We start from the raw sequence: 144,179 nt of genomic DNA, 5'->3' as shown, positions 1-144,179 counted from the left end.
TTATACGTTGTACTAAATTGAAAAATACTGTCAGATATGTGTGATCTGTGTATGCCATAACTGACTTGAATTTTTTATTTGTTTTTCCAGTTTGGCGGAATGGGTGAAGTCAGATATGTGGAAATTACATACTGTCATGCTCATATATGTCTTAGTACTGATATTCCAGATGTAAGTGTATTGTATATGTCCATAAAAGGATGTAAAGCTCTAGCTATTCTATCAAACTAGTTAGATAAAAAAGTGTGATGTGCTCAAATATGGTAGTGATATGCTTAATTAATATGGTAGTGATATGACATTATCATTTCCACACTGACCATAACCGCAATATCGACGTGTTCAAGCCTCTCCTCAACCATAACTGGTGATATTGTAGAACAATTCTCGGATAAGGACCTAAAAAATTTGTGCATTATAAAGAACCTGGTGCACTTTCGGTATACTGGTTCATCTCAGCCTTTGTTGTTTACTTACAGATAAATGAGTGCCATTTGGTGGCACCACTCGACACAAATAGACTCTTATGAGAAATTAAAGCTGTGTACCATATAATTCATTGAAACTGTTACGTATAAAGCACAATATCAACACGAATCCATGATTCCATGATTAATTAATTAAAAACTCATTTAAAATGTTTACTTTTTTACAGGAAATTATGAAATCTCAACAGCTTTTTAGAAAGATTTTAAAAGAACATGAACATATCTTGTTTCCATTGGTTTATTATGGATTTGGTTGCTTTTATCAAAGGATTAACAGGTTGGTAATGGTACATACTTTTGTTAAGGTTATTATTCTAGTAGTATTACATATACATCTATATGGGGTGTTATTATTGACAAAAATTTAAACTAAATATTTTTTTTGTATGTTTGTGTAGGTTTTCTGTAGCAGTAGAATATTTAATAAAAGGAGAAAATCATGTAAAATTAGGTGAAGGAGAATCTCATCCAATATTTTGGCCAGGCACTACGGAACTAGTAAGAGAAAGTCTTCCTGGAATTAAGTTGGTATGTGCATTGTGCTAGTAGTTTGGGGTGGATCCATTGTATAGTGCTAGTGGTACACACTCCCCACTTTTGACAGCTAAAATAAAATTATCAACTACTTTTTTATATCAATTGTTATTAATATATTAATACATAATAAATTATATAATTACATATTTTATTTATTATTATAATTATATAAAAAATATTCTTAAAATCCTTTTCCCCTTCACTAGAATTAAAAATATTATTACTTTATATTATCACTCCAATGAATATCAATTAATTTTATATTTTTTCACTATAATTTACAGAAATCTTTTGAAGACCTTATTCATGAGTGCAAGAACCCGCCCAAACCATTAGCTGTCTGCAGCTTTGATCAGTGTATTTTTATCAAGCAAGAGATATACTTGACTGATATAGATTTCAAAGGTTATGTTCACACTATCTGTACAGAGGATTGCAGACTGGACTATCACATACTTTGCTGGAAACATTTTAAAGTAGAGAATTATAATTATTCCCATGAAAAGGTTAGTATTTTATATAACTTTTTATTGTCATCACTTTTAGTCAAGTGTAAAAAAATAGCCTATATGAATATATAAATGTGATTGATCGAAATGCATCATCATGTGTCATCAATCATAAACATTACAACACTCATTGTGCAGGCCTGCAGACTATGTATTTGCCTTTCCTATTCTATCATGGCTTCAAGGAAATATAATCCCCTTAGAAAATATAATTCTCTTGAAGAATATCAAATTTTATATTACATCTTTAAGCAGGCAGTAACTGTGTAATTAAATGAGGATGTTTTTTATAGGATATTTTACATAAAAACTGCACTACTCCTGACTGTTTGGGTACAGTCTGTACAATTTCAACTTATGGAAGCGATGGCTTAGTGAGGTCAGAGGTGAGATAAAATCTTAATTATAAAATAGAACAATATTAAGCCCTTCCTGTGAAATAAATGAGGGACAATAATATGTATGTTTTAACTATTTTGTTATACTGTATTGTACTGTATTAGGCCTTACGGTGAAGATGAAAACATTTTTTCTTGTTCCTCATTAAGCATAATAAGTGAACTCTCTTGATTCATATACATAAAAATAAATTAATCACGTATTAAAAAGTTCCACGAAAATTTTCCTGACATTTTAAAGAAATCTTGATTTTAAAAGTATAAAAGAATATATTTTCGCAGTTGCCATTTTGTATCACATGACATCAGTTAAACCAATCATACGCGACGTTTAGGCAGCAGACGTCAAAATCAGCACGATGTAAACACGAAATGGCGTCCGACGAGGAAGGATCTTCTCGCTCAGACAAAGTAAAGTTGAAATGTTTTTTCCAAATTTACAAGCATTCAATTAATTCAAATGAAATTATCAGTCCAATTACTGAGATTCGATGGAATAAAGTGTTGCTCTGTTCAAAGAGTTGGATAAAATTAGATGGCGACGGCAAGGAAATCGCCATACATTTGACGGAGCTTGGTATGTCTGATGAAGGTAAATCGTTTGACGATGTCGTACGCGAGCATCCAGGCTTAGGTTTTCATGCTACCTGTTACAGGCGATATACTGATACATCTCGACTAAAAAAGGTAATATTTGGTTTATTATTATCAGAATACTCTAAGAGTTAATAATATAGTTAAATGATACAGTATATAGGGTGCTACTGCACTTACTTATAGATCTATATTGTGCCCTTAGTTTCTGTGCTTGGTTGTTGATTGGGCTTTCTACTAGTACCAGTACTACTACGTAGGCCTAGGCCCTAGGCCTAGGCCATATTATATTATACAGTATATATTATTCAGTAGGCTACAAAATTAATTTTAGTTAAATACCAATATAGGCTCTATATAAGACAAAATAAAATGCTGTATAAATTAATTATACGTTGAAATTGATGTTTAGGCTGAAACAAGAGTTGCCAAAAAGAGATCCCAAGCAGGAGACAGTGAGAGCCCAGATGAGCCACCAGTTAAGAGGGCCAAGCATTTTTTGAGAAGTAGTTCAGCCACAGCAATGGTTCAAAAAGCCACAATTTTGCCAAAGAAATGTATCATTTGTAAATTGCAAGACAAATTAGTGACGATCCAAGGCAAAAGAGGTCATGATAAATTAAGAAAGGCTTTAACAGATGATGCAGGTAATTATTTGAAGAAAAAAAATTCACTTGTTATTGTTGTTTCTCCTATCCTTGAAATTTGTAAACATATGGTTAATTAATCAATCTGCTTTCTAATCCCCATCCTATAATGAGTTTTGCAGGCTCAACTGATGTAATCCAATTAGAAAACCTTCCTACTGTACAGCATAATGAGGTGTTCCAGGACATTTCTTCCATGTGAACCTTTGCTATATAGTGTAATCATGGAGCTATACATTTTATATCTCCATGCTGTAGTTATGCATAACAAAATATCATTTCAATCATTTAGGAATTACACACTATTGCTTTTGTTGATTTGATTTATGACAGGAATGTTGCGAAAAGCTGCAGAAATGAGAGAGGACGAAAGTATTTTAAAAGACATTCGAGGCAAAAGCTGTGCTTGTATTGAAGTGCGATATCATGACCAATGTTACAAAAACTACACCAAAATAGTTGTTAATTCACGTAAATGACATGATTCTGGAAAGTGAGTAAAACGTAACTTTCTAAAACTCTGTTGGTTTTTTAAATTTACATTTTAAATTTTTTTTTTATTTGCTTCAGTCTAAATGTTGAATTTTTAAACACCAAAATCTATAAAATATTAAAATATATTTTAATAATACAGTATTTATTATTATTTACAGGGAATTGGAAAGTGTTTTTTTAACATATAAGCAAAGCTATAAGGTATTTTGCAGAGATGTAATTGATAAACGGTTACAGTATGGACAGGAGATACTAAGACTCGCAAAACTCCAAAAGCTTTTCATGAAATCAATTGAAAAAAACAGAAAAAGTTTACTTGTCAACTATAAGGTAGGCTGTCAATCCCTTCTTAAAAACGATGAAATAATTTTGTAATATTTTTGAGATCCAGTTACTGTAATAATTTCTTCATTTTATCTGTGTTACAATTAATTATAATCAATTAATGTGTTATTTATAGATCAGACGTGTTGAAGAAGAAGCTCAGGATGGATTATCCTAACCTAATTTTTCATTCACCCACAAGAAGGTTAGTTGCTTAGTGTGTTTATATTAAATGATTATTTCACCAGGGATAATTTAAAAAAAAAAATCTTTTTGTGGATTGGTCAAACTAAATATTTTATTTATTTTTTCTTAATTAGAAATGAATCAGTTCTGGTGTACTTTAGCAATGTATCCCCAGGATTTGTGGCTGATCCATTTTTGTCATCAGGAAAAAGTACAACGGAGACAGATGAATCATCAAAGTATGACATAGATATTCCAACTACTTCTACAACACACGAAATCTCCACTGATGGTGACAATAGAGACAAACTAAGGACTCTATATTTTGCAGGTACGGTTAAAATACAATAACTTGTATATATTGGTTTATTTTTAAATAACAACAATAAATGTTATTGCATAATTAAGGAAATGCTGTGGATCAAAGAGGTGAAAGCTGTATGCACTCAAAAAACAAAACTGTTATGATAGTAAGTGGTGTCGATCATAAATGCTGTACACAATACAGTATATGCTTTATATAAATTTATTATTACTATGTTTCATTCACCCAATGCTATAAAATGTACTTGCAGGTACGATAGTAAATAATGCCATCAAATCAAACAAAGGTATGCAGAGTGAATGGCCTCCAAGAGCAGCGGACATTAATGATGTTGACATATCTGAAATTGTGCCATATGAGTTGTTTAATCTAATCGCAAAGTGTGTTGGTGCTGCAGAAGATACTATACAAACCTCATTTTCAGATGTTACTGAAGAAACTCGAACGAAAATTTTATCGATATGCCAGGACATCCTGTACCTTGCTTGGAAAGGAAGAAGGCAGACTCCAAAGTCACTTGCTCTAGGATTAACTGTTCGAGTGTGAATGAGATGAGTGTGAAAACAGGACAAGAGAAGAAGAAGAAGAAAAAGAAGACACACCAGACTATGGCATTGAAGATGATGAATTAGACTATGGTGAATTAGACTATGAGGAAGATGAATATGAAATATAGTTTATACGGTTTTGAATGCAACAAAATCATCATAAAAAGTAACTGTAATGTAATAGGCCTACACTATAACCAATGTGAAACACTAACCATGGTTATGCAAACAGAAACTGTGAGCATGTGAATAAAAAAAAAGATTTAAAAAAAATGAAAACAAAATGGAAACCATGAGAATATAAATAAATAATATAACCATGAGAATATAATAATAAAAACTGTAACCATGAGAATATAAATAAATAATGTAACCACGAGAATATAATAATAAAAACTGTAACCATGAGAATATAAATAAATAATTTAACCATGAGAATATAATAATAAAAACTGTAACCATGAGAATATAAAGAAAAATAGTAACTATGAGAATATAAAGAAATTGTGTAACCATTAAAAGAAATTGTGTAACCATGAGAATATAAAGAAAAATATTAACCATGAGAATAAATACAATTACATTGAAACAAAACAAATATTTGATGTTTGTATTTTATTTAATAATTTAAATTTACTATTGCATTGGTGTTTATTACTAGGAATATGTGTTCTATATGTTTCACAGTTAAATCATATCAGTCACTCTGTACATCCTACGGTATAAACTTCGCATAATATTGCTGCTGTATTTCTACTGCTATTAATAGCCTACCTGTCGGGAGAAACCATTATACGAACAGTTGAAGCCATTTGTAATTATAAATGTTTTAATGTCGGGGGATAATTATTAACTCTAAATATTAATTTTAGAGTTAATATAAATTTGTATTCACCAAATTTATTTAAAAAAATAAAGAATAAATCTATTTTGATAATAAATAACTTGCCTATATATTTCTTATAAACCGTGATAATAATAGTACAGTCTAGTTATAGTGCGCCACCAGTTGTTTCAGCCTCGCTATTTCGTAAGAAATCGTTGGCATATTTACCAATTTTAACGGTAATTTTCTACCAAACGCCAGGTATTTTTTTGTGGAACTTTTACTTTTTGTACTATTAGTATTTATTTAGAACAGTATATGTGGTAAAAAAGTATTATGCTTGATGAGGAACGGGATTGCTTTTCCAGGCATCATTTCAGCTTCGCCGTAAGGCCTATATTTCTAAAAAATGTTTATTCACTTTGTAATAAAGATTTATTAAGTTAGTTATTCCATTCTTATCAATCAATCAATTTATTTGGAAATTGCACCTTTACATCAGTGGCACACACAGGAAGTGGAGCTGTGGCTGGGTGGTTATGATGCTTGGCTACCAATCTAAGGGTCCTGGGTTTAAGTCCTGCCATATGTCAGGGTTTTTTTCTCATGACAATTTACAACTCCACTCCCAAAGACTTGTAATAAGTCTTTGTTTATGTAGAGCATCTTGTGTATAGGTTTGTCTTGTGAATGGAATTGCCACCTTTGAGAAGGATAGTGAATGAATTCACTTGTGGTAATCCTTGGCAATTTGCCTAAAATGAGAATATTAAAAAAAAAAAAAATCCATATTGAACACAATTAATATAAAATGACGGATAGGGACACTTAAGCAAATTTACAAGGTTAAAAAAAAAAAATTAAAATTAGTACTATATACTGTGGCAATATTTCTCATATATTTATATATATATATATACATAAAGAAGAAGTAGTTACAAAAATAATTGTTGATGAGGCTATTAAAATTATCATGATAGTTAAAATTGAAATGGTTTCCTATACAGTATAGTAATAACAATAATACATCAAATGATACAAAATGATATATATAAAATACATTTACATAATGTCATAAGTTACTATGAAAAAAAAAACCAATGTTTAACTATACTATACTTAACGTCTTACTGTAGTTTGTTTTTCTTGCTCTAATCTGTACACGTTTTGGTTTCATCTGTAAATATGTATATTCAAGTATAACTTGTGACAGAACATTTAAAAATTATTTATCTTTTTTTAGGCCAAAGCTGAACCGTCTAGTAAGGCTAAGCATCCTCCGAAGGTTTCCCAGCCACAACAGCCAACTACTTCGTAAGTACAACTAACAATACAGTTTGGGGGTACAGGGTGAAATGATACATTTAAATATAACAAATAATTGTTTGTTATTTAATTTTTTTTTCTTCATTATTTGATAGAAAATCTAAGAAAAAGCGACTGAAAAAGAAGCAAAAAAAAATATCTGAAGATGAACCAGAAGTTAAAATTACCGAAGCCACCAGTGAAACAAAAGGTTAGACATATTTGACATGACAACCTACTGCTTTCAAAAGGATATCCCTAATAAGGGGAGATATTTTTTTGTTTGTCCTCCTAATAGGGGTGCCTTTGTTTTAAAATTTGCTGATAATATTTATCAGATAGTCATGAAAATACAATAACATTACAGAAAATAACTTTATCTCTAAGATCCTTGCAGTACAAGTTCACACTGAAGTTAATGAGGGCCAATAAATAAATACACTAACAACCTTTTAAAATAAATAAACTAGCCAATCTATTGATTTCATTTTAGAACTGCAAACTAAGTCAAAGGATATGAAACCTAAAAAAGAAACGACGACAACTCCTGAAATAGATGCAGCGACAGTGACTGAGGAAAAGCCGAAGGAAGAAGCAACAAAGAAGAAGGAAGAGGAAATACCCAAGGAGCAGGTCAACTACGAGTATGTATTAAAGAAGGATGATATCGAAGAAGTGTTTCCTACTCACTCAAAAGCAACAAAGAAGAAGAAACAAAAGTCAAAGGTTTGCAAATGTCTTATTTCTTTAACTGTAGATGAATATAAAGCTCTGTCTATCTTTATGTAACAAAAAAATGTGATGTGCCAATATATGGACACGGTGATGTTATATTACTACTATGTTTAGGTACATCACACTTTTTTGACATTGTAAACAGAGCTTTCAGAGGGGAAACTTTATTGGTGCAAAAGTTTCCCTTGTTTGGAGGGTTATTAAAAAAGTGCCATAGACCCTCTTCTTTAGGATACTCCGATTCAGGGGACACTTCTGTGAAACAAACAAGAAAAAAATGCTAACTAACTAACTAACTAACTAAGTGCTAACCCCTATTAAGGGGACACCACGTCTAAGAGGGTACTTTGTTGGGTCCTGAGGGTGTCTCTTCAATAGGGGTACTACTATCATTAGATACTGTATGGTTACCAACATGTACACACATTATACTGTGTTGGTTATTTGATTGATTATGACACTGCATTTTAAAATAAATATTAAGACATTCTTTTATAACATATTTAATAAAATAAAAAACATTAATCATCAGATAAAAATAACAAAAACAATAAAAAAAATCAAATGATAACCAACATTTGAACTGCAATTTGATAAAAGATAAAAAAAAATGTTTTTATCAAGTACTGAAATTAATAAACATCTAATCAATAGAAAAAATTAAATAAGCTTTGTATAAACATTTTTAATAAAAATGTTAAATAATTTTATTAAAATACAAAATAATATTTTTTTTAGAGAATATAATTTGTTTAATCATAGATCAAATCTACTACAGTATTATAATACAAATGTTTTAAAGAAAACCTGACAAAAAAATTGCAGGTGTTATGCAAATTTCTTTTGTTATGTAAATGCATGTGACTGCTTTAAAAGGCTAGTGTGGTGTGGTGCTTGTTATTGTTTAGCAGACAGTGAGGTGTGCAGACAGAGAGTGAGGTGTGCAGACAGGCAGTGAGGTGTACTAGGCCATGTTTTGTGAGCAGGCTGAGCCAGTGCTTGGGCACCTGTTAAAGGCTGCTTTTTTTGCAGGCCATAGTGTTAGTTTGTTTGAGCTACACATTTTTGTGTTTTCCTATTTGTTTTTATTACCAGAGATTGATGATTAATTAACTATTTGGAACAAAATAATAATTAAAAGATTTAGTAGCTAATTAAATAATTTTAAATTTGTGGTATCTTTATAGATTAAATCTATAGTATTTTATTATTAAAATGTTTATAATTAATTATATATTATTTTATTAAAAACAGAGGAAAAAAGGACAGGGAAACATTTGTTAGGCCTAATAAATAATGATTTCAATATGTATTTCAGATTTTAGTAACTAACTATTTCAAATTTATTTATATTTTTTAATTATTATTATTATTATTATTAAAATAATTAACATTTTAAGAAACATTTTTAGGCCTAATAAATAATGATTTCAATATGTATTTTTCACTAAATACTGAACTTTTGTTTATAAACAGAAAGCCATTTCTGATTTTCAAATTAAATTTACTGGTGATGAGGATCGACGATTCTGGGGCCATGAAGATGCAGATGAAAACGGTTTTATCGAATACACGTAAGTGAATCTCTTTTTTTTTTTTTTTACTTTTCTAAAATTTAATAGTTAGGTTTGTGGTACACCAACTTTACCAGTGTCAAAGTCAATGTCACTTTTATTCATCTGTTTGGGAAATTACATTGAGCTCATAGTTCAAAATACAAATATATAACTAGATTTAATTCGTCACTATGACGAATTATAGGTTATATGCATTGATTTAAATAAAGATAATTGATTTTTAAAAGATATAGTGATTGATTGATTTTCTCAGAATCTTTAATTATTTATAATATATGATAGGACCTTGCTAACGCGAACACCATAGCCGGTATCACAATCCGATCAAAGATCCATATGCGTATAATGTCATAAACCACATTTGTTGTTACATAATAATAAAGACATAAGTTAATTTTTATCTAGATTTCATAATAAATCATGTGTATAATCTATACACTAAGAAATAAATTTGAACAAACAATACGGATAATAAAAAAAAAATCTTATTTCGTTTCCCAAGGTGAGACTCGATCTCGGTACCTTGAATGGCATAGGCACGAGCACAGCCCATCGAGCCATACACAACTGACTAAAAGTTGGAGAAAAATTCCTCCGTGTATTTACTATGCAGTAACCACTTTGGTGCAGATAGATTATTACATACCGCAATGGATTATAATGTTTTACTATGATGACATCTTTAAAAATTGAAAAAAATGATGCACTGTCAAACTATATACTTTTAACTTTAATATATGAACTTCTTAAGGAAGAAAGTTTATGTTAAGTTTGTTATTTTGGCCTAAGAAAATGTTATAATTTGTTTGATTGTCGAAATTAATTTTGTTAAATTTAATATGCCATTAATGATGACTTAATCAACTTTTGTTCTTCTAATTTCATAATAAATCATACATATGATACATACACTTCAAGAAAATTAAATAAAAAATAGGTGTTCCCGAGCATTCTAACGATATATATTAATTTTAAAATTTAGCATATTTTCACCATTTTGTTAACTTACACGTGCGTAGCCTGTCACTTTTGACGTGCTCGTATAACGCTGTTTCGCGTTGAAAAGTGAATAAAATATGATGATATTATTAAAGAAAGGTTATACAACAGGAATCGGACAAAAACAGTGCGCATTAACGTTTGACGCGCAGTGCACGTGCAAAAATCTGCGCACTCATGGCAATTTTTTAAACGCTTAAAATTGCCTGAAACGTACTCTAATTTCATCGAAAATAAATTCTGACAATTTTCAACATTTTAAGCGCGCGTACGCATGCGTTATATGCGCTACGCACGTAATTGTATTGCCATATGATGAAATATGACCTGAAATTTATGAGTACCAAATTTTGTTTAAAAGTGATTCATGCTTGTGAAGATATGATTACAAACGTGATTTCGTTAAATCGCGCGTAGACCGCGTAATGTTTGATTGCGCACCCTGAAAACATAACCACATCGATTCCTGGCCATAAGGAATATACTCTGAAAAATTGACTTAGATAGATGAAACTGATATCAAGATAATTCACGGACAAAATAGTGCTAAGGAAAGAATAAATAAAGAAATAAATAAAGATTCTGACAGAATCAAGAGGTTATATGCATATCATGCATATAACCTAATAAAAGGCAATTCACATTGTTTATTCACAATGCAAGTCTTTCAACAATATTAAAGCCTATTCTATTGCATATCGATATTGTTATTGTCAGGGTACCAGGCACTCAGCGACACTTGGTATAGTATAAAGTATAACTTTGTTTTTTTCAAGAGTTTGCAACAAATAAGTTAGATACCTCTTCCACTTAAATAGTGTGAAAATGTATTTTTAATTTAATTTTTTTCCATTATAGGAAATACATGACGCCATTACCGAACACAAGCGATGAATCTCCCATTTCCATTCCTGGCGTTTCCCCTCAGGCTCTAGAAACCTTCACAGAAACTATGGATGAAATGATTTTTATGATGTATTCGTAAGTAGTAAAGCTCTGTCTACACTATCAAACTTAATGTGACAACAAATTTGATATGCTTATATGGACACAATGAATACATATCACTACCATATTTGGGCACATCATAATTTTTTGTCAAACTAATTTGATAGTGTAGGTATAACCTTAAGCTCTGTCTATACTATCAAACTTTATGTGACAACAAAATGTTATGTGTCCATATGGACATGACAACATAATACTACCATATTTGGGCACATCATACTTTTTTTTACTAGTTTGATAGTGTAGATAGAGCTTTATATTCTGGTTTGACAACCTTAAGCATTTTTAGATACAGTTGTTGAAATATGAAATGGCCTAACTGAAGACATTATCTCAGGTCTGTTTGTTTTACAAAACTGCTTTTTAAATTGATAAAGTTTTAAATGTAAAATCTATTCTATTCTCAAACTTTATGTAACATAAAAATGTATTGTTTTCAAATATGGTAGTGATAAGACTCGTGTAAAAATTATGTTACTGTAGAAACATGTAGTTTGTTTATTTCAACATAAACATTGAAACGGTCTGTATGATTACCCAAAAAAATTACTGCAGTAGAATAATGTTGACAAGATCCCTAAAAGAAATTGGGTTCTGGCTATATATATACGGCCATACTGCGTATACGGCCATACTGCGTTGAAACACCGGTTCTCGTCAGATCACCGAAGTTAAGCAACATTGGGCCCGGTTGCGTTCTGGATGGGAGACCGTCTAGAAATCGTGGCGGGTGCTGTATATACTGGAGAGTGATGGTGTAATGGTAATATCGGACTAGCATGTGATAGGCATGGGTTCGAGGTTATCTGTACCATACTAATTGCATCCTTAGGCAAGATGCTTTACTCTCATTGCCTAATCTGGTAGGCGCTGCACTGCTGGCTGCCGTGGGTCCGTGGAGGGCCTAATCCGAATTTCCTCACTTGAGGACAAATATTAATACAAAATACAAAAAAAAAATATAATCTTTAAATACAATAGCGTTTTAACAAAAATTTATGTCTTTTTTGTCGTCTTCTGTTGTAGTTATTTTCATGCAGTTTTGGAAAAAGAAGGACCTCTTCCTATAAATAGTAGTAAACTACTAGATGATTTCAACTCGTTTCCTGAGCAAGCTCACGTAATTGTCGATGGAGCTGGTGGCCTTCATCAATTCCTTCTAAAATCATTAAAATTTGCGATGTTTGAGGACCACATCTGTCTATTAAAGCATGCTGTCAGATGCAAAGAGATCCTCGCAAGAAAACATGGCCAACCAATCGATCCAGATATGGAAGCTGCCAGAATTCACAAGTCTCCAGAGCCTCCACCAAATAAGTTCCAACCATTGTTAAGTCTTGAGATGGAGAGTTTGAAAAAGAAAGTGGTGAATAAAAGTTACAATACTGTAGATGGTGTGGATGAAATTACGATAGATGAACTGGATGATGATGATGATGACGATGATGATGAGAAACTATCAGAACAGTCGGATAGATATTCGACAGCTAGTGAGACAGACCACAACGGTGCTGTAGATCAAGATGATGAAGAATCACAATCAACAGAAACCTCAACAGAAGAAAATAGTTTAAAAAACAGTGATGGAAGTCAAGAGAGTAAAGCAGAAGACTGCAGCAGTAAGAAAATCATAGAGAAATTTCCAGGAGATGAGGAATATATTGATGATGACATTCTAGGACAAGAGTTGGAACTGGAGAGATATATTATGGAAGAATCTAGTATTGGTTCCTCTCAGGATGACGATGCAAAAGAACAAAAATCCTCAAGTTTAAATGTTAGTGATAGTAATGGTCCAACACCAGTACCAACTTCCAGTGTCAATGATTCTGGTATAGGATCTGCATCTCCTGGTGGTTTGACCATGGGATCAGTAGATGCATCTGGCAAACTAACTAACAATTCAAATTCAGTTCTACCACCAGAGATCGTCAAAGGCTTCTGTCTAAACACTCCAACTCCATTTTCTTATGAAAAAGAAAAAAATAATAAATCTGATAACCCTTGTGTTTCTGATAAAAAGGAGCCATTGCCAGCAAAAGAGGAACATTCATCACAAGAGAAAACTTTGGATCAAAATGTACCAGAAGAGAAAGATCCAGTAAATGAAGACATTTTAATTGAAGCTACTGCATTATTTAACTCTTTCAATGAGAATTTTGACTGGTTTAAAATTGATCTTCCAAATTTTGACAACTCTGAGAAAATGAATGTCGTAAAAATACCACATGGTTTGTGGTGGAAGATGATTGAGTGTCTTATTAAATTTAAAAATCGTTGTATGGATATTGAGAAAAAGAAGTTTCAAAGGAAAAGTAAGTTTGTACAATGCACACCAAAGACGAAGAATGTGTGTCTGATTACAACACCGTATGAGCCGTTCAAACAGGAACTTCTAGAAAGTATGACCAAGAATAATCAATTGCAGGTAATTTTAATATAGTTTTGTATTTGAGATTTGAGATACCTCCAGAGTTATAGGCAGCGGCGTTAAAACAAATATTGCACATTTTCATTTCACAAGATGTAGTGTCCCCTTAATGTGGGTGTTCTGCTGTATCCTCAAATACATGCTTAAACTTTAAGGCTAACAAAATAATTGTTACTTTCTAAGCCAAAACTACTGAATTGAGCAAGAAAACAGATATGTATGTTATTTATTATATGACTATTTATTATTTTTTAGGAAAGTTTAAAAGACTCCCTGACAAAATATACCCACCTAAAGCAGAGTAGTGTTTCAGAAAGTTCTCGGTTAAAAGAAGAAAATAAAAAAATTCAATTACTAAATGAGGTAAAGATGAGTTGTATTTTAGAAAAAAATTATAGACATGGTTTTTTTTTTAATGAAGTAACTTCCTGATTGACCTTAAAAAACAAAATGTGAATCTGTATGATCAACTGGTTTTCCTGTGCTCAACAGAACATTCATTCATTGAAGCATGGTAAAGAAAGCCTTTTCAATGATTATTGTTTCATGTAGTATTATCATATTTTATGTAAAAAATCTGTGTGTTGAGTTGCCATCAAATGGTGCCTCATTCTCCTTTTACAACAATATTCATTTGTTTCTCATTTTCTATTTTAGGAATTGTCTAAAAATCTTAAAGAGAAGGCAGACCTTATTGATCAACACCAAAAGAAGCTGTTAAGTGAGCAAGCATTTTACGAAAGAGAAGGAAAAGCAAAAGCTGACAAGTTAAAAAATCTTGATGATGACTTAATTAAGTATGTATTAAATTGCTTTGTTATCTTAATTTAAATATTTTTAATTGGAGAACATCATAAACTGTATATCTCTCATTATGTACACTGTTAATATTAGCAGTGCGTTTTAGTTCTCTTCATGTTCATTAAATCAAAATATATAAGAAAAAATAACTAAATGGTATATTTTTGTTAGAGAAATGTGTGTGTGTATTTGTCTGTTAGCAGGAATAAACCACAGATAGATATGTGGCGACGGATCAGGATCCCAATTCTAGACCACATTTTATTTTATTATTTTATTCATTTTAAGCAAAACTGCAATATGGATCTTTATCACGATTCTTTCTCTCTCTTTTTACTCCTAGAGGAGGTTGCTACTTTCGATTGCTCTTATTACAATACTGTGTTTTTCCTAATCATTAAAGAAACAATATCTTTATACTTTTAGAATGACAACTGAAATGTCCAAATTATCACATAAGATGACAATTCTACACCAAGAAAGGTGAGTGTAAAATTTATATATTTATTTTTTAATTATTATTGTCATTTAATATTATCTTGACAATGTATTAAAACTTTTGTGCAAGCTGCAAATTTGCTTCAGTATTAAATCATGTTGGTCTTTGTTCCAAGGGATAAATATTTTGCAGAGCAGAACCAAATGAAAGAAGCTATTGAGGAAAATAATAGGTCAACTAAAGGGTTGAAGACCCGAGCAGAACAGTCTGAGGTGAGAATCAGCTGGTTTAACATTTTGATTCTTTATGAGTTGAATTTAAAGATATATTTCCCGATTAAGCCATTTTAATCATTTTTTTTGGGTGAAAATGAATAACTTTAATAAAGCTACAAAATGAAAGTTTTGAAACAATACATTTTTTTACTGTACTACACTACCTAACTGTATGTGAAAAAAAAGGTAATGTTCCCATATATGGACACGATGAAGTCATATCACTACCATATTTGGGCACATCACACTTTTTTGTTATTGTAGACAGAGAAACAAACTCTGACTTTTTTTGTTGTAGATTAATTATCTAAAGATAATGTGTAACAGCCAATGCAAGATCCTCGTAGATGTTATTAAAGAGGCAGAGAGAAATCGGGATAAATTAAAAAGTTCTGATGAAAGGTTAGTATGTATGTTTGTTTGTTAACAACATTCAATGAATATCAATACAAAGGTAGACCAAAATAGCAAATCTCAAACAACTTGGTCAGTAAATGTATTTTTTTTTTTTTTTTAAATAGTTATATAACAATAACCATTGGTCACATTTGCCCTACTCTGACCTAATGTTTTACCTTAAACTGTACAATGAGAAAAAGTGATCTGGAGGTCACCTATGACCTCCAGATCACTTCCTGATGCAAAGCTACTCCACATAGTTAAACATCATCCAATAGATAACCAATCAATCATTCTTTATTTTTTATAGTTTTAATAATAGAATTAAAATATATACGCACATGATAGGAAGAGATACACTTTTAAGTATTGATAAAAATTATTATATAAATGCTTATTTATAGTGACAACCAATCTGCAATACAAACTTGGCAGGCTACAGTTACAGTTAATGCAAAGAAAGTTCGACAACTAAAGGTATGAGATTAATTTATACTATAAAACTACCATAACATAGTTTTGCCAGTGTTAAAAAATATATTGCCCTGCTCCCTTTATAGAGGTGTCTCTTAAATAGGGTTTGCCATAGAGTTCAAACATATATTGCCCTGCTCCCTTTATTAGAGGTGTCTCTTAAATAGGGTTTGCCATAGAGTTCAAACATATATTGTCCTACTCCCTTTATAGAGGTGTCTCTTAAATAGGGTTTGCCATAGAGTTTAAACATATATTGCCCGGCTCCCTTTATAGAGGTGTCTCTTAAATAGGGTTTGCCATAGAGTTTAAAGATATATTGCCCTGCTCCCTTTATTAGAGGTGTCTCTTAAATAGGGTTTGCCATAGAGTTTAAACATATATTGCCCTGCTCCCTTTATTAGAGGTGTCTCTTAAATAGGGTTTGCCATAGAGTTCAAACATATATTGTCCTACTCCCTTTATAGAGGTGTCTCTTAAATAGGGTTTGCCATAGAGTTTAAACATATATTGCCCGGCTCCCTTTATAGAGGTGTCTCTTAAATAGGGTTTGCCATAGAGTTTAAAGATATATTGCCCTGCTCCCTTTATTAGAGGTGTCTCTTAAATAGGGTTTGCCATAGAGTTTAAACATATATTGCCCTGCTCCCTTTATTAGAGGTGTCTCTTAAATAGGGTTTGCCATAGAGTTCAAACATATATTGTCCTACTCCCTTTATAGTGGTGTCTCTTAAATAGGGTTTGCCATAGAGTTTAAACATATATTGCCCGGCTCCCTTTATAGAGGTGTCTCTTAAATAGGGTTTGCCATAGAGTTTAAAGATATATTGCCCTGCTCCCTTTATTAGAGGTGTCTCTTAAATAGGGTTTGCCATAGAGTTTAAACATATATTGCCCTGCTCCCTTTATATAGGTGTCTCTTAAATAGGGTTTGCCATAGAGTTTAAACATATATTGCCCTGCTCCCTTTATTAGAGGTGTCTCTTAAATAGGGTTTGCCATAGAGTTTAAACATATATTGCCCTGCTCCCTTTATATAGGTGTCTCTTAAATAGGGTTTGCCATAGAGTTCAAACATATATTGCCCTGCTCCCTTTATTAGAGGTGTCTCTTAAATAGGGTTTGCCATAGAGTTTAAACATATATTGCCCTGCTCCCTTTATATAGGTGTCTCTTAAATAGGGTTTGCCATAGAGTTTAAACATATATTGCCCTGCTCCCTTTATATAGGTGTCCCAAAGGAGTGTTTGTATACTGTAATAATGAAATTAATGTATCATATCTATTTTATATATCTTGCTTATTTTCTAGAATAACTATGACGTCTTGATAGAGAAGATTTTATCAGGTACTTCTTTAGAACATCTGCCTCCAGTTGGTGATGTTTCACCTTATTGGCCACCTCCTAATCAGGTAAGATTCTTTTTATACTTTATTCTACCCTAATGAATAAACCCAAACCCAAAATTATTCTACTGCAATTGATGCAGTAAAATGGTTTGTTACTGCCTATGACATATGATTTGAGTCACTGTAATAGATTTTATGATTAAGCAAGCATAAACAAGATTAAAATGTAGTTGCCTAACATTATTTTTATCATATTTTGTTTAGATATTCTTTTACTAATCTTTCCCTATCTTATTTATTACTAGGTCAAACCTGTTACAAAGCCAGTGTCAACTGCAGCTAGCCATACATCTGCACCACAAATGCACACTACAGCCTCATCAACGTCGATGCCGACCAACCCAACAGACCCTAGACTAAGTGGGCGAGAACGCAGAGAAACGGCTAAAATGCCTTCCAACTTTCATCATCAGGCAAACATGAACTTTGCACACAACCAACAATGGCAACAGCAGCAGCAATATATGTCGCAGAATAACATGCCTCCGGGTTCATTCAACCAGCAGACCAGACAGATGGGTCTACATGGGGTTACCAATGGATCAAGCAGGTCAGGAGGAGCCTCTTCAGCAATGGCTAATTTTGTAGCACAAGTTGGCCCTCAAGTTGGTTCTCATGTACCACCTCAAGTTGGTTCTTATGTGGCCCCTCAAGTTGGTTCTCATGTACCACCTCAAGTTGGTTCTCATGTACAACCTCAAGTTGGTTCTCATGTGGCACCTCAAGTTACCTTAAAAGATGTTCCTCCGTTACCCTCTAAAGTGGATACTGAGTTAGCACCTCATATCGCTTCTCAATTACCCACTCAAGGTGTACCAAAGCTACCACCTCAAAGTGTTTCTCAGTTACCCCAAGTGGTTCCTCAAGTACCATCTAATATCGTGCCACAAGTAAGCGTAGCTGGTTCCAATGAGTCAGCTTCGGTCAGCAACCCAACTCAACCGATTTCAGCAAGTGCTTCGATACCAATATCTGTGCATGAAAAATCCGAGGCTAGTTCTCTGAAACAAACTAAGAGCTTAGGTAAGCAATCATTCTATTAGTATATTTACCAAATTTTACCACACTAAAATTAAAGATAACTGAGCAATAGCAAAATTATATAAATTAAATTTAAAAAAAATCATAATCAAATGTACACACACATCTAGACCACTCATGGTTGTTTAGTTGTAAATTTTCCAATAGCACCCTCTATTTGTATTTTAAGATTTTCTAGTAGTAGTTTTTTGACCAGTGTTAAATATTACAGAAAATCAGCAATATTTCTCTTTAAGTACAGCTGTTATCAAAAAAATATTTATCTCTATAGGAGCATTTGGAGGAACTGTTTCAGGAAGAGTGATTCCTGCACCGCCACCACATCTGAAGAACAGCTTTGAAAAGCTTATCTACCAGCTTGGCGTTATGCTTGATAACCAGTATACAAAGTAAGAACAAACTGGAAATTGTCTATTCGAAAATGGTGTAGTATAAACACCAGCATTAAAATGTTGATCTTCCAACCAAGTTTGATATTAAATCTTTTAAAATCAGGTATACACAAGTGTGAGTCTATTTTCTCTATTTTTACCTGAAAACATGGAATGTGCAGTTATTTGAAGCAACGCATATATTTCAATTTTTTTATAAAATGACCTTTTTAGTTATTAGAGAAATTTCTCAACCTGACCTAACATTGTACGCATGTGGGGACATTGTGACATGTTTCATTACTTGATTCATGAAAAAAATTTGGCAACTTCTAAGTTCAGGCAAAGACCAGTGCCACAGTATACATAGTTTCTAGGTTGTCCCAAATTGAAGGTTCCATATCTAATAACTTGATCATCCTTACTTTGACTTGCAGAGGTCAGTTAGCAATGTTCCTGAAGGAAGTGCGTGCTGCCAATGGTAATTCACTATCTGGAATGCCTTCAAAGGAGATCATTGAGCGAGTTGTCAAAATGGTCCTCAAGAGAGAAGAACATTCTGTAAGTTTGACTTTTAATTAAATCTACCTACACACCTACATTAATAAACAATGACAGGTTAATAAAATATTTTATATTGGATGATGTTCTATACTATTTTTTATTCAAAGATATTTTTACTTGGTCAAAGTTTTGCTTTTAATTTATCTTCCACTGGTGTGACCTTTGTGCTCATTTTTTGTTAATGTTATTTTTAGCTTAATCAGCCATCGAAGATTTCTTATTCAAAGAAAATGCCACCACCTGGAATAAGTATGTCAACTGACACAGGTCTGAGCACCTGGAAGACGATGCCAATTAGAAATCCAAAACCTCTGTCATTGGAAGAAGATGATCCCTGTGTGATATGCCACGAGGAAATGCCGACGAAGCCGGTCAGCACGCTGGAATGCCAGCACACATTCCACACGGATGTAAGTTTGTTTTTGTTTATTTTTCATTCTTCCATTTTTGTAAAAGTAATGTTACACTTTATTGTATACTTTATAGTATTCGCTCAGTACTGTAAAAGTACATTCACTGGTTCTGCACATAAAAGTAAAACTCTAAATTTTCTAAACTTTCGTGTACACATAAGGTACCGTGCCATGTAGATGTTCTTACTTTCGATCTAAACCAATTTATATCAGTGTTATATGCATATTTTTCTTGTACTACTATGTCCACACTGATTCTGTATATTTAATCATGGAAAATAGGAGTAGTGTTTAAAAATAGCACCTTTCATTCATTTCTTATCCCTTATAAAATATGAGTGTGTGAACAGCAGTGGAAAAGTAGTTTTCTCCTGCAGTATTGTGTGCAGCATAGAATTTTACATCTTTTAGACCATACCATTATGAAACAAGGCCATATACATGGCTGCAGTCGCATGCTCAAGTTAGTGTTTACTGACCGACCGACATAGTGAGCTGTAGAGTCGTTTTGCATGCGACGAAATAAGGACATCATCTGAACATCATAATTAATAATGAATAAAATCAAATACACAATTTTGAATTCTTATATCCTTTTGCATTTTTTCCAGTGTATTCAGAGATGGATGAATGAACAAAAGACCTGTCCAACATGTCGTGAGTTTGTTCTTCTGCCTGATGACTACCCAACACTTTAATTGTATATTTTTAACTTTTAATAACTTTGTAGTTTTTAGCATTTTGTGAGACCTATCCTTATCTGGTAATTTTTGCCAGCTAAAGCTGTCCATGTTGAAGATTATTGTTTCTCTAATTGTTTGTGATAAGGACCATGGATATACCACCCAGCTTAGACAACCTATTAGCTAAGCCTAATACAGGTGCCTCTCCCCTAATAAAGACTTGCTGTTCATGTGATAAGAATCATGGATATTTACCCCAGCTTGCTTGCTTCACAGCCCATTAATTAATGCTCCCCTTTAATAAAGATGCTTTTATTAAAACAAATCAGAATTAACAGCTTTTTGCTTAGCCTGTCCTAGGCTTTGTTGCTGGTCTTAATCAAGCATTTATCACGGTCTTGGCTCTTAAGCCTAGGCCTAGTTCTTTATTATTGCATTCCACTCCTGATCTCTTTAGATAGTCATTAATTTACAGGAGACTTTTATTATTAAATTAATGCTATTGAAGTTTACCTCTGTTCAAACAAATGCTCAGAAAAAAAATAAGTGACTGTTTGGTTATACCATATAGTATATCCAGAACTGAAAACAAGCATAAGATATTTAGTCATTAGTGAGCAAAACTACTAAGGGACCATGTCAATACCGAATCTACTGAAGTTATTGCAGTAAATATTATAGTTTACTGCAGTAAACTGTAGTAGAATAATTGTTGATAGAAATGTTGATTTCATCGATTGATTGAAAGTGACTGTCTGGTTAACCCGTTGATGTAATAATGTAAGCTGGAGATTTGTAGAAAGGAATTCTAACCATCTAGGAAAGTCTAAAAGGAAAGAAAAACATCTAAAAAGGTAATATTACAAGCTAGAAAAAATTGCTAAAACATTCAATATTTCATTCAGTACATAATACAACTATAAACAAAAGGAATTTTTCAACAGTATAGCTCAAATTTTAATTGATTTAAGTGAGTTTTATCTTGGAAACTCTCTCTGTAAGTAAAATATGCTTGTTTTATTTGATAATTTTATATACCTGTTTATTGCAAGGTGTTTCTGGAAGTTTGGACTTGTCCTAATTAAAGTACCTTACACACATTTTGGAGATAATGTACAACATGGTTAGCCTAGAAGACAGTCTGCCTAAAGAGGATAGGAAAATTTGCTTAAAATAATTTGTAATTAATCTGGTGGTAGTAATAATAATAGCATGATACTTATTTTATGTATGTACAATGCATGTAATGCTAAACAATTTAGCAATTAGTTTTTGTTGTCAAATTTAATGTGATAAATAAGTGATTTTTTTTTTGTAAGTTTGGAAAGTAGCTCCAATCCAAATATTCATTATGTATTTTGTGAAAATTAACAGCTAAAATGAATAAAAAAAAACTTGTGCTGAAGATTAGTTTTCACAAGGACATAAGCGCACAAGTAATTGCTTGACGAATCATCCATACTGTTACTTGTGATTGGTCAACATGCTTTATGTCGTGCCTACGTTGTTGCACCCAAGTGGAAACTAAGCTTTAGCACAATTCTTGGCGAAACTACTCATTAATTGTAGCTATTTCATTAACTATATACAGTACAGTATATTGATGCAAAATTTGAGATTATTTCCTAATTCTTTCTGTTATAGGTGTGATGTTCCTTTTCCTCCTTTTTTGCTTTCAGTTCTGTGACATAAATTCTCTCTCTTTTACCCTATTGATAGCCTGCCAACTTCAACACAATATGTATTTATTATTTTCCTGGGTAAACATTTGATACATCCATGCGACAGTCGAAGAGCAGTCACAACAAGAAATTCATACTGAGCAACTTTCCTCTTTTTCAAATAATGTATTATTGCACTCATATGACACCAACAAATATTCTTCTAAACAAGGGTGGGCTCTTCCAATGGCGGGATAATGCTTTGGGTGTACTTTTTCCCAGGGTAAACTTTTGCTCAGGGTCAACTTTTGCTCAGGGTCAACTTTTGCTCAGGGTCAACTTTTGCCCAGGGTCAACTTTTGCCTGGGTAAACTTTTGCACAGGGTCAACTTTTGCCCAGGGTCAACTTTTGCCCAGGGTCAACTTTTTCCCAGGGTCAACTGTTGCCCAGGGTCAAGTTTTGCCCAGGGTCGACTTTTGCCCAGGGTCGACTTTTGCCCTTTTGTCCAGTGCGGTGGAACTACTTCTAAAACCCTAGCTCCTCCGTGGTTACATCTACAACATAAAAATCAATTTTTAGAAGTTTTTAAATAATGAAGCCTATACTAATTGTTTTTAAATAAGTAACATTTTGAATTTGTTATTTCATCATTATTAAAGGTGTTTTTTAATTGTTTTAATTGGTGAAATAAACGGGAACAAACTAATATTTGCTAGGGACTTTGTTTTATTATTCATTATTTGATTCTGCACATCTCATTTTTTCAAATGGTTCGAAATAATGTATGGGTTTGTTTTAATGGCTAAATATCAACAGTTTTAAAATATATACTGAGGTAACATGCGAAAGCCACATTATATGATTCTGCAGGTTTTTTTTCAGAAGTTAAAAACATCGAAAATTGCCAAATATTGACTGTTTAAATTATGCATTGAGATAGCATACGCCATGCCATTTTGCGGTAACATGCGCAAAAAATATTATGGGATTCTGCGCATTAAAATAAATAAATAAAAAGGTCGATATTTGGTCAATTTTTGAAAAAAAATCCCTGTACTAAAATAATCCAAGGAATAATATAACAAAATATATGCGAATATATGGCAATATACTTTTTAAAAATAGTAATTTTTTAGCCTTTTATTTTTTACATAACTAGTTAGATAACATAATACATGCGCATAATATGGAATAATAATAATTATTGAATTTTCAAAAGTGGATATTTTGGCCATTTTCAAAAAAATCCCTGTACAATTAGAGGCCAAAATACACACTTTTAAAATACTCTTATTATGCAATATAATAATAATTATAATCATCTTATAGACGTATAGTAACCATTTATGTCAAAAAATAAAGAGGTCGAAATTTGGTTATTTTTTGAAAAAAATCCCTGTTGTATATATAGTACAGAGATTTTTTCAAAAAATGGCCAAAAAAACTGCTATTATGCAAATATATTGCTTTATAGTCATCTTATAGACGAATAGTAACCATTTCTGTAAAAAAAATAAGGAGGTCGAAATTTGGTCATTTTTCAGGGATACAGGGATTTTTTTCCAAAAACAGCCAAAAAACGCAATTTTTAAAAACCTGTTATTATGCAATAATATTGTTATATATGCACATATATTGATTTATAATCATCTTATAGACGTATAGTAACTATTTATGTCAACAAACAAAAAATTACTATAGTACTATAGTACAGGGATTTTGTTCAAAAAGGACCAATTTTCGACCTTTTTATTTTTCGATAAAACTGGTTACTATAGCACAATTGGCTTGCGCAGAACCCATTATTCGACTCTGCGCATGTTTATTATGCCCTAGTAACCATTTATGTCAAAAGTGGTTACTATAGCACAATTGACATGCGCAGAACCCATTATTCGACTCTGCGCATCTTTATTATGCTATAGTAACCATTTATGTCAAAAGTGGTTACTATAGCACAATTGACATGCGCAGAACGCATTAATCGACTCTGCGCATGTTTATTATGCTATAGTAACCATTTATGTCAAAAGTGGTTACTATAGCACAATTGACATGCGCAGAACGCATTATTCGACTCTGCGCATGTTTATTATGCTATAGTAACCATTTATGTCAAAAGTGGTTACTATAGCACAATTGACATGCGCAGAACGCATTATTCGACTCTGCGCATGTTTATTATGCTATAGTAACCATTTATGTCAAAAGTGGTTACTATAGCACAATTGACATGCGCAGAACGCATTATTCGACTCAGCGCATGTTTGTTATGCTATAGTAACCATTTATGTCAAAAGTGGTTACTATAGCACAATTGGCATGTGCAGAACGCATTATTCGACTCTGTGCATGTTTATTATGCTATAGTAACCATTTATGTCAACAAATAAAAAAGTCGAAAATTGGCGATTTTTCGAAAATTTCCCTGTACTATAGTTCAGGGATTTTTTTAAAAAAGGACCAATTTTCGACCTTTTTATTTTTCGATAAAACTGTTTACTATAGCACAATTGGCATGCGCAGAACGCATTAATCGACTCTGCGCATGTTTATTATGCTATAGTAACCATTTATGTCAAAAGTGGTTACTATAGCACAATTGACATGCGCAGAACGCATTATTCGACTCAGCGCATGTTTATTATCCTATAGTAACCATTTATGTCAAAAGTGGTTACTATAGCACAATTGGCATGTGCAGAACTCATTATTCGACTCTACGCATGTTTATTATGCTATAGTAACCATTTATGTCAACAAATAAAAGTCGAAAATTGGCGATTTTTCGAAAATTTCCCTGTACTATAGTTCAGGAATTTTTTAAAAAAAGGACCAATTTTCGACCTTTTTATTTTTCGATAAAACTGTTTACTATAGCACAATTGGCATGCGCAGAACGCATTAATCGACTCTGCGCATGTTTATTATGCTATAGTAACCATTTATGTCAAAAGTGGTTACTATAGCACAATTGATATGCGCAGAACCTATTATTCGACTCTGCGCATGTTTATTATGCTATAGTAACCATTTATGTCAACAAATAAAAAAGTCGAAAATTGGCGATTTTTCGAAAATTTGCCTGTACTATAGTACAGGGATTTTTTCAAAAAGGACCATTTTCGACCTTTTTATTTTTCGATAAAACTGGTTACTATAGCACAATTGGCATGCGCAGAACACATTATTCATTCATTTCATTCATTCATTTATCTTTTTATTTCGGAATATCATGATAACATAATATTTTATCCATAGCAAAAGAGAGAAAAAAAAATCTTAATCTAACAGCTCATAGAACAAAAACAAAGATATGTAAATATATAAAGTCAATGCAACAGAGCATTCCATTGTATGTGCAATTGCCATTGTATTCGACTCTGCGCATGTTTATTATGCTATAGTAACCATTTATGTCAACAAATAAAAAAGTCGAAAATTGGCGATTTTTCGAAAATTTCCCTGTACTATAGTACAGGGATTTTTTCAAAAAGGACCAATTTTCGACCTTTTTATTTTTCAATAAAACTGTTTACTATAGCACAATTGACATGCGCAGAACGCATTATTCAACTCTGCGCCAGTTTATTATGCTATAGTACCCATTTATGTCAAAAGTGGTTACTATAGCACAATTGACATGCGCAGAACGCATTATTCGACTCTGCGCATGTTTATTATGCTATAGTAACCATTTATGTCAACAAATACAAAAGTCGAAAATTGGCGATTTTTCGAAAATTTCCCTGTACTATATAGTACAGGGATTTTTTCAAAAAGGACTAATTTTCGACCTTTTTATTTTTCAATAAAACTGTTTACTATAGCACAATTGACATGCGCAGAACGCATTATTCGACTCTGCGCATGTTTATTATGCTATAGTAACCATTTATGTCAACAAATACAAAAGTCGAAAATTGGCGATTTTTCGAAAATTTTCCTGTACTATAGTACAGGGATTTTTTCAAAAAGGACCAATTTTCGACCTTTTTATTTTTGATAAAACTGGTTACTATAGCACAATTGGCATGCGCAGAACCCATTATTCGACTTTGCGCATGTTTATTATGCTATAGTAACCATTTATGTCAAAAGTTGTTACTATAGCACAATTGACATGCGTAGAACGCATTAATCGACTCTGCGCATGTTTACTATGCTATAGTAACCATTTATGTCAAAAGTGGTTACTATAGCACAATTGACATGCGCAGAACGCATTATTCGACTCTGCGAATGTTTATTATGCTATAGTAACCATTTATGTCAACAAATACAAAAGTCGAAAATTGGCGATTTTTCGAAAATTTTCCTGTACTATAGTACAGGGATTTTTTCAAAAAGGACCAATTTTCGACCTTTTTATTTTCGATAAAACTGGTTACTATAGCACAATTGGCATGCGCAGAACCCATTATTCGACTTTGCGCATGTTTATTATGCTATAGTAACCATTTATGTCAAAAATTGTTACTATAGCACAATTGACATGCGTAGAACGCATTAATCGACTCTGCGCATGTTTATTATGCTATAGTAACCATTTATGTCAAAAGTGGTTACTATAGCACAAATGACATGCGCAAAACGCATTATTCGACTCTGCGCATGTTTATTATGCTATAGTAACCATTTATTTCAACAAATAAAAAAGTCGAAAATTGGCGATTTTTTCGAAAATTTCCCTGTACTATAGTACAATTAGTAAAACTGGTTACTATAGCACAATTGGCATGCGCAGAACCCATTATTCGACTCTGCGCATGTTTATTATGCTATAGTACTCATTTATGTCAAAAGTGGTTACTATAGCACAATTGACATGCGCAGAACGCATTATTCGACTCTGCGCATGTTTATTATGCTATAGTAACCATTTTTGTCAAAAGTGGTTACTATAGCACAATTGACATGCGCAGAACGCATTATTCGACTCTGCGCATGTTTATTATGCTATAGTACTCATTTATGTCAAAAGTGGTTACTATAGCACAATTGACATGCGCAGAACGCATTATTCGACTCTGCGCATGTTTATTATGCTATAGTAACCATTTTTGTCAAAAGTGGTTACTATAGCACAATTGACATGCGCAGAACGCATTATTCGACTCAGCGCATGTTTATTATGCTATAGTAACCATCTATGTCAAAAGTGGTTACTATAGCACAATTGAAATGCGCAGAACACATTATTCGACTCTGCGCATGTTTATTATGCTATAGTAACCATTTATGTCAACAAATACAAAAGTCGAAAATTGGCGATTTTTCGAAAATTCCCTGTACTATAGTACAGGGATTTTTTCAAAAAGGACCAATTTTCGACCTTTTTATTTTCGATAAAACTGGTTACTATAGCACAATTGGCATGCGCAGAAGCCATTATTCGACTCTGCGCATGTTTATTATGTTATAGTAACCATTTATGTCAACAAATACAAAAGTCGAAAATTGGCGATTTTTCGAAAATTTCCCTGTACTATAGTACAGGGATTTTTTCAAAAAGGACCAATTTTCGACCTTTTTATTTTTCGATAAAACTGGTTACTATAGCACAATTGACATGCGCAGAAGCCATTATTCGACTCTGCGCATGTTTATTATGCTATAGTAACCATTTATGTCAACAAATACAAAAGTCGAAAATGGGCGATTTTTCGAAAATTTCCCTGTACTATATAGTACAGGGATTTTTTCAAAAAGGACTAATTTTCGACCTTTTTATTTTTCAATAAAACTGTTTACTATAGCACAATTGACATGCGCAGAACGCATTATTCGACTCTGCGCATGTTTATTATGCTATAGTAACCATTTATGTCAACAAATACAAAAGTCGAAAATTGGCGATTTTTCGAAAATTTTCCTGTACTATAGTACAGGGATTTTTTCAAAAAGGACCAATTTTCGACCTTTTTATTTTTGATAAAACTGGTTACTATAGCACAATTGGCATGCGCAGAACCCATTATTCGACTTTGCGCATGTTTATTATGCTATAGTAACCATTTATGTCAAAAGTTGTTACTATAGCACAATTGACATGCGTAGAACGCATTAATCGACTCTGCGCATGTTTACTATGCTATAGTAACCATTTATGTCAAAAGTGGTTACTATAGCACAATTGACATGCGCAGAACGCATTATTCGACTCTGCGAATGTTTATTATGCTATAGTAACCATTTATGTCAACAAATACAAAAGTCGAAAATTGGCGATTTTTCGAAAATTTTCCTGTACTATAGTACAGGGATTTTTTCAAAAAGGACCAATTTTCGACCTTTTTATTTTCGATAAAACTGGTTACTATAGCACAATTGGCATGCGCAGAACCCATTATTCGACTTTGCGCATGTTTATTATGCTATAGTAACCATTTATGTCAAAAATTGTTACTATAGCACAATTGACATGCGTAGAACGCATTAATCGACTCTGCGCATGTTTATTATGCTATAGTAACCATTTATGTCAAAAGTGGTTACTATAGCACAAATGACATGCGCAAAACGCATTATTCGACTCTGCGCATGTTTATTATGCTATAGTAACCATTTATTTCAACAAATAAAAAAGTCGAAAATTGGCGATTTTTTCGAAAATTTCCCTGTACTATAGTACAATTAGTAAAACTGGTTACTATAGCACAATTGGCATGCGCAGAACCCATTATTCGACTCTGCGCATGTTTATTATGCTATAGTACTCATTTATGTCAAAAGTGGTTACTATAGCACAATTGACATGCGCAGAACGCATTATTCGACTCTGCGCATGTTTATTATGCTATAGTAACCATTTTTGTCAAAAGTGGTTACTATAGCACAATTGACATGCGCAGAACGCATTATTCGACTCAGCGCATGTTTATTATGCTATAGTAACCATTTTTGTCAAAAGTGGTTACTATAGCACAATTGACATGCGCAGAACGCATTATTCGACTCTGCGCATGTTTATTATGCTATAGTACTCATTTATGTCAAAAGTGGTTACTATAGCACAATTGACATGCGCAGAACGCATTATTCGACTCTGCGCATGTTTATTATGCTATAGTAACCATTTTTGTCAAAAGTGGTTACTATAGCACAATTGACATGCGCAGAACGCATTATTCGACTCAGCGCATGTTTATTATGCTATAGTAACCATTTATGTCAAAAGTGGTTACTATAGCACAATTGACATGCGCAGAACACATTATTCGACTCTGCGCATGTTTATTATGCTATAGTAACCATTTATGTCAACAAATACAAAAGTCGAAAATTGGCGATTTTTCGAAAATTCCCTGTACTATAGTACAGGGATTTTTTCAAAAAGGACCAATTTTCGACCTTTTTATTTTCGATAAAACTGGTTACTATAGCACAATTGGCATGCGCAGAAGCCATTATTCGACTCTGCGCATGTTTATTATGTTATAGTAACCATTTATGTCAACAAATACAAAAGTCGAAAATTGGCGATTTTTCGAAAATTTCCCTGTACTATAGTACAGGGATTTTTTCAAAAAGGACCAATTTTCGACCTTTTTATTTTTCGATAAAACTGGTTACTATAGCACAATTGGTATGCGCAGAACCCATTATTCGACTCTGCGCATGTTTATTATGATATAGTACCCATTTATGTCAACAAATACAAAAGTCGAAAATTGGCGATTTTTCGAAAATTTCCCTGTACTATAGTACAGGGATTTTTTCAAAAAGGACCAATTTTCGACCTTTTTATTTTTCGATAAAACTGGTTACTATAGCACAATTGACATGCGCAGAAGCCATTATTCGACTCTGCGCATGTTTATTATGCTATAGTAACAATTTTCGACTTTTTTATTTGTCGAAAATTGTGCCTAAAGTCGAAAATTTGGGATTTTCGAAAAATCCCTGTACTATTATAGTACAGAGAGTGAGACTCTTGCCTGTAATTTCACTCTTCCTATAATAAAAGGCCTATGTATTCATCTAAATAAAATACATGAGAATGACACACCTTCTTCACAAACCCCAATTTATCAAATTACCACCAAGCATAGTAAAATGTAATATATGTTTTATTGGATACCAAACAACTACTTACAGTAACTCACGTAAACAATCGTAAAACCATGAACAATTATTATTATATTAATATGTAACATTATGTACAGTACTATAAAGCGTAGTTCCCACTAGCGACGCAACGCAAGGACGTAACGCAACGCAAGTGAATTGACCAATCGCAAGCGATGGCTTATTCGCTTGTGATTGCTAACTGTCTATAACTTCGCTTGTCATTGGTTAAAACGCTTTCGTTGCGTTTACGTCCCTGCGTTACGTTCTAGTGGGAACCAAGCTTTAGCAAGCTACCACTGTAATTGCTCTACTACTTTTTTTTTAGATGTAATATGCACAGTATAATTAGTTTTCATGGATTGGACAAAAACACCAATAAACTAAACTCCAATGCCGTTTTAGCTATAATTTCAAATAACCATGTGTATTGTACATCTGATGATCTATTGATAAAGAGCTAGACTAAATTGCGCCCCTGATGATTCAATATTTACAAGTCAAGAATAGAGGTTTATTTACTTGGAAGAATTAAGAACAGTAGCCTACAACTTAAGAAGTAAGAACAGTAGCCTACAACTTCAATATTGCGAACCGGAGTGTTGACGGAAGAGACGGACAACACCTATTTGTGGAATTGGAAGTGTACAGTTTGTTTTCTTTGGGGTATTTTAATGACCTATCTATCAATATGATTTTAATTGGAAGAAGGGCTCTGATATAATATCAGAGATACAAACATAAAAAAAGATGATGTAAAGCATCACTGAAGAAAAACTAAGTGACAATGAAATGATTTTGTTTTGTCTCTACACAGCAACTTTTCTTAATATAAAATGAATATTTTTAGGTAAGTGAATGTATAATTACCTAAGATTTTTTTTAAAAACAAATCTCTGTATGCATTTCAGCCAAATTGGCTGCGATGTATGATTCACAATATTAATATCGCATAAGAAAGTTTTCATGTGTTGTGTTGGGCATACTTTAAGCTTTGAAGTAAATCTTTGGTAGATAATGAAAAATCTATAAAGAGCAAACCTGGTAGTGCTAGTTACAATGTTCATTTTAAGTTATTTAGTAACAGACATCAGTATGTCTATTCTGATTAAAACTGGTAAGACACCTGTATATCTATTCTGATTTTTACTTTTAAGACACCTGTATGTCTATTCTGATTGAAACTAGTGAGACACTCATATGTCTATCAATAAACTGGTGAGACATCTGTATATCTGATACAATAATTTTTCTTTCTGTAAATGATATTTTATTAAGACTCTAGCTGTACAATTATATTTTGCATGTTTAACATCCCACTTTTGTAGAGGTCACAATAGGTTTTCTTTACAACGTTGGGGGAGGTACTTCTATCCTCCTAGCTACCTCGTTGCAATATTTCGCTGGTACACCAACAGCTCTGTTTTGGGGAAAGAAAAAATATAATAGTATAAAAGAAAGGAAGGAAACCGGACCTTTGCACAAAAGAAAATTCCTATTCATTCCTTATTTATATAACACTAAAGTTATTTCTCAGTACTAACCTTAATTCACTTAGTTTCTTCTGTTTAATGGCATCAAGCTTAGCCCGTCTTTGTTGTGCTTTCTCGTTTATTTTAATTCCCTCTTTAAAGAATGCGTTTCTTTCCGATATCTTCAGAGCCTCTTTCTCTTGAATTTGCAAACGGACATCTTCAGCGTAAACACGCTGTTTGCCATGCGCCTGTACTTCAGCTTTCTTCTCCTTCTCCATAGCGGAATGCTGGGCACTGAACAATGAAATATAAAGGTACTGAATTACATATTATGTTTTCACCAATGAAATCAGAAGAACCAAGCAAATGACACTCTTGGCGTATTATTATGTCATGGGTCAAAAAGAAAACTTTCAAATGTAGTAAGTACTAACAAATTAATATAAATTAAGCTCATGATGAGCTCATAGGTAAATAAAACAGTATCATTTCTCTACATCTTGGCAAAGTTTGATCATCTCTGGAATACACTACAAAACCTATAAAGGTACAGGTTCATTACACTTTCAGAGAAAACAATTTCCATAATTAAAAACCAAAAATGTAAATATTTAAAAATTTTAAATGTTTCTTCAGAAAATTAATATTCTACGTTGGTAAAATGTTTCCATAACTCTCTAAAACTTGTACAAACTTTGTTTTATGTTAATAAACAGGAATATACTTTAAACAATAAGGAATAAATTCTTAAAAGTTATGTTGAAACACTTACTTGAGAACTCTTTCAAATTCAGCTCTTTCTCGCTGTGCCTGAACTGCTAAGAAATGGTCTTTATTACGAACTTGAATCTCACGTGCTACTTTCAGCATTTGTTCGTTTTCTGCCTTTTTGATAGCCATTTCTCGTTCCTTCTTGCGCCACTCTCTTTCTCGTTGTTCCTGGTTACGTTTAGCTCTTAAAGTATCTTTTTCTGCCTGGTAATCCTTCGCACGTTCCTGTTATGTATAAAGAAAGGATAAAAAATGAGTGTTGCTTAAAGGTAGAGAATAAATCTACTATCATTTAATTTAATCAATTGTGGAATTAATGTTGTGAGGAGTAACTTGTGATGAATTAGTTTTTTCATTTCTTTAACCAAAGCCGTACAGTCACAGTATAGTAAACAGAAACACAACAGCATTACAACACTCTATGAAAGATTGGAATTGTACCTGCATTGCTCTTAGTCTTGCGATTTCCTTTTCTTTCTCGATTCGCTTGAGTTCTTGCTCTGCCTCAAATTTAGCCTCTCTCTCTGATTTCTGTTTTTGGTACTCGATTACTTTGTGGTCTGCCATCTGTTCCTGTTCTACTTTACGCAATTTCATAACTTCTTGTTCTTCATTAGCTCGTTGTATCTCTCGTTGGGCCTCCAATTGGATTGTTCGTTTACGTTCCAATCCCTAGAAGAAGATTTTAATACACAGACTCGGAATTTTAAATCTAGTAGTCTGCAACAGCTTACTTGTTGTTGCAGCACCTTGTCTTTGGAATGCATTATCATCCCATATTAGATCTACTGATGTGTTCAAGAGTGCGCTTAAGACACATTTTGAAATTTGGACACATTTGATTTGGAAATTTGTAAGGTTATTGTTTAGCTAGATACCCACATACTGAGAACACATGTGAGTAATGTACTGGCAGGTCTGTGCACCTTAAATTGCCGGTAAACAGAAGCAGTAATGTGGGTTCGATTTGTCTGCTTTTATTCCGTTTTTTTTGCAAATGTTTTAGTTGATTTTAGTGTTAAGGTTAGTCTTTTTCATGGTTTTCACAAGCGCCATGAGAACTTTGTGGATATGTGCGCTTTATAAATCTTACCTTATCTTATCAGACTTTACAATGTTGTGTTTGTATACAACAGAAGACTTATTCAAACTAATTTGATTTAATTTGGTACAGTATTCAAATGTATTATTATTTTTACTAAAAGTTATTCTTATAATAACTGGATCTGGGCCAAAGTTACAGGTGGTGGACATTGGTTAACCCAGTCGATCTCATTACAGCCCTTTGTGCGACTACACATTAATAAAGAATGACACTAATTAAAGCCTCGTAGCATTTCAAAGTTCAAAGTCCGTTGCTTACCTCAATATCTTCCATCTGAAGTTTTTCAAGATATCGCAACATCTGTTGAGCTTCTTGATCCTTTTTCTCTTGGTCCAGTAATCTCTCTTCTTCCCTGCTAGCAATTTGCTTCAACACTTTAGCTGCACCTCTGGTAAAATAAATCATAATAATTTCATTTGTTATTGCATTAGTGTAAAAGTATCAATCAAACTTTTCTTAGAAATAATAATAAACAACCCATGTCACATTAAAACAGCACTGTACAGTTTATTTCAAACTAATTCAATTTCCACTTTCATTGTATATTTAATAAACAAGTAGATGGTAATTTGTTGCATCTCCCCCACTATGTATTATTATCTTTGGAGTATTAAGTTAAGGATTTGGAATTTGTCTTGTATTATTTATTGTAAGTACACACAATTTGAATGGGACTTCCTTGTTCATAACAAACAATATACAGTAAGTGCAATATTTTATGTTCAACTTATTTATATATAATAAATTACACTTGTACTGAAGAAGGGCTAGTGTAGTGTTGCTCGAAAGCTCTAACTTTTCTGGCTGTTTTACTTATCGTTTTTTGATTTAGCTTTTCGCTTTTTTGTATCTCCATTGAGATCCAGTCTGTGATACCCACAGCATTGTCATTTTTTTTGGATTTATATAATAAATTACACTAATTTACTGTAACAGAAGCGCTTGCTAAGATTAAAAGAAACTTTGCTTACAAAAAATAAATACTAAAATCACATAAGTCAGCTAAAATAAAATATTCATCATTGACGAAAGTAGCTATCGTTGAATGACATGCTAGTATTAAACAGTTAATAACTTTTGTTTCAAACAACTCACTCATATTTTTCCATTTTCCTCTGGTTTTCAATTTCTTCTTGCAGCAGCAGCGCATCCTGTCTCTCCATTTCCATCATGTCATCCAGTCTTCTTTCTTCTTCAGCCATTTCTGTTTTAATTTGATCTTTCTCCAATAACTGGGCATCTCGAATGGCATGACACTTAGCATTTAGTATCAACTATTGAAATATAATAGTCCTGCTTAATGATGATAATTCTTAGATGATATTTTGTAAAGTCTAATTAACTGATAATAACGACAATCTAATAAATAATTATTTGTTTTGGCTCCAAAAATGAAAGAAAAATTCTAATTTAAAGCTTCAATAAATTATCGGCTATAAAGAATATTATTATTATTATATCAACCAATCACTCAGTCATTATACCTAATAACATCCCTAGCCATGAGAACAATAATAGTTGTTTCATTCATCTATTGATTATATTTTAACATGATAATGAAGTACGGAAAATGTTCTAATTTTTTCATTATTTCCTCTTTTCTGTCTTTCTTAAAAAATTGTTTTATTGCCCCATAAGTTTTGCCTAATTACTTACTGTTAACTACACTCTCATTGTTAATTAATAGTTTTTACTACATCAACATATCATATGTCAGAGTCTAACTGAGTTTTTCAATAAATCTTTTAGAGAACACAAACCTCATTTAATCTTTTTATGTCATCTTCTTGTTCCTCTCGTTGTTCCCTCGCTTTCTCCAGCAAATACTCAGCCTGCTTTTGTGCTTCTTCCTCCAGCTCGTTGAGTTTTTCATTCTTCTTTTTGTTTTTGTCTAATGTTCGCAGTTCATTCTTAACAGCTGCACTGGCCTCCTGACAACATAATGTAAAAATACAGTGAACACATCAACAACTCAACAGCCAAAACATGGTCACTAGCTAAGCCTCATACAAGATTTTTATGGACAGGCAAGGAGGTTATGCAGGGTATACTGCATTTTGGATTCATAATGTAAAATGTTATTAGTTTTTGTTTTCAATGGAAACTGTTGGTTTACAGAAATGGCATTTTATTTCCATTAAAGATATATTGTCCCCCTTTGTTGAATATGCCATTTCAATGTCAGATAATATTTATTCACTTTGATCAAAAATTGGATAAAAAAAAAAGACTTGACCTGAAATCCAAAAATTGGTTCACACAAAAACAAAAATGGGTATCCTTACCAGAATGTCCTGCTTTTCTCTTTTACGTGCATTGTATTCAGCATATCTTTCTTCTTCAGTCATTACATGCGATTTACCAAGAATTCGAAAAAATTCATTTTGGGGAAGAATTACCGATTTTCCTGAGGGATCTTCCTTTGGTACTCTGAAACAAATTATAACAGTAGAAACAAAATTTAAGTTTAAACAATCTTAGATCTGCCTGAACATGTTTATGTGGTTTGGAATAATTTGTGTTTAAACTTACATAAGTTTTCTAATCAGATCTTTGGTAATAACCTGGACCTCCTCCTTTGATTTATTATTTGAATGTCTGGTTCTTCTGTTGGACGAACCATTTGAGAAAATATCAGATGTGAGTTCAGGTGCACTACGTTGTCTTTGAGCTTGCTGCGGTTTCGCTGCAAATAATGATTCGTCAACATTGGATGTTTTGCTGACGGTGTAATACTGTCGGGTTTTGGCTCGCCTTGATCCGGCACTGGATGAGGAGCCTATGGAACTTATCATACTACGAGACTGGAATAAAGAATGATTGTTTAATAAAATTTATAATACTGTTAATACTGAATCTGAAATAATAAAGTTAAAGGTAGGCCTAGCCTAGGGCTAGGTAGGGAATAAAATAAACATTTTATTTTTTTATAAAACAAATTGTGTAATATATCTAGCCTAGGCCTAGGCTAGGCCTATATAGCCTAGCCTAGGCCTAATCAATAATAATATCTAGGCCTAGGCCCTAGACTAGGCCTAATTTGGTGTTTAAATATGATCCATCAAATTGGTATTATTCAAGATCAACGTTATTAGCTATCAGTAGGTTTATATGCAAGCCTAGGCCTACTAGGCTATCCTCGGCTATCGGCGGAAACCTTAACAACTCGCACATCACATGTCTGAGAGAGCAGATCATCCAGCAGCAGCAGGCCTGGCTGCAATCGTCTAATTCAGCACAATACATGAGTTAAAAAGCTTATATATAGAATTAATGTTATGTGTAAAACATCTACTTACCATTTTGTATTATTATAAGTATCTAATGTCTATGAAATTCTACCATAAACACGAACAATAACTTCTACAATCGGTAGTTGCTAGGCCTCAATAGTTTCGCGATCTCTTTTATTTATCTAGTTACCAAGGAATATAGCGCCCCCAAGTCAATAGACCATGACCATGTCAAAGTTCATATAAAAAGGAAACATGTTTCTTCCCTGAGTTATATTGTGTGTAAAACTTGCTTACATTTTGTTAAAATATAAAATAATAACATGAACAAATCTGTGCTTCTTAGCCGTGCATGTTATGTGTCTTGTCGGGGTGAGTTTTCAATTCGTTTCCAGAGCCTGAGATGCTAGAAAATCTAGATAAAGCCTAGGCTAGGCTAGTTAGTGTGATGGTGGCTGAGTTTAAGTCCATGCATTGGAGGGCAGTGGGTGATCTCACCCCGGGTGCTGGTCAGCTCGTACCCTAACCCAACTCGTACACATGCCACCTATTATTATATTAGAGCTAGGCAAGCAACTAGTACCTAAATGCATACTTAATATAATCTTCTTTCTAAGACGTAAGAGCCAATTTGAAACAATTAAAAAATGTTTAATTTAATGATTTATTTTGATACTTATTTAATACATATGAAAAGGATGTTCAACAAATGCTGCCAAACAAACAACTCCAGAACATGTCAGCAGGCAAAACAAGCTATATAATGAAGAAGCGAACCGTCAACTACAGAAGGTGAAACGCATCGAGAAGATTAAAGTCCAACACGTTGGACCAAATGACAGATGTACATTTGTAATGAACAAGAAACTCTCAACACCATATCATTGTGCAATGCGTAAGATATTTATTTCAAACTAAATTAGGAGATTAATTAATTTGAAAATTATTACTAATTATTACTATTAATACTATTATTTTCTTTTATTACGGTTTTCTTTTTTATAAACAGTAATAATAGATTTGAACACACAGCAACCCTCTGAAAAAAAACCAAGCAACACATCCTATCAAACATAACGTATTTACTCCACTTTTGGTATTTCAGACTTGAATGCAACATACCTATCTGCAACTGGCTTAGCTCTTGTAAATGGCGAGCCATGGCACATGCACCGACCATTGCTAGAAGATTGTGATGTAAAGTTTCTTACCTTTAAAGATGATGATGTTGAGGAAATCAACAAGGTAAAATGTATTTCCCTTCAAATTGAATCCCCTTTAAAATTGAATCTCTATTTAATTTGAATCCCCATTTAAAATTATAGTCAATTTAAAATTTAATTTAAGTTAATTTTCCTTTAAAGGTAATCTATCTTTCAAATGAATATCAATGTAAAATGTATCTCCCTTTAAAGTGTAATTTTATAAATGTTTTCTTTATTTATAGGCATTTTGGAAAGGATGTGGCCATTTAATGGGTGCTATATTGCACACTGCATTTAAAGACACAATTGACATCAAAGCTGTGCATAAACCAGACCTATCAGGTATATAGATTGTTCTTAGGAAGAATCTGTGACATTACTGCAGTAATGGGTTCTTGCTTGACAGTAATGATGCACTTGGATTACTAGAAAGACTTAGAATAATAATGGAATTACTGCAGTAATCAGGCAGAGATGACTATAAATATTTAGACTATCTTTTGGATCAATGCAGTAATGAAACACTAGGATGGTCAAAGAAAGACTTTTGTAGGATTACTGCAGTAATTTAGAAGAGATTCTAGTTTCCGAAGAGTTAACTGGTGGTTATGATGCTTGGTTACCACTCCAAGGGTCCTGGGTTGAAGTCCGTCACATGTCAGTATTTATAAAGTATAAACTATAGGACAAAATTACAACTCCACCCCCAAAGACTTGACTTTTTTTATGTAGAGCATCTTGTGTATATGGTCGTCTTGTGAAACTCTGAGGGTCCCTAATGATTAGCAATTGCTGGATGGATGACCCTCATTAAATATGGTCACAAAAAAAAACAACTAATATCAGCATTTTAATATATCATTATTTCATTCTAGTGTCCACAGGCTGTTTTGCGTATGATGTTTCTCTTCCGTTTCATTGGCGGCCTACATATGATGAACTTTTAATGTTAAATCGTCAAGCATACAGGCTGATTGAAAGCAGGGTACCATTTGAACGACTTGAGGTTCCCAGTGAATTTGCTATTACACTATTTGAAGGAAATGAGTATGTTTTAAAGTACCTTCTATTTTCAATCACAATGTTCTGAAAACAAGAGGGTTATACCATATATGACTGAATATCAGCCTATGTTCAAATATAATCCCCCCTTCTAAGTTAGGCTAAATTCGGAGAGAAAAGACTTTGATAAATATAAAGGTAATGCAATGGTATAGTCCCACCAGCCAAATTTTGTATCCAGGCACTCTGGAACTATACATGGTCAAAATAGTATTCCTTAATTTAAAATAGTTTTCCTTAAAGATGTATTGTCTCTAATTCCAAAAAAATAAAAAATAAAAGATTTTGAAAAAAAGTGGGTAATTTTTAAAGTATCATAATAGTTACCTAAAATTAGTCGAAAAAAAAATCATTTAACTGAAATACGGACGTATTTGGGTTGAAAAAATAACTTTGACTTCCAGTCAAAGTTTTCGATCAAAACATATCTCATAATGCAACGTGCTGATTTGGCTACTCTGTATGCATAATCGTAAAACTTCCTCGCGATCTGTGTGAAAAGACCTTCTCAACTGTGAAGAGTTGTGAACAATCTTAATTAGCATCATGCATAATGCATACTCATGGTTGAAATCTTTGTTTACTTTCGCTCCTGACGATTTTCCAGACGAAATGTCAAATTAAACTTGTTTTTGGCTCGAATTTTCAACTTAAAGTGAATAACTTTAATATTACTTAGATATGACCAATTTAAATTTAGAATATTTTGAGCTTCATTTTTTTGTGTTTCAAGGGACAATACATCTTTAATTTACAATAATAATTTCTTTCAGAAAATGAATTGAAACGACACTTAACATGCGCATGATTTTTGTTCTGTTTATTTTCTATTATCAAAACACTATTCATACAACTAATGTTATATTTGCTAAATTTTCATTTAGGTATAAAACCTCAGAAGTTGAAAAAAAGAACACAGATAACTTAACATTATACAGATTAGGAAAGTTTATTGACCTTTGTGATGGCCCTATGGTTCCAAATACGCAGGCTATGGCAATTCACAGGTTTTCATTTACTAAGGTATGGTTATGACTTCCATCAACTCTACATTCAATTATAAACTAATACAGTACTCAATTAAAATATAAATATAGAATTTCTGTAAGTATGCATATAACACCCTTCCACCCTTTCTCATTGGTCAGATGTTTTACCCTACTTGGATGTAACTGTATTGAATGGTCAGTTCGTTGAGTGGACTTTGTACTCATTCCCACCAACCTTGGATTCAATCTCAATGAAGCAACATGCACCAACATGGTGGTATTTGTATCATGTCTGCTATAAAATAGCTGATTACCAGGGAAGCTAGCTTAATTATTGAAATGTCAAGATTTCTTATGTAATGATATTTTTATTTATCTTCTAGACTCATTTGCTGAATGAGGATCAGGATCCAGAGAAGGTAAGATAACGAAAAACTTTATCATTTATCGTAATTTGTTTAATAAATGGGATAAAATTTGTTATGAAGTCGTATGGTATCATTATTTTATTTTATTCTCTTTATAGGATTATATTCACAGGTTCCAGGGCATTGCCCTTCCTTCAGCGTTTGAGGTAAAACTATTTTTATATTTAACTTATTTATACCGAAATAAAATAAAATATGTATTTCACCAGTGTTAAATAAATTTATGTTAATGTCATTGTTTTCAGACACATTATTCAACATGGACAACAATTGAAGACAGAGCAAGGAAACCCATTACAGTATAAACAATGATTATGACAATAGTTCTTATTGAATATTTTGTACTGTGCATTCAAACTGGTGTATGGATATAAATAAATTACATTAAATTATACATATCTTGGCTTTATTTTGTATTCTACTAAGCATGTACAAAAGTGTAGTGGACCTAAACAATTTGTATTGAAAGTAGGCCTATTGAGAAATTATAAAATGAAATCTGTTGTTTAGATAACAGAATAAATTACTGTATATTGTAAAGAAAATACAAAAATCGATATAATATTTACTTACTGCATCTGCATTATGGAACGTGATGTATTCATTTTTTTCAAACGTAATCGTATTTTGATGACGCAATCGCATATAATGGATATACCCGTCACAAAGTAAATGTTCGCTTAATTTGTGAGAAAACCTATAATGTAAGAATGAAAAAATGAACATCACTGGCAATGAAGCAACAGTTTCCAGTGATCAGAATTTAAAAAAAAATGGATTGGAGTTAAGGAAAAGGGGATTGGAATTAAGGAAAACAATTCCTTGGACAAGTTTTGGTCTAACAAGAGGCGAATTGGCCTATATCAATAAGTTTCAAAATAATGCATTATTAAATGTCGACATATACATACAGAAGGTCGACTTAATGCTACATTTTCATTTCGTCAGCATCTTTTTTTTATCGCAACAAAATGTTGTTTCTATTATATTGTTTATTAATTTATATTTTGCTGACAATTCTATACGGTAATATACAAATAATGAATGTTTATGAGTGCAATGGTACAAATAATGGCACGAGGTGAATGATGAAAGGTTATATCAACGAGGCAAAGCCGAGTTGATATAACCTTTCATCATTCACCAAGTGCCATTATTTGTACCATTACACGAATACAAAACATTCATTATTTGTTTTATATAACATCTAAATAACAAACAAAAATGTTTCAAAAAGTACTATTTAACGATCGTTGAATAGTGCGTACTATTGCACGCCATGTGACCCACATTCGTCCAATCAAATGACAGGAATTTATATAGGTGTTATATAATACATATTAATTCATAGACAATACACTTCGGCTTATTGAATAAAACACACATATACTAGGTTGAATTACTTTACTATTTCATCTCGGCCTTCTGTTACAAACAGAATATTGTGTGTATTATATTATTTATTAGTCTATATTTTTATATTTGAAAAAACAAAAGTGTATCGTATTAACATAAACCATAAGTTAGTAACAAAACAATATTAAAAAATACCCGCTCATCAGTATTCAAACTGTAGATCTAATAAAATAATTGTACAAAGGTCCAACAACAATAATATAAGTTTACGACTTTCAATAAACTCAACAATTATAATAGTGTGTATTAGGCCTAATTGTAAATAAAAACATACAATATATTTCCGAATTAGGCCTACATGGAAAAGATGTTCAGAGTGAATATGTCGTTCGTAAATATATTTCCTTCTTTTACTCATGTTCTTGTTTGGTAATCTTCGTTAAACACCTTATTCATTATATATTTTCTGGTGATAAATTGGTATTTTTTGGTGTTCTCTTTAGACTTCCGCGTTCTTTATTTTTAACTTTAGTATCCTCAGAGAAGAGTGAAATTACACTCTGTAACTGGTATCCTAATAATGTGAATGTTTTGAATGATGTTTACCTATTATTATTATTGTTGTGTTTTATATTTATTCTCAGTGGTGCTCTTACTGTTGTTTTGAAAAGAATAGAGAACAATAACTTGCTAATTCGATACATATAATTTGTCTGTCACGTGTCCTGCTAATTGTGGTCATTCATTCTGGCTGCTAATTTTAGACTAGGCCTATTGCTACTTAAGCGTGGTTCTCACTAGCGACGCAACGCAAGGACGCAACGCAACGCAAGGACGTAACGCAACGCAAGGACGTAACGCAACGCAAGTGAATTGACCAATCACAAGCGATGGCTTATTCGCTTGTGATTGCTAACTGTCTATAACTTCGCTTGTCTTTGGTCAACACGCTTGCGTTGCGTTTACGTCCTTGCGTTACGTTCTAGTGGGAACCAAGCTTTAATAGGCATATCCGGTATTATGCTACTCACGTATTTATACATGTTACTTGGGATTTTCACCAATAAAGACATGATTGAGGCCTTAGTTTTTAATTTTATTTTGAGGTGCCAACCTGTTTTTCTATACTCTACCTCTTTTGCATTTTTGTTTTCTCTAAGCAAACTTCTTTGCGCGGCATTGTAAGCGTTGATTTAGTACGCATGCGTATTAATATTTCTAGCAACTTCTCGGCACGTGAAAAATGCGCAAACATGAGATCATGAATGTTCTATTTTAGAGAAAAAGATTTTAGTTGATCTTCAAGCAGAATTGTATTAGTCATCGCCTAGTGACCCCAATCTTTTAGTTTTCAATTTTATCTTATTTCCAATCTTAACGGAATAAATTCATTTAAAATACTACGCACGTCAGTCATCTGAGAGACTACACCTACTCAAGGTATTATTAAGAAACAAGTAGTCATAAAAGGCTGAAATGAGTAAACACTAAAACCATACAGAGACACAGACTGTGAATGTGATGAGGAGGCGGAGATTTGACATCAGGGGATGTGTGAATGAATGATGCTTCAGAGGATGGAAAAAGAGATCATCAGGTCCTGTGGTGACCAATTCTAGAATACATGGATTTGTTAATTGACAATTTCTCGACGACACAGATCCTAGTTAAAACCACTGAGTAAAAAAAAATGTTGGTACGTGTTCGAACCATGGACCTATTTCATTTCTGACTTCATGACAGTACATATTAACAAAGGTTAATCTCATTGTATGAGTACGGTATTGACCTAAGGAAAAAAGGCTCGTTCCATTTTTTCGATTCAACATTGTCATACTACATCGAAGTATCGTATCTACGTGTTCAACGCCGTTGAGTAATAATAAACAATAACAACAATCAACCAAGTTTACATTACATCTTAAGAAACCAGATTAAAATGACAAAGAGCTGAACACAAAGACTAGGCAAACCAATTGATCGCTTCAATTGTGAGTTGTGATCCTTTAAGAGATCAAATATCGTTTGTTAATAGCTACCCAATTGGTCGATATTCAAACATCACCAAGTAGACGATGGTTGCTGACAAATCAAGAACCTTGTTACTGAGAATTTTGTTAGTATGTATGTCGGAAGGCGATTTGTGGAATTTGTTGTCAGGTCTTACCGACTGTTACTAGGGAAGTTATTTACCCCTTGTTTTTTTGGGTGTAGTGTGTCTCATGGTATCTCACACTTTTCAACTTCAGATACTACTGTACACGCAGCATGTTGGCAATAATCATCAAGGATGTATGTTATATACCGCTGATTTAACAGGTTCGTCAACAAAACCTTCAAGTTAATTAGGAGTATAACAAGATATTATTTACTAACTGTGTTATAAAAAGACGGATAATTATTACGTTATTGTCACTCAACGTGTGATATCAATTTTTAATAAGGTTAGTACCATTTCATTATCATTCAAACGTGTTACGGTACTTCAAATTGGAGATTTTCAATTCCGGTAATAACATATTTAGGAAAATTATTATAAAGTATATGTATCTAAACATCTATATTATCTAAATATCGCCATTAAAAGTTTAATTAAAAGTTTATTAAATTGTATCTTGAATACTTGTTTGTAACTAACACTTGTGAGACCGCAACAAACAAAAGAAATGGAGAATAAGCAACATCATAATCATAAAGGACTATTCTGTAGATCAAATTATGAACATAGGCCTAAATGAAAGAGAATTTTTTTCGTGCCCAACTATTAAAGAAATTCGAAAGAAACCGAAAAAACCCCAACAAATTTCTAATCGTTTTTAATCATTATTAGACTCAACTAATATTTGATCATCTTCAACCCTTTCTGACTAACCTTTCATTAAATCTAACGTGTGACTTATGTCATTATACTGTAGGTTTGGTTGAAATTGGTTTAGTATTGTTTGATTGGTAGTACAGTATCAGGTTTCTTGTCCGAATGTTTCCAGTATTCATGAATTATAATAATTGGATGAATTGATACGTATTGCAATTGTTGTAATGTAATACAATATCTTTGTACCATCAACAACGAAACATTATTAAATGCTGTTCTTTATTAGATAACCATGACAACACAATAAACAAAAACTTACTTTAAAATATTAAAGATAATTTGATTAAAATGGTTTAAATGAGACCAACTATCGTGAGAGCGTGAAATCCTGAAATCTGTTACCTAAATTTAATTGTAAGCACGACAGTGGTAAATATTTTCTATCTAGTAAAACATAATATTACCGTATCTTAGAAATTATTTATCTCTCCGTCCGATTATCGATTACGGTACTAAATATAATTTAGCTTTAATACTACGGTAAGTGATATTACAAATTAGGTCTACGTGTAATAACATAAATAGTATTAAGAATAATTTGCGTTAAACAGAAATTGATATTTATGATGTACTGCATAATTTACTTTTTATAGGTTTATCATTGTGAAAATTGTATTTTAATGCTACGATAATTACGCATATTGTAATAATATGCCTAGAAATGTGTATACTTGCACATTTTACCATAAACAACGACTTCATTCCTATATTATATTACTAATGCTTTGTGTGGAATGCATTTGATGGTTAGGCAACATGATTTTATTGCTTTTATATCGTCTTCAGTGAATAATACATCAACTTGAGATGATATCAGAATTATTATAACATGTTGATTGAACGTTGTGTGAAATGCATGGTAGGCTAGCCTAAAAAGGCCAACTTAACAACTTAATAACTGGACTTAATATTGATATCCTCTTCAGTAGCACTAACATAACTACTGTATTGTAGGATTACTAAGGATAATGTAAATTGAAGGTTACAGCTTTTTTGAAAGACAAGAATTATTTAAGGCCACGACGCGTGCTTTGGCTCGTTTTAGCCACTTCAGTAGTAACTGAATAATGTAGTCTCTCAAACCATAATGTTTATGATTGTGTTGTAGGTCGATATACTTGCAGAGTAGGCCTATCAAGCCTAAAATTAGTTGACAAGCTGTCTCAAGAGAGATTGACATCAAGAAAGGCATTTTTCAAAGGCATGGTGAATCCTAGACAATAAATGTTTTTATTCCAATGTAGTTGGTTCCGTGTTATATCCCTAATATTTGTTTACAATCATTGTAACTGTACATGGGCCTAACTATTGTTTCTTCAGAAATAATGACATTATCCCAGGGTCGTGATTGTTGCATTTTTTTATTTGTTCATGTTGTTATTACAAACACTGATTTATTAAACTAAATTAAATTTAATTTACAGAAATTGTTAACAATGCTCGAATTGAGGATGTTCGTTGTAATTGTTATTTTGATGAACCAAGTAATTTCAGGTAAGTGGTAGATAGAGATATATCTAATAATAATAATAATAGTAATGAATATAGTAATTGATATTGAGAAGTTACGTGTTTTAAAAATTTCACAAAATACTCTGCTGAAAGTGTGTTTAAATAAAGAATTGTTTGTTCACTGTCCTTCAATTTTATTAAAATGTTGACATATCGATACTATTTTTAGGCAACGGTCAGCAGCAATTTACCGTTGAACCTACTAATACTCAAGTTACTGTAGGCCAGACAGCAACGTTACTCTGCACTGTATCAAATAAACTAGGCGTCCTAACATGGACTAAAGATGGGGCGACTCCAATCAGCGCAGATACAAACGTCTTCGGTGGATCGCAGTATAGTTTAGGAGGTGATCAGTCTTCTGGAGAATACAATCTGGTGATCTCCAATACAGCGGAGGAAGATTCTGGTAACTATCAATGTATTGTGACTGCATCAGGAAGTGATCCTATGCTGGAATCAAACGTTGCAGTGCTCACTGTTCAAAGTAAGTTAGCCTAATATTGTCCAGATTTTGCGGAATAATATTTTCGAGTGGACTTTTCAAATACATTGTCCTGTGCATTAGCAGGCCTAGCAAATTAAAAGTATTTAAATCTGTTAGAACTCAGTCATTTCAACGAGGAAGCACTGATATCTGAAATACATATTACGAAGGCATTTTTATAAAAACTGTAAATTATTGATGATGTATCTGTTTTTATTTGAGCGAGAGATACCAATTGGAAAAGTAATAGACATCTGCGAGAAACAGAGCTGAACATTTTATTATATAGATGTATTTTACACAACCTACCGTCTACGATAGACTAAGAAATGATTAAACGGTTATATTCGCATTAGGCCTACAATACAGCAATATCAACATTAAGATTAAGAAAATAAAGAAAATCTACCATTTACCTAAAAGAGCTTTCTAAAACTAGTCTTATGCGTAAGTTTTGATTAAATATTCATTATTAATTTCCAGACGAACAGAGTTTCACTATTGAACCAACAAACACCAACGTGTTCCAAGGCAGTACGGCCGTCCTTTTCTGCAACGTCGAAAACAAAGAAGGCAGCGTACAGTGGTTGAAGGAGTCTGTGCCATTTACAAGTGACACCACTATTACATCGGGAGGGACACGGTACTCAATTATTGGTTCCCAAGCAAATGGAGACTACAATCTGCAGATAGTGAGCTCTGAGGAGAGCGATTCTGGCTCGTACCAGTGTAGTGTCACTGCTGCCGGTGGATCGTCTGCTATCACTTCTTCAGTCGCGATGCTGACCATAGCAAGTAAGGAACTTAGATTTAATTGTTGTTGCAAAGAATAATCGCATGTATAATTTAGGATTGACTTTAAACACATTAAATATAACATAACAATACTCTGGATACTAAGGCTGTTTGAATTGCAACAGAGAAAAAATATGGTAACACGTATCGCAATGGTGGAGATACATTATTAGTTGGTTTCTAGCCTTTCCTACTATACTATTTTTATAACTATTATTGTTATTAGTATAACGCCTACTACTTTGCCGTTCATGAATAGACTAGACTCTGATGCTCCAGTAATAGCTCAGCCAATTTGCTGCTCTTACTTCGCTCAGTAGGCTTGGTAAAATTGTCATCATCTTGCATCTAAAAGCTGTTCAATAACAACTCTATTCATGTCGTTTATAGCGTCCGGACAGAGATTTTTAGTAATTCCAAGTGACGTTACAACAACCGAAGGGTCCGATGTTACGTTCAGATGTGAAGTAGCGGACAAAGTTGGTACATTATCATGGCTTTACAATGGGCAGTCTATCAGTGACGATGAATCAATTGATTTAGATAGGTAAAATTTCCATAACGTTGTGGGGAAGTTTGATATAAATTCTAAAATAATGATGGAATTGAAATTGAAAGATAAAGAAGTATCTGGGTTATAAATCAAGAAAGGTAAAATTACATACATCACAATATTGAAAATATTGTTGAAAAAAAAATAACATTATCTCTTTTAAATGCCCTATTGTTACTGTAGGCCTACTCTTAGTTTTACAAAATTATGAACATTATTTTGTGTGGAAATTACAACAAAGACTATCTTTTACAACCATTTAGACACAGTGTAGTAGGAAATTATTCAGATGGAGAATATAACTTGGTTATATCAGAAGTGACTAAAAGTGAATCTGGAACCTACCACTGTGTCATCAACTCTGACGGCATTTCTGGCGCAGCTTCGTCATCGCCTGCTTCACTTGTTGTTTTAGGTAAGAAGGGCTCATCAGCTAAGTCAGTTTTCCACCAGGCAAATTTATTCAAGAGAATCATACTGTTGGTTGCACATTGTCACAAATAATAGATGAATATATGAATACTGTAAATTATAGTAAAACGATTTGCGCGAATTGGTCTAGTAGAAAACTGGTTTTATAGTTTACAACATCACAGATTTTAACGTTCAGCTTTCAAAATTTAGAATATGAGTAAGCATGCGCATTAACCACGTTCGGCTTTCAAAACTTTCGAAATCGTACGATATATTGAACAGTTTATAACTGCCCCTATTTTATCTTACTTTGTTTCAGATGCTGTTGCACCGGCTGATAACTTTCCAACATGCAGTATATTCCCCAATACTAACTTGTTCGAAAATCAGAACGTCACGCTTCTTTGCGAGTCGGAAGGTGGAGATCCAGCAGCAAAGCTTAGTTGGCAGGTTGGCCAAAGTTTCATTGATGGGGAATACGTCTCGGAACCTTACGCAAGAAATACGCTTGAGCTACAGCTGGTTGCGGATTTAATCGGAGCTGAATACAGCTGTCGTTCTACCCACCCGACGTATACTTCAACGAAAATATGCAACATCGGAGCCCTGAGATTTGAACGTAAGTTAAATAAAATAATGTAATACAGTAGAACCACTCAATTGAGACACTCATACTCAAGAGAATACTTCTATTAAGGGGACACTTAGGGGACACTTTATTGGGTCTCGAAGGTGTCCCTAAATAGAATTTCTACTGTAGTTGGCCTAATACACGTTCGTGGCTATGGTATTATTTGATTTAGAAAAAAGTATTTGGCATAGCTTTAATTTAATTTAATTAGTATGAAACAGCTATGCCCCAACAGAACATGTCTATTTTTTATGAAAATCGATAAATTGTGACGTTACAAAAGTTTTTTTTAAATCTCGAGTTATCTGTATCTTTATCATGAGCCAAAATATTGAATAGAACGCCCTCTGTCGTCGTATCCTGCATTTTGCCAAGTATTTCGCATAGTTTCTGAGCACTTGGATTATTATAGTATGCTTCCTTCTAATTATTTACAGTAATTCCTACGATTGGAATAGCAATCGAGCCTGCACGTCAAGAAATCATAGAAAACCAGGCTGGATCAATCGAATGTATAGCCGTAGGTGATCCAGTCGTTCTCGGGTATAAGTGGTATATGAATGGTGCTCTCATTAATTCATCCGACTCTAGGTAAGTAATTGTGTAGAATATCAAGTTTTGTATGAATTAATTGCTTCTTCCACCCACACAGCAATACTATTGAATTATATTAAAGTTTTACCAGATCTAATTAGTATGATCATACAATTGGTACAATAAACCACCGGACATCATTGTCATTAATGAACAAACTACACTGATAATTTTTAAGAGAGAAGATACAATATACTCTAAACAATAACATATCATTTCGACATTCGTTATTCCTAATGATGACAAAACTAATTACGCCAAATATTTAATCGTGACAATATAAGACGATTCTCAGTGTGTATAAACCTCAATTTCGTAATTTTAGATTAATTTAACCTAGTCTTTCTATTTTTTTAATTCAAGTCTGTGAATTAAAAAAAAAAATTAAAAAATACAGAGAAGATGAAGAAAACAATACAATAAATATAATAGAAACATAAAACAATCGTGTACTGTTGTATTACGGAACTTTAAGTTACAGTCTTCGTATTTCACTGCAGTTTATTATTACAGTATATATATATATATATATATATATATATATATATATATATATATATATATATATATATATATATATATATATATATATATATATATATTTTTAAAGATTCGATCAGAGAATAACTTATGATGTATTATAGGCCTAAAATGTCTTAAACAATAATCTTGTATTATGTTATTTAATAGATTTACGATTGATACAACGGATACTGAAAAGAGTGTCCTTAGTATAGTGTCAGCCGAGAAGAGTATGGATGGCTCTTTAATTCGATGTGAAGCTAGAAACAGAATAGATACGTCATCTCTAACGTCATCTATACAAGTAATTGGTAAGATTTATAAACTAACTTTACATGTAGTCCCATCTTATTCTGAAAACTCACCTATCAGCCCGGGTCGCTTACCAGATACGGCCAGTCTGTTGTAGATTTAACCTCGTTTTTACCTGTCAGACAGTTTCATATATCCAGCATCAATTTTAAAGACTTAATTGAACCTGAATCTAAAGTAGAACTAACTGTGAAAGCTTTGAAAGAAAAGAAAAAAGAGAAACTAAAATCTGATGAGGGTGTTGTGGAGACATTACAACAACTTCCAAGCCAGCAAGAATTTCCTGCGAACTGAGTGTTTTAAGTAAATAATGATGACATTAGTAGGCCTACTTCCACGCGTAAACAAATATATAATAAAACTCGCCAATTTGTTTTTTACAGATCAGTAAAAATTTTAATCGAAACTAGATATCTTTTCTCTTCGTTTTATTTGATTTAATTATTACATTTATTTGTGTTTAGAAGAAGAATCTGACTTATACAAGTATGTGTTAGCCGTGCTCTGTCTAATCGGAATAGTCATACTTGCGGCGATTGTGATTGGTATTATTGCAGCCTATTGTTATAGAAAACAGAAGAAACTTAACAAAGGTACGTTTACTGCTGAAAATACAGTAGGATCTCTCTTTTGGAACACTCCTATTCAGGGACACCCCAATTATATAGACACTTTGTTCGGTCCTGAAGGTATTCCCTTAATAGTGGTTCTGCTACAATTATTTTGATAATATTTATTACCATTATAGTTGAAATTAACAGAAACAGTTTTCCTAAACCATATTTATGGAGAAACTGCTATGTTTAGTAGATTATAGGTACTAGACTAGGGTGATGATAGACCTACTTATATGTACCATATTATTCTTAGAGGGTGTTATGTAGATAAAGGGTTAGGTTGTTGAACAAAGGAAGCCTTACACTTAAAGGAAATTTCTTCTGCTTTAGGAGAAAAATCCCAATTTATTTGGTCGTTAGTGGTACATAAATATATCATTATATGTATTTAGAAAAATATTTTACTGAAACAAATATTTTAATTATATTCTCGCAGTGGCTCCATCAAAAGATGTGGAAGCATCGGTTGTCGAAAATGAAAAGCCAACAGGGGCACTTCCTCCACCAGAAGCAACACCGGAACCTCCAAAGAAAATGAAGAAAAGACACAGAAAACATCGTCATCGAGGATCAAAGATTGTTGAACACGTTGTCCACGCTGAGCCTAGAGAAGGCCCTTATCAAGGAAACTATTATGTAGCTAGAAGAGACATATACGATGGGTATTTATCACCTAACGGCTATCATCCAGGCTACCCTGTCATGTCGTACAGTCCTGACATGAGAGTCAGTAAAAACGGATCATATATAAATGGCGGATCTAAACGTGGGTTATATGATTTAGAAAAAGCAAGACAATTAAATGGTTCTATCACACCGAGCCCTAGACTATCTCTCAGTGTTGATTCTAAAAAAGGCTCTGTCACCCCAGATCACCAAAAGGTATCAACAGTGTATACAGTGTCTGGACGGAACAAATCGGTTAGTCCCGATAGACGGGAGCGTCCAAGAAAGAAGAAAGTTTCGTTGTCTCCGGGAGAGTACAACAAGAGGGAGGAGTACGAGAAAAAAGTTCAAGAACTTGAAGAAATGCGAAGGAATATAAATTCAGAATCGCCAGAACGTTCACGGAGAAAACATAGAAAACACAAGGTAAGACCTAGGCATCTCATGGGAAGAGGAAGGGAAGAGGAATATTATTTTACCTCACTCTTCCGTGATATTACATCTTTCAGACTAAATACAACCACGGTTAAGTTTAGAGATAAATGGATGATATGATTGCTATAGACATCGGTCAACTTTGCCAATGATCTGAACGAGCGAGGAAGCGCGTAACGTGCGTTCAGTAATTAAATGCTGTCGTTTCTGCATTTTGCCAATTACTATGCGCCTAATTACATTTTTGCTGTTTTGTGTTTTTTTTTTAACAGAAATCAACAGATTCATATAGATGAACATTTGTGCAGAGACAACAGAAGAACAAAATGAAAATGTATGATTCGTGAGTGCTATGACGTAGCTTGCATTACGGATACATGAAAGAAATATGACATAGACACATCTATAGCCTAATTTAGGAATTACGAGACAAAAAACGGAATCATTTCTTTGAATTTTGTTGTAATTTAATAATTGAAGTGATGTGCTAATAACAGTTACTTATGTATAAAATTATTTCATAGAATATATCCATAACATAAAACAGACAATGAACATAAACGTAAAACACGCATTATTGTCTCCTCCACCTGTAACTTACAATAACGCTTATTTTACGTTTATGGTTAAATGCTGTGACAGACAATGACCATAAACGTAAAACACGCATTATTATTTCCTCCATGTGTAACGTACAATAACGCGCGTTTTACGTCTATGGATATACAAAACGCGTTAGTTTTGCAAATGGCAGAAACTCCCAAATACGTCATTTATTAAACATGTAGCCTGCTTGTGATGCAAATTGGCACACAATTGTATTGAGTTTAATCAATTATAAGTTAAACCCTCAACTCAACGTTGTATAAAATAATATAATATGAGTATCAAAGAAATATCTGGCCTTATGCAGTAATTAGCATTGTGAAAGTTAGGTTATGATAATAAACCCATTTACTTCAAAGCAGGGAAAACTATATACCATATGGGTACCAATGGCGTTGATAGAAATATTAAAATCAGGCCTTTTAATATACAGTATTTATAACAGCTCGGATAATCATTTTCGTTTTGCTTAGTCTAAAAAAATAAGAAATTAGCATAATGTGTGACATCCATGATTGTCAGTGACCATTGGCCTATTATTGTAATAATTGTTGATTTGCATAGACAGGTGGTAAATAAAAGGATCATTTAAATGAACAACATTACAATAAATTTATAGGTAGAATGATTAAAAGTGCAATGTTGTAAACAACATTACTATTTATTAATTTAATTACTTTTCATTCAGTCTATCTGATAATTTTCATTATAATTATTATGATATTAAACAGTAATTCGATAGATTATGGTCCGGGTTCCTCACATGCCGTTCAGTATTCTCACGTAGGCTACACCAAGTAGGCTTACAAAGAAGTAACGACAATAATAGTAATTCATTTGTACTTTCAACGAATGACCTGTGCAAGTGCATCCATCTGTAGGTCCACCAACAGTGAGAAATGGGTTGGCCTACACGTTTATTTATATTAACTTTATACATTACGTAATAATTTTATAAATCATTCTCCGGGCAGATGTTGATTGATAGCGATGCCCATCTGTTGTAACTTAACAGTACTCAAGAAGCTAATTCTGGCTTCTGCACTATTATAAACAAGATGCATAATACAATAGACAGTGCATATGTTTCTTTTCTTTTTGCATGCTGAATTTACAATAAATTGTACAGTAGTAACATTGTTTACATATCTATACATAATATTGAGGTTGTTTGTTATTTGGACTTCTGGCTTGTGCGCAATAGAGACTTGGACTTCTGTTTTGCAACCCATAGGGTTTCTGAGACTTCTTGCTTGTTAGCCGTATAGAGCTCTTGGACCTCTGGTTTGTGAGTCAGCTCTTGGACCTCTGGATTGTGAGCCAGCTATTGGACCTCTGGTTTGTGAGCCAGCTCTTGGACCTCTGGTTTGTGCGCCAGCTCTTGGATTGTTGTGGCCCTAAAGCTCTAACACCTGTGGCTTGTTGTGTGAGCCAGAGAGTTGGGACTTCTGGCTTTTGAGCCATAGAGCGTCATTGACTCTTTAGAAATCTCGAATGTATGTCGAACAACCAACAAATAAATTAAATTATGCATGCTATTTTCTATATAAAAAAAGTGTAAAACATTTTTATAATCGTTATTCTTAGTCAATTAAATTTAATGCGACTTGCAATATCATATGGCGAAACATATAAGAATATTTTGTACCCGTACTATACTTTCTATAACAATAGAAAGCGGCAATACAAAAGGTTGAAAGAACAAATAAAAGAAAGAAAAATCCGCCCTCATTCGTGTTCACTATACAACTTCAAATGCACTATATACGTGAAAACCTTCCCAATAGGATGGTCACCAAAAAAGCTCAATTTAATAATTATGGTTTCCTGGTTAACAATAGGCTATGGCTAATGATACCGGACAAGAAAAGGTACCGAACAGATTGTTTGTGAATATCTAGAATTTCCCCAAGTATGTAGTTTTTATGTTAGACCAGCTTTTCGATTGTTCACTGCTCAAGTTCAAGTGTTATACGTATGAACCGCCATATGTGCCAACATATTTATCTTTTTACTTAATTAAGTCGCAACACAGTCTAGAACATACTAAGGGATATCATCTCACGCGGAAATGACAAACATCACGGTTATACTTATTTCTCCAGGCAAAAACTAAGAACAAACAAATAAATGTCTTTGTTCATTAACAATACAGTATTTGAATTTAATGTGTGTAGGTTCATTACAGACTTTGTGTCTTCTAAACATAATTACGGGTAGAAACCATTAGATGCTGATCAGTGAGCATCAATGCGAATCATTAGGAATTAGTCCTAGCGATACCAGCAGAGTGTACAATGGTGCTAAAAAAACTTACATAAAATTGAAGTATCATGTATGTTGTTGAATTTCAAAGCATGCCTTTTTATGTCAAGGACTAATTTTTAAACGCATAAAAATGTTTTTAGAAATAAAATTCAAGTTGATGGTACATTTGCAAGGACGCATTTTAAAGTAGATAGTTTATTATAAAAAATGGGTACAAAATGTTTAAAAAAAATACCATTTATTCACATTTCTCACAATAAATAGATCATACATTTTTGCTGAGGCATTATGGTATTAATTAAGTATAAACAATAAATAAAAGATTATGTTGTGATTAAGGTTTCGTTCACACACAACACGGCGCCGTGTTGTTAGATAATGCAAAACAAAATAATATACGTAAATTGAAAGGTGCTGTCTAAATGTAGCTTTTAGCGTAATGTCCTATCCATTTAATCCACCTATGTAGATTAATATAACGCTCTGTCTACACTATCAAACTAGTTTGACAAAATAAAGTGTGATGTGCCCAAAGATGGTAGTATTATGCCCAAGTATGGGAGTGATATGACACAAAAGTTTGATAGTGTAGACAGAGCTTTAGATCAGACTATCATACAAACACGTACAACATTGTTTGAACTCAAGTATTTTAAAGCAAATATGCGTATAAAGCAAAGATGAGTTAATTAAATCAACCGTGACAACCAGTAAAAGCCCTCAAGACGATGACCGTGTTAAGACGATTATTCCAGTGAAAATTAAATATATCAAAATACCAAATTAATATCTATTGACCCTTTGATGCTATCGTGACCCAAAGTTAGAGGTTAGGTAATTCTTATTACATCATGATAATCTAATTTGGTATTAATTCAATGGTTATTTTATTACAAATCTCAAGTTTGCGTTGTTTTGAATTCAACAAATACAATACGTGTAGGTTCGATACGAAGTGACAGCCTACATTAAGCATTAATTGACCTAATTTGAATAATCAAAGCATTTCTCCCTCTATATGCAAATTAATACTTTATGTGTGCCTACATACGAACAATAATAATTCACTTTATTTAGTGACAAAGACGCCTATAATTATTTTATATAATAAATATTGAAATCTTTATAAAATCAATGTTAATAAAATCGATGGAATAAAAGCAGATGTATATAAGACTTCAGATGTTTGTAATTACATTCTTTGTTTAAGTGGAAGAGAGGAATGGAAGGAAAGAATACATAAGAGAAGGATGAAAGGAAATAAGGAAAGAAATAATATAAGGAAGGGATTGGAAAGAAAGTATGGAAGAGAAGAATGGAAGTAAAGAATACATAAGAGAAGAATAAAAGGAAATAAGGAAAGAAATAATAAAAGAAGGGAATGGAAAGAAAGTGTGGAAGAGAGGAATGGAAGGAAAAAACACTTAAGAGAAGAATGAAAGGAAATAAGGAAAGAAATTATAGAATGAAGGGAATGGAAAGAAAGTGTGAAAGAGAGGAATGGAAGGAAAGAATACATACGAGAAGAATGAAAGGAATAATAAATGAAATAATAAATGAAATAATACAAGGAAGCGAATAGAAAGAAAGTGTGCAAAAGAGGAATGGAAGTAGAGAATGCATAAGAGAAGAATGAAAGGAATAATAAAAAAAAATAATGGAAGGAAAGAAATGGAAAGAAAGTGTGGAAGAGAGGAATGGAAAGAGAGAATAAATGAAAGAATAATGAAAGAAATAATGGAAGGAAGGAAATTGAAGGAAAGTGTGGAAAAATACAAGAAAAGAATGGCGTAGAAATAATGACGGAAATAACGGAAGCAAGGAATGAAAGGAAAGTCTTGAATAACAAGACTATATACATACGTGCTCAACCGACCGAACGACCATCCGACCGACCATCCGACCGACCGACATAGGGAGCTGTGGAGTCGCGTTGCACACGACTAAAAAGGTTATGCAAGAAGATAGACGCTCAAAGGAAACCAAAAACATTTGCGAATCAACTGAAATAAATAACCGTTGTTCAACCTTTTACAAATAATATATGCATTATAAAAAAATACTTATTTTCTTTTAAAGAACAGATAAAAATTCCACAGTTTTAGAAAGAATTTTAAAAGATATTTCACATTTGCGCAGTCATGCTACACCGGAAGTGTAACCATTATATTTACAAAGACGCGACTTTTAAAAGCCTTTTAAAAGACATATTATCTGCCGGTATTTAATGGTATTAAAATCATGTCCGGAAATCTACATGACACTAAAACCAGACAGATGAAACATTGTGAACATTGTTTAGCCTCTGGAGAACAATGACGATTCATGTGTAAACATAAGGATCCATTGAGGACATGTTTTATGAATCATGTTTTTTTTCTTCAAAAAATGTAATTAGTAACAAAAGGTTCAAACAGTTATAGCTTATAGCACTTTTGTATTTTTACAGAGTAATTACTCAATTTTACAACAATTCACATGCTTAAAAATTTCATTATATATCAAATATATATTTGATGTCAGCCGGAAACTACAAATTTATCATCTTTTTGTGATTCTGACTTTGTCCATTTTCTCAATTATTTCTTGTCATTTTTTAAAAAACTTTTTGTCTTTTGGACGTAAATAAATGTTTGTTGAATTGAATTAAATGTCCGAACAGAAAGATTTGTAATTTGCGAGTACTAAATTGGCAGTTTCGCTCTTTCCGTTAACAAAACCAATTCAAATAAATTCTTTCATTCATATTCTTCTGTATAGTATTTGTTGAACGTCTGTAAAATTTAATTTTGTTTCTTCGTTTATTAAAATTGATTGACCGTGTTGTTATTTACAAAGTAAATGGATTTTAATTATTTATGGTTGATTGAAGTCTAATTATTCAATCAACAGGAATTAATAATTCGTTTTATTATTTTTTATTAAATGAAGCAATTTTGTTTGTTTTTTAAAACAACACTTTGTTGTATCGTTTGATGTTTTTTAAACACTGAAATGGTTTACGGTGCATTTGATACACGTTGGTTGAAATTAACAACGCGTATTGAATCGGTTGGGTTCATTTTCTATTTATTATCATGGGTTAATATTTGAGGATTGAACGGTTAGAATAAATTATCAGATTGTAGAAAGAATATGAATAAAAGCATAACTTGTAAAATTGTTGAACGGCTACTACTACTTTTTCTGCTATGCATTCTTTCACACTGAATTTTTTTTACTCATGTTCAGATAATTATGGTCATGACAGTGCATATTTTAGAAAATAATGACATGTATTAGAAAGTAAGCGGATACATGCGTTAATCATATATTCATTTTTTAAACATATTTATTTCTTGACAGAATTTGATAGCACTATCAGTGTAGCAGTACAGCAACACATAAATGCAAACATAACAATAATAAAATAACCTAATAAATATGAATAATATATATATAAAAGTTGATTTTCAAAATTAAAAGGGTACACAATTGGACAGTTTTGACAGTAAGGGTGGGGATTTTAATTTTAATATTTTCATTTCATTTATTTCAATATCATTATCGCAGCCTTAGCTGAATTACAAAGATATTTACATTTATTCAATATTAAAATTTGTATAAAAATAAGCATTGTTTAACATTTTTTTTTAATGTAGAAATTGAAGGGGTATTTTTCCACAAAAACATAACAAATGAAAATGAAAAAAATCCGTTTTTCAGTTTGGATAAAGAATTTATTATTTGAGTTATTAAATAAAAGCAGAATAAACGGTCATTTCCTGACAGTCAATGTTTTGCCTTCAAATATTACAGTATATATACATTTATATTTGTCGATCCAATTTTGGTTAATAAATAACTGTGACATTAAAATGGTATATTATAAAATTATAGTAGACAATAATTTAATTTAGGAGGTCATTCAATGTTTAATTAACTCTGTCTGGGTCGGTTTATAAGTATCATATTAAGGAAAATCCAATTTCTAAACGGTGTCGAGTCGCACTTATTGAGCATTAATAAAGATAATACATAATAATATTACGTCGCATGCCTGTCAGTGCATCACCTGGACTCGGCTGAAACATCGATTTTTATTTTCCTAAAGTGCTTTGTCGTCTGACTTAAGTATATTTACTCAACACACTTCAAAACAGTAATTTAGTTATACGCATGAAATGATTCGATTGAATAGACGTTCGTATTTCAATTTTACACTGTGAAAGAATCGTCTGAAAAACAACCGTTTTGTTTTGAGAAGCTCAAATAATATTAAAGGGCAACTCCTGACACAGATAAATAATTGACATGTTGTCGAAATCCATTACCATCTGAAAATAATTAAAGCCCTGTTCAGACTGTGTTAGTGAATGCATATACATTACATTTTTGAACAAATAAAAAAAAAACAACGTTTGCTGGTTACTGTAGGCCTATTTAATTTATTTAACTAGTGTACAGCTCACTATGTCGGTCGGTCGGTAAACACAAAATTGAGCACGCGACTGCAGCCATGTATATGTCCTGGTTTCCTGGAAACATTGGTATGGAATTTTGCCTAATTCTGCAATCTTTGCATAAACTAAACTTTGTATTAGGCCTAGTATTGTCTATCATTTAAGACAATCACACCAACAAATGATAGAGGCTACATACTGGTATACACGTTTATTGATTATCGGGACACTTTATATCAATTGTGTTCTAACGGTGACTTGGAGATTGAAACATGGCGTCAGGAGTAAACATAATAATTGAATATACATAATAATGCACGTGCCATCTGCGAAATGTAAACGATGGATTGGGCCTAGCACGCGCTTTAAGTGTGTTCTAAATCAACATATTGGTGTGTGGACTGAATCAACACACTGGTGTTATTATTACGCGTTGTTAAGTGAGTTTTATTGGAAATTAATGCCTAATAATGATTATATAGCAATGTTATACCGTAAAATAATAACCTATTAAATCCTAATTTTTTTTTTTTTTTGTGAGATTCACTCAAATTTACTTTGAAATTACTTACATTCTTCATAATTTTCAAATGACTTTTACTTCGATATAATATTTATAAATTAATTTGTTTGCGTATAATTAACAAAGGAAAGAATTACTTACTTCTTTATATTTATATGAATTACATGCAATAAAAAATCAAAGTGAATAAAAAACTAACTAATTAGTGCTAGATTACTGACGTAGGCCTATTGCTTCCGGCAATTCGGTGTCTAATATTTATTGATCTCGAAAGTTGCTTTCCTGTATATCAGGAATAACAATACCTTGTCGACAGGGATGTACGGCCAATTATTGTTTTGGTTCAGATATATCCAATACAACACATCCTTAATTATATTTTAAGCTTAGAAAGCTTAGATTTCTATATTTTGAAATAGTAAATCATGGATAGTTTTAGTAGAAAATAATTTTATTACTTCCGGCAAGTATTCTACATTTTTGAAATTCGAAATTTGTTTTCCTGTATTTCTGGCAAAACAATACCTCGTCGACAAAGATGCACGACGGATAATTATTGAGAAAAAATGTATTTATTTGTAAAGCTTAGACAAAATGTGCTTTATATTCCCAGTGGTACAATCCTCTACGGGATCTAGAAATACGAAGAAAGTACATTAGCCGAGTAGGGTAAATAAACAGATAGGCCACACATTAAATGTACTATCGGCGGGGAAGAGTCATAATTATCAAGCTACATTTTCCCTAGTAAACTTTTAGTTTGTAAAAAAAAAAATGTTGCACTAAAATAAAAAGTAATACTGAATATATCAGTAACCGTCAACAAAAGAAGCTATATATTTATTGTATTTTCTGTCAGGAATAATTGCACAACAAGTTGTGTTTGGGACAACTTTGTGTATATGAAATATGACTTTATCGTAAGTAACATGATGATACATTTGATGATATTATAAGGTAAACAAAAATTACTGTTATACATTTTGTTAGTATTTATAAAGAACAATTAACGAATGATATGGTTAAGTTGGTATGGCATATTTGGCTATAGTATAATAGCATTAATATTTAATAATTAGGTCTACATACGAATTTTGTACTAATTTCTCTCATTTACTCCATGCGCGATTATGAGGTCGGTAGCTCGACCTATATTCCAGCACAAATTCTAACGGAAACAAACGGCAAATAAAGGCGTGTATTCATCATTCAATTGTGTTTTGTTGAAATCCTTAAAAGTTATGATACGTTACAGTATGTATCTTTAAACATTTGTATAGATAGGCCTTAAATTTCTCCATGGTTTAATGATATAGCCAGCTGCAACGGAACCTTTGTGCGGGTCTATAGCAACGGAGCTCTACTGCACGTGCGGTGTTTATGACGCCTTTGTTCGTTCGCTGGCTAGCACGCGAAAAGGCTTTTACATCTGGACATATAGGAATGAAAATACGCCATCCTGAAATATACCCACAATGGGCCATACACACGTGTTGTCTTAACGAATTATTAATCGGCTGGGCTCGTATTAACCAACCATTATCATCTGTAATGACATGCATAAACGATAATATTGAATAAATTACGGATATTTTGATTGGTTGCCAGTCCGTATTTCAATGAGTTCACTGTTCCCAGGTTTGTAGTAATTCAACCAATCAGCGTTACGTATATATGTTTAAGCGTTCCCTGACAACGAACTCATTTTCTGTGAAATATTGTTGTATACATTAATATGAATTTAAATTTCATGCAAAGGATCTTAACAGAAGTTGGGTTATTTTTGTACAATTGCGTTTTTTAAAGGAAAGATCTAAATACATCGATAGTATTAATTTAATATCTTGTATTGATCTTAAAACATGCCATGAGCTTCCAGTGAATATAATTAATAAACTATTGTCTACTGTATCGATATGGGTGTTATAAGATGACATTGTCATAGCTGGATCAATAACACCTCAGTTTAGCCGCAGCTTCCAAAAAAGTTGTTCCAGTTGATGTTTTTGCACAATTCATCGGATGGAAAATTAGGTGTATAGCAATGTGATATAGACTCTTCATTTTGATTATTGAAATTTAAACAATCTGTATTGTTTTTGAAAAAGGAGAGATGTATATATAATTGCATTTTATACCAGCATACAATTTCCAGCTGTGCAGATAATTATTATTGTTTCAGAAGAAGTTTTCAATTTCTTGGAATAGTATGTTGTCCATACTACTTGTATTAGGTAAGTCTTCTTATTGTTACGATTTTGTTTAAACCTTAAATCTCTCTAATATTTCATATACTATTGATATAAAGACACGTATTGGTGCTCTCAAAATTGTATAGAGAACGCAGCTGATTTAAAGTAGCCCTATACGTATATATGTGCGAATAAAAACGAGTGAGTACAAATAATATGTATGATTAAGTACACGCAAGCACGAGTAAGTTACGAGTACAAGTAAGTACGTATAAGTATACAAATACGAGTAATTATAGTCCCAATATTATTACACATCCAAGCAGAATAATCTGTGCTATGTATAGTAAGCTCTTATTTGTTTATGTTATTTGTACCTTGGTATTGTAATGTATTTAGTAAATTGTTGTGTTTGGCGTTTGGGAGATGTTACTGTAATTTATTTTGTAATATATGTTAAAATAAATATAAACTTTTGACCTTTAATTGTCGTCTAATGACACGACACATTTATTAGTGTCACATATTTTTACAGTTCTTGATTAAATATGTTGGTAGACATATTAATGTCAAACTAGATTAAATTTACACAGTAAAATAGTTTTATTAGAAAGCAGTACATTATACAGGTTTCTAAACTGATACGTTATGTATTATAACTCCTATTCCTGTGCCTATTTTGTTTGTACAACTTGGATTTTGACGAAACTTGTAAACATGTTACTGGCCTGTAACAACTAGTTCAGTTAGTTCCCTGTTTAAATTGTAGATCATTGTAATTTCTTTAAACAAAATAATGCATCATGATCAGGACTCTCGACATCTGTCAGCATCATTTTCCTTACATTTCTTATAACTTCTTTCTTCTATCATTCACTAAACTATAAACCCTTTGAATCATAACTAGACCTACTATTCCTCAGTCTCTTATTTCCTTCATACATTTCTCTCATTCATCATTATCATCATTCTAATTTTCAACTTTCTTTTTATTTCTGTCTCCCTCAGTTTTGCTGTTCATTCTCTATACTCATCATCATTCATTCTTTCTTTTTTTATTTTTTTACTCACAAATATAAATTATAAAAAAATGTAACATACAAATAATAATATTAATAATTATATCAAGGGAATGCTAAGAAATAGTTTAAAATAATCATGTTCAGCCCCTTAACATTGAAATGTAATAAATTATTATAAATAAATAAATTAACGCGACCTTTCTATGAAAATTAATATACATAAAATATTTTAATTTTTTTTAAACACACTTTCTCTCAAATATATAATTCTTTTATGAAAAAAAATAAATATTTTAAACAAACAAATAGTATGTTTTCATTCATCCTTTTTCTCTTTTTTTTTGTTTCATTTTCTCTCCACTTTCTTAATTTCTATCTCATGTCTCATATATCTAATAAACAAAGTTAGAAAATGTCATATAGTACACTGTGCAATATAAAACACGTATATAAACATAAAGTAACCGAATTCAGTATTATTTCAAAGTAACAAAAGTAACGTACTTTCAACAAGTTCTAATTTTGAATATATTTCCTTTGTGTATCTCCGTATATAAACAAATCAGTATTTATAAATGCACGTAGGCCTACAAACCCGCACACTGCTTTAAACCGTCGACCTTGTGCCCAGGCGTCAATAATATAAGTTTATACATTACAAATTCACAATGTTTTACTTTCCTAATAAGCATACAATGTACACTTATTAGCATATATTTTACTGACTTGGCAATTAATATAAAAATAAAAAATGATAAATACCAAGTGGGAATAAGATGATAATTAGTTCACTATTGCATGTGTGACCGGCAATTAAGGGAATTAAATACGTTAGGCTTGATTACTATATAAAAGACATGGCAAATAGTCCAGCTAGCTACCCGATTCTAAGCTGTCCCTTCATATACAATTTATTTGCCCAGTATCATAGGAAATTCCTGAATACAGCAACTTATTTATATCACATGACATTCAATATAAAATGATCAAATTGTAAATGTTCGGAAGTGCTTTCTGGAAAAGACATCGACGGAGAAAGTTTTATATACTGTAAGGTTCTGACTACGGGACAGCATATGCGTTATCAGAGATTACATTTATTGTTTTTTAAAATATAAATTTGGCTTTGTTCATTTTTAAATACACAATCTGTTGCCAATTATCTATAAGATGATGGCATAAAATAAAAATGGCCAAATAACAGTGTTAGCCATACTATTATCAACCAGTCAAAATCCGATTAATTAAAACTAACAACGTGTATTTAGGCCTATTAGCTAGCTAACCATGGATAAGTCAGTGAACTGAGAGATCTCAGCATTAATAGTCAAAGTTATCAAACCACTAAGATGCCAATCCAAACCAAAAATAAAAATTATTACTTTGAAGGACACGTGACAAAATAAGTTTATTCATTTTGATGGACGTGTAGGCCTAAAATTAATACATCTATTCGCCTATATTTGTTGCAGATATTGATTATTTTGGTTTTTAGCAGATGTACGTAAAAAACTGTCAATGTTTGTAAATCCTCCTATTTCATTTGTTTGCTGTTGGTTTAACTGTCAAATATTGTGTAGAGAGCACAATGTACTATTGCTAGGTTGCTGTTCGCTAATCCAGCTGCCTAACATTTGTTGAAATATAATGAACGCTTAATGCATTACCCTATAACTTGATGTATCATGAAAATTAAATTAAGAAGAAAATAATTATAATTGCATGCGATTCTTATCTACTGTACTATTGTTAAAATTATAAGAAACATACTTTAAACTAAAGCTCTGTCTACACTATCAAACTTTATGTGACAAAAATGTGTTGTGCCCATATGGACACGATGACGTCATATCACTGCCATATTAATTAGTGAAAATCACACTTTTTTTGGTCAAACAAGTTTGATAGTGTAGATAAAGCTTTAACTGTTTGGGCAGTTTCAGAATTTTCTTATAAATAGAGATTATCTGCATTTTAAGGACGATAATGATTTTACTGCAGTAACTGTATTTGGTTGTTTATTTAATTGTTAAAGCTTTAAGTAATCATAAGCACAGTTTAAAGCATCATTTTAATTTCTAATGAACTGATTTGTAGATTTAAGGTTACTGCAGTAACTACAGCTTTGCTACATTGCTACTTATTTATTTAGCTTTTATGTGTAAGAATATACACTGTTTATTGCAATGAGTGCCTTACAAAACTTCTACAATAAAAATAAAATAATACGTTACTGTAGCAAAAAATGTATTTACTGCAGTAACTGCTGTAGGAAAAATTATAAATCTAGTTATACTTTCCGTTTTGTACCAATGACCTTGTAACTATTTAATAATACTTATAATAATAAGCAGGTTTCTGTTAACTTTCTTTGTTGTGTGTGTTCTTATATAAAATCTTTCCAATTATTTTTGATGATGATGAGGATGATGATGGTGATAATGATGGCTATAAAGAGAAAGAATGATGATGTTGATAACGCTAAATGACGTCACAAATCGAATGCTCCTACTATATATCATTTTCTACAAATGTTCAAACCCACTTTTAATTATATCTTTAAAGGAATCTTTTCGCAAGCCAGGTTTTGTGTATCAGAAGAAGTAGTGGGACCAACGTTTATTGAGGAACCACCTAGCACATTTAGCTTCCTTTACATCCGTGGAGGTGAGGTGCCGTGCAGTGCTCACGGGGACCCCTCTCCAGTAGTGACATGGCATTTTCAAGACGGTACACCAGTTACTCAGATTGAGGGATTGAGAAAAGTTAACTCATTTGGATCTTTAGAATTTCCCGCCATAATTGATAGTCAGTTTGACGAGAGTATACATTCTACGGTGTACGTCTGCCACGCTAAGAATGAAGCAGGTGTTATAAGGAGTCGATATGTTACTGTTAACGGAGGTAAGATTTAAAGTAATGGTAACACTATTTCCTTTCCCTTCCCGCCCACCCTAAATACCAATTTTAGGGCCTTGGCACCAGTACGGTTTAAAACACTGATAAATAATACAATGACTAATCAACCGACTCTAGCAGACAGCCTGCAGTATTGTGTCTGTTGACAGCAACAGTCCTACATTTTCCAAAAACACCTAGATATTAACTAACACATCCGAATCTGCAGTTTTCATTAGGTTATAGATTGCAACAGACTATTGACAGTCATCAAGTTTTTACCCACGTTACTACACTTTGCATGTAGTCAAAAATGACTTCTATAGCAGGTGACTTCGTCACTTAGCCCTCTAAATATTTTCTTGTTATCTCTATCGAACTGCACGACTTTATGTGGTCTTCCTCTTCCCTTCGATTATATTCAATGCTTGTAATAAAATATAAGTGAAATAATTTATTTTATGAAAATTTTATAAAAATGTGCACAACAAAGAGAAATGTTAGGCCTATTTATTCGTAATAATATGTCAATGACCACCAGTTTCAATTTTAATAACATACATCATAACATTTTATTAGGCTACAGCAATGGCTTTTCAGTAGGCCATATCAACCTTTTTCTTTCCTCTCTTCAACCATACCATGCCCTATACACATTCTTGATCACCTTATGTATGTAATATGGTAATAAATACCAGTGAAAGAAGGTTAATAAATAATCAATAAAACAAAATAGTTACGATTTGTAATAATTATAACTAACATACGTACATACAAGGACATACGTTATTTTATGATCAATTGTGTTGTGTACCATCAAGTTTAATGTTAATAAAATCCAGGGTAGCTTTATTGCTGAAACATACATACAGTACAAGGTTCAGTTATGAAAATGCAAGTTTGCACGGTAGGGTATCCACTACAGAACACGTGTTCCAATTATCTCTAGTATGGAGATATTTTAGCTATTGCTGGGTTGTTGGTTCTCTCTCCCCTATTAGATCTATCTATGATTATTATCAAGAACATTGCTACGTTTGCATCATAAGCGTTGATAGTTATTATCTAGCCCTGTGTAGAATAATTATTTTACATTATTCCTAAAGCTTGGTTCCCACTGAGACGTCTATAGATTCGAATTGTTCATCACTTGTGATTCTTAAATTCGTTGCGCTAACGTCCCTGCGTTGCGTCCTAGTGGGAACCTAGCTTTATAAAAGCAATGCGTCAAAACCTAAATAAACACCAACCGTTAATGAGGCAGAGCCGTCAATGACTCCTTGGTAGAATCAATATCATAATTACGATCAATAAGGTTTTTAGGCGTTAGTCCAATGTTCATTCAATAGACTCGCTAGTGTATATTGGATAAGTTGAAGCTATGCCCATTGAAACGCAACAGTGTTATTAATTTCATTATGCTTATGATGTTATTAAGAATATCATTCGGTATACGGTAAAAGTTTTCACTTCTAAGGGGATTTAAATATTGGATTGGAGTTCATTTAACCGTGCTGACGCGCACTTCTCAATGTAACAGTATCGTTTGATAGTCAATTCCCAAAGCGTCGGTGAGTTCAGCCGAAAACTACACGGCAAAAAGGACAATTTCGTTTGAAAGACGACTGTGTTCTATTATAAGAGCAAATTGTACCAGATCGTAAAGACCAGATTGTAAATTCAATTCCAAAGCTCTGGAAACAGAAATTAATTAAACAAGGTATAAACACAACTAATGAAGTTGAATCCAAATTACAGACATTCATTTCTGTGAAAACGAGAAATTGTCATTATATCTATAAACACATTATATTAAAAAATGTTGAAGAGCCAATTGGAATTGAATCCAAATGGGAAAAGGAGTTTGACAACAAACTTAATTGGAAAAACCTTTTCTCAAATTTACACGCCTGTACAAATGACACTAAGCTAAAAAATGTTCAATTTAAATTTATTCATCGTATAATTTATACAAATACAATGCTATTTAAGATGTCAAAGGTCGATTCACCAATGTGTAGTTTTTGCAAGGAAAAGCAGGAAACACTGCTACATATGTTCTTTGAATGTGATCTGGTAAAGAAAATTTGGGAAAATGTAAAACAATATATGTATCGAAATATCAACAATAACTTAATTATCACCAAAGAAAGTATATGTTTTGGTTTTGGAAAAACACACAGTGATGCAAACATTTTAATTTTAATTACAAAGTGGTACATATTTAGTTGCAAAATCAAAAAACAATTACTTAATTATAATCATTTATTTCACATTTACCAAAAATACAAGGCAACCATATTATTAGCAAAATGATTATTATTAAGTGTATTTTTGCGATACATTATTTTTTTTTCTTTAATTTCTTTACTCTCTTATTTTTGAGAGAGTATTATATCGTTTTAATAGTTACGTTGCCTTTATATATTAATTTTGTATTATGTATGTGATGAAATGAAATAAAAAAAAAATAAATTAAAAAAAAAAAATATTATAAGAGCAAATTATACTTAATTCTTAAAGTGAACTTAGTCTTCATATTCAACTAATTTGTTCCATCCTTTTTTTACCTCGAGGTCTAACACTTTTATCCTGGAATTATTAAACGTATTTAAAGTTTATGTTCATTTTTTTCTTGTAAAATTACAATATAAAAGAAAAAAATATTACAAGCTATATCAAATGAAGGCGCTTTACGGAGCGAATTCACTCAATTTTAATTCTAATCATAATTAGTAGATCTACCTGTATTTAGAGCAAACAATACAACTCTCTGTTTGAAATGTTGGTTTATGTTTATTGTCGAAAAAGTTAAATTACAATAACAATACTATGCCGACCATTAAAATATAACAATATTTTTTGTTAATATTAATATAATTTATTAATATTAACAAAACAATATTAATACCACAAAAAATACGAAATGTAATTCGTAAAACAATTCAATTAATGAGATATAAGTGTTACTGAATATAATTCAAATCGAACAATTATTGTGCTTCCATTAAACAAGGCAATATATGGCTGCAGTCGCATGCTCAAATTTGAGCAGTGTTTACCGACCGACCAACCGACCGACATAGTGAGCTGTAGAGTCGCGGTTTTATTGTTGTATATTTTATTTTATCTCGAACTAATAAATTAAAACGTCTTCCTTGAAATACTCCTATTAATGAGAAAACATTATTAAGCGGACATTATGGGGTTTCAGAATGATTTCATGGATATTTTTTGTGCAAAGCGCTTATAAACATATGTGTATTAAGAATAAAGACAAACATTTTTATTATTGTTTTAACACTATAAGGCCAACCTGTATTTGGGGACACTGAATACAGTTACTACTCTTACTCTAATTTGTAATAAATGAAGTCAAATAGCATACTAATAATTATAATATATCTACAGAAAAAGGACATGGTACTTTAATACAGTTAATTAAGTACACATCCCCTTTTTCATTTTATAGGTCTATTCTGTATGCGGCGAGTTCAATAGATCTAATTAGAGTAATTATTCGAATAGGCTATCCTAATTATATTAAATATCCAAATATCAGTGTTAGCATAACCAAATTAATATTCAAGCCTAATTAAAATGTTTTAACGTGTAGGCCTACTTTCTGCATGAGTGCGTAAAGAGCCCACTAAAGCTCTGTCTACACAGAAAAAATAGTGATGTACCAATAATATGAACGTCACATAACTAGCGTATTTGGGCACATCACTACTGTATTTGGGCACATCAAACTATTTTCTGTCAAACTAATTTTTAGTGTAGACAGATCTTAGACGGCACTTACAAGAAAAAAACTCTGAAATGTGACCTTTCATTTGAGGACACTTTCACGTGTGAAAAGTGAAGCAAAACGTTTTAGCACTGCACACTACGGCCAATATCTGTTCAAGAGACACGTCTATTACTTTTTTATAGTTTATATGAACAGTAGAAGAATAATAGAAATACAACATACATCATGAGAAACAAGATTTGTAGAAGTGCGGAGTATACCCAACACAATACCCGAAGGGATGTCCCCTGAATCGCATTGTTAAAACAGAGTTCTAATATAGCTTATTATATGCATGACTTCTAGTCTAAATCAAAGTTTTAGTTAACTTAAAGTTTTAAACCAGAAGAATAATATGGTTGCATGTAATAAGGGTGTGATCCCTTGCCCTCAAGTGAGTGTTCACAGTATTTTTCGCGGGCACAGGGCACACAAGCCCGAACACACAGACACTTCAAGAGGATTGTCAGCAAACTTGTACATAGTGAAAGATCGAGGACAAAGATAGAAACAAATTATATAGTTCGACTAAAATGTTTTCAAATTTATCTTTCGCGGAATATCTGAGACAGCCGGCGTAAGTAACCAGGAAGGTTATTTTCACAAAAGTGTTTACATTTATATCGATGTGTATAGATATTCACTGTATTTATACAACATTTACCTACAATAAGAACCCCATACATAATGTTTTGTAAAATACTATTGTTTTCTTTTATTCAGTTCCGTCACAGTCGTACAGCATATCACTACACGATGAGGTTGCCATGCGCGGAAACACAGTTGTGTTCAAATGTGATATACCAAGTTTTGTCAAAGACTACGTTGAGGTGACGTCATGGACACGAGACAATATTCAAATTGAAGCAGGTAGAGCACGTTATTTAGGCCAATATAAATGTTAAAATATCAGCAATTGCCATTGATTACCATTTTGATAGAACTTGGAACAATTATCTAACAATTTAATTCCGTTGGAAATATGACATTCTGTACTGACATGACGCCTTTAAAGTGCGATTACTCAAAAATAATAACTAATATAAAACAAAAAGTTTGGTTTGTTAAATAGTTTACTTACTTGTTTACTTGTTTCCGAAGCTCAGCAATGCTGGGTCCGGATTCGAGGCTAGGCTATGCCCATAAGCCCCTCTTGATAATTACATCAACTCTTGAATATGGCGCAAATTTAAGAGGGTGGTTGGACCATGCCCGTTCAAGACCGGACTTAAATTGATTGGTTGATCTTGAAGCTACTACATCCTCCGATAACGAATTCCATAATATAATAGCTTTTCGACCAAATGAGTCCCTCATCCAATTTGTGCGTGAGAACTTAAATAGTTAGATCTTATGAAAATCAATTCAATATTATCAATACAATGCATTTTATGTTTTAGGAGGACGTTATAGTATTCTTCAAACTGGTGAGCTGCATATACGTGAACTGACGTCAGAGGATGGACAATTTACGTACCGTTGTAACGTACGAGATACGTTCATTGGACGCAACGTTGAAGCACAAGCTACGTTGACTGTAGTGGGTATGTAAGATAGTAAAGTTTAGCTTAATTCATTTTCCTCCTTAAATACACGCAACATACGGATCATCTGGCTTGTCTTATGTTATAATGTTGCTAATTACGAATGAACCAGTTTGTTTTAGCAAGATAATGCCAAAGTATGAATGCAATGTATTTCTTCCAGACCCCGTGAATGCAAGACCTCGTGTCATTAACAGTCAGGCCAGTTTGACAAGTCAGGTTGGTGAAACGGTTGAGATCCCGTGCGTTGCAAGTGGTTACCCGTCACCATCCTACTCTTGGAGGAAGAATGGTATCAATCTTGATCAAGAAACTCGAATGAGCATGCGTGGTGGGAATCTTGTAATAGGAGATATTCGTATTTCTGATGAAGGAGATTATACATGCGAAGTTACAAATAGTATTGGAACAGAAACTGCGAATGTGCATTTAAGTGTAAGAGGTGAGTAAAAGGGAAGAATAGCCGACAATAAGTACGGTAAGCTAGGTCTATATATTTTAAAAAATCTTCAGGACCTTTTCATTAGAAAAATCTCCAAAGTTCTACACACTATATCTTGAAATAAATCAAACAATTCGTGAATAAAATATAGACTTATTGTGATACGTAACTTTTTTTTTCAGAATCTATTCATGTGTATTTCTATCCTCATCAACGAACCGTTGATATTGGTGACTCCGCGTACTTTAACTGTTCCGTCACCGGTCATCCTATCGATACGGTCACGTGGTATAAAGACGCAACGTTATTGGACGGTCTACCAGGAGTAACTATTTTTGATAATGGGACCATGATGGTGGATGAGATGAGAAGAGGTGATCAGGGAATGTATCAATGTGTAGCAGGAAACAGATGGGAATTCCAGGAAGCAACTATGCAATTGTCACTCGGTGGTAGGAAAAATAGTTTTCATATCAATAAATCCTGTCCTATTTTCTCAAATTTGTAAGCTTCTAACATATTCGCTTTCCAAAAAACAACATTATTGTATTATCATAATTTAGAAGAAAGAATGGTTTAGTAGTAAAACTTTCCGTGACTTAAACAAAAATTAAATTAATAATCTTGGTTGTCCAGAAACCTATTCTTCAACAATGAATGTGCTGTTTTGTATATTATGGCTATTATATTTCATATAGCTGCTGCTCCATCTATTGTCGATGGATTTGAAAAGGAGCTTCTCCATCCGGGTCCAGACATCCACCTAATGTGCATAATTGCTGGTAATCCATCTCCCACTGTAACTTGGTATCTGGACGATGAACAGGTTATCCAAAACAAACGCATCGCCATAAACCAAGTAATAAACGGTGATCGAGATGTAGTGAGTTACTTAAATATTACAAGATCCAAAGTTCAAGATGGTGGAACTTACGGTTGCCAGGCAACGAATATAAACGGGGAAGTTTACTATGAGGCTAGGATAAATATATATGGTAAGTTGAATCAAGGTTTTGTAAATAAACCTAATGACTAATAATACATATTGACCACTTATGACTCTATATGACTGATTATATACAATAAATATATCGATCTAATAAAGAAAACGATGTTAAGTTGCATGGTTACTTGCATCACAGATATGTAAAAAGTGTTTATTCATCCAACACCTGCCACAACCAAATTAATAATACATATTATGACCATAATATTATATTATTATTAGTATATATAGGCCTATATATAATTTTTAAACATTGTGTAACGATTATCATACTTTAGTTTTTAGCTGTAAGAACAATTGAAATAAATAACGATTTGAATAATATACATACTGACAAAATTGGATTCTCTTTCTCAACATTTCTATTTTGACACGAATACGCATTTAAAAGTCCACTAATACAAACTACTCTTATTTTTGTCATTACCTGATGCACATATTGACCTTTCTGATTCTGCTATCAGTTGATGTTGCCAGTGGAACGGAGGCCTGTTCCATTGCATCAGGCTTACTCTGTACCAATAATTTAACTGAGCTATTCTTTCTTTGACAGGTGCACCTATGATAAGAAATTTCAGGAACCTGACTGCTGTTGCTGGTGACATTATGGATGTCCGCTGCATTGCTACAGGCTATCCAATTGAGAACATCCGATGGTACCAGGGCGATGATCTTCTGCCATCAAATGACCGCCAGACGATCGAAGCAGACGGCACATTGGTGGTTAGTAACGTCAAAAAAGGATCGGACGAAGGAAAATATTTTTGTGAAGTTGATAATGGACTCGGACAGTCAGATAGAAAAAGCGTGTATATAGATGTGTTAGGTAAGCTCTGTAACCGTATACTAACTGCTATAGGCCTACTGTATATATTTTCGAGTATAGATCTAATGCGAGCGTCAATATTTTATTTTGGGAATTTACTGAATAGACCTAATACATTCAATTGCAATGAGTAACGCAATATTTTTCATTTGTCAATGTTAGTACCACCGAAAATAGGAGAGATGCCAAAGATGCACTTGTCGGAGGGAGACCGAATGCAAATGTTCTGTTCAGTTATCAGTGGAGACACACCAATATCAATTTCATGGCTAAAAGACGAACATCCTATACCAGCTAGCAGTGACCTAATAATTCAAAACGTTGGTACAAGCAGTATGATATATACTGATGCCGTAACAACCGATTTGGCGGGAAATTATACATGTGTTGCGAACAACAGTGCTGCAACCGTCACGTATACAAATGAAATATTCATATTTGGTATGCATCTCTGTTATGTTTCTTCTATTTGTATATTTCTTTTGCACGTTACACCATTCTCATGTATTCGTTTCGAATCGTTGTTTTTGTTGAGGAGGACCAACAAACTATGCCTATTGGTTGATGACGTCACAAAATCTCGAGATCCCTGTATTTTTCACTATATTATGCCGAAATATTAATAGTGCGCTGTCGCTCCCGGCATTTTGTCCTATTTTTTAAATCTTATTTATTTTTGTATTTTAGCCACTTTTTGTATGAAGTTGGTTCAATCAATAAATATGAATCTTAAATTTTTAAAAATCTGTTTAAATATTAAAACAACGTTGAAATTATTTTATAGTTCCTCCCAGGTTTATTGTGTATCCAGTTGATACAAACGTTATATTAAACCACACAGCAACACTGCATTGCAATGCTAGTGGCTATCCTGAACCAGACATAACGTGGAAACGAACATTAGGTAATGTATTTAGGTGTAAGCCTAATTTTAAATTATCTTAAAATAACAATCATTATGTCCCAATTAAACTCTCAACTATTATCAGAAAAGATTCACTGTATGATCATTTTATAATATTATTATATATGATATTCAATGCATACGCCTTTTGACATTATATTTAGGGGACACTTTACACTTCACTCATGTGAAACGAACAAAGGGCGATGTGTTATATGTTAACACTGTGTTAACTTATATTCAGAGGACATCCATATCAAAAGGGCAGCTTTTTGGGTACCGAATGTGTTTCCTTACTGGGTTAAAGTTATAGCATGCTCCATCCGCCGCGAAACTAATATTAGTGATTTTAACATTTAACTTAAGTCAGGTACAAAAAAGGCAATTGTTTTTCAATTAAATCAAATACGTTTTAAACAGATTTTGCAGGATCCAACTTTGTTGAAATAAAGGAAGATGACAGGATATCAGTGAAAGAAAACGGAGATCTTGTAATAAAAGAGTCAACAGAAGACGACGATGGGCGGTACTTATGCAGCATTAATAACACACGTGGAGAAGATAGTCGTACTGCATTGCTTGTTGTTTACAGTAAGTCACTCTCAAATTTATCCTACTGCAGTTACTGCAGTAAGTACATTTACTGCAATAACTTAGTTATAGTTTCAATATAGAAGTTTATAAGGCAGTAACTGCAATAAACTCAAAGAAGCTTCTTCCTAAATAATTAAGGTAACAAACATGGTCACAAAAATGTATTACAACTGCAGTAACCTTAAATCTACAAATTATTTGATGTATACTAAAATAATACCATAATATAGGTATGTAGTAATTACATAATATTTAATTTTATAATCTTCAAATCAAATCCAATCCACATGTGACAAAGATATACAATAAAATAAAATAAATAAAACCAATCCTTCATTTCAATTCTTCAAAAAATACAACCATAGAATATTACATGTAAAAGAATGGAAATAAAAAAATAATATCTACCAGCATAATTGTAATTACCGATTTCGTAGCATAAGTTTTAAACACGTTTTATTTATTGTCAATATACACGCAAGCAATCACATGACAACTCCACAAAGCGATGATTTATATTGTTTATGATCATGTTAATAACAAATTATATGGACAATATTACTTTCTATAATATAGGCCTTTCTATGAATAGTGTGTAGTACGACACAAAGTATCAATTATTTTTTACCATACCATATTTGGCCAAAATATTAGAAACTAAATTAGAACCGTAAAAATAAAAGATCCTTAAGTATATTACTCCTATGTCTGATAGTTCAGGGAACTATATCATTTAATTGGCGCCTTTGGACTCTTTATTTTTTATGTCACTATGCTATAAAATGGATGATTTTGATTAGATAAATGGCACGTATGAGGTGATATAGTAAATAGAAAAAAAAATAAAAGGATAAAGGTTAACAGTGGTAATTAAAAGAGTTCGAGAGAATTGCCACGTTTGGGGAGTTGTTTTTTTCAATTTTCAATTTCATCGACATTTTTATTCCATAATCAAAATAAAAACATATACAAATACAATACAAATAATAAGATAATGGAATGGGATACAAAATAAGCACAAGTGCTTTAAGCATGTAACCCTAACAAAAAAATCAAACAATTAGTACAAACAAAAAGAACAAACCAAAATAACATAATGTGATTTACTTAACTTAAATATTTCTATTGTTATAATATTGCTTTAATCTCTGTTTAAACAAACTTAAAGTGGGGGATTGTTTTATATAGTCTGTTAAATTGTTCCAAATATGTGTTCCTTGGTAGGAAATACATTGCTGTCCGACTTTGGTGCGTTTTAGTTGTGGACAGTAGTTTGACCTGTTTCTAGTTGAGTAATTATGGAATGAGGCAGATGTACTAAATAAGTTATTAAATGATTCAGGTAATAGATTATGTTTATATTGATACATAAATATAGCAGTGTGTTTTGTATAAAGGTCAAAAATATTTAATGTTTGGGTTGAAATAAAAAGTGGATGAGAAGGATGCATAAAATGAACATGACAAATATTTCTAAGTGCTTTTTTCTGGAGAATATGTATACGGTTTAAGTTTGTAGCAGAAGTAGCACCCCATACTGTGATAGCATACGTTATTCTAGGTAATATAAGTGCATTGTATACCGTTAACAAGATTTTACTTGATAACATAGACTTCACTTTGTTTAAGACACCAATTATTCTAGAAATACTGTTTGCTACCTCATTTACATGAAAATTAAACGATAAAGTTTCATCCAGAAATAAGCCTAGAAATTTAACTTCAGTAGCTTTTACTATACATTCATTTCCCATCCTCAATTCTAGTGAGGTAGTGTCAGCTGACTTATTTCTAGCCTTAAATATAACATATTTTGATTTGTTTACATTTAGCGTTAATTTGTTAGCAATAAACCAGTCCGAAAGTATAGATAACTCCTGGTTCATTGTATCAAAAGCTTGAGTAATATCATTGTGACTATAAAACACATTTGTGTCATCTGCATACATAATCATGTCTACATGGTTACATGCTAGACTAATATCATTAATGAATATAAGAAATAATAATGGACCCAATATGGATCCCTGAGGAACTCCAGTGTTTACTCTCATTTTACTAGATGCAGTATTAACAATAAATGTGTATTGTAGTCTTTTTTTAAGATAGTTTGAGAACCAGTTTAGCGGAACTCCTCTTATACCATAAAATCTTAACTTATCTAATAATATATCATGATCGATTGTATCAAACGCTTTTGATAAATCAAGGAAAACTCCTAGTGTGAACTCTTTATTCTCAATAGCGTTTGTGATTTTTTCAATCGATTGTATTAAAGCATGACTAGTTGAATGGTGTTGTCTAAATCCATACTGTGTTTTACTCAGTACGTTATATTTTGAGAGGTAACAAATCGTTTGATCATACACAATCCTCTCAAATATTTTGGAAAAAAGGGGTAAAATGGAAATAGGCCGATAATTATTTATATCGGAGATGTCACCATTCTTAAATACCGGGATAACTTTAGCAATTTTTATATCAGCCGGGACACAGCCCGATGATAATGACGTATTAATAATATGCAATAAAGGTTTTAAAATAAACGGGGAAGCAGATTTTATGAGTTGGGCACTTATACCATCATGGCCAGGAGAAGTATTCTTTGTGTTTTTAATATAGTGGTTAAGTTCATGTTCAGTAACAGGCTTAAAAAACATTGAAGAGGTAAAATTTCCCTTTAAGAAAGTTCTGTGGGTGATTTCTTCATTTTGAGATTCATGCCTAAATTTATTATTTAGTTTTTCTCCAATATTAATAAAAAAAGAGTTGAATGCATCAGCTTTCTCATCATTATCAGAGAAAGTCTCAGTACCCAATTTTATTTTTGTAGGCAAATTGGTAGTCTTTTTCCTACCCATTATATCATTTAGGATTGTCCACGTTTTTTTAATATCTTGTTTATTTCGTTCAAACTGGACCATATAATATTCTTTTTTCCGATTTCTAATAGTAGTGGTTAACTTGTTTCTAAAATGTATGTACGTACTTTTATTAGTAGTGGTGTTATTTTGTTTGTACTTTTTATATAATTTATGTTTTTGAGAGATAGCTCTGGCAATTTCAGCTGTGATCCAAGGAGATTTTAACTTGTTCGCCTTATTTCTAATTCGTTTTAAAGGGAAACAATTATCAATTGTTTTATTTAAAGTGTTTGTAAAATTTTGATAAGCAACATTCGCATTATTTGAGAATAGCACATCATTCCACTGATTACTTTGTAATTCTTGCAAAAAATACTCCGTTTGTTGAGGAGAGTATTGTCGTTTATATACAAATCGAGGATATTGCTTATTATGTTTTTCCAAAGTATCTACACAGAATATTGGGAAGTGATCAGAAATATCAGTAATAAGTATTCCACTTTTAAGGGACGTAGTAAAAGAATCGATGTTGCAATAAATGTTATCAATTATTGAAGCACAATTATCGGATATTCTAGTAGGACTTTTTATGATTGGCTGAAATGACTGAGAAAATATTGTGTCTAAGTGTGATTGGATAGTGTTGTCGGTAGATTGTTGGAGTAAGTTTATGTTATAGTCTCCCACAAGGTAAGCTTTCTTTTTTTCTAGATTAATCATTTGCATTACACATGTTAATTCATCATCAAACTTTTGCAAGGAACGTGAGGGTGGTCTATAAACTATACCACAAATAACATTATTTCCTGATTCTAACTCAATCTCAATAAAAATAGTCTCTGCTTCAGTCATACAAGATGACAGATCATTTCTAATAATATATGTTAGTTTGTTGGTAACATAGAACGCTACCCCACCACCTCTCTTATCTTTCCTATCATTGTGAATCAAACTGTAGCCTGGTAACTGGTATAGATTAATATTATCTTTTTCGGTTAACCAGGTTTCACTGAAGGCAATAACGGAGAAGGCATGTACGAGTGAGTCTAAATAGTTTGAGATTAAGTCAAACTTATTAACAACACTACGACAGTTTAGTCCAAATATAGAAAAGTTTGATGATAAATTAGAATGTTCAAGTAAAGAAATTAAGTTATCTTCGTTAAAATATTCTGTGCTCACATTTACATTATCAAAAAGGTCACATTCAAACATTTAAATTAGACAGAAAAGAAAATGACAAATGAATAAAATTGAGCAAGCTGCTTACAGCAGAGAATAGTTAACACATAATAGCCTAAGTTAACAAGTATGTACAATAAATTACAATATATACAATGTAATATGAATTGTTTTATCATGACATACCAACAACAACTAAACGACAGGCAGTGAAACAATAATGATGATCATGGACGCCAATTAAGTATTTGGTTAACTTAAAAGATTTTGATCAATCTAACTCACCGATGTCCAGAATGTATTATTATGGCAAGTTATCGTTACTCACTGTTAAGTCAAACATCGCCGGTAAACAGCTACGTTGAAACGGTCTAGAACATGATGTCTCAATAACGGCGCTCACTTATTAATCACATCAGCCACTTAATGTTGTTATAATTTGTCATTATATATCACTAGTAAAGTACGGATAGTATAACTTAAATACATTTAGTTGTGTTGTGTTTCATTAAAACGATGTGTTTAACGTTTACGAGTTTGATCAACCCAGTAACTCATCGATGAATAACCGGTAAACAACTACGTTGAAACTTACATCGTCAACAGCCACTTAATTGTTGTTGGTATTTCTCATTATGTAACACTATCGTCGCACACCTGCCGTGGGTCACATGAATTAAAGTTTGAATGGACAGAGATATCCAGAACATAACACTAACAGCCAGGTGCGCGACATAAACAAACAAACTTCGTTTATTTACAATTTATAACGGTAGAAATACTACTACAATCACATAATTAGTCTACGTTCTACAAGACAATGATAGACTCTGCGGTAATGTAGGTATGAAATATAATTCATAAACATTAATTAATTGTGTTCAATTGAACATTAATTAATTTGGCTTAATGACTTAATTATAGTTATTTTAGTGGCTTGTATGGCTTACCGTCGATAAACAGTTGTCCATTTCTGAATACGGGCTTACGTTTTTCGGCATATGCCTGCGCCATAATTGTAGATAATTCTCTCTTTTTCTTCATGTCCGCGTCAGGTAAATCTTCAGTAATAAATACGTTTTGTGATTTACTTTTTAATTTTACTTTTCCTAGTTTTAGGACTTGGTTTCTTTGTGGACGGTACAGAAATTTAGCTATTATATGCCTCGGTTTGTTATCTAAACGGCGTTTCCCGGTGCGATGGCAATTTTCAATTTCGATGTCCTCGAGTCCGAGTTCTTCGCGTAGTACTTTTTGCAATAAGTCCTGGGTGTTTTCTGTAGCATTTTCTATAACTCCTCCAAACCTTAGATTAAAACTCCTACTGTATCTTTCTTGTTTTAGGATTGAATTTTCCATGTCCGCCATTTTATCCTGATAAGCCGCCATTTTGTTTTCATACTCCTCCATTTTCTTGATTTCATTTCCAATTTTTTTTATTTCTTCCTTCGTTTTGTTAGTTGAATCATGCGCATATTCCACACTTTTTTCTAGATCTTTGACAGTTGTTTCCAGTTTGGTAAGCCTTTTGTTGTAGTTTTTTTGATTTTCTAGGACTTTATCTAGTTTACCATTAAGTTGTTCTGATAGCCTACCTAGTTGATCGGCGAGCGTTTGAGTTTCCCCCTGTCGGTCGCCGGAGGCTTCGATTGGATCATCTGCTTCTAGACTTTCGGAGGGTCTAGTTTTTCTTGTTAAGTCAATTGATTTAGTATTTGCCCTAGTAGGCCTATTAGTCGCCATCATGCAGTCTTCTTTTAGTTAGTGTATACAACTTTTAAAAATAGTAGAGTTTGTTGGCTATATATTACCTTTAGTCTGAATTTAAGATCTTTTTCCCTGCGTGTAAAAGTTAGGTGTTGTCTCTACTCGCGCATGCTCACTACACACAGTCTTTAATGTTGTGGAATTTGCAAATGTTCCAAACCCTGCCACGTAGTATAACTCACTGTAGCTACGGGGCTCCGTGTAGAACAGTTTTGTAAAAATGTTATACAAATTTTTTTCATTTTTTACAGTTCCAGCTAGATTTTACATCTCGGAGATCAATTTGACCGCTAATCTAAATGAAGAAGTCATCTTGGACTGTAACCCGGATGGACATGGTGTTCTGGAAATTGACTGGTTTAAAAATGATCTTATATACACAAGTCTTTCGGGGACCGCTTATCAAATTATTACCACTGTACAAGGCGATGTGGTGAACTCCAAATTAAAGATTCTCAAGACATCTAGAGGCGACACCGCTGTTTACACGTGCCAAGCTAGCAATAGTTATGGTTCTGATAGCCTTACTATTCATCTTACAATTCTGGGTAAATTAAATAATTAGGTTGATAATCTAATATTTTAATTTAATTTATTTATATCATTTCATCCATATTGGAATATTTGATGAAAAAAAAACACCTAAATAAATTGTTCTTGCCGAAATAATTTGGAAAATGGATTGGAATTATGCACATGCTTTTCTACTATATTATCTAATTATAGTACTAAGGGTACGAAATGGTCAATATAGTTTTACAATAGTCTTAATAATTAAGAAGTCTGAAATGCACAAAAATGATGTTCTTTTTTTTTGTTTCTCCATTAAGATCCAGCCACTGATACCCACAGCATTGTCATTTTATATCTCCATTAAGATCCAGTCACTGATACCCACAGCATTGTCATTTTGTATCTCCATTAAGATCCAGCCACTGATACCCACAGCATTGTCATTTTGTTTCTCCATTAAGATCCAGCCACTGATACCCACAGCATTGTCATTTTGTATCTCCATTAAGATCCAGCCACTGATACCCACAGAATTGTCATTTTGTATCTCCATTAAGATCCAGTCACTGATACCCACAGCATTGTCATTTTGTATCTCCATTAAGATCCAGCCACTGATACCCACAGCATTGTCATTTTGTATCTCCATTAAGATCCAGCCACTGATACCCACAGCATTGTCATTTTGTTTCTCCATTAAGATCCAGCCACTGATACCCACAGCATTGTCATTTTGTATCTCCATTGAGATCCAGCCACTGATACCCACAGCATTGTCATATTTTCAGTATTTTGCCTTTGGATTTATAACTGTATTATGGGATATATCTAAATGTTTTTTTCAAATAAATATTGATTTCAGAGCCACCAGAATGCCCGATTGATTTGCAACAAACTGCGGTAACCAGCAGATCGTTTTCTATTAGTTGGGAGTCTGGCTTCGATGGCAACAGTCCTATAACCGGCCACACTATTGAATACAAGAACGACTCTGGTAATTATAGATAAATAAATGTATTAAGGGCCAGAAACTTAGATAAATACAAATACCTCTTCTAACAATGTTGGAACATCATATTTCTAACATTCTTTACAGATGTTTGGCAAGGAGGTGTAAACCGGGTTCATATTCTGGGAAACCTGTCACAGCTGGTATACACCGTGACGGAGCTCCATCCTGCGTATGTCTACGTTGTTAGGATCAAGTCCTTTAACCCTATCGGCCTAAGTCCATACAGTGACGAAATACTTATAAAAACACTTGAAGAAGGTATGTTAATCATATTTGCAATGTGCGTTACACAATGGTATCGTCAAAACATATTTTCCCATTGAAATACCTATGCACTAATATGCTTATCTATTAAGAAAAAGAAAAGAAATGCTGGCTGGAAAATCCGAGTAACGGCTTCAAAGCTTTGTAATTTATAAAGCAGTTAACAAGTCGTAACGACAACCCGAAGTTCGACTTTTGACCAATGTATGATTTCAGAGTTTTTTAGATAAGAAAATATTAAATAAAAAGATATTTAATATCAACATTGGATCGATGACTGCATATAAATGTATGCTATCATTTTACATATATCTCCTTAAGGTTACTACACTTTTAAAATCATGGGCCTACGATTCCATAAAGTTTAAGGAAGTTATAAATAAACACAGACATGAATCATGAAATGTAATTATACCATTAACATGTACAATAAAGTGATAGTAAAGTTTACGGAATGAAGTTTTTGTTACATTTTATGGCAAATAAAATCGTTACATAATACAGTATTTTGTTTAAAAAAATGAAATTTTGATCATGAAGATTAATGTTTTCGAACATGTAGTTTTATTGTTCGAGAACAGATAAACAGAACATATATATGACTAAACTATACAGAGTTGAACAACTTACAGAAGGTTATTAAAATATTTATTATAAAAAAGATGCCATCAGGAACACTATAGTTCTTTTTAAACAATTCAAATTTTGTGAAAAATTCTTACAAATGACATGAAGGTGGATTTGAGTCGGATATTAAATTTTGTAACAATTACAGTTTTATACCATTTGAAAGAATAATTGGTAAAATCAAACTTTTTCTTCTTTTTTTCAATCAAAAAGTACCATCAGGAGAACCATTGAATATTGAGATTACTGCTCTTAGTTCAACCTCAGTACGGCTTGTTTGGCGAGTAAGTGCATTAAACATTTTAGTATCACGTATATTATATTAATAATTATATTACTATAACAATTTTTGCTGAATCTTTGTAACCATCGTATAAACAAATAATAAATATACCTCCTTGCTGAAATTATTTAAATAATTTGGTAAATGCATTTTAAATATGAATTAAATCATTACAGCAACCAAGAGCTGATCTTCAAAATGGAGACATTTTAGGATACCACATTCGATATAAAGAAGTCGGTTCATCCACTCCATCCCAGTCTGTCATGACGTCATCTATTACGAACTACATAGAATCATATACTCTCGATAGACTTCGGAAGTTTACGGAATACGCTGTGGAAATTGCAGCATTTAACGAAATAGGTTCGGGACCGTGGTCGCAACAAAAGAAAATTACTACTTTTGAAGATGGTAAGCTTTTTTAGATTTTTGACCAAACAATGTAGCTTCATTAAGTTATATTATATAAAGTTCACTGTTATATATCTATAGATATTTTTAGTGATGGTTTTGCCTTATTATGAGTTAGTGTACACTCTTACAAACCTACTATTATTTTTCTATTTCCTGTATTGTTAGTCGTCTTTCTTTCAATTCAATCAAAAGCAACCATTAGCATACAACTGGACCACACCATTTTATAGAGAATAATATTAAATACATTTTATACTTTAGTAATATTAATAATTGGCTATTGATGTTTTATCCATGTAAGCTTTATGTACGAAATGGACAGATATATTAAAGCTATTTTTGTTATAGTAATTCAATATATTTTCCTTTAGTTCCTAGTGAGCCCCCGCCATCTGTGCAAGCGACCCCTCTAGGCTCCACCGTCATACGTGTGATGTGGTCAACCCTACCTCTGGACTCTATCTATGGTATCTTACAGGGATATAAGGTTTTCTACAAACCAATCAGAGCAGATGAAGGTATAACTAAATAATTGAAATGATAGAAAGGTTCAAGCGGATTGCGAGGACTGCTTCCACAACTGCATTTAGGCCTAATTAATATTTTCTTTTAATAAATTATTTCTCTTCTCTGACACATTGAAGTCGATAATAATCTAGTAATTTATAAAATATGTATGTTAATTGCATGCAATCTAGCTCTTAGCCGGATTTGTAGTACAGTTGATATCCCACTTAATGACACCTATATTCAAGGGAAATCCTATAGGCCTAATGATAATAATAATTTTCCCATGAAACGAAAGCGGGAAAATTGTATTGTTTTAAAAACACTAAGGCCATGTCATATTCAGGTTATACTCCTTTAGCTGGATCCCGACGATACCCTTACTAGAGGTTCACAATATTCTAAAGTGAGAGTTAGTAGAAATGTATATTTTTTTATTGTTTTATTTATTTAGATGAAGCTGATCTCCAGATAAAAACGACAACAACTCTTACTACAGACCTGATTGGATTGGAGAAATTCACCAATTATAGCATCCGAGTACTGGCATTCACAAGGGTTGGAGACGGTGTTCGTAGTGACGAATTATACATCATGACAAACCAAGACTGTTAGTTAATAATACACGAATTTAGAATGTTTGTTGTACAATATCGCACAGATGAATTTTTTAAAACATTGTATTACCCGTATGTAATAATACAAATAAAAATCAATATGATTTTTTATATAATAATTGTAACCAAAACAATTCAGCTATTTTAAAAATGTCAATACTTAACAAAAACTCAATTGTATAATCAACATTTTACATCTACATAATCACACTGCCTAAAATGACACGATAATGACAAATGATGAATTACGTCATAATGGGGATTGCAATGAAAATAATATAAAGTGTTATTTAAAAATAATTACATTATTATTTGATCAGTGAGTAACATTTAACAAAACAGCTTTCTAAGTGTCTCTTAATTGTTCATACTGTAGATCCCTCAATGCCAGCTGACATCAAAGCACATGCGCACACACCCACAAGCATAATGGTGTCATGGCAACCACCTTTAGAGATAAACGGAATACTGCAGAAATATATCCTGACAATGACAGCAAGTAAACATGGTGAAACAGTAAGTTAGAAACACTTTTAACTTAATGTTCCTTGAGAGATGCCAAATATGGTAGTGATATGACATCATCGTGTCTATATATGGGCACATCACATTTTTGTCACAAAAAGTGTGATAGTGTAGAAGAAAGTTCAGATGTTGATATGAATGGAAATAGAAAATCGTCCTCTAAAATCAAATTAATATAATCAGATCAAAATAAAAAAAAAGGATTTTGGGTATTTTAAGTAACAGTGGTTTAATCATTATACAACCATCGTTTGTAAAAATGCTTTGTTATAATTAGTAATTCTTAACTAACTGTTGAAAGGACAAAGCTAATAATATCGAAGATGCTCTACAAGTTTCGTTTTACAGTGTATAACGTTTGATATTCATTACAGATTTTGTCAAACTTCACATTACATGTCAACGTAACACACTATCTGGTAAATAACTTGGTGACTGAACAGGCGTATGACTTTTATGTGAAAGCAGCAACGATCATTGGTCCAGGAGAAGCTAGCAATGTTGCCACAGAAATACCACTATCAAGAGGTACTGTACGAGGTCTTTCAAATTTAACAAGTATTTGTTATCACTAGAGGGTGAGGTCGCTTCGCTCGTTCCCCTCTAGGAAGACGAAGGTTCTCAAAATGACAATGACTCGGGTAAAAGGTTTTAGAAGGAGGTTCTGGCCTGGACATTTTCGGTCGGTCAGCATTTTTGAAATGCTTGATATTCGTAAAAAACCTTAGATGATTGCTTAGTAAATTGTAGATAATAGTCTGATCAATTCTACTAAAAATAGTATTATTATTATTTTAAGTGATGTTTTATTGGGAAGGTATTGCAAGCTGTGACACAGTGACGGCTTGCAACATGGGCAGTATCTCAGGGTCCTAGTGGGACACAGGTAGCGCACAGTTATACAGTCCTGCCAGCTTACTCAACAACTTGGCTATCGGGGTTTCATTCGAATTTTAAGGTTTTGTCATAAGTTCTTCCGATGTAATTGTATATACTATTTCCCACAATACACCCGTTAAAAAACTAGTTTGTAGACAGAGCTTAAAATGATGTGTTAATTATCTACCCTCATGTTTAACCAAAATGAAATAACCGTCGACTTAAACGAATGCAACAAACAACTAAACATTAGTATTTAATAATGTTAGAACATGATGAATTATTCAACATTAGTCTAGACTTAAGCTGCAAATTCATATCTAAATCCACAATCATTCTATAATGCATTTTGTCTTCTTAATTCAATCTATATCTGTAGTTTAATTTAATAAATTGTATTTCATGGTTTTTCACAGTTCCAGCAAGAATTATGTCATTTTCAAAAACTTTGACTGTTACTTGGAAAACGGATGTGACGTTAGAGTGTATGGCCGTGGGAGATCCTTTGCCAAGTTTACACTGGCGAAAAGAGGGGTATGCTTTATGATAAATTAGTATGCACAAAATTCAGCAAAACGTCTGCAAAACGTAACTGGAAAATCTGAGCACTATACTGTTAATAAATTTGGAAATATCGATGATGAATATAAGTCTTGTCAATGCACTGTGTTGATTTATGTTGCTATACTGTAGTGTGTGATTTTTAAACAAATAATGATGTATTTTGAATATATGTCACATACAGAAAATCTATTTACCAATATTTTAGTGTGGACGAACCGATAACACCAGGAGAAGATTATGGAATTCTGCCGACTGGAGAGCTAGTAATTTACCACACAATGCCCGACGATAAGGGCAAGTATATTTGCGAAGCTAGAAACACGTGGGGTTTATCCGAAGAATTGTTTATACATTTAAATGTTCTCGGTAAGTAAATAACTTTATTTGTATTTTAAAAAATTGAAAGAATTGCTAATGTATGCCTATAGTGCATGCTATAATTTATTCACACTTCATCAGATTCATTCAAAACATTTCGCTAAAGTTTACCTTTATCGTTGGTGATTGATAAATTAAATTTGCTAAATATAAAACTTATTTCTGCAGTAACACAATTTGAGATTTAATTAACTTAATATTAAGGATTGATATTATATGAATAGTCTAAATTTCTACAGTACACTCACCATAAGAAAATAATAGAATATAGTATACACAGTACTGAACCAGCATGTAAAAAAACTAGACAAATAACCGCATGTGATAATAATTTACCATCTTAAGCTTGGTTCTCATTAGAACGTTTGGATGAATCACAAGGCCAGAATCACCCAAACTGTCGCTTGCGATTGGTCAACTCGATTGGGTGTTGCGTCTACGTCATTGCGTCGCGTCTACGTCATTGCGTTGGGTCTACGTCATTGCGTTGCATCGAAGTGGGAACCAAGTTTTTGCATGATACACAAACTCATGTCCGAAGCGTACATGAACTTAGTAAAATAACTATATGCTACCTATTATTATGTATTTACGTTATACTGTATAATATTTCCTTTAGGCCTAAATTAAAATTTACTAAGACCTAATCACAACTGCCTGCATGTCCCTACTGCATGATTGTACACTCTTCACTAAATTAAAACTGTACGATACACAATTCTAAATTGTTTAATGTATGATGTCTTATTGTGATAAGTTTCTGTTTCTTATTCACGTGACTTGCATGGACTAATCACACATAATCGTTTATTTACTGCATTTTGTAGTGAGACAACCATCAGGAAGTAAGTAACGAATTATTGAACAAAGTTTGTTTCGGTAGCTTGGTGCACGCTTCTTTTATTCTTTTAGATGTTATGTTTTTTGTAATCTAACTACTTGGCAAAATGTCAGTTGTATTACTTGCTTTCTATGTGTTTTGTTGTCTTTACAATAACAAACCAGAATATTGATTTTCAAGAAAATTGATATATTGATGACATCATAAAATATCGAGTTCAATATGACCGGAAGGGAGAGCCATTTATATAATAATGGTAGTGCCGGAAGGTTAAATAGCGCGCAATTTATCGCTCTCTGCATTTTGCCAAGTATTTTTCCCGGTTTCTGTTGAGCACCATGGTTTATATTTTTGTATTGGTATGTAAGAAGGTTTTGTACTATTAAACCAAGCCAACCATGTGTTTAGTAAGGTCACTTAGGTAAATAATAGTATTTATTCTTTAAAAAAAATGTTTACATCAGCAGATCCCCGATAGTCTGTGTTTGTGGTTTATTAAATTGTTAATTTAATCATGAGATTGTGGGGGAAAAAATACAAACCAAAGATGCATAATTCGAATTAAAACGTTCGCAAAAATATTGAAATGTAATCTCAAATTAGTAATTTTCAATTCAATTAAATGGATTTTACAACATGCAAACATTTTTATTGTCTTCATAACCTCTATTAATTAATTTTTTTGGGGATAGATCTCAATATATTGTTCGATTTTGTAGCTAACAATATATAGAAACTTATTATATTGGGTTTATCTGCACAGCATAAGTATGCAATGGGCTGTTTGGTGGGAGCCTATTTATGTACAATATTCATAGGCCTATTTGATAAAACCAGCGTGTCAGCAAAACGACTGGGTGCGATGCTCTGTGAACGTGTTCCATGTATAGGAATAATGTGGTATCTACTTTCTTCAGCGTTTGCTTTGCAAGTCTAATAAACATTCAATGGTCAACGTGGATTAGTATAATTATACAATGTAAAATAAGAGACAATGTGTAAGAAACATTATTACCATTGTCTGAGAAATTATAATTAATTATGTATATACAGTACAAATGACAATTTGTACAATTGATTTTCATTGTGGTTTTTGTATTTGGGAAGTTGTTTATAAATGCGAAGTCTTTAGCTTTAGAACCTATTCTGGTAATATAACTTCTTTTATCACGATTTGTCAAATTGTAAATATCATTGGGTAAATATTAGTTATATTTATGTACAGTTATTTTGGGATTTATTCTGTGATTATCATTAATCTTGTAGAAAATTAAAGTATAATCCGCTTTTAGTGAATGTAAATAAGTTTTTCCAACTTCCGTAGTAAACAGTTGACTACACGAAGTAGGAAAACACTTATTTATACTGTATCATACTGTAATTGTCTATATAACTGCAAGATATACGGCGTTTTTCCTAAGTGTATTTATTAGTAGTCTGTAAGCAACTTATTGTTGGTATATTTATTAGTAGCCTACCTATGATGTGGGGATTCAGTATTGGAAATCAACATTTAAGTTTTGCAAATGAGTTTGTTATAGTCTTATTATGCCTACATTAACATCTTATTTGAGTACATTTTGAAATAACTATTGCTTGTATTTTAACTAGCTCCACCAGCGCCACCAACATTGAATGTTGTTTCTTCAACTACTTCGAGTATTCAAGTATCTTGGATATCTAAAAGCAATGGTGGCAGTGTTTTACTAGGTAAGATAAACAAAATATGTAATTCATGGTAGGCCTAATACCTAAGACAGATCTTCAGATTCCAGGGAAAAGCAATATAAATAGGTTAATTTCATCACTATTATTCACATTTTTATCCTCTTTAATACTAATAATAATGTTGATGTTTTGGCCTATACCTAGTACCTAATGTTTTCTTAATTATTATATATATTTCCTAATTATTCACTATTACTACATTAAAAGAAAATATGTATAATTTATAAATATAAACAAAATTTGATCAGTTTATTTACTATTTTTTAATTAATTAAGTGCATTGTTTAATTACAATATTCAGCTTGTATGTTAAAACATTACAGAATGACAGGCCTACATATTTTAGAATATATCATTAGAACGTATTTATCAAGAAAATGTTTGCATACATTTTAATAAGGAAAGATTTATTTTCAGGTTTTACCCTATTCCATAAAAAGAAAAACGACTTTCTTTGGGAGCGTGTGAGCGTAAATTCGACAAGACGTAGTTATATATTCACGGATCTACAGTGCGGCACACCATATACTTTCTATATGACTTCTATGAACAAACTGGGAACCAGCGATGATAGCAACGAAGTAAAAGTTAACACAGATGGTTCCAGTAAGTACGATTTAGTTCAGATATTGTACTTAATATATTTAAACTGGCATTAACATGGTTTAAACTTTCAAATGTGGGTATCTGTATGTGTTGTTGTCAAACATTAAGCCAGGAGACGATCCCTTACTTTTTTTCAAATGGAAAAAGTTTATTGTTATTTATTGTATATACACGGGTCCAACGACTTTACGTCCCATCCGAACGACGTAACAAACATATCTACTAAAAACTAGAGCTGCACACAGTACCTATATAAACTATACAGGTATTGTGACAATTTCATTTTGTTTCATGTCACCATCATACTGCCCTATACAAAGTGTAACACTTAGGTATAAATCAAAGATTCCTGCAACGCTTTTCTAAAAAAATTATTTTTCTCTGTTTTTTTCAATTAGCTCCGATTGCACCATCTACTGACATGATACTCACGGAAACCAATGCAACACTAGTCAATTTAAATTTACGAAGTTTTGATTCGGGTGGCTGTCCAATAAAGAGTTTCACAATTCAGTATCGGTTATTTGGTCAGACCGAATGGAAGACGAAGGCTAGCAACATCCTGGCTCCCGCAGATACGTTTATTGTTGACGAATTACACCCATCTACGTGGTATGATATTAGAGTGACAGCAGTTAATAGTGCCGGGGCAACTCCTTACAAAATAACAGTGGCAACAATCTCATACACAGGAGGTAATTTCATTGGATGAAAATACATATCATAAGTTGTACATTACTGGTAGAAAGTTTAATAATTACCTCTCCGCCTTGGAGGTATTATTTGTTTGTGCGTGTTTAGCAAGATATAACGCCAAAACTAAAGGACGGTTCTTTACCACATTTAAACTAAAGATAGATATGACTTTGCTAATTTTAGGCCGTACGTACTGTATCTTTTTATATTTTTTCTCCTGATGGTTGAGGTTGCAGCTCTCTTATTTCTCTTGTTAAAATATAATTTTAAAAGCTGAATTTATGCAATTTTTTCTTTATTACAGGAACGGTTCCTCCCCTGGTTTTGGAACATAAGCCCGAAGAACAGGGACTCCCTTACTATGGTGACCCTAAGATATTTGTACCGGTTTTAGGAGGCTTGATAGTGTTCATCCTACTATGTATTGTTGTGATAGTACTTTATAGAAACACGAATCATTGGAAAACAAAACAGGCGACAACCATTGCAGCAGGTGGCATGATGACAATAGACATTGACTCAAATATTAGGTAAATATTTTCATTATCAAATTTGTATTGTCTTAACAAATGTTATCAAATCTATTCCATCACGGACTAATAACAGTTTTGCATTGTGTGTGTTGGAAAGGATATTATCGTCAGTATCTGTAAGCCTAAAGTTAAGTTCACATTGAACCAAGATTAGGTCCGGTGGCTTTTATTCGGCCACCAGACCAGACCAGACTCCTATTGAACGTAGCCTAAGTCTGAAATCTAATACAAATTAAGCTATTGCTACTTTACGTGTAGTTAGCCTAACATACTTTTAATTCTTATTCAGACGTGAAGATACGGGAGCGCCATATGAACACGAGCCTTTTCTTGGAGAAGGAGGAACACCGTTAAATAATTTAAATAATTCAACAAAAAACTGGATATTTTCCCCAAACGATGATATTGGTAGGTTCAATGACAAACTTAGAGAATATGGTAGAACAGGGTGATAAATTATAATAGATACCACTTTTAAAATAAGAAGAAAAATCTATATAATTTGTGCGGTGAAATAAAACATGCAAGAAACCTGAAAATGAAATCAATGGAATAAGTCAATAAGTTTAGTAGATGACATTTGCGGAATAATTTCGCCTAGTGCAAGACAGGTTTAAAGGAGATATAATGTTCTTTTCCACAGATATTCCGCATGGTTCCTCGTCTTTCGAGGGTGATTCGCCAAAAGCACTTAATGTATACCAAACAAGTCAATTCTCATTTCACACATTTCACGACCCACCACCACCGAGCACAAGCCACGAAACATGAAACATTATGTGTATAATTGTGTCGTTGTTTTCCTAATGTAAATAATTGTTAGTAGTGTGTGACAGTATTAATGTTAAATATTTACATTGCCAACCTTTATTTGATTGGTAACCGTCTGCTAAATAAGACGGTGAAAAATCGCTTGCATTCTTTTCAGGTATCCTTGCTTTCCCATGATGGCCTACTGTATTATTTTTGCATGATGCTTTTAACCCTTTTTGGTGAAATCTCCGCCATCTAACCGGCGGAGTGTGGTTTCTGTTTTATGTGTTGAATTTCGGTTTTCTTTTATTTCATTTGCACCCCCTTTCGTTATCAGATGCATGCCATTCTGTAAATCTGCCTGTGAGTGACCCCAACATCAACAGCATTTCCCCTGTAAGCCTAACAACATTTCAATACCAAAGCTCACAAGAACCAGCCCAAGGAGCCGTAGGTGGAGTTTTGTACCCTTTGCGTGCCAGTCCGTATCATAACATTACGCAAAGCAGACTTTTAGAAAACGGTACGTAATCGAAAGTTAGGCTACTATAAATATACCTTAGATTATTACCGTGCGCACTATTAATTCTAAAAATATGACGTAATCATCCAATCCACATCTAGGTGAGTATACTACAATAAATTCAATGAAACATCATCTAATATTAGTGTATTTTGTTGTAGAACAACCTTATAAGGTTAATATACGTCAGATCACTACCATATTTTGGCACATTTTACTTGTTGTCACACGAGCTTGATAGTGTAGACAGAGCTTTAGATTATCCTTGTCTCTCGTACTCCATGTCAGGCCAAATAAATCATAATATGATCAGAATAATTGACATACTTTCTATACCGTACTGCAGTTTTGTATTTCTTAATTGTTTAGGGAATGTAATGACGTATGATAAAATATCGGCTTATCAGAAATCAAAACCACCACCACTGCCAGAGAGACCAGCCCACCTCAACCTGTCCAGAACCACAAACATTGCAAAACCAAGTAAGTATAAGAACTATAAAAGGCCTACTACATCAGACTAAAGACATCATTTGATTATGATAGTGTGAGCAAACAGGTCAACAAAAAAATATGTTAGTGTAGACATTACAAATACAACTTTCTGTATAGCTTATTACAAATAGGAAATATGAATATGGAAAATTCCAATTTGTCTATATACGGGGACCACTTCAATTAGAATACACAAAACTTAATATTAAAAGTGATTTACTACTAAAGCTACCACACAAACACTGGTTCAAAACATTCATGGATATTATAATACTGGGCATAGAGCTACCACAAAAACGCTGGTTCAAAACATTTAGGCCTATGGATATTATAATACTGCGTAGGGCCTATCGTGTGTTAACATTGGTTCCCACTACCTGCGTTTACGTTCTTTCGCCATTACAAAATAGAATTGTATTCCTGCCTGCCTTTAAATGTTATTTCCTAAACCGTACAATATTGCTTTGTTCCTAGATATATCAATAAGCAGACATTCCATAGACAACCAAGAGCAACAACGTCACAGAATTCAACAACAACGTTGTTCATCATTCGACAAATCGGCACAATTGTATAAGCGTGTAGATACTCATCATAGCTCTAGTAGTGATATAGACAATGGCATTTGGAACAGCGTTCCAACAATTCCTGTTAGTCCTGTGGATCCACCCATTGACACAGATTCATCATCGCCTGGGGAGATCCATAAACAAGGTAACGTAGTCGTAAAATAAAAAATCAACCCTAAAGTGGTCCTAATCTATGATTGCTCCTTCCAGTGAGTTGTATTAACTCCGTGTGCCTTCAAACTGATTTCCATCGCAAATGATCTCGACAAAAAACGGATCTTCAAATTGAAAATACTCGATCAATACATAAATAATCTGTTTAAAATGTAAGCTTTACGCTTGCATATCATAAATGAAGCTATAACGAAGTCATTGTTTTATTTCCCCATGTTGGTAAAGCTAAAACACACGTCACCTGATACCCACATACGTTACATAGGCCCGCTAATACAGGCGTTGCTGTGTTATTGTTAGGCTTGTCTGCCACTCAGAATAACATAACAGTGCTTACCTCCTAGCCTACTTCTAAAAAAGTAGGTATATCCAACTTCGCACAACCTTCTTCAGATCATATATTATTCCTACATCAATTTCTTTAAACATTTCTATAGTTGATTTCATGATAACATGACTTTCCCGTATGGTAGGCCTAAAAAATTCATTCACGGCTGCCTTCCGATTGTCAAACAACCCGCTAGATTGTCACCTGTGTACGTAAAAGTTCCGGATATTGGGTTCATTGGTGGGATTTACTTGAGCATGCATATTTGTCAGTTGTTGTAATGGTGTTTATTTCCGCTACTGATCTTACCAATGGTTAGCGCACAGTTGTCGTGTGTTAAACCATGGAAGAAACAAATAAATTAGGGATTTCGAGTTCGATTCTTGCATGGAGTATTGGTTTTTGTCGAGATGAGGATAGTTTGTGAAAAACAAGAGTTGGTATAAAATCTAAAATCTAACACCAAAATGTGACTTAGGCCTATGTCCTCAAAACAATGTGGAAAATATGAATTCCGGAAAGTATATTAAAATATTCCTAAATACAGAAATTAATTTTGATGTAATTTTACAGGAGCTAGACCACGCGAGCGCATAATCAGAAGTCAAACACTTCATTCAAGTGATGGATCCGACGACCAAGCAAACGACAGATATTCAAAATGCTATCGCCCACCTCGCACAAAAAGCGGGAACCGAAATTCCCGGAAACCAACTTCAAAATCGTCTAACAAATCTAAGAGAAGTTCTGGCAAATCTAGAAGGTGTGTGTGTGTGTAGTTTTATTTATTTTTTATTTTGAAGTATTATTAATATATCCTTATACAAGATGCTAGTGGGATAGGACAAATAGCCGTTGGCCCTCGGCGTTTGAATGATAAAGCGCACGTTAAAGAACTTCGTATACTATTCGAAAATAGTAGGGGATCGTCTAACAGTGAGTTGATTTGAGTTGCTTGCTTCCTTGGGTCCGCAGAGAACCTAATCCAAATGTCCTCAGTTTAAAATTAAGAACGATAAATACATTTATCTTTACCTTAATCAACTTAGCTGGGTTATGGAAGGTAGTAAATGCGTACAATTACGATATGTTATGATTTATCAATCTGTTTAACAATGTAGGCATTCTAAGCGACAAACACGTTCAGCTACCTTAGATCAGCCTTGCAGCCCGTTAGACGAATGCGCTGATCGTTCACATCATCACTCCAGCATTCTACTAAATGACGGTATGCGATATTACGAAACAAGAATCAACGGTAAGAAAACTATATTTCAAACTGACAATTAATAGTCGACCAAAACAAACCGACAACAACCTCTCTGAGTACTACTAATAAGGAAAATGTCCATCAAACATATAATTGTGTTATTTTTTTTACAGGTTTTCTGAGTGAACCAGAGCAACCACGGTCAGCGCAGAAACATCGGCCACGTCGACAAGTATCAACTCCGTCACCTCAATCATTCCCTGCACTTAATTCTACTCAAGTCATAAACACTGTTAGTTCGTCAAAAAGTAGTCGACATAAACGATTCTCAGGATCTCCACAGGTTTCCACTGAAGATAGCAATGGAGAGATTGAAATCGAAATGTTGTCACAGGATCAGCTGTCAAATACATCAGACAATTACACTGAGGAGTTTACGATTGTTTGAAGAGTATAATCAGGGAAGAGTTAATTTTCACAAGAGTGAATTGAATCTATTGGGTTTCTCCCCTCTCTGGTATATGGCGTGTTCTGTATCCTGAATGACAATGGCAATATATTCATTATTTCTTTAATTACCCTCTTCAGGGTGTGGGAGAGCAAGCTTTCCCCAGTATAATTTACATAGCGAAACATCAACTTCCTAATGTTTACGTTACGTCATAGTTCACGTTACGTCGTCGGTAAGGATATGCTCTGTAGGCCCTATGTTATATTTTGTTGGTAACAGTTATATGACAGATATATATACAATGAAATACAGAAGTTGTATGAAAAGAAAAGAAAGAGTAAGGTTAATAAGTTATGTTGAAATATCTTCTATAATGTGGTAATTTATGCAAAACAATAACCTGCGCATGCGTATAATCTCAGTATAGGCCTACACCCACCGTGAATCTCATTATTAGCGGGAAAATTTAGCCGATTAAACGTTCGTTCTTCATCTATCATGCCGAAAAGAAAAGTTCGCTAAAGCCTTTTTTTGCAAAAAAAATTGATAGTTCGATATATTACTGTACTTATTCTGCACTGGTATGAAGCGGTCACTTTAAAGAGAAAAAAAAAACTTTAGTTGGAGCGATGCCTTTTAATTTATGTTGTAATGAACTGAAGGTGCTATTTTTTTTTCATTAGATATATTATTCTGTTTTACATTAATAATATTACTGCGATTAAACTATTAACTATTTAAAATTGCGAGTACAAAAAAATCAATCAATCAATCAAATCAATCAAAGTAACATTTATTTCTCTTGTCTTTCATAGAAAATAAAAATTAACAGTAAAAATTATTAAAATAAGAGGGGCAACATTCCTAAAAAGCAAAGCTTGTATAAGGCAGCCCATAGAAAAAAAAACAAAAAAAAACAGGACAACACGGGAACCGGAAACAGGACAAAAACAGTAATGAAGACTTTTAGATTCAGGGTACCGAAAAGACTAAATATCAAAACTACAATGAGGAATCAATGCGGCGGGCAGCAAACAAACAAATTAACATTAATAATAGTAATGATGTTTGTATTCGTTACATTTGTCCACCTGTTGTATATATAATGTATAATAAAACATTTGATATGTAAGTATATATAAGTGTAGGTAAATTTATTTTAGTTTATTTATTTGATTATGGATTTTTCAAAGTTCCAAAATTTTCGAAAACAAATTCCAATAAATGTAACATAGGCCTACTAGTAGTGATTGTACTAAGCATATTACAGTATATCGATTGATATTGAATATAATGGTAAAGTCATTTAAAGAAGAAAATACAGTATTAACTTTCCCATCGAAAATTACCCAACTTCTTACAGATTTACGATTTATTAGTTTATTAGGAAAAAATGAAATTATAATTAATCATGTAAGCCTGTTTTAAATTGAACCAAAAAAAATATTTAAAATATACTATAGTGAGATTATATTTATTGTTTTACCATATTTTATGTAAAACTCTGTCTACACTATCAAACTAGTTTGACCAAAAAACGTATGATGTGCCAGTGGCCATCCGACTCATAAATTCTTGAACTTTGACTCTTGTTATATTGTACTGTGTATTGTGATATTTTGTATATATTGTAAGATCATTTTAATCCAGACCTTTTTATTTGAATTGCCCCGTGTGGGATGATTAAGAATTTTGAATTGAATTGAAACATGGTAGTGTGATATGTCATCGTGTCCATGAGCACATCACATTTTTTGTCACATAATGTTTGATAGCGTAGACAGAGAGATTAAGTCTAAAACTGACTGAAAAATGTATATATATAATAATTGTTAGCTTTATATTATTTTACCTTAAACTACTAACGGTGAAATGTAATGTTCTCTTTAGACCATTACGTTTTTTCTTGGTATCTTAAACCTTGTCTACACTATCAAACTAGTTTGACAACAACAAGTATGATGTGCCCAAATATGTAGTGATATGACATCATTGTGTTACACCACATATTGTAGACAGAGCTTTAGAAATGATCAAGATATTTATACTTTGGTATGTAAAAAAAATGTAAATGTTTATATTTACACACTGTGTGCGTTTCAGAAAGTTTGTTTCATACTAATAAAACGGTCTTAACTAACAATTTTATATGTATATTATTATTTTTATTATTATGCGAGCTAGTTACGGTACAGTACGGTTTCTTTTTCTTTCTTTTTGATTTCCATTCACATATTCATACATAGTACAAAACAAAAGAATGGAAAGGGGAAAGTTTACAAATGGAAACAACCAATATGAGTAGACCTAGAGGGTCTACCTCTTGCAGAATTATAAACAGACCTGCATTTAAACGACGGACGACGTTCATAAGATTTCTGTTTTCGATTTTTATACACTCTTCGATGAAAATAAATTATAATTGAACGTGGCGTTACGGACTGAGTTCAAGGAGATTTTCCTCTTTCAATTCATTAATTTTAAAAAATCTATTACCTTTCTGAAGAAACTAAATGTTGACAAATAAAAACGACAATGATATCTAATGTAATTGTAAACTTAAAAAACAACAACGGACATTCAGTAACTTCAAAATAACTGCACCATTTATTAAAATCACTTTTTGTAAACATGGAGAAATAAGTGAATTTTTTATTGTTAAAACAAACGAATTTTAAGTAAACATTTTATTCAACATTCTTTAAATTTCATTTAATACAATTTTCAATAAAAAAAGGTAACAATATTTTTCACACTAAGCATAAATCCAAACACATACCAGTTACACATAACGAACGTTGGATGTACAATAGTAATTTGACTAATTGCGACGCAATGCATCCCAACTGTCGCTTGTGATTGGTAAACTCACATACTTGGAAACCAAGCTTGACGACAAAATTAAAGCTATATACAATTCTTCACAAATCTCTAACATTGTTAACAATTAAAAACAACAATTAATGAACCATGAAAATGTTTGAAATTGGAGAAAAGATTGTTGAAAGAAATCAACTTTAAAAATACTCAATTTTCACTGTTTTCTAGATTCAAAATAACTTATTATTAATTAACAATATTCTGTAACATGAACATTAAATTTAACGAATCTTTAACTACGGTACTTGTGAAATAATTCTTATTTAAACAATCACTTCAATATTGTCGGAGAAATACAATATTTTCGTGACTGTGATACAAATTGTATAACCCTATAAAAATTATGTTTAACAATTATATTTAATAATATGCATAGTTAAATTGATTTTATCTCAACATAATTTGGAAAAACATTTTCAGTATTTGCGATTATAAATAGACGGAAATTATCATTGGTTTAGGAAACGAGCAAGACAAATGTAGAATCGATCAAGTATTTCCTGTTTTAGGTACATTATCAACATGAAGCAAATTTAGACTTTTTAAACACGTCACCTGATTATTAATTAATAACATTTAGAGTGTAGAAAAGCACTCAAGGGATCATGTCAAAATTATACTTTAATTTTTTTTGTACAGAAATGAAGTATGATTTTAGTTGCTTTTTATGTTGAAGTTGGTGTGTACAGAAGCAGTGTGTATGACTATCTGTAAAAATCTTGATAAAAAATTCAAATATGGATACTAATTTTACATCTTTTTCACATAATATTTTAAGAACAATAAGACAATCATGGGTAGAACCATACATAGTTTACAAACTAGGAACTATAATGAGTTGTTATAAAAAAGAAATAAATAGAAATATTTTGTTTACATTTGAATATAAAAAGTAACAAACAATTTTTTAAATCACAATGTAAAAGTTAATATGACAAATTGATGATACAATATTACATTTAAATTTAATTCACAAGTGAAACGATTGTAACAAATTTATTCATATAATGTAAAAATTGACATTTTCATAAGAATTGTAATCAAATGTGGAAACATTTTTTTGATATAAAACCAATGATGATTGAAAATACAGAATATAAAAATTAAACAGCTCTTCACTATCAAGCAACACAATAATGCAGACACTGTGTCTGTAATAAAATACATTTATTACAATGACACCCATAAGTGAGAAAAATAACATAGTAGAGTGTTCACCAAGACACTTTCCTCGCATAAAGAATTTTGTTAAACAACTTTAAACACTAGCCAAGCTGTCAATAAAGAAAGAATGTAAAAAAATGTGAAAATATAATAATTATATGAATATTATATTAGAGAAAAATGTAACAGTCACATCATGATTGAGGTAAAGTGAAAGCCAAATGACCAAAATTGTTTGATAATTTATACAATAAATTATTAATGTGTATCATTAGATTTTATCAGTTAGAATCTGTGTTTGATTATTTGCATGTAAAAAGTTTATTGTTTGAAATTAGATAGTCACAAAATAAATCTTTAATAGATTCAATAAATGCTTACATTTTACTACAACATATTCTACTGCATGTTAACTTAATAGTATGCAATTATTCAGCATGTTTTTTAGGCGTAATTATACATATTTTTCATTTCTGATTTTTAGTACCGAAAGAAGTACCAAACACTGTAGTTACTGCAGTAAAATAATTTGTTAGATGTTCTCTTGTTACAAAGTGTTTTAATAAAATAAACGGATTGATTCTGTAATTTTGTTGTGTCACACTGATTGTTTAAATGATTATTTATAATTCTCGTAGACATGCTAAAAGTACTATGTTATTGAATTGATGTGTGGAAGATCATGTGGAGTTGTGTGTATCAGGCAACATTTCCAGTATACCGTCAGGCTCGAGGGAATTTGACGCTTTTATTTTTACAAGTGACTGTTTTATATAATACATTTTTTAACATAATGTATTAAAGTGGGCATCATTAAAATTGGTCCTGTTTATTTTTTCGGTTTTTGTCAAATTTATCTTTGTATTTTAGTTCAAGGTTAATATATTTCATGGTTTTCACAAGCGCCTTGAGCACTTTAGTGGATATGTGCGCTGTATAAATCTTATTATTATTATTATTAAAAAGCAACATTCTAAGATTACAATTTCTATTTTATTTCTCGCATGCCATGGCCTACATACAAATGCACTGTAGCTGTAAAATACCATAAATTGAAAGGCAAATTCTTCTTACATAGCAGGATAATTAATGTTGCACATAGAAAAGCGTTACATTTATTTCCCAGCTATCTAGAGCATTACAGAGTCTTATTATTAATCACAGAATTTTTTCAATTTAGCTCTTAAATAACGAGCCCTGTAAAACCTTTGATTGAATGAAACCAACTAATCAACTTCAATCATTTCAGAGAGCTTAATATACTAGGGAAAAATTGCAAAAGTTATCGGCTGTACCAGAGGCAAGTATATATCATGTAATTGCAATCTTATTTAATGTTAGTGGTCTCCTCATAAACCATATCGGCTAAATGAGTGTACACAACACTGACAGCAAATATGTTACAGTTAAATAACTTGGATTTAAACTCAAGAAAAAGGATTTTATTATAAAGCCCTTTTCAAAGGGTACAGCATCTCCGGGTTTGAAATTGTTTATTACAAAGTATAAACATTTGTAAGAAATTAATATCCCCACTTATTTTTCGATGGCGGTGAAGCACCTAAAGAATAATGTAGAATCAAGTTGCTTCTGAGTAAAATTTGTTATGTATATATACTTGCTAAAAGAGATTATGTTTCTAAATTTTAGTTAGTAGGCCTAACCCATAAGAAAGGAAAATAGATTGCTGGAGCCTTAAAACCTTGGCTATATATGCGCTGAGATAGCAACATTTAAAAGCTGTTCATTAGGGTGATTATGTTACGATTAATTGATAAAAACACTAACCTTTCAAGGTATTCTCTGACGCTGTTGAAGCCACTGTGTTTGGCAAGGTGTATCAAGATTCCGGTGGCATGTCGTCCCTTCTTCTTACGACAGAAGCTGCAGTTACAATCACCTCTACATGGTGGGCAAAACCATTCCTGAGGAGAACAAGATTTAGGGTCAAGTCTAGAGGCAGAAGGGGGCCATGTCAGAATTATTATACATCCGCTACTACCTTTTTTATTCTTTAACACGTTTATGCAAATATCTAGGAAGATTTTCTAAGTAACCAAATGTTCTACCAAATAATTTTATAAGTCAATCATAATCTTTAATTTAACTTGTTTTTTATATTATTGTTTTTGTAATATTTACGTGTTTAATGCAATACTTTGTAATGTTTATATTTTTTATTTTAGATTGTAAAAGGATCCCAATGGAAATAAGCTGATAAGCTTTTTGGGCTATCCTGGAAAGTCTTTTATAAATGTATTATTTGTAATGTCCGTAATTTATGTTATCACTTTGTATGTATTTTTTATGATGATTTTCCAAATAAATTCAATTCAATTCAATTCAACCATAAATGCTGTTTGTTTCAGCGGCTGCCTGATAAATTATACATTGTACAAACGATATCTTATATATAACAAGATTACAATACTTACAGGATCTTTCAGACAGGTCTTTGCATCCTCACCATAGCGGTTACGCAAACATGGTCCACAAAATTGACCTCTGACACCAAAGCAAGATTCTGCACGGCAAATGGTTTTCATGTCCAGGGTTTTTTGTCTGCATTGATGACATGTAGTTCCCTGGGTTTAAAAAAATGAAATATTATTTAAGGGAAACATTGCATTTGGGTATGATTGGTACAACATATAGAATTTTATAAATATTTCAAAGTTTTAACATTTTTATTATCTATTTTAATCATTCATTTCTCTTTTGATGTTTTAATGTATACTATAATATTATACACATATTTGTAATTGCCAAGGAAAATTTCCAGTTATGGGCCAATAAAGAATCTTGAACCTTGAATACCATCACTGGACACTTTTGGGAAAACTGAATCAATAGAAAAAAACAGTTAACCATTTACAGTACCACTTGAATTCACCAAGTATTAATTAAATACTTGGCATTTGAGGAAAACATTTCAAGTGTGATTGGTAAATATGAACATTTGAATGATATTGGGAATGATTTTTAACTTATAATGCCGAAATGTGATGGTGATATGCCCAAATATTGTCCATACATTATACAGTATGGGCACATCACATTAGACAGTGTAGACAGAGCTTTATAAAGTCCATGCCAGCATCAAATTATGCGATACACTCTAGGTGCTAAGCAGGGTTTGAACTAAGGGACTATTAAACGCCATTTAATATATCAGTGGGTAGTCGTTGACAGAAATCATTAGCAGTACCCAAAATGCAATAGCTTCTGGCAGTCAATTAAAATGTTACTGCAGTGTAGTTGACTCAAGGTCAGTGGCTGTCAATCAAATAACCATTATTTTGCATTGCAGTTAAATAACAGCAATAACCAGTTAAATGGCGCTCTAACACCTAAACGATTGGGTGTTTTTAACCGTTATATTCAGGATGCCATTTAAACCGGTTAGTGAAAATGTGTCCTGTTTCTGCTGGCAAGAGATCAGAGTTAATTTATACATGGTTAATATCCAGTTATTTTTTATGGCAGAAACAGGACCTTAATTGTATATTTTTTGCTTTGTATTTTTGTTTTATTTATGGATAAAAATAAACTGATTTGTGACTTGTGTGTGACTTGTGACTTGAATTAAAAAAACTGAGAGCTATAAACAAAAACCAATCAATGGGTAAATACAAAATTTCTGAGAAACAGAAAACTTACATATTCACTATTGTAGACCTTTTCTCTGACATGTTCAGCAACATTCTCCAGATCTTCATCAGTAATTTCTTCCACACTCTTGCATTCAAGTTTAACAGCACGGCGTCTTTTAACAGGGCTTGATTCTGGTGAGGTCTATACAAAGAAGAACAAAAATCATATTTTATTTATTTAACAACATTTCTATACAGGATTACACAATCAGGTAAAAGAAAACCTGTTTTGCATTGTGGTCCTGTCTTAAATACAAAATAAATAGGAGGAAAAAAAAATTAGTTTTGTAAATGGTATTTTATTTTATTTTTATTTATTAAACACTAACTTATACAGTAAGAAAAAAATGTGTATTTTTTAGATTTAGTTGAAAAGAATTTTAAGATATAATGTCCCCCTTATTCATCATTATTTTTCATGTTTTGGGGAAAATGCATCTTTAAAATTAAGGGTTAAGATATTCATCAAGTTCATTCAATTTCAATAAATCATTATTACTTGACAATAAAGTGTTTGACCTATCAACATTTTATTGGATTATATACTTTTTACATAATCATAAAGGTCAAATCGATAGCCGTTGGAATTTTACTGTAGTATGGCATTTATTTTTAGGAAAATACAAACATACATCAAAGATTTCAAATTTGTTGTCCCCAACGCTATCATCATCGTCTGAACTACCTGATCCATGGCGCTTCTTCTTCATCATTCCAGGAAATCTGATTAACAATCTCTGAAATATTAAATTTATAATAATTGATCAATTTATTATATCAATTAAAAAAAAAAAGCATTTTGCATTTTGCTCATTCTAAAACTATAGAGCATATATTATTGATTTCTGCAAAAATAGTTGCAAGATTAACAGGTCATAAATTTGACTATAAAAAAATGTTCAAAAACAAAATGTAATTTTAGAATATCGAATATAAAAAAGACGCAAATCAACCAAATTTAATTATATTTAATTTATATCATTTTTTATGGGAATTTTCTTATTATTAATAATAATAAATGAAAACTTATATAGCGCCGGTATCCTCCACCCATGTGGCGCTCATGGCGCTTTGTGCATTAACAACGTGCGAGAACATCAGCGAATAGCGACGTCTTTAGGTTGGTCTTGAAACTGTTTAGACTAGTTGAGCATTTAACTGTTGCTGGTAAGCTGTTCCATACACTTGCGGCCGCAACGTAAAAAGATCTCTGACCCCACTGATTTTTCGCTCTACGCTCTTGAAGAAGGTTTTGTGACAATGATCGTAGGCCTCTGCGGGATGATTCGTAACGATCCACAAGGTCAGATAAATAAGCAGGAGCACTGTCATTTAGGATCTTGAATACAAACAACGCAAGTTTGTACTTAATACGTTGTTGAACAGGCAACCAATGCAAATCCATCAGGACAGGAGTTATGTGAGCGTTTGATTTTGTATAAGTTACAATTCTAGCTGCCATATTTTGCAAGCGCTGCAAACGTTGTATTTGAGATTTTGGTATGCCAAACAACAAGGCATTACCAATGTCAATTTTAGAAGTGACAAATGAGTGTACAATCAATTCAGCTGTTTTCTTGTTAAGATTACCGCGAATACGACCAAGGTTCCTAATCGATATGCATGCTGCTTTGGATACAGTTGTTATTTGTGCTTCCATAGTGAGATTACTATCCAGCATGATTCCCAGATTCCGGACCACCGATGAGGGAGCGATGTTAGAGTTTCCGATTCTGATATGTGTGATGTTGATTTTGGAGAGGTTACATTTAGACCCGACGATAATAAACTCTGTCTTTCCATCATTCAACTTTAGGTAATTTGTTGTCATCCAATTGCGAACATCTTCTATACAGGCTTCCATCTTACTGATTGCTGCCGCAACATCCCTTTGCACTGGATTTACTGACACATAAATCTGTGTATCATCTGCATAGAAATGGAAATGTAGACTGTGTTTGCGAATAATGTCACCAAGGGGAAGCGTATAAATGGAAAACTGGCCAGGCCCAATTACTGACCCCTGTGGTACACCATATTCCAGGCAAGCTTCATCTGAGAATGCATCATTGATACAGACTAGCTGACGTCTTCCTGTAAGATATGACTGGAACCAGTTAAGAGCAACACCATTTATGCCAATGCGATTTCTCAGACGGGTTATCAGTCTTTGGTGATCAACTGTATCAAACGCTGCTGACAAATCCAACAACACCAATAGCGTTATTTTCCCATCATTCATTCCTTGTAACAAATCATTCTGTACCTTTAAAAGGGAACTCTCCGTGCTATGACATGCACGATATGCCGACTGGTAATTCTCATTTAAATTATGCTTTTGAAGATATGGAGTAATGCGTGATGTCACTACACGCTCCAGAGTCTTTCCAAGAAAAGAAAGATTCGACACCGGGCGGTAATTTTTCAGCGTGTTATGATCCAAGTTTTGCTTTTTTATTAAAGGACGAACGTGAGCAATTTTCAGTTCATCTGGCACTATGCCGGTATTAAGAGAATGGTTAATGATTTCCGTTATTATTGGAACGACTGCGTCTATACACTTCTTCAGTATAGAAGTAGGAACTGGATCTAACCTGCATGATTTTGTTGGTGATTTCATCAGAATGTTGCGGATCTCATCTTGAGATGCTGGTGTAAATGTTGTGAGATGCTGATGAACAGCTGTCACAGGCTCATTAAATGACATGTCATCAATCTTGAAGTCGTCTCTGATGATCTTGATCTTGTCTGTGAAAAACTGACAGAACCTGTTCGCAAGATCTAAGTCAGAAAGACTATCTGGGAGAGGTGATACCTGGCGATGATGAAGGAGTTGGTTAACAATTTTAAAAAGTCCTTTCTGATCTGCTGCATGTTCTTCACACAAGCCAATGTAGTAGTTGGCCTTTGCCTTTCTTACCATGGAATTTACATTCCTCTTCTAAAGATTTAAGATATTAAATAATAGTATAGTGTAGAACATACAGTAGTTCTGGATTCAACAAAGTGTTTCCTTAATAGGGGTTTGTAGGGTTGTAAACGTATAATTTCCCCTGTTTAGGAAAAATCCCTTAATAGGAATGTGACCCCAAGAAGGGGCAGCAGCACTCTAGGAGGGTTGGAGCAAGACTGACTAGCTAACTTGGACCTACTTACTCAAAAGATTTTTGGTTCTACTGATTTTCTATCAATAATTAAATTCAAGTTTTCGAACTATACAGCATAACTAATTAATTCAATATTATAAAGTATAGCAGATATCATGTTTCCACATGTAATGTGCCTCGCAAGAAGCACCAGAATAAAATTAATTCAACCTCTTTTAACTAAATGTGTGAGTTTACAGGACATTACCACCAACATCAATTTTACTAATGCATTTCTATAATCAAATGTTGTTTGATCTGAGATTACATTTATGCGACCGAGTTTAAATGTTGGTATTAAGTAATTCTATATAATAATCGTGAGATATTCAAGTATAGGCATCGGTTCAAAGGAAATGCGTCTAAAAGCATCTGTGATATAAGTGTCTCTTTTAATTATTTATTCACAAACAGTTCAAGGTTAAGAATTAAAATTTATTGAGTTAAGTTTCCAACTTCTTATCTCTCAGTGTTCAAGTGTACTGAAAATATTCTTTGTATATTCCACTGTATCTACAATGCATATTTTATATGATTGTGTCAAACAAAATCATCAGGTCAAGTTTTTATGATTATCATTTATGCATAATGTTTAATCTGAACATTAAATGTTTTCATTTAAAATTTAACTAGTCAGTTTTACCACACATCCCCTGATATTTAACCTCTTCTTTGGTTTATACACCTATTAATTCCTGGAAATCACATTTTCATGGGAAACTGTCAACAGGATGCTGAGCTCAGGAGATCAAAGGGTTTATCTGTGGCTGCAACATGATCAGTTCCTTGTCCCTTAACAGACACCACATTCCGCAGACAATATGTACATAGTACAGTACTGGTGGTATTTGCCACAGCCAGACGTAAGATCAAAGGACTGTTACAGGTTCACATCAATCTGGGCAATGCGAGCTCAGTGTCCTGTTGTTAGATTGCCTTGGTTCTACACTATTGATTTCTTTTCTTTAAATGTTTTGATTGTGATATTGAGTCACAAGAATACTCACAGATTTTGGTTGCTTGGTATCTTCTTCATCATCAATATCGTCATACTTTCTCTTTTGTTGCGATCGCGTCAACGGAGGGCTCCTCATAGAACGTGCTACACGGTTTGGATTTCGACGACGGACAGGTTCATTGCTGAAGCTCTTTTGTGCTTTGGGTGATTTCTGCGAATAAATATTTGTTCTTTTAATACTGGTAACAATAAATAAGTGGGAGAGTGGGTAGGGGTGATTAAAGTATGAGTAAACCAAGATCTAAGCTCAATTTGTTCATGGCAAAGGGTGTATAAAAAGTAAACAATTTACATGAATAGTTACCTTTAAAACTGGTTTAGGTTGTTTGGGAATACCAGGCATGCCTTCAAGATCAGATAACAGCTTCTTTAACTGAACATGGGAGACAAAAATCAACTTTCGACTTGAATCATTTTACTAATTTCAAATGTGCGGTGAGTGATTTCATTTCATTCACATGATACTGTTTTCTTGTATTAATGTTGACCAAATGCTCAATATATTTGAACCATATGTATTTATCGCAACAACAAAAAACATCTTGCAAGTTTGACATTATTTTTTATTTTCTTTTTCAATTGAACATGATAATACTACTGTAAACATGTAAATATAATATTCTTTTTAAATAATTAATAATATAAATTATATATAGATTATACATTTTTTTTCAATTTAAAAACATTTATTTTATCCTACATACCATTGCTTTATTCTCTGCGATGTTCTTGATACGTTTCGCCTCATATTCAAGATTTACGCCCTTTGGTAGAGGAATATCAGGCAGTGACGACATTATTATTAGTTGTATACTGTAGAAAATATATTTAAAAATAATTTAAGTGTACTACTGTACTCGCCTCGTGAATAAAAATACTGAAAGATAAGGGCGTATCAATTTGATCTCTGTTGCGCGTGTGTGCAACTGAGGACTAGTGTTGTTCCACCGTAACACGCAGAGAATGTTAAAGAGTCGCTATCCAATCGAGTTTGAACAATACCATGAAAGCCCCAGTTGTCTAATGGTTAGGACATCTGCATATCAAGCAGACGGTCCGAGTTTGAGTCTCGGTTGGGGCGACTTTTTCTCATTCTCACAGATTTCCTCATCTTTATCGTTTCAAATTAATTAATTAAGTTTAGAATTAATGTTCTTTGCCTGCTGTGTTTATATATATTTGTATATAGGCCTATATATAATTATATAATATAATATTATATTTGTAAGATTTGGCTGCCAAAAACAGTCATACTTTCCGATTTTATCCAGGCCGGACTGATTTTGGCAGCCAAAAGTGGTCCGCCGGACCGATTTTGGTGTGAAACCTCCCACATAACATTTAAAAGAATTATTTATAAATAAGAAATATTGCTAATCCCACTACACCCTACATTCATGGATGGAGAAAAGAAGACATAAGTTGTCATAAATAACTCTACCCTTTTTAAGCTACCGATGTTTTATCCGAAGTACCATAGTATGCACACGGGTACGGGGACGATATTCGTCCTGTGTGGTCCATGATGTGTATGCCTGAACAAAAAGCAGCCTGGCACTCGCCTAGGCCTAGCTTTGTACTGACAAGCCTCACAACCGGTGACACCTAGCTAGGCCTAGGCCTAGCTAGGCTAGGCCCTCTCTAGCGGGCCCTCTAGGCCTAACGTTTAAAGTTAAAATCAAATATTATTAAGCCGACTGTGTTTATATCATTAAACGCAGCAACATAATATTATACAATATATATTGTCGATAGTAAGAAGTATTTTACTTACACTCAATGCTTGTTAAAATCGTTTTGCATCAAAGAGAGCTAGGCCTAGTACTGTAAATGTAAGCTTCGCCTCGCGTCGGTAGAACATGTGTTTACAATAATTCCCAGGCTCTTTAAATGACCAGCCAATCAGAAACGTCCAATTTTCGCGGGCAAACGTTTTATGAGGTAAACAAATATTCTTATTTGGTAGTTGGCGGGAGTTACATTGTCCTTGGATAATAAAATATTAATATTTATCACGTTTACATTTTTTAAATCTATAATTTCACATAGCCTCAGATTTTATCAACTTTTTGATCGGGTTCAAGAATGTATTTATATTTTATTCGCAATTTGTCAAATAACAGTTTATAATTATTTTACGGGTATTTTCTTACACATGTGATGCGAATAAAAACACAAAATATTATATTTGAAGCTCCGATTTAATGAAATAATTAAACATTTATTCATTCACATACTATTACATGTTATACTTATTATTTACATATTAATTGACATTATTGTATGCCCAGGACGTTGGTTACCGACGAAAAGTCTGGTCGTCAGTACAAGTAGGCCGCCTATAGGAGGTCACAGTGTCTAAAATATGTTAATATACCGCGCAGATACTCTCATGTAGACCTATTACAATATTATCAATTAAAATGCGTGCGTTATAAAGCCGATTTTCCAGTAGGCGAATTTGTTCGCGCGAATGGAAAGCGTCGGGCTTATACGCATGCGTAGAGAGGGGTGTAGAAGATGGAAACATAACGCATGCGTATATGCTGACGTTTTCGATTCGCGCGATCAAATTCGCCTAGAAGGTGTACTTTATCATTAGTAGTTGATGAATGGGGAGGGGGAAGCCGCAAACGTGGCATTAAGTACTGAATAGGATCCTAATGTCAGAACTTTGCATCATAATTTTAAAATCTAGGAGGGCGAGGAATATTGGCCGGACAGCCGGGGCCCGATGCAAAGACTGAAAAATCAACTCATGTGCGGTGGTTTTAACAATGGCTAAACATTCCCAGTGTCCTCTTAGTACATACGGTGCATTTGCGTCTGTCCGTCAGTCTGTCAGTCGGTCCGTTCTAGTCGTTGACCCTACCGGTTCCGGTTGATCCATTATGGCGGTAGCACACATATAGAAACCAGTCAGTGTTGCGATAGGTTAGTGGTGAATTTGCCAATGTATCGGTATAGAATATTTGTACATTTTGTTATAACCTTTTTGTGATACAAAATTATTAATCATTACAATATACTTTAGCAATGTCAAAAACAATATCTATATACTGAGAAACAAATAAATGCTCTTTAAACATCCTATAACTTAGTTACAAATATATAATAATATACAATTTTCAATACACATTATACAAGTTAATATTACATTTTTTACAGCAAATAATGAATCCTTTATTCGTGAAATGGGGCAAATAATGTCATGAGGTGAAAGATGAAACTGTTCTATTTTCACTCGGTTTTCGCTCGTGAAAATATATATCCTTTTATCTTTCTCACCTCATGAAATTATTTGCCCAATTGAACACATACTGTACACATTCAGTATATACTAAGTCACCTACTTTTCTTAAAAGTATGAGAAAGAACGACCTACCTAACCAGTATTGTTTTCGTATAGTATACTTTATCCAAACATTAACTGACCTAAATAGAATGGCAGAAACGATGTACTTGGGGTTAATTAAGTGGGTAACAGACAAAGTAAAAACTTTATATCATGAAGACGGAGTGTTTAGGTACTAGAAGAATTTTGCTGAACTCAAAACGAAAACTTTTCTTGCAAAACACAGCTTGCTCGAGTTTGCAAACAAAGGCAATGTACTGAAGGTACGTTAAATATTGTTGTAAATAAATAAAATACAAACTTAGTCTACACTTAGCACACCACTACGTTTGCAAGCTTAGTTACTTGATCGAGTTTGCTAGGTTTGCTAAGTTTCCTGGAGTGTAAACTTCTGTACTTGTGTTTTGTTGTTTGCCTAACATTTTCAACTGGTCTACACTAGCTAACTTTGGAAACTATTCCATAAACTTAGAGTTTGCTCGATTTTGCAAAGAAAAGTTTGTCAGTGCAGTATGCTAAGCTATGTACAGCTAACATAATCAGACAACCCTGTAAAAACCCGAAGTTCGTATATGATGTCCACTATAGTTTTTATAATTATCAGTATAATGGTAAATTGTCCAACTTGACGCAATGTACCATTGAATACCAATTTCAGTACTTATCAAAATCGCTTCTCCTTCTCTATAGCAAAGTCAAACCAACTAACATCGAAATCACCATTATAGTCTGGCATCTCCTAGTGCAAAATTCAAACTTAGCTAAACATATGTTTTCTTTCTTTCTATTTATTTCTTATACAAACGACGTGCGCATTGTTTCGTGTGTAGTAGACGACAGCAACTTATGCCTATTTTGAAAACAGGATACTCTACAGAACATACTATGACGAAACTTCCGACTTATGATACATAAAATCAACGGGTCTATAGCAGCGTTGATGATTGCTAGATAAAAACCCGCCATGTGGAATTTATAAAGAAGTTTCCACTTCTCAGGGGTAAAATTGAAAACGTCGTGAAATTCCCGAACCCATTCGGTCGAGATATATGGAGACCAGGCACCGGTCACAAGCAGAATTAACGCTGGCATTATGACTGCTAATTTTCGTCGTCTTTTTATAAACGATTGTTGTATTCCAAGATTTGTTGCTTTTAACAGCTTAACCATGATTTTAAAATAGCACACACATGTTATGCAAAGTGGTAGAGCGTTCAGAAGTACAAGACGCATCGATTCATACATCTTTGCAGATTTTGATCCCATGATAAACACCTCGCAAGTTCCTCCAGTGTAAGTCGTTTTGATAAAGGCAGGAATCGCGAACGCCAGAGCTATCGTCCATATACTAGCTATACAAATCGTGTGTTTCATAAACTTCTGTTTATACCGATCAGCGGTGCGGTTCTTCCAGCAGAACACGGCCCGGTACCTCTCAATAGATAGAGCCATCAGTGTGTTCACGGATGCAGCCTGGAAAACTACAAACACAGTGTTAATAATCTTACAAGAGGTATCGTTGTACGGAAAAGAGTACCTGAAATCAAACAGTAACATCCACAACTGGTAGGCTGAAATTGTACCGATGAATACTAGAAATAAGATATCGCAAATAGCCAGGCTAAGAATGAAAAAGTTTGGAACAGTTCGCATATCTTTAGTTCTTACAATAATAGAAATCAGAAGGCTATTTCCAACAAATCCGAAGAAAACAACTAACGTAATAAATAATGTAAAACACACCAGTCCTATGTTCACTTCATGGTCTGTGTCTGGCATAGATGTCATATTGAGTAACACGTCACTTCCATTTTCGGCCATAATTAGTACACTGAAAAGACAAAAAAAGACACAATATTAGTAACTTAGCAACTTACAAACTGCAATATTTCTAATTCACATTGAGTAAAAAAGAAGACTGAAAGAAATCATTCTATCAGTTGGGCTACTGCAGTAACTACTTGCTTTACTGTAAAAAGGGTATTTTGTAATACCTGCAGTACGGTATAGCCTATAGTTTCCCTAATATAATATAACTATGCAATAATGACAATTTATACAGTCTTATTGATTTTAAATTATTTGCCAGCTGTTTCAAAATCTATTGTTTACTCTAACTGTAATAATATTCACTAGTTGAACGTTTCAACAAGGTAGTTGTAAAGACTTACTTAGGCGTGGTTCCCACTAGAGGGACACAACGCAAGGACCAATCACAACCAATGAATCAATCGAACTGGCGTTTGCCATTGGTCGACCTCGCTTGCGTTGCGTCTGTAGGAATCACGCGTTATATTAGGAAATCTAAAATACTTTCTTTCAACCATCATTCAGAATTATAGAAACTGAAAAGACTTTAGCTATTATCTAAAAAAGACTTTTGTTAGAAATATCTTTGAGACATGCGACTTCAAAATGTTTTTTTTTTTAACCATATTTAATGAGGGTGATCCATCCAGCTATTGCTGATCGTTAGGGACCCTCAGAGGTTCACAAGACAAACATATACACAAGATGCTCTACATAAACACGAGTGGAAAAGTTAACAACCTGTTTAAAAGCAGTGTTAAGTAAAAGAGGATTAAGGTCAAAGTCATTGAAATCACCCATAATGCAGAATGAGGCATTATCGCTGGAGCTGTGGATTTCGTCGATTTTAGAGCATAGATAATCCATAAGTTCATGATATGTTTGTTACATTTAGGGAGGAAATAAGTCACACATACAAAGATTGAATGGCAATTGGACAACTTAACTTCAATCCACAACAATTCAAGACCATCGGGAGAACAGATAGAATTCTCAACAAAGTTAAACTTTTCATTAACGTACAGGGCCACGCCACCCCCTTTACTACCTCTATCATTTCGAATACAAGAATATCCCAGAACATCAGAACATATACACACGATGCTCTACATAAACAAAGTCTTATTACAAGTCTTATGCTTATATGCACAAGTTTACACAATGTCAAAACGTAAAAGATAATTCTAGTTCTTGTGAGGTTTAAACGTAAAGCAAAGGATTAGCGTATACTACAGTTTAATACCAGCTCTCTGGCACTAACCTGATTCAGCTTAAGGTAGATATACATGCATAACTTCAATTGCCTGTTTGGGGAATTCGATAACAATAGGCTCAATGCAGACGCATAGATCACGAGATGATGTTAAGAATGTGTACAGTGTAGGATTACTAAAGCTCATCGTAGAAAATCGGAAATGTACACTAGAGCCTACTACGACTATGATGTCAATATACGAATAAATAACATGGGATATAGAGTTATCTTTTTATAGTATAAAATAAATAACCTTATGAAGAAGGATTTATACATGTTGAAATAAGATTTAGTAATACAGATAAAAGAAAGTTATCTGTCGTTGCTAAGAACTAAAACATGAATAAAACAAATAACATGAACTACTAAGAAACTAATCTAAACATCTATGGCACAGATAGCCGATTCTTGGTAGACCTAATCATTTTTCCAATATCGTAGGGAAATTGTGTTGGAGATGTTGCAATCTAATTTCGTCATAAGAAATATACACCCTATTTTCACTGACTTTTGCAAGCCAGTGAAAGTCAGACACGTATCTAGATGACTTGCAATAGTCTGTGAGACTCTATCCACTGAAAGCTGAAGTATCGAGTGAAAAATATATAATATCATTATTATATATAATAAATGCAAGCTTACCTTTACGTTTACCGTTTTTACTGTACGATAGCAAGCGTTTACACGAGTGGTCGGTGGGTGATCATCAACAGCGCAACTAAAATAAACAGGTCTCGCTTATAAAGCAGTTCATATATTCTTTATCCAAAGTCCCAAATCATTAAAAGTATGATGAAAAGTGTCCTTAATCAATTTCCAGAAATAGCTTTTAATGCAATCTGTAATTAAAAAATAATTTAAATAAAATCGGTATACCTAAAACGTTTAATGTGTTTGAGTAGTCAAATTCAATATAGTATTATTGGTATCGATATTATTAGTGTGTCGGTCAATAATCTTCTGACGAAAAAACAACGACAATCAGCTAAATGCATTCGTAGGCCTAATTTATTCCCATTAACGTACGCACAATGAACTGCGATTACAATATTCTGTCTCCATATTTAGCGCCATCACAGTCATAATAAAATTATTTTAATATTGTTATATGAGGGTCTCTGTTGAGCGTGCGTAAGAGAGTGTTATACAATCGAATCTTAACCATACAATGAATGGTGAATAAAGTAAAAATCAGATTAGGGCAAACATCTGACCAATCACAAGAAGTTAATACAATCATCTGCATCTTAATTGACTAAAATATTCTAACGTCACATAAATAAAAGGTTTTTCGGTTTTATCTGGTAGTAATTAAAGTAAGCAGTTTGACTAAGGCAATCTAACAGCGGGACACTGAGCTCGCCTTGCCAAGGTAGGAACTCGTAACAATCCTTTGATTTTGTGTCTGGCTGCGACAAATACCAACAGTACTGTGTACTATCTACATATTCTCGGCGGTGCGGTGTCTGTTAAGGGGCGAAGAACGGATCTTGTTGCAGCTACACTATGTTTAGTTTAAAGCCTTGTTCCAACTGGGACGCAACACAAAGCCACAAACGTAAGCCGCAATTGATTGACCAATCACATTCGACAGTTCAAATAATCCATCGCTTTTGATTGGTCAACTCACTTGCGTTGCGGTTTACCTCCTTGTATTGCGTTCTTTGGAAACTAAGCTTTAATCCATGACCATGATACAGAATTATTTTTGTTAAATCTCATAAATCATAAATGTGTTTTTATCAATTATCAATAACATCTGTCATAAAAACGTTAATATTGTTCTGTGAAAGTACAAGAGAAAAGTCATGTTTATATAAGTCTTGCCTCATATTCTTTCTACCTACGAAGCAAAACAATTGATGGCACGTTTTTTAAAGCTAATCCATAGAAATAGTGAACATTTGAACATTTTGAGGCTGTTCAAAGGCCAAATGAAGAAACTCTAACACAAGCAGTGGTTGGTTTTGTTCGGTATAAATTTAAACATTTTAAGATTCGTGTTCTCGATGGTATTACGTCGATTTAGAATGGTTCCTAGAAGTTCCTGGGCCGGCTTCATTCTGTGATCGTCTCGATGGGATTGTGGATCGTGCAGCAGTGGTCAGAGAAAAACATCACTTGTCAATATCTAAATTAGATTTTACAAAATGTGCATTTAGCTCGTTCTCGCCCTACATACAGCAATGAAATGTTGAATTGCAATTATCAAAATCATCGATTGTACAGCTAAGTTAACTTATCAAAGTGGAAAGTTACGCGTTAGAATGGTGATTATTCTCAAGCTAATTGTATAACGCCGTCATTTAATGCGCAGACCACTTTTGCTAAGGGGCTGTAAGTGACCTCAAATATTACTGATATATAGGACACACTCGTGCTATGTTATATTTTCTGCAAAATAATGATTAATAATGCGTTATGTCGTGTTTTCGTATAATTACATAAGTGAGCATTCAAAATTGAAGCACATGTCACGAATCTTCTAAAATTATTTATTTTTTAAATTGATGCGCGTGCATATGCTGATAAAGGTAAATCTGGTTATTTCATGAAGTGGTACGGTGCAAAATCGCTACCGTGCTGATACATCTGTGATGTTGATTGGTACACTTGTTTAAGATCATATGGTCTAATTTTCTGTAATTTATATAATAATTTGTTCAATGTTGGCCCGTGCATCCTTTCACTAAACAATACTAAAAACATTCCCACTTCTTTCTCAGAATCACTTACATTATTTTTTTATATTGTGTATAATTTATTGTACGTATCAGCAACGCAGAGAGACTAACTGAGAAAAACAGTTAATTTAAGATCAACTTTCAGTATGCTATGGAACGGAGAATGGTTGGCGTAATAATAGATACCATGCACAAAAAAAAAGGGATAAAGATCAAACCACGTACCAAGACTTCATGACAATTAATGCACAAGCAGGACTATATGGTTTGGCAACCAACGATGGGGAAAATGACAAGAGGCAAACTCAACATAAGATGGAAAGATGACCTAAGGAAATATAAAAAAAAAATGGTTGAGAATAACAAAAGAGACAAGCAAATATAGAGCGTTTGAGGAGAGACATGTCCACTGTGTAGCTAGGCTAGGCTAGGCTAGGCTAGGCTAGGCTAGGCTAGGCTAGGCTAGGCTAGGCTAGACTAGGCTAGGCTAGGCTAGGCTAGGCTAGGCTAGGCTGACAAATCATGAACAAGAAGATATTGTGACTGAGTGAGACACCTTTTCGGAGCATTGTGATTCTATTTTGAACTTGTATCGAACTTGTATAAGGAATTAAAAATAACATCGATTTATGCAAATGTAATAAGTGTATGACTTTCGCATTGATTTTATAATCTCACATGCATTTCTATTAAGTCGTTAAAATTTCATATTCTATCATCATCATATTCTATCTATAGTAGAATCCCATTTCGTACATTTGAAATGTATTAACATTAAGAACATTTAAAGATTTTTTTGGAAAAAAACTGACAATTTTTAATAATCAATAAAACTAATAATAAACAAAAAAGTTCCTCAAAAAACTGTCATACACATAGGCTAAACAGAGCTTCTAATTCACAAAAATATAGAGAATGACAAATTTACAGCCGATTCTCGAACGATATCATGTCTAGGGCCTGTAAAGTGGCAATATGACAATAAATACATGATATAAGTTATATTGTCCCCTGGAAAAATAATGTTTTGTTGTTGAATACCGTATGACATAAATAAGTTTGATATTGAAAATGTGTGTAGTCGGTTACTTTCTTGTAGTTGCTTTAATTGTAAAACGTCATTTTTTGGGAAGTTTATTTCTGTGCTCTGTTTTGGGTTGACCAACTAGCATAGTTTTGTTTTCTTTGTATTGTATATGGCAGAAACTTGAATAAAAAATATAAGACACAAAAAAAAAAAAACAACTGTAAAAAAAGTTAACTTTTCTGTCAGACAATGGATTTTTGGTTAAATTTAACTGTTTCTTTTCTCATTATAAGTAAAATTATTTTGTTTGTTTTTTTTTATCTACTGGAGTGAATAACTTATTGCAAAATGGCCTATTCACATTCTTATTTCAAGAATCTTAATGTTTCAAGGTTCTGAGGGACAATACATCTTTAAAGAATCATAAACAATCCTAGGCAACAAAATTGATAAAGGAAGCCCTGGCTTTGCTACAAATAATGAAGACCTAATCTATCTGAAATTTAAATAAAAGAAGTTCATTAAATGCAAAAAAATCAATAAACTCCATCTACCCATGGAGAATTCTCCATGATCTACCTTTTAGTCTAAAATGTCTCCGATGGTCAACTGATGCGTTCTACTGCTAATCAAATTGCTATCATTTTGTATTTTGTATAATAAAAAGAAACACTGTTCTAGTTCAATATAAAGTTCAAATTCTTAAATAATATTACCGTTCGGCTTAAAGTTTGATTCGTCCATCATTATACTATATATCCTATATATAGCTATGAAATAATTTGACACGAAGAGAGAAAGTTATTTGCCAACGATTTTCAATCTAAAATCAAATTGAACGCAATTTCAGTTTCAACTTAGACCTACAAACGGTATAGAAAGATAGTATGTATTTTTACTTGTCTCGTAAATTTATATTTAGCAAAAACGTAGAAATTAAATACACATAGACACAAAACAGGACAAAATAAAAATGAAAGAAGCAATATTTATTTATACTTAAAAATCAAAACTCTTCAACTTTTGATAGTACAGACCTACTTTTTTTTAACAAAAACTTAACTATGCAATTGTTTACTCGCCGGCGGGTTAACGATTATCAACTCTACGGAATGTATTGCATCCGAAACAGTATAAAATTAATAGCTTATGTTCAAATTTTAAATACACTATGGATACAATAATAGAAGCAAAATTAAGATGGACAGGTCATTAGGAACAAGGACAAAAAACGACACGAATGACATTAATGGCAAAAACCAGAAGATCAAAACGAGATGAAGAGTTGAGCTCAAAGCATACAGGAACAACCGGGGAAAACTGACTACAGAGTAGGCAGAGCCACGAAAGGGATCCTTTCCGATGCCAATTACAATATCTCTTTATTTATTCATATCATTTTATTCTGTTTAGATTATCTTTTCACTAAGAAGCCTTTGTTTATTTTGTAACATTGTGGGCGGTCTGTGCTCTGTCGGTAAAAGAGATGGAACGTTTGATGTCAGACTGATGCATATCCTTCTTCTACTTATTTTATCCATGATCATATTTACTGTTATCCTAATAAATTATTTTGATTGAATCAACCTGTCTTAAAGCCTTACTTAAATCATCAATAAACTGTTCATTGAAAATAATTCTTTGCTTCAGGTATTGCCACGACACCTACGCTATGCTACCTTTACGATACAGTGTGTCAAATTCAATATTCATTTGATACTAAGTGTTTCAAATAACAATTTTATTATATTTGAGTCAAAATGCAGAATTTATAAATTGCGTAATAAACTGTGCTATAATTTTAGCCTTTTTCAAAATAATCGTCATTGCGATAATGGTGTGGTTAATGTTTGTAATGATTATGGTTAGTTTAACTTTGTTTCGTTTCTAAATGGATCGATTGGAAGATGGATGTCGGTTATGAACATTTTAATGACAGTAGAACGTGGACACAAATAGAGGCCTATCAAGGCGTAATTATATACATATTAACTGTCAATGGAAATGGATATAAATGGCTGTCGATTACCAGAGAAGTAAATCGGTTATATGCATTAACCGAATGCTGGTAAATAAACTAACTGCGTTGGTTAAGTAATTGTATTGTATACTTTGAATGACAATGAACTGGCATAGAATAATGAGTGTTTCAAAACATCACAGACGAAATGTCTTCGCAATGACATGGATTGGAAAATAATACATACTTCTAAAGATACTAATTGACCATTATTGCAATGGAAATAGATAATAGATGTCGATTTACGAAATAGAATGAACTAGGCTATAATAGGTAGGAGAGATAAAATTATAAACGAATTATCTTCACAATGACATAATTATATTTGACAAAGATAAAAGGCTTCTTTATTTGAACAATAATTGACAAAATGCAATAGAAATGGATAATATAACAGTCGATTTAAGCTGTGTCCCCACTATCAAACTGATTTGACCCATACATGGACATGATGATGTTATATCACTGCCACACTTTTTGTGTCAAACTAGTTTGATAGTGTAAACAGAGCTTTACATAATAGAATGGGCTGGTATATGATATTTGAAAAGTACTAAAGAAATGCATTCGTATATATAGAAAAAAATCATTTCATTTTATCAATCAAGAATAAAACTATACGATATGAGATTGATTACCAACTTTAGAGAATATAGTAGGAATGTAATTATATTGTTTGCTAAATATAAACACACTGCATAATTATTGTTAAGACAAAATCTTTAGGTGAACTTAGGCCTAAATACACATGTGTTGGTATTATAAGGAGTATTATAATTGTATTCTACATGCAAACCGTTGCTTTACTGCTAAATTAAACGATGTCCAAATCAATTTATTTCGATTTTAGTGTACGATAATAAACTTTACATTATGAACATACTTGTCTTCATACGTTTTCTTTAAAAAATTTATCAACCAGAATAATCCATTTCATAAATCAAGATAATCTCCAGATCAGATGCGAAATGCACTTGTAGTGATAAATTGCGTATATCTCACTGATCTATTCCCCAAACAATCAAATGATAATTAACGAGAAAATCGTTTACTCAGAAGCATATGTATCATAATACGAATTGAAAAAGGGCGATCACGGAGCATCATTAATTTAAGTACGAAGTCACAATATTGATATGTTTAAATGAACAGCCCAACAAGTGATCTGTTACCATTGATCATAGTATTGATATGATGGCTTTGGTGTCAAGATAAACACACAGACTACGAATTAAAAGAAGAGAGAACCAAACAACTCCAATAGAACTATTCACCCCAGTAAATCCCATGGGAAGGGATAGGTCTGGAAGGTATGTACCCCTCCTCGGTATATTCATATCTAAATTGGAACTAAGGCATACTAGAATACCAGAAATGAAAACATTGTCTGGTCCCTAAATAGTAAATCCTCTCCGTGGGGGAAAGCGGTTGGGATGGAGATAAAATTGAACTGTCGCTGCCACTGGTTCAACGATTACGATGGTAAAAGTTCGTCATACTTATGGAAATAATTTGATCAGTTTAAGAAGATAACATTTCATTTATCCGGTAATATCATCAACCAGGAACATAGTCACACATATTGCTTAGGCAATTACTGAACCTGCTCTCGTCCAAGATGTTATTTTGCCTAGACTTTTAAAAGCAAACACAGAACTTACACATGCGCACTAATGCAAAGAATGTATCCCCAAAAAGTAGAATATCGCACAAGAATCAAAATCTCAACGCAAGTAATTTGACCAATCACAACGATAGTTTATTCGAAGTGGTGCTTGTCATTGGTTAAAATCGCTTGCGTTGCGTCTACGTCCAAGACTTTAGTGGGAACCAAACTTAAGCAAGCAAAGAGAGTTAAGTGCGTGTGAACGCATCTCAGATTCCACTAGGCCTAGTGACCCAATGTAGCACCACCGCAGGCGATGTTGAGTAAAAGTAATACCACAAAATGTAAATCCTTCTAATAGCTCTAATTAGTTACGCTTTTGGCGAATGGCATTCTGACCTCAGATAAATTGACTAACATTTCGGTATTTTTAATACCATATTGAATATATATCATGATTTAAATAATATTTAACCTTTTGGTTCTATATGAATTATCTATAATAATTGTTTTCACGATGACAACACTGGCAAGGTGACGGATGGGTCATCTACGATCTTTTCACACGCGAAAACTTCATTGACTGCGAAACATTTTTATGCTTTATAGGTCGTGGCCTAATTAGGTTTTTATTTTGTTTTGCTTTTTCGCTGAACGGTTTTGGAGCCAGTGTTATGTACTGTAATAATGTTGTTTGTAGGCTACATCATGTTTCAAATAAAAGAACAAGTAATTAATTGCGTATCCTGTTCAAAAGTTAAGGTAGATGGATGTATATTAATAAAATAGTGGATTAATTACGTTTCCAGTTACCACGACCGAAGGAGGCTTTGGCGCCAGTGTGTACTTTAATAATGTTGTCTGCAGGTAGGTTACACCATATAGCTGAATGTTTTAAAAATGAGAGTCATTAATGTTATACGCTGTTCAAAAGTTAAGGTTTGGAATGGTTATAAACAAATTCGATCGAAGAGACTCTGGAACCAGTTGTACTTTAATAGATTCACATAAAGATCTATATCATTTACGCATTGATTTATTTATTGGTATGTGCTAGTGCGTGTAAATATGCAATTAATGTTGTTTTTCCCAGATAGGCCTATTTACACTACTATACGCATATCATGGTAATGCGATAAACAAAATATATTAGGCTCATTCTGTTCCTCAATTTGTTAAATAAAATAAATAGTGGATATGTCTATACGTCTCCTATCATTATACAAATAAACATGCACAACTAAAACCCGTGTTACCAAACTGGTATTTCTATGTTCTAGAAAATAGAAATAGCTGAAAGCGCTCTTACTTAAATAGTAGCCCTGGGTTTAACATTTATATTGTTTCGTCTTCTTCAGGATTTGTCAGTCCACAGTAGGACATATCCCTCCTCCAAAGCTATCTATGTTATCTCTCTCTTTTGCTATACTCAAGTTTTTATATTTTTTCTTGTCATCTCTCCATCTTATTTTGATGTTTCTTCTTTTCATTATTACTTTACTTGGTGGCTAAACCATAGCCCTGCTTGTCCTTTAAAATTAGTTGTTTAAACGCTGCTCAAATTTACAAATTGTCATTTTTTTCCTTATATAGGGCTTCAGTACCGCAATCTGCATCAACGCTCTCAAAGAACGAGTTGAGTAACTGTGTTGCACAATTTACCTAAATATAAATAATAAACATTATAATTTTAACGCTGAAGCTACCCTTTAACCACCAATGTCCACATTTGCTAAAACTGTAACAGCCTCCTAAATAACTATATGTACAGCTGAAGCTTTACTAAGTATAGGCCTAATACGAAAAGAAAAGGGTTTACCATGGGAAATTCTTATTAAAATCGTTTTCATTATATCATAACAAACCTGGTTTAGGCTAAATATTAGATTATAATTATTCTTAACAATTGCAACACTATGTTACACTTTTTTCCCGAAAGAAGATAAAGAATTATGCTCAATGTAAGTTGTTGATCTTCAAGAAAGAAAAACATACAATTGATCGTTTCTAAAAATATCGAGCGTGGATTTTCGTATGTAGTTATCTCATCATATTCCAGCTGGTAACAGGCCTATATTTCCAATCCGCCTTTGAAAGAATGGATTTAGATTTTTATATGGATACATCGACAGGTGTCAAGCGTCATTCGTCAGAATGTTTATAAGCGTTGTTATGGTTATCATGGATCGGAACGCAGTTATGACATAGATCGAGGCTCTGATAACTAATAATAAGGTTTATGTTATTAAGTTTGTAATTCAGTATAACGATCCCATTAGCTCTGCGATAATGTATATGAAATCTAAAAAAATAATTATGCTAACAGGTAATGGTTATTTTGCTTAATACGAAAAACAATCGATGATGACATTAAAGTAGGCCTAATACGTACGGTATCAACGCGATGGTAGCAATGTCATTGTTGTGTCTATTTATCTGTATAATATAAAATAATAAGATATAGAAATACTAAAAACAATACACACAATAACAACTCACTATACTCTAGTAGCTAGATCAACTTTCGTATGCACTTTGAGGTCCAGAGAATTTGACTTCAGAAATTGGTTTAGGGTGGTCAAACAATCATATTTGGCTTGGTTACAGATTTGTCGAGATTTAAGGACATAATTTTGTTTGATCTTATAACCTTTGACCCTGACCTTTTGACCTTTCGCCACATTTTCAAAATGTGTAACCAAGCCAAAAATGATTGTTTGACCACCCTCAACCAATTTCTGAAGTCAAATTCTCTGGACCTCAAAGTGCATACGAAAGTTGATCTAGCTACTAGAGTACTAGTATTCAAAAACAATGCACTAAATGCGAAATTCTCAATCTAAATTCGTTTCTTTTCAATCATGGCATTCGTATTTTGTTTTCAACATAACCCTTTCTTCATATAGTATAAATGACTCCAAAGTCGAAGTGCTAGGAAATACAATGCTGTGGGAAATTATAGTGAGTGGTCTCAATAGAGATTTAATGAGTATCATTAATGTAAACACCAAGTGATGATGACAATAACATGAAAACTTTAAAGTTTTAATTTCCAATACCGATATTAAACAATAACCAGTACGAATACCTGCAATACTGTAGTTCAATAATATTGCATTACTTTTTATCGTTTATTCTAAATGCAACGATGTTTGGGTTTTGAAGCAATATATCAAATAAAAACGAATCGTTTTTCTTTGCCGTGGTTATTGATGATTACGCTGGCTACCTGAACAAATTAAGCATTCGCTATGTCTAGCTCGACAGTAATTGGCGAGTGAGGTTCAGTCATTTCGCCCCATATATTGAGTCTTTTATCTTCTTAATTACAGTGCACTTAAAAACGGCGAGAAAATTACAAAATAGAACATACTAGAACATGAGAAATTATTGATTTACATGCGTATTGAAAGTTCGGCGTGTTTTAAGTTTCTTAAAGAGAGAGGAAATGAGACCATTTATTAAAAACTGAACTAGAGAGGACATTGAACACGATCAAACTCAATACATTCGATTTGTATTTTAGTTTGAGGTTCATTTTCATAAAACTTAATTAGAACAGGAAGTGTTTCAATACTCTAAACATTCAAAATATTAGATCTGTAATACAGTATATTTAATATTTCATCATTTAGTGTAGTTAATGCTAAACGGTGTTTGTTATTATATGCAGAAAACAAACAATCAAAAATGGAAAGGAAAAGAGAAGAGAAGATTTGTTTTTATTTTTATACTTTATTTAATTTGTTAAAACCATTTAGATATTTTGTTTTTGCTATGGACTGTGTAAATTTTAAATCATATGTGTTTTTTCAATTTAATGTTTTACTTTTGTCCTAAGGGAATGTGAATTTCAATAATAAAAGTAACATATTATCGGCAACATGAACTAAATTTGTAAAAATTATTAAAATTTCAAATGTTTCCATCAGTTATGTTTTTTAATTAACAGGACAGAGGATTCCGAGTTCTGATGACCGATAAACTACTAGTACTGACCATGGTCAACGACGATAATGTGAAAAAAATTAATAATAAAAGCTTGTTTTTGTTTCATTTTTTTTTCTATACAACAGTTCCCATTGACAATTTATCACTGAGCAATTCATACAGTATTTAACATACTTACTTTTCTATTAATATTAAATCATTTAAAAATGTCTCCAAATATGAAGACTTGAAAATGTAAAAAAAAAACACGGTACAAAAAAATTATTAGAAACTCCTCCACCTCCACTCACACCTTGTTCCGTTTTGCGGAACGAAAAACGATGATCTTACATTGTTTAACAAACGACGCCGTCTTCCGTTCCGAGAAACAGAACAAGTGCGAATGTAGCTTAAAGCATTAAGCATTTTGTTATAAACCGTTTTCTATTGCATAACAAATATTATTATTATTCCCATTCAATCAATAAACAATGTATCAAAATAACAATTCTATCGTATCATATCATCATTACTTGATATGAGTATAATGAGATAACGAGAAGTATAGCCATGTAATAATCTTTACCGCTACCACATACTCTGCAACAATACAGAGACAAGACAGTAATACATTAGGATGCTACTTACGCGTATATTATTTGATAGGTAAACGTCTTATTTGATCGCAAACACTCTAGTTGTCAGGCAACTGTAGATGAAATAATATTGTCATTAATAATTGATGCAATAGATAACAGGCTGGGCTAATAAATTAATTAAGGGCAGCGTATTAATGATAATGTTACAGGACATGAAGATTGAAACTGTATAAAATAACATAAACACGAAAAACATTCTAGATCATTACCGTCTGAAAGAGTTTTTCAATGGTATTAATAATATAAGTAAACAGTAGAAACCCAGCTTTGGGATATCTTTATTCAGAGGATACTTTTCTGCTGAACGAACGAAGGGAAATATATCTTTTAACACTACCCCATCGGGGTACATTTTCACAAAGTGTAACTTGTATAATTATATCAAAGGCATCCTATTTACTGGGGCTTTACTGTATTTCAACGACGTCATTACCTACAGTATAAATAAGAACAATACATATCAATTGTATGATACAGACCAGTACATTACTTGCATTAAAATTAGACCTTCATCAAAAGTGTTGGTTGCTTCTTCTATTTCATTAATTGTACATTTATATGTTATATTTGTTAAAGTTATGTGTATTTTAAGGAGGGATGTGGATAGAGGTGCCTGTCACCTGTTATATGTATTTTAAGGGGGATGTGGATAGAGGTGCTTGTCACCTGTTATGTGTATTTTAAGGAGGGATGTGGATAGAGGTGCCTGTCACCTGTTATGTGTATTTTAAGGAGGGATGTGGATAGAGGTGCCTGTCACCTGTTATGTGTATTTTAAGGAGGGATGTGGATAGAGGTGCTTGTCACCTGTTATGTGTATTTTAAGGAGGGATGTGGATAGAGGTGCTTGTCACCTGCTGTTATGTGTATTTTAAGGAGGGATGTGGATAGAGGTGCTTTTCACCTGTTATGTGTATTTTAAGGAGGGATGTGGATAGAGGTGCTTGTCACCTGTTATGTGTATTTTAAGGAGGGATGTGGATAGAGGTGCTTGTCACCTGCTGTTATGTGTATTTTAAGGAGGGATGTGGATAGAGGTGCCTGTCACCTGTTATGTGTATTTTAAGGAGGGATGTGGATAGAGGTGCTTTTCACCTGTTATGTGTATTTTAAGGAGGGATGTGGATAGAGGTGCTTGTCACCTGTTATGTGTATTTTAAGGAGGGATGTGGATAGAGGTGCTTGTCACCTGTTATGTGTATTTTAAGGAGGGATGTGGATAGAGGTGCCTGTCACCTGTTATGTGTATTTTAAGGAGGGATGTGGATAGAGGTGCTTTTCACCTGTTATGTATATGTTAAGGGGGGATGTGGTTAGAGGTGCTTTTCACCTGTTATGTGTATTTTAAGGAGGGATGTGGATAGAGGTGCTTGTCACCTGTTATGTATATGTTAAGGGGGGATGTGGATAGAGGTGCTTTTCACCTGTTATGTGTATTTTAAGGAGGGATGTGGATAGAGGTGCTTGTCACCTGTTATGTGTATTTTAAGGAGGGATGTGGATAGAGGTGCCTGTCACCTGTTATGTATAATTATGTTAAGGGGGGATGTGGATATAGGTGCTTTTCACCTGTTATGTGTATTTTAAGGAGGGATGTGGATAGAGGTGCTTGTCACCTGTTATGTTTTTTTTAAGGAGGGATGTGGATAGAGGTGCTTGTCACCTGTTATGTGTATTTTAAGGAGGGATGTGGATAGAGGTGCTTGTCACCTGTTATGTGTATTTTAAGGAGGGATGTGGATAGAGGTGCTTGTCACCTGTTATGTGTATTTTAAGGAGGGATGTGGATAGAGGTGCTTGTCACCTGTTATGTGTATTTTAAGGAGGGATGTGGTTAGAGGTGCTTGTCACCTGTTATGTGTATTTTAAGGAGGGATGTGGATAGAGGTGCTTGTCACCTGTTATGTGTATTTTAAGGAGGGATGTGGATAGAGGTGCTTGTCACCTGTTATGTGTATTTTAAGGAGGGATGTGGATAGAGGTGCTTGTCACCTGTTCATCCCTTTCTTTTCGCTACCTTTGTGTTATGTGCAGTGATAAAGTTTAATATATAAAAAAAATTAATTCGAAAATACATACGTGTCGGTAATATAAGTTCTACTCTCATGGGGATCAGAGACACGATCAGTAGATATTTATTTATAGAATTCTAACACATTGACTAACAAACAAACATGTAAAAATAAATACAAAATGTCAAAACAAAGGAATCATCGTATAGGCGATAATAAAAGTAAAAATAATAATATCAAATGGCAAATAAGTGTAATGTATAACCAAAAAACATAAAGACAATATTATTTTTAACCGCTGACATTTATGATTATGTGATAATCTTGTTTTTAATGATTTTTACATTGTTTTGTAAGTATAGAATCTGTCCTTGCGGAAATATTGTTATTCTTAGTAGAACGTTTAAAACACAACATGTTGTAAAATCTTCACGGACCCTTACCCAGGCTGCACAAGCGGTGTTGCCACATCGATCGGTGCAACCTTGAGGCATACCCACATGATGAGCGGATGAGAATGAATATATTAATTTATCACAAATCCCCACCCCTCCTGCAAATCGCTATACAAATAGGCGCTGTCAATTCCTTACATTGATAATAGTGTTATGGTATTTGACGGTATAACATCATTCTAGTAAAGGCGTCATTTAATACAACGATGTCACATGAAACATAAAGTCAGACAGCTGCAAAGTATAAAACATAATTGTGAATTATTGAATGTATATCGTATTCCTCTGTTGTTGGATGTGTTTGGTGTTGAAGAAGAACGGATGACATATTTAGCTATGGTATTTAGCTGAAGAATTACTACCCTGTAGAATGGGGTTTGAGGGGTTCGGAAGAACCACCTTTTCCTGAAGTGCCATCCACATTAGAGACCCTACCAGCAGTAATAGGCCCTAATAAAATTATTTTGGCCAATACTACCTAGCCAGCAGAAAAGTATTTAGGCTGGATCTATATCTCAAAATTATTAGTGAAATATCAAGAAAAGATCAAAATAAAATGCTGTTTTAAAAAGGACGGGGTACGTGGGATGGGTGGATTTATAGACCGGAGCCCTTTAAGTCTATTATTACCGATCCCCTACGCACATATGACGTATACTTAACAACACAACAACAATTATAAACTTAAATCGGGCAATTAGGGTCTTAACTGAGTGGGCAGAAAATTTAGACGTATAAACATTTTCCAAATAAGCACTAAGCTAGAAAAAATAAAAATATGGAAATCATTGTTGAAATTATGCTTGCAAAGCGGCTAGATTATCTGAGTAACCGCCAAGTTTGGAAACTACAAAAACGAAAACTATTTACTTATGCCTTAAGTGCCTGGTTTTATCATTTTGTCGATATCGGACTACTAATGTCTAAGTCACGGTTATACTATTATCGACAAACATTATCGGAATTTTCTGTCGATTAAATATATTTTTTAATGTAAAAAACTGAGACGAGCACATTTTCACGTAATTCATTGGAGCATTGCTTCTTACACACGGCATTAATCAATTTGGGGACGTGATGGTAGTTGACTTCACGCCGATCATTGGCTAGCTGACACGGTATTTGCGAAACATCACCATTGCATTAATTGACGAAATAGTCAGCCAAACAGCTGCAGCATTTGCAGCAAAATGTATGCTTGGTTTAATTAGTGATAAATGTGCTGTTTTTGTAGATACATGTACTTTATACACGTTAGGTGTCGATGTAAAATAATGATCACGAGTTACGTACTTATGTAATAAAACGAAATCACTTTATCCTTCTTACGTTGTGTAGAAAAGATTCTCCAAAATGTTACGTGGTTTGGAAAATTCGTACGCAGACCGGATATCGATAATAAATTCAGTAATAATAAATACCACATGTTTATGAAAGAAGTGCTTACTGAGATCGACCAGCCTGGATTGGTCTGTTTTCATGCGTTTTGCGCACGTCCTAATGGGAACCAAGCGTTAGCTATGTAACGTCCTTACGTCATAGTGATAATCAAGCTTTAACATCTAATGTACAATGGAACCTACTTACGGTGATATTAACTTGTTTCAGTAATCAGAATAACTTAATTCACAATGTGTAAAGCATGAGTTAATGAACTTGAACTACTTAAACATTTAAACTTGACCTGGTAGTAATCGTTTACTGACATAAAACTAAACGAATGAAAGCGGCACGACTTGGAAGTTTAAGCTATTAATAACTAACACAATGAGCTTCACCAAGTAAAAATACCGTAATAAACATTGTGGATCTTATTTCTTCAAAATCTTATAGTTTTGTATTTAGAAATGTCTTGAATGTTTGTAATATACAAAGACGATCCATAACGCATTTACATAAAGAATTTCATGTTTCCAATGCCATATGATATGGAGACGATATTCACAAACATTCCATGCCTCTAGTACAAGTTAATCTGAATTCGACTAACATGTACGGTTGCAAAAAGTACAATTCACAAACAATACATTTTAATATACTCTAAACAAAATGGGTTTTTTTATATTCTATAAGGCAGAATTTTAGTGTTAGGAATTTCAATAATTAATAACTTACAATTATATACATACAGTTGTATAATTTACAATTACATGATAATGGGAGCAAATAATAATAATAAAAAATGATAATCATCTTCTACTTCATTTAAATGGTCTAAACGTGATGTACACTTGAGGCTTAAAATATGTCAGCAGTGTTTTTCTTAACGAGATCAAAAATAAAAATATCAGAATATTGTGTTGCTTGTTCTTTTTGCATGTTGTGTATTTTTTAGAAGTTTATTTATGTTTTTGTTTCATAATTCCATTTCTATAAAGAGGGCTTCGCACCGAAAAAAAACAAGATCTAAGACAAAATAGAGATAATGTAGCCACTGCTGTAAGTAGTTAATTTGTACAATGTGGCTTAAATTGTCAGAAGCGATTTCACTCTACTCGTATACTACGAATACATTACTATCATGTGCAAGAAAAAATTCATTTAATCAAGTAAAGTGTACTCCAGGTGATATTTATGGCATAAAATCGTTGCAGAAAGAAGCGATCAGAAGAAGATAAAAGAAGTATATATGTAATGTAATTACATCATCACCATGTTATGTCATCCACTTCTGAATGTAAAACATTACCTTCTCGCTGAAGCTATTATGCAGTTTCCTATTATGATGGCATCTCTCCACATTTATTGTCTTCGCCTTCTTTCTTTGTTTATATCTCCAACGTTAACATGAGGGTCAGAGGGAAAAAACAGACACTATAATTAAATAATGCCAACAAAGGCTACAAATGCAACATGCCTCCAGGTTTTGGAGAGCCACTTAAGGTCTCTAAACAAGGGTCTTAGGCCTTTGCGTTACGCCACTGCTGCATCGTGCAAACTTGCCCAAAGTCTTTAGTTTTCGTCTGTTCAAATTGTTTATTTGTTTTGTTATAAGTACTAGATGGTACGCTCGCTTCGCTCGCGTACCATCTAGGTCGTGCCCACAGATGGTTCTCGAATACATAATAATTTCAGCGTTAAAAAACTGACAATTTCAAATGTACGTACAATAATACATGTCGTTTACAGAAACGAATAAATAGACACTAATTTATGTACTCAACTAAAATTAGCACCCTGGGAATTACTTCCGAAAGAGAAACTTGTCACAAAATGAGACCAATTGTTGGTTTTCAATTGTTTCTTAGAGCCAATTCATACTTAAGTTGGTTCCTACCCTACCCACCAAAGTTGTTTTGCGTTTAGGGCATATGATGCACCGTAGGCCTATCAGGCTCTACTATGGCTTTACAACGCTACTCATGCCAGTGAGGGAAGGGTGATGATATGGGTGGTTTAACTGCAATAATAAAGATTTGAACATAATATACGGCGACTGAAAACGCTAGCACCAGCTCATTATCCGTTTAAAAAAAATTATATCCAACCTCTGCAGCACATATTGAAAAAAAATGGATCGAATTTCTGTTATGAGTATACAGTACTTTCCTTTACGACGCCTGAGGGAATAGACACTTATGGAACGACACAGAGATTGGAATGTTTCATTCATCGCAAATCAATACATTTGTATACACGTATATTAAATCTATCAAAATAGTATTTTTTTAAGAAAATCGGCCTGTCTTCAACATCATGATACTGTACTCGAGATGTTCAAGCGGTTTTCAGCTATTAAAAACAATTATCGTAGGAGGAGATAGGAAAATGCGAAGCCTCCTCGAATTTTTGTGCCGGGTATTTTTTAAGATTGACATCCATTAGACAGTGTATACCACGATCGGAAAACACCCCTATTTGGGGCAAATCGTTGAACCTAAATTCGTTTTAATCGTCAATAACTAATTATCTAACTTAATTTAATTAGTAAACAGGGTTACATCAGGTGGTTAAAATCAGTACCGAAAGTACGAACCAACTTTATATACCATTGAGTAAAAAGTCTAAAAGTAAGGCGCGATTTACCGAATTTTTTGTTCCAAAATGTTTATCTTACTACCAATGTTAAGCCGAATCATCGTCTACTATAGAACACAGCAACTAAAGTCGCCTCAATCTTCCGTAACTTATATATTCTTGTCAATCTGAATTGTGTTTCTAAACTGTACAGATGGAAACTGACTTTAAACATTTTTATTAACTTTTGCATATTTTTTTAACTCCAGAACATTAATACTTCGAAATCGCTTCCTTGCATGACAGCAAATTCATATTAATATCATAATTATTTGTTAGTCTGAAAAACTGTACCGCAAGCCTAATGTTCCCAATAGATCGTTTAAGTTATATTTAAGTAAATATCATGTTATTTTGAATTTGATCATAAAAACTGTTGGAATAAGTGCTTTTACACGCAACTTTACGAGTTTAACTGAATGACTTTACGACTTTGCTCTATTTTGACCTCTGTTAATATCACCTGATTTTGAAATATCTGTCATTATAACAAATGATATATAACACGACATTTATAATTTCATCACATAAGCTTTTATAGTATTCATTATTTTAAAACAACTACACTGGGTTTTAAAATACAAGTGTTCTCTTTCAAAAGGTCGCCTTTTACGAGAGGTCTCGACGTTAGGGACTGAAGTACATGGTTAAACGTTATATCACAAATGAACCATGATTTTCAAAGCATGTTATTTTAATATAATTAAAAATACAGACCTACTTTTATAGGGGCTATTGAGAATGATTTACGCGTCATGGTTGAATGCATTGAATGTTGTTTCAATTATATTTCACATGATGGTGAATACATATTGATGAAGACATATTTACAATAATCGATCACTCATGGAATGTTAAAGTTTGCTTGCACATTGTCACCAGTCCCAGCATTTATAAGGCCGCTGCGCACTTGCTATTGGTTGTACCCGGGTTAAACTCAAGATCACATTTATTTAGCTTTGTTTTCTGTAGATGTAACCATTACAAAATTATTCCACTGCAGGTATTGCAGTAATTGCATTATACTCTTTAAACCTGTTTATGCAATTACCGTAAATCTTCTAATAGTAACCCACACTCTAATAGTAACCCCTTATAAGTCCGTCTATAATAATAACCCACTACTCTAATAGTAACCCACTACTCTAATAGTAACCCACACTCTAATAGTAACCCACACTCTAATAGTAACCCCCTTATAAGTCCGTCTATAATAATAACCCACTACTCTAATAGTAACCCCCTTCTAATAGTAACCCACTACTCTAATAGTAACCCACACTCTAATAGTAACCCCCTTATAAGTCCGTCTATAATAATAACCCACTACTCTAATAGTAACCCACTACTCTAATAGTAACCCACTACTCTAATAGTAACCCACACTCTAATAGTAACCCCCTTATAAGTCCGTCTATAATAATAACCCACTACTCTAAAGTAACCCACTACTCTAATAGTAACCCACCTTATAAGTCAATCTATAATAATAACCCACTACTCTAATAGTAACCCCCTTCTAATAGTAACCCACCTTATAAGTCAATCTATAATAATAACCCACTACTCTAATACCCACTTCTAATAGTAACCCACCTTATAAGTCAATCTATAATAATAACCCACTACTCTAATACCCACTTCTAATAGTAACCCACCTTATAAGTCAATCTATAATAATAACCCACTACTCTAATAGTAACCCCCTTCTAATAGTAACCCACCTTATAAGTCAATCTATAATAATAACCCACTACTCTAATAGTAACCCCCTTCTAATAGTAACCCACCTTATAAGTCAATCTATAATAATAACCCACTACTCTAATACCCACTTCTAATAGTAACCCACCTTATAAGTCAATCTATAATAATAACCCACTACTCTAATACCCACTTCTAATAGTAACCCACCTTATAAGTCAATCTATAATAGTAACCCACACTCTAATACCCCCTTCTAATAGTAACCCACCTTATAAGTCAATCTATAATAATAACCCACACTCTAATACCCCCTTCTAATAGTAACCCACCTTATAAGTCAATCTATAATAATAACCCACACTCTAATACCCACTTCTAATAGTAACCCACCTTATAAGTCAATCTATAATAGTAACCCACTACTCTAATACCCACTTCTAATAGTAACCCACCTTATAAGTCAATCTATAATAATAACCCACTACTCTAATACCCACTTCTAATAGTAATCCACCTTATAAGTCAATCTATAATAACAACCCACTACTCTAATAGAAACCCCCTTCTAATAGTAATCAACCTTATAGGTCAATCTATAATAATAACCCACTACTCTAATTGTAACCCATGGGGGTTACTATTAGAGTCACAACAACTTATGATGCAGCGGTATTTTGAAAGTAAGGAGATAATGTATGTTGATCTCGGGAGTGGGGGGGGGGGGGGGAGAAGGATTGAGTGTTTTTGAGTTTATAAAATAAAGTTAGAGTTCAACCAAATTTGTTAATTCGTACTGTTTTATTATTTTGCTATGAGTTGCTGACCGGAAAAGTTGGGGTGGGTTTCTATTTTCAGGTGCCTAATTTAAGATTAATAATAGTAACCCACTACGCTATTTCATTATTTCATTATTTATTCGGTCTATTTCAGTATATACATAACAAAAACAAAATGAAATTGGGGAGACCAGTGTGTCAACCTAATCGAACTTAATCACTGTAGCTGAGCCGGTTGATCCAAATAGTAACCCTCCTTCTAATAGTAACCCATCCTAAAAAGCAATCAAAGAATAATAACCCAGGGTTACAATTAGAAGATTTACGGTATTTAGCAACCTTTAAAGGAAATCATAAAGACGGTATAGTGTAGTATCTGCCTCATATACTTTGTAACGAAAATACAACTATGTGGAATTGCTGTAAAATGTAATTTATGCAGTAACTGCAGTAGAGTAATTTTACATTACTTCTTACATTACGATGCCAAAAATAAATCATCAATGTGGTTTTCATAAGCCATTTTATCTATCGAACATAAAATATTTGTTCATATTATAAATAGAAAGACAAATGTCAGATATATATTGGTCGAAGAAGATGACATTTATATTTAAATCCATATTATTCAAAATATGAAATATACAAGTGCTTTAATTTACATATCTTTATGCTATAATTGTCAAATACAGGTCTAAACACAAACTTATTTACATCGTCCGAGTTATTAAAACTCAAGGTAAGACTAACAACTATCAGGAATGTACTAAAAATATTATTTCAAAAGCTTAAAATGTCTTTTCAATTATCATTTATAATCCAGACCTTGATACTAATATCTCAGATTTGTTGACAAGATGAGTATATGCCAAACAAAATGTCCAGATTGATTTGAAGAATACAAGACAAATATCACAGAAGTTAGTATATGACTTTTACAGTTACAATAAAAATGTTTTATTTCTTATTGATATCATGTCCGCCTAAATGGCACCAGATTGGAAGGCAGACCGATTTAGTAAAGTTTCGTATAAAGAGAGCATCTCTCTTTAATACGTCATAACAAGTATTACCAGTTAGTATGATTATACTATGTATTGTCCCCCTGAAAAAATAATTCTTAAAAATTGTTTGTTGATTTTGTAATTTTAACATAATTAGATCGAAAAATAGTCAAATTGGCTGCCAGCCAAAGGTTTTGGTTGAATTTAACAATTTATTTTGTCATTTTGTAAGTAACAAGGCCATATAGATGGCTGCAGTCGCGTGCTCATTAGTGTTTACCGACCGACCAACCTACCAACTGACCGAAATTACTGAACATGTTTAAAAATGTTTAAATGTTTAAAAACATTTATATTTTTTTAATTTACACGTGCGTAGCCTGTCACTTTTGACGTGCTCGTATAACGTAATTTCGAGTTGAAAAGTAAGTCAAGAAAACAGAAATCGGGCAAATAGAGTGCGCAATAACATTTAACGCAAAAATCTGCGCACTCATGGCAATTTTGTAAACGCTTAAAATTGCCTGAAACGTACTTTTATTTCATCGAAAATAAATTTTGAAAATTTTAAGCGCGCGTACGCATGCGTTACATGCGCTACGCACGTAATTGTATTGCCATATGATGATTTATGCCCTGAAATTTAAGAATACCAAATTTTATTTAATTGTGATTCATTGTTTTGAAGATATGATTACAAACGTGATTTCGTTAAATCGTGCGTAGACCGCGTAATTTTTTATTCCGCACCGTGAAAACATAACCACATAGATTCCTGGCCATAAGGAATATACTGTGAAAAATTGACTTAGCTAGATTAAACTGATATCAAGATAAGGTCAGAAAGCGATAAAACGCATAGTGATACCGGACCGACAGACAGACCGACAAACCGACAGACCGACAGACCGACAGACCGACCGACAAACCGACAGACCGACAGACCGACCGACAGACCGACATAGTGAACTAGAGAGTCGCGTCCACGCGACTAAAAACATTATTTTTACGGTTTTTTTTAACGAAAGTTGTCTGCCAGCCAAGGGTTTTTGGTTGAATTTACCAATTTTTTTTTTGGTCATTTTGTAAGTGAAACATTATTTTTACGGGTTTTTTTTAACGAATGCGATTAACTTTACTACAATATAACTGTATTAATCTTTATTGTTCATGTTTTTTTTAAAAAGAAAATACATGTAATATAATAATGTCTTAAACTGTCTAGAGTATTATACCAATTAATGTAATTGAGAGGTATACTGTATATTGGTTCAAATGAAAAAAAGAGTTAATAAACCTCAAGAGATGGGGGAGTGAATCACTTTAAAACGTTATAGATCATATTGAATGATGCATAATTAAATATCCCCTCCAATTAGAAGTCATCTTTTGTGGCCCAGATAAATAAAATATATATAATATATACACAAACACAAATTACCTAAAAAACCAACCCAAATATGGTCTATAGAATTGAAGAATTTACTCATGCGCTGTTACACATGTATCCGAACTTCTTAAAAGAAAAAATTAGATAAAACGATATTTAAAGATATATTCCTAATGCCCAACAAATACATGCAAAATGAAGATGAACAAAAAAAGACTTTGAATATGCAATTTCGCAGTTTTAATAATGTTACGGTACCTTATCACTTTCCTATAAAAACAATTTCATGTTTTTCATTTATTTTTTATAATAAACGGTGAAATTCAACCGTCTATAGATTTTGAGTCATTTGTGTTGCTTTAAATTATATATATATTTTTTTCGAACCAATTTTTGGTCAAAGTGAATAAGTATTATGTGACATTAATATGGCATCTTCAACGAAACATAACAAATTTATATATTTTTGTTCAGGACAATATAATTGTCTTTAATAATCAAACTAAGTATTTTATAAAATACAGCGCGTTTTTAAATGGTATTTAGGCCTATGCTATTACTAAAGGCAAATAGTAGCATCTTACTTAATTTAGTAGTTAAAGATATTCGTGTTGTTTATTGATATTACCCTAAGCATGCGCAACCAAAGTAAGTACTCAGTCTACTGCGTGCTTTTCGACTAGGGAAGTTTGTTTGACTGAGGCTTTGCTTATTTAAACAAATTCCCGTTGTTCGTAATTTACTGCGCGTCGTCGTTACACGCGCCCAAGCACATTGCCATGATGCTACTTACCTCTTTATATTCCCGTCCAATGTAGTTGAATCGTTCAAGGAGCTCTGAACTAAAAACAGTCGCTGTGCCACAGCAGATTAAGTACCAAACACTTCATGAATGTATCAGCATACACGGTGTGTTTTAGCCAATCAGAAACCAGAAATGAATTTGATGTATGTCTCATTGGTCAACTGTATGTAATAATATGTCGTCAGAAAGCGTTTCGACGTATAGAGATTATAACATTACGTTACATGGATTTTAAAACATTTTCCATTTTTTAAATGAAATTAATTTTTTCTAGATATAATTGATACAAGCATATGTTTATGGTTTCTCTGTAGGTTTAATGCAACTTAACACCAATGTAAAACGACGTTGTTAAAAACAGAATTTGGAATAATCCGTAAAATTAATAATTAAGGAAGGTTATGCTATGGATTTTCTTCACAAAAAAAACCTCATTCTATAGATAAGAATTTATTTTCCAGTTCAAAAAGTCGAACAATTACAATAAATATATCTGTTTTTAACAAATATTTAAGGTAATAATAATGTTTTTTAACTCCATTTTAAAATGTCTTTAGATCAGATTTTAAAATACATTGTATTTTTAGCACAAAATTATACTGAAGATTGTGATTAAAGTTAAAATAAAGAAAAGTAAGCCTAAATCTAAAAGTTGTTCAAAAGCCGTTTTTTTTTTAAAGAATATATACAGGAAACATAGAACGTATCTTATTTCTACATCCATGGTTCGTATTAAATATAATGACAAAAAAATAAGTATTTAGAAAATGTGATATTGGACACGAATCTTATGAAAATTTACGGCCAAATCCGACGTCACAAATAAGTGTATGACTTGTTGGTATTTAAATTATTTAATTTATAGTTTTTCCATTGCAAGTCAATGGATAATTATGCAAGGAAAGTAAACATAATATTATAATCGCGGCACATAATCGTCGTCAAGATATCTCAGGAGAGAGAAAAGCCGCTGATAAGTTGGAATTAAGTATTTACCAAGTGGTTATTACCATCGGTTAAGTACAGTGACTTTTGCCAAAGCAACGCAAGGCGTATCATTTGAAGATATTCGAATCTTTTAACCTTTGAAATATTAGATTTTGAAATTACGTTTTATCAAAAGAGAAGAGTGCATAGCGCGCTCTCTCTCTCCCCCTCTCTTTTACACAACTGTCGAGTCAAAAAGTCATTCCACTCACGCTCAGCATAAACTGCGGCTTGGTCTTATCAGTGCGTCCCAATTGGGTGAGTCTTATGCCGATAATTCTTTTCACATGTCGGTGTCGGATTGTTCTTTGAAAGATTACCGTTTATTTCTAAATTATCTCTTTAAAGAAGAGAGAGACTCCATTAATCGCAAGAAGAAGGAAGGAATTGTCACCGAAGATATTTATCGTTACACATTATGTTACTTATGTAGTTACCGTATTTGATCAATCTACACGCACTACTAACCATAATAAACACCGGTATGTCGCCATAGGCCAAGAACTGTATTGTTGTTTTAGCTAGTGGCTAACGTTACCCTGCTCTGCAGTAGAACGTGATAAACGTTAAGAAACGATAAATTGCTTTTCAGAAACATTATACAGTAAATGACATATCGATTTTCTATTTAACTTGTAATACCAATGTGTTATTTAATTTACTGTAAAGAGGGACTCTCTTATGGTAATACAATCACTTTTTTGCCAAACTTTTTATATAATTTTATTACTTATTTTAATAACATTTGTTGCTACATTCTTTCCTCGATCGGTCGAACGCAACTGAAAATTTTACATTTTTGTTATTATCACAAACTATTTTAATAGCTTACTAATTAATGATATAATGTACAACCATCGTCGAGGGAATACGCAACGATTCAAAGCATTTAATAAATTAGGTACCTATTTTATTGACTGTATGTTTAAATAAAATGTGTTAAACTTGGTTCCCACTAGAACGTAACGCAAGGACGTAAGCGCAACGCACGCGACAGAAAAATCTATCGTTTGTGATTGGTCAATTCACATACGTTGCGTTACGTCATTGTGTTGCGTTTCTAGTTGGAACCAAGCATTAGGAACTTTATATCAGACACAGAGCCTGAAGTAAAATATAATACAATGTTAAATGTAAAATGTTAAAATAAATGATTAATATTATTGTTGGTGGCGTGAGGTGTTGGTGACTATTGATTATGTTATAAATGTATTATCTAGACACACTATCTGTTCATTAATAGTAGTATGGATACTATTGATGTATCATTGACACATTATTAGTTAAGACAAGCATAATACATTATTTTTACCGTCTGTTTCAATCGCGTACTCCTCACACCTTAGTGTCGAGTATCAAACAAACACAGACCATTCGTGAGTTTAGGCTATACTCTATACTGTTGCAATCACGGCAGTACCTCCTAAAAACAACTAGGCGTACAGTAGCAAGACAGCAGATTTACCAGTTGGTCAAGGAAGGAACACTTGTTAGACTATGCATGTGACCTTCTTGCAAACTAGTGGTTTTTGAAATCGGTCTTTGTAGTCATGTGGTCCTGCATATACCCAGCAGGACAGCATTCAGTAGCGAATGTATACAGGAACTAGACTTCTTCAAATAGTACCAAACCAAACAAAAGTTTTCTAGTGTGAATTATAGGCTTTATTAAAAGTAATATTAGCAATAACAATAACATCAATATTCATTAACACAAACGAGTAAACAAGTTTTATACTTATAAATTGGCAATAAATCAAAGATTCTTTCATTAATCATTGTTGTGCGTTCATGAATAAATATAAAGTGACACTTTTCAACTCTAGGCCTATTGTTTATCATTTACTTTTTTGTACAGAAAATAGCTCAAGTCTTTAATAGTTTATATTATGATCAGTTGAACTCATTGCGCACCTATTGGGTCTAACAGTCTGCGCATGTATAATTTTCTGCGGAGAAATTACATGTTTTCTACTCGATCGATACGTATAGTCTTGACGACTCTATGGTGTTCCGTCTGTTCCACGGATCCAGACTTCGCCACCCGGATTCGGTCACACGCCCTGAGGAAAATATCGCGGGCGTTGTGCGTGCTTTCACATCGAGCACGTACGAATCCGGTTAGGTTATCCGTTGTCAATCAAGGTCATTCATGCTTATTAAATTAAATAAATCGTACGATTTCAGCAAACAAATGGCTTCTCGGTCCATAGCTCCAAATTCGGGGTCCAAATCAGGTACGGATTAAAATTGTACAAAATTGGTGTGAACGATCCTATACTTTACCACTGAACCTATTTTCTACAATAGTTTTCTGCGGGCACCGGACCAAATTCGAGCGCGGTGTGAAAGCAACTAGATACGCCAACTGGTTTTTGCAATTATAAACAAGATTAATTTCAGATGAAAAATGTATGACTAATTATTCTTTTTAAGCCCTTAGCCTAATATATTCAGAGCTTACATTGTGATTAATTTATCAATAAAACAGTATTATGTATGGATAAAAAAAATACGCTTATCGTATGTACGTACGTATGTAAATAAAGGTGAATAAATCTCACAAAAAAAAAAAAAAAAACGCCCAGAAAACCCACACTTCCGTACTTAAGTTCAAATAAAAGATGTCAGTATAAGATTATTTTTGTTTTTAGAATAATGCAGCAAAATGCTATACATAATTTCGCGAGCATTTGTGCGATAGTTCTATTATAACAAAACACGCGAAAATTAGAAGAAAGCATAAATAATATAATTTAAACTAAAGCATATAACTAAGTTATATTATTCATATTTTTAGAATAGTGAAAATGTAAGTAAAAAGTTAATTGATTTAAACGATACGTTAATGTAACTAATTCACTTGTCAATATATTCCAGAGTATGCACCGTAGTTAAACATCGCGAACATTAAGGGAACATGTAATAGACAAGTTCTATTTCCTCTGAAATATGGTGTAAGAAGCATTTTTGGGTAGAAGCTGGGATCCACTTGATTTAGGATATTTCGACCTCGCTGATTACGAATATGGCGGATCCCAAGCGAAATTCGGCCATCTAAGCCCTTAATTTGCATAATTAAAAATGGCGGCCATTTTTTATAATTACCCTATATCTCGAGAACCACTAGTCACAGATAATTAATTTTGGTGTCAAAATGTTTTAAATATATGTTTTTATATTCACTTTAATGACACATTTTCCCAAAAAATGGATGCAAGTCTTATTTCTGACATTTTGACATTTGACCTTGATTTATCGTATCTCAGTAACCAATAATCGGAGAGACACAAAATAGGACTCAAATTGTTCAGAAACTATACATTCATATTTATTATAATGAAATGTTTTTACAAAAAATAGCCAATTCTACAACTATTGACCTTTGAACTATTAGTCAAATATAATAATATAATAATAATATAACTTTGAAAATTGTGGTCTTATGAATTTTTTTTTCGTTTTAAATTGTTTAAAACATGTGTGTTTCTATCCAGTCTAATGGCACATTTTGCACAAGAATAGCCGATAGTATGGTTATTGACCTTTAAACTACAGCATAGGCCTAGTGTATACTAAATATAATTGCATAACTATGAAATTATTTATACACAATAATAATTAGTAAAATTATAAAATTCACTGCCATCAAATATGATGTATTATGATTTATTTATATAGATTAAAAAAAAATTTGAACACGCAAGTTACATTTCTTGAAATTTGAAATTACCTGCCATCAATATGATGGAGTATGATTATAGATTTTTTTAAATGTGAACATGTCAGCTACATTTGGAAATTACCTGCCATCAATATGATGGATTATGATTATAGATTTAAAAAAGAATTTGAACACGTAAGCTACATTTGAAAATTACCT

At 32.9% G+C, this 144,179-nt stretch overlaps 9 protein-coding genes across 13 annotated transcripts in view; 6 read left to right on the top strand and 3 right to left on the bottom strand.

Annotated features, from left to right (window-relative positions):
• Nucleotides 1-23,805, top strand: part of LOC140056075 (uncharacterized) — a 37,196-nt gene extending 13,391 nt beyond the window's left edge. Inside the window, exons 14-36 of the mRNA XM_072101312.1 lie at nt 91-171; nt 656-765; nt 887-1,016; nt 1,310-1,531; nt 1,828-1,920; nt 7,121-7,191; nt 7,299-7,393; nt 7,676-7,908; nt 9,394-9,491; nt 11,352-11,474; nt 12,528-13,929; nt 14,188-14,295; nt 14,590-14,729; nt 15,160-15,216; nt 15,348-15,444; nt 15,746-15,849; nt 16,251-16,323; nt 17,632-17,733; nt 17,976-18,753; nt 19,043-19,160; nt 19,580-19,703; nt 19,901-20,116; nt 20,731-23,805. Coding sequence (XP_071957413.1) covers nt 91-171; nt 656-765; nt 887-1,016; nt 1,310-1,531; nt 1,828-1,920; nt 7,121-7,191; nt 7,299-7,393; nt 7,676-7,908; nt 9,394-9,491; nt 11,352-11,474; nt 12,528-13,929; nt 14,188-14,295; nt 14,590-14,729; nt 15,160-15,216; nt 15,348-15,444; nt 15,746-15,849; nt 16,251-16,323; nt 17,632-17,733; nt 17,976-18,753; nt 19,043-19,160; nt 19,580-19,703; nt 19,901-20,116; nt 20,731-20,817 — 4,662 coding nt within the window. The 3' untranslated portion in view covers nt 20,818-23,805. The remainder of the gene's footprint in view (nt 1-90; nt 172-655; nt 766-886; nt 1,017-1,309; nt 1,532-1,827; nt 1,921-7,120; nt 7,192-7,298; nt 7,394-7,675; nt 7,909-9,393; nt 9,492-11,351; nt 11,475-12,527; nt 13,930-14,187; nt 14,296-14,589; nt 14,730-15,159; nt 15,217-15,347; nt 15,445-15,745; nt 15,850-16,250; nt 16,324-17,631; nt 17,734-17,975; nt 18,754-19,042; nt 19,161-19,579; nt 19,704-19,900; nt 20,117-20,730) is intronic.
• On the top strand, nt 2,305-3,661 carry LOC140057000 (uncharacterized). The gene is made up of 3 exons (XM_072102533.1): nt 2,305-2,619; nt 2,939-3,173; nt 3,507-3,661. Exons 1-3 carry the CDS (start codon nt 2,305-2,307, stop codon nt 3,650-3,652), a joined length of 696 nt encoding a protein of 231 aa, XP_071958634.1. The 3' UTR covers nt 3,653-3,661.
• LOC140057237 (uncharacterized) lies at nt 3,652-5,752 on the top strand. Its single transcript, XM_072102807.1, has 5 exons — nt 3,652-3,666; nt 3,827-3,998; nt 4,129-4,197; nt 4,313-4,509; nt 4,754-5,752. Exons 3-5 carry the CDS (start codon nt 4,157-4,159, stop codon nt 5,047-5,049), a joined length of 534 nt encoding a protein of 177 aa, XP_071958908.1. The 5' UTR covers nt 3,652-3,666; nt 3,827-3,998; nt 4,129-4,156; the 3' UTR covers nt 5,050-5,752.
• A 6,713-nt stretch (nt 23,806-30,518) lies between the features above and the next one.
• LOC140056712 (cilia- and flagella-associated protein 45-like) lies at nt 30,519-37,288 on the bottom strand. Its single transcript, XM_072102180.1, has 10 exons — nt 37,185-37,288; nt 36,418-36,689; nt 36,171-36,315; nt 35,646-35,816; nt 34,981-35,159; nt 34,144-34,273; nt 33,222-33,452; nt 32,782-33,005; nt 32,079-32,303; nt 30,519-31,954 (listed from the first exon to the last, which is right to left on the bottom strand). Exons 1-10 carry the CDS (start codon nt 37,185-37,187, stop codon nt 31,882-31,884), a joined length of 1,653 nt encoding a protein of 550 aa, XP_071958281.1. The 5' UTR covers nt 37,188-37,288; the 3' UTR covers nt 30,519-31,881.
• A 56-nt stretch (nt 37,289-37,344) lies between these two features.
• LOC140056713 (large ribosomal subunit protein mL39-like) lies at nt 37,345-41,823 on the top strand. Its single transcript, XM_072102181.1, has 9 exons — nt 37,345-37,490; nt 37,816-38,013; nt 38,224-38,363; nt 38,566-38,665; nt 39,199-39,370; nt 40,270-40,408; nt 40,758-40,793; nt 40,901-40,948; nt 41,048-41,823. Exons 1-9 carry the CDS (start codon nt 37,442-37,444, stop codon nt 41,105-41,107), a joined length of 942 nt encoding a protein of 313 aa, XP_071958282.1. The 5' UTR covers nt 37,345-37,441; the 3' UTR covers nt 41,108-41,823.
• Nucleotides 41,824-44,247: 2,424 nt separating this feature from the next.
• On the top strand, nt 44,248-54,301 carry LOC140056477 (hemicentin-2-like). The gene is made up of 12 exons (XM_072101853.1): nt 44,248-44,602; nt 46,458-46,527; nt 46,715-47,032; nt 47,516-47,827; nt 48,218-48,374; nt 48,644-48,795; nt 49,114-49,413; nt 49,863-50,016; nt 50,710-50,852; nt 51,318-51,446; nt 51,907-52,562; nt 52,844-54,301. Exons 2-12 carry the CDS (start codon nt 46,470-46,472, stop codon nt 52,865-52,867), a joined length of 2,403 nt encoding a protein of 800 aa, XP_071957954.1. The 5' UTR covers nt 44,248-44,602; nt 46,458-46,469; the 3' UTR covers nt 52,868-54,301.
• An 8,225-nt stretch (nt 54,302-62,526) lies between these two features.
• LOC140057202 (cell adhesion molecule DSCAM-like) lies at nt 62,527-99,192 on the top strand. 4 transcript variants are annotated; one of them, XM_072102758.1, is made up of 34 exons: nt 62,527-62,644; nt 66,190-66,528; nt 71,039-71,185; nt 71,716-71,859; nt 72,023-72,301; nt 72,484-72,753; nt 73,000-73,296; nt 73,861-74,133; nt 74,296-74,574; nt 74,918-75,037; nt 75,458-75,628; nt 81,696-81,992; nt 82,820-82,951; nt 83,054-83,227; nt 84,074-84,144; nt 84,320-84,557; nt 84,932-85,078; nt 85,522-85,677; nt 86,061-86,200; nt 86,584-86,737; nt 87,505-87,622; nt 87,858-88,018; nt 88,858-88,875; nt 90,483-90,581; nt 91,017-91,205; nt 91,604-91,900; nt 92,206-92,431; nt 92,724-92,842; nt 93,525-93,710; nt 94,080-94,193; nt 94,680-94,919; nt 95,850-96,039; nt 96,398-96,534; nt 96,660-99,192. In XM_072102758.1, the coding sequence occupies exons 1-34, from the start codon at nt 62,620-62,622 to the stop codon at nt 96,932-96,934; spliced, it is 6,222 nt and encodes a 2,073-aa protein (XP_071958859.1). In that variant the 5' UTR covers nt 62,527-62,619; the 3' UTR covers nt 96,935-99,192. The 4 variants fall into 4 exon arrangements, with proteins under 4 accessions (XP_071958859.1, XP_071958858.1, XP_071958860.1 ...); XM_072102757.1 differs by lacking the exon at nt 62,527-62,644 and having other exon boundaries at nt 66,110-66,528; XM_072102759.1 differs by lacking the exons at nt 62,527-62,644; nt 88,858-88,875 and having other exon boundaries at nt 66,110-66,528.
• Nucleotides 99,193-99,515: 323 nt separating this feature from the next.
• Nucleotides 99,516-110,653, bottom strand: LOC140056529 (cell division cycle-associated protein 7-like). The gene is made up of 9 exons (XM_072101926.1): nt 110,573-110,653; nt 109,503-109,611; nt 109,103-109,171; nt 108,788-108,949; nt 105,267-105,371; nt 104,642-104,776; nt 103,417-103,566; nt 102,770-102,906; nt 99,516-101,091 (listed from the first exon to the last, which is right to left on the bottom strand). The coding sequence occupies exons 2-9, from the start codon at nt 109,593-109,595 to the stop codon at nt 101,076-101,078; spliced, it is 867 nt and encodes a 288-aa protein (XP_071958027.1). The 5' UTR covers nt 109,596-109,611; nt 110,573-110,653; the 3' UTR covers nt 99,516-101,075.
• A 338-nt stretch (nt 110,654-110,991) lies between these two features.
• LOC140056224 (endothelin receptor type B-like) lies at nt 110,992-139,333 on the bottom strand. 2 transcript variants are annotated; one of them, XM_072101518.1, is made up of 4 exons: nt 139,298-139,333; nt 127,133-127,193; nt 115,860-116,056; nt 110,992-113,984 (listed from the first exon to the last, which is right to left on the bottom strand). In XM_072101518.1, exon 4 carries the CDS (start codon nt 113,972-113,974, stop codon nt 112,949-112,951), a length of 1,026 nt encoding a protein of 341 aa, XP_071957619.1. In that variant the 5' UTR covers nt 113,975-113,984; nt 115,860-116,056; nt 127,133-127,193; nt 139,298-139,333; the 3' UTR covers nt 110,992-112,948. The 2 variants fall into 2 exon arrangements, with proteins under 2 accessions (XP_071957619.1, XP_071957620.1); XM_072101519.1 differs by lacking the exon at nt 127,133-127,193 and having other exon boundaries at nt 139,298-139,309.
• Between the last annotated feature and the right edge of the window lie 4,846 nt (nt 139,334-144,179).

This window comes from Antedon mediterranea, chromosome 8 (genome assembly GCF_964355755.1).
Source record: "Antedon mediterranea chromosome 8, ecAntMedi1.1, whole genome shotgun sequence".
NCBI lineage: Eukaryota > Metazoa > Echinodermata > Crinoidea > Comatulida > Antedonidae > Antedon > Antedon mediterranea.
The sequence above is the reverse complement of the archived record's forward strand: the minus strand, read 5'-3'. Positions and strand labels throughout refer to the sequence as shown.

What these genes read in the sequence shown, in the direction of transcription:
- LOC140057000 (XM_072102533.1), top strand. Translation starts at nt 2,305, where the DNA reads ATGGCGTCCGACGAGGAAGGATCTTCTCGCTCAGACAAAGTAAAGTTG. An exon ending in ATACATCTCGACTAAAAAAG is followed by an intron (nt 2,620 to 2,938) that starts GTAATATTTGGT and finishes ATTGATGTTTAG; the next exon opens with GCTGAAACAAGAGTTGCCAA. An exon ending in GGCTTTAACAGATGATGCAG is followed by an intron (nt 3,174 to 3,506) that starts GTAATTATTTGA and finishes GATTTATGACAG; the next exon opens with GAATGTTGCGAAAAGCTGCA.
- LOC140057237 (XM_072102807.1), top strand. Translation starts at nt 4,157, where the DNA reads ATGGATTATCCTAACCTAATTTTTCATTCACCCACAAGAAG. An exon ending in TTTCATTCACCCACAAGAAG is followed by an intron (nt 4,198 to 4,312) that starts GTTAGTTGCTTA and finishes TTTCTTAATTAG; the next exon opens with AAATGAATCAGTTCTGGTGT. An exon ending in AAGGACTCTATATTTTGCAG is followed by an intron (nt 4,510 to 4,753) that starts GTACGGTTAAAA and finishes ATGTACTTGCAG; the next exon opens with GTACGATAGTAAATAATGCC.
- LOC140056712 (XM_072102180.1), bottom strand. An exon ending in ACATAAAAAGATTAAATGAG is followed by an intron (nt 35,160 to 35,645) that starts GTTTGTGTTCTC and finishes ATATTTCAATAG; the next exon opens with TTGATACTAAATGCTAAGTG. An exon ending in AAGAAACTAAGTGAATTAAG is followed by an intron (nt 31,955 to 32,078) that starts GTTAGTACTGAG and finishes TCCCCAAAACAG; the next exon opens with AGCTGTTGGTGTACCAGCGA.
- LOC140056713 (XM_072102181.1), top strand. Translation starts at nt 37,442, where the DNA reads ATGAACAAATCTGTGCTTCTTAGCCGTGCATGTTATGTGTCTTGTCGG. An exon ending in GCATAAACCAGACCTATCAG is followed by an intron (nt 38,666 to 39,198) that starts GTATATAGATTG and finishes ATTTCATTCTAG; the next exon opens with TGTCCACAGGCTGTTTTGCG. An exon ending in ACACTATTTGAAGGAAATGA is followed by an intron (nt 39,371 to 40,269) that starts GTATGTTTTAAA and finishes ATTTTCATTTAG; the next exon opens with GTATAAAACCTCAGAAGTTG.
- LOC140056477 (XM_072101853.1), top strand. Translation starts at nt 46,470, where the DNA reads ATGCTCGAATTGAGGATGTTCGTTGTAATTGTTATTTTGATGAACCAA. An exon ending in TGCTTCACTTGTTGTTTTAG is followed by an intron (nt 48,796 to 49,113) that starts GTAAGAAGGGCT and finishes ACTTTGTTTCAG; the next exon opens with ATGCTGTTGCACCGGCTGAT. An exon ending in GTCATCTATACAAGTAATTG is followed by an intron (nt 50,853 to 51,317) that starts GTAAGATTTATA and finishes ATTTGTGTTTAG; the next exon opens with AAGAAGAATCTGACTTATAC.
- LOC140057202 (XM_072102757.1), top strand. Translation starts at nt 66,156, where the DNA reads ATGTTCAAACCCACTTTTAATTATATCTTTAAAGGAATCTTTTCGCAA. An exon ending in TGTGCATTTAAGTGTAAGAG is followed by an intron (nt 72,302 to 72,483) that starts GTGAGTAAAAGG and finishes TTTTTTTTTCAG; the next exon opens with AATCTATTCATGTGTATTTC. An exon ending in CACAAACATTGCAAAACCAA is followed by an intron (nt 94,194 to 94,679) that starts GTAAGTATAAGA and finishes CTTTGTTCCTAG; the next exon opens with ATATATCAATAAGCAGACAT.
- LOC140056529 (XM_072101926.1), bottom strand. Translation starts at nt 109,595, where the DNA reads ATGTCGTCACTGCCTGATATTCCTCTACCAAAGGGCGTAAATCTTGAA. An exon ending in ATACCAAGCAACCAAAATCT is followed by an intron (nt 105,372 to 108,787) that starts GTGAGTATTCTT and finishes TTAATATTTCAG; the next exon opens with AGATTGTTAATCAGATTTCC. An exon ending in AGGTCTACAATAGTGAATAT is followed by an intron (nt 103,567 to 104,641) that starts GTAAGTTTTCTG and finishes TTTTAAACCCAG; the next exon opens with GGAACTACATGTCATCAATG.
- LOC140056224 (XM_072101518.1), bottom strand. Translation starts at nt 113,974, where the DNA reads ATGGCCGAAAATGGAAGTGACGTGTTACTCAATATGACATCTATGCCA.